At 48.1% G+C, this 144,179-nt stretch overlaps 1 long non-coding RNA gene across 1 annotated transcript; it reads left to right on the forward strand.

Annotated features, from left to right (window-relative positions):
* Positions 1–1,841: 1,841 nt before the first annotated feature.
* On the forward strand, positions 1,842–65,890 carry LOC138265714 (uncharacterized). Its single transcript, XR_011199409.1, has 2 exons — positions 1,842–1,966; positions 65,675–65,890. It is a non-coding gene; the product is annotated as an uncharacterized lncRNA (long non-coding RNA).
* The last annotated feature ends 78,289 nt before the right edge of the window (positions 65,891–144,179 follow it).

Below are 144,179 nucleotides of genomic sequence, written 5' to 3' on the forward strand. Positions count from 1 at the left end.
ATCATTGTAAAGATAGGAGTCATGCCCCCTTGCCCAATGGCCATGCCCAGGGGACTTCTGTCCCCTGGGCATGGTCATTGGGCATAGTGGCATGTAGGGGGGCACAAATCAGGCCCCCCTATGCCACAAAAAATTATTAAAATAAAAAAAAAAAATACTTACCTGAACTTACCTGGGGTGGGTCCCTCCAGCCTTGGGTGTCCTCCTGGGGTGGGCAAGGGTGGCAGGGGGGGTCCCTGGGGGCAGGGGAGGGCACTCTGGGCTCATTTTGAGCCCACTTGTCCCTTAACGCCATGCCTGACCCAGGCGTTAAAAAGCGGCGCAAATGCGCCGTTTTTAGCAACGCCCACTCCCGGGCGTCTCTTTTGCCCGGGAGTATAAATACCACGTAAAGGCCTGGGAGTCATTTTTTAGACGGGAACGCCTCCCTTGCATATCATTAACGCAAGGAAGGGGTTCACGCTAAAAAATGACGCACATTCCGGGAACTTTGGCGCTATTCGCCTCTAACGCCATAGTATAAATATGGCGTTAGTTTGCGTTAGTTTTGCGTCGAAATTGCGTCAAAAAAAACGACGCAATTTCGGCGCAAACGGAGTATAAATATGCCCCACAAAACTTAAAACAAGACACTCATAAATGTATATACAATGGTCCCTAATGAAAATACACTTAGGACACAACCAAAGACAAGCAAAAAAAAGGAGGAAGAAAAAAGGAAAAACGAAAAAGATAGAGGGCAAAAGCAGAAACCAACAGCTCAAGTGTAGCTATATATGAAAACACTATGTGCAAAACCAATCTTCAATTTAAACACAAAGAAGAGATACAAGAACAGAACATTATTTAAAAAGTCTTTCCAATCATCAACACCCAATGGTGCAAGACTATAAACATAATAGATTACTCAAAATTGTGCACACCCAGATACTCCAACCATAAATACAAGAGAAGGATAAAACATACCAATAAATTCAATGTATATTAAGCATTCATATTCCTATTCGTATTGCGAACAGAACATCCAGTGCATTGTGTATCACAACCTAATTAGGAATAAATAATTACATCAGATCTTAAAAAACAACCTGTATAATCCAAAATAGCAGTATTATATAAAAGATGAATGCACCAATTAACAGCACATAGTAGATTTTGGAATGAGGTATTTTATATTTACCTCAACCCATTGGTATAAACAGAACCAGTCAAACGCTAACAAAAAAGTTGACATCCCTAAACTCCTAAAATAGCCAACCTAAAAACAAATCCTACAAATACCCCAAAAAACGCACCCCACACGCAAGAGTGGCAGAAACTCATTATACCTATAATCACAACTTATTTGGCATATCATAATACTTATTAAGACTTAAACACCCCAATTTCCCACATTTCGCGGGACTGTACAAATTGCAGACTTTGCGCTTTGTGAACAATTATTAGTTCATACCATACATCCGGAAATGAGTAGCAGTATGGCCCAACCATTTCTTCATACTACGGGAATGTAAATAAAACCCCGACTACGCAAGTTCAATTAAACTTCAGGATCCCGCCCCCAATTGTCCGACTGTTAGCAACCGATCAAAAATAGTACGATCAGGTAAATATTTCAAAGCACGAGTTGGGCTGAATTTAAAACTCCAAACTATTTCAAAGCATAAAGACGGTGTTCTGCATTTAGCCGCACCCCGTCCGAATCGGGTCGGCTGTGTTATGTGCGCATGTGCACAACTGTGCGCATGCGCACCGGCGATTTTGACAATTTCGCCGTCTGGAACTGCTCCCCTCAACGGGCAGTTCTGTAGCACATGCGCGCTTTAAATTTTTAACGAGGATGACGCGCATGCGCATGCGCGTTTTGCATTTTAACGCTCGGCATTGAAAGGGGCACAACGGATTGCGGTCGGAGCAGCAGTACCGCGTTACAGACTCGTCGGAGCGGCGCTACCCCTTCTTTAAGGTCAGTACTCGTGCCGATTATATATTCTATATATATAATCTCGGCTTTCCTCTTTCAGTGTCTTTCTTTTGTGTCACTGACCTTCTCCTAGTTACCTGTTCCCGAGCTGCGTCACGGCACCTCATTGGGCCGTTAGAAGCAGCTCGGGACGCCGCACGCATTTTGTGAGCACTAAATAAATGTCAGTTACCGCGATTAGCATTATGAAATGCGAGCCTCTGTTTAGGTGGGGCCAGGCGCGGAGGCATGAATGTTACTGTGAGTAGGGTGACCACCTGTTGGTTATTTCCACGGACTGCCTGTAATTTGGCCTTGCCGCCCGTTGTCCGCAATGAAAGGGTTAAGGGGCGGTATTTGTCCATAATTTTAGCCTTTCACCAAAAGGACAACGGAGGCAGGGCCAAATTACAGGCAGATTAGTTTCCCCAACTGGACTGAAAGGCAGGGGGTCTCTTGTGCTCCGAGGCAGGGAGGGGCAGATAGATAAGACACTGCCTTCTTGCCAGGGGGTCTCCTTCCCTGAAAAAATGCAAACGTGGGCAACTGGTAAATCTGCAAACATAAAGGGGCTTGAAAACCTGCATTGACTTTAACCAAAGGAGTCACTTGAAGTTTTCTAATAGCAAAGATATTTTCTTTCAGAGAGATACTGTAATGGTGTTCCAAGGTGAGCTGTGGAGTGGGTGGTTTTATTAGACTGTTATAAATAATGTTAGTATTAGGTATAAACTATATATTAATCAAATCTGTATTTGAAAAACACTTTTTTTTAAATTTAACTGGAATGTATTTGCACATTTTGTAGCAGCCTATATTATGATGTAATTGTATTTATATAACGTTTACTACCCCCAAGGAGGCATCAGTTGCATGTTTAAAACAAGGACTTACACATTCACAGTTCTTTCAGGGACATCCGACCTCATAGTACTAACAGGCATTGGCAAAGCCAATAGGTCTTGTCTACGCAAGAGTTATTGGCTTTGCCAATGTGTTTTGACCAGAGTGGCTGCTGTTTAGCATGGCTATAAGTTAGTGGCGTGAAGTTCATTTAGAGTACAGTGCAGTGGGGTACTGTGCAGTTGTTTATAGTGCATTTGCGTAGAGTGCAGTGGCATGGGACAAAGTAGAGTGGAGTAGAGTGGTATACAATAGAGTGGCAGAGTGCAGTAGTGTAGAGTGGTGCAGTGGCATAGAGTGCAGAGTAGACTTGTGTGGCAGAGAGTGCAGTGGCGTAGTGTTGAGTGGTGCAGTGCAGAGTTGATTATAGTGCTATAGAGTGCAGTTGCGTAGAGTGGAGTGATGTAGAGTGGCATAGAGTGCAGTAGCGTAGAATGCAGTAGTACAGAGTAAATTGCTGTACAGTGGCGGAGAGTGCAATGTTGCTGAGTAGAAGGTAGTGGTGTACAGTGTAGTTTAGAGTGCAGTGGCATGTGGTAGAGTGGCATACAATAGAGTGGCAGAGAGTGCAGTAATGCAGAGTGGTGCAGTGTCATAGAGTGCAGAGTGGACTCGTTGCAGAGTGCAGTGGCGTAGAGTGGTGCAGAGTATAGTGCCTAGAGTGCAGTGGCATAGGGTGCAGTGATGCAGTGTAGTGGCATAGAGTGCAGTAGTAAAGAATAGTGTGGTGTAGACCTCCGACCTGCTTTAGGTCTAGAGCTCACCCCCCACGTCCGCAGCACCACCCTGCTGTCTCGTGCCCCTGACCCCCGCCCACGCTGCTGCTAGCGTGTTCGAGGCCCTCCTCCACCCGCAGGCATCCTCCTGCGCCCCATCCCTGGTGTCTAGTGGGCTCTGTTTAAGCTTCACTGGACCCGTGTGCCGCTTTTCGACGTCCTGTAAGTGTTTTTTCCTTTTGTTTCAGCGCCTTGCCTCCTTGCGCTTCTGCCCCCGATGTGCCCCTTCTGATTGCTGTACCCTGATTGTAATTTGTGCCAGAATTGTATTTTGTGACTGTTTTTGAACTTTTCCTTACTGTTTGTGCCTTGCTTTTTTCCTGTTTTTTTTGCCCCTTGGGCGCTCCCCCTTGCCGATCCACCCTTGCCGCTGCCTCCCTGCGGCCCGCCCCCCTCGCGCCCCCATTCGCCGCTCCCTCCCGCCCCCCAGCTGCTCCTCCCTCCCGCCTCCCTTCTTAATGGCTGGCGCAGCACGTCGCGAGTGAGCGACCTCTGACCTGCTTTAGGTCTAGAGCTCGCCCCCCACGTCCGCAGCACCACCCTGCTGTCTCGTGCCCCTGACCCTCGCCCACGCTGCTGCTAGCGTGTTCGAGGCCCTCCTCCACCCGCAGGCATCCTCCTGCGCCTCATCCCTGGTGTCTAGTGGGCTCTGTTTAAGCTTCACTTGACCCGTGTGCCGCTTTTCGCCGTCCTGTAAGTGTTTTTTCCTTTTTTTCAGCGCCTTGCCTCCTTGTGCTTCTGCCCCCGTTGTGCCCCTTCTGATTGCTGTACCCCGATTGTAATTTGTGCCAGAATTGTATTTTGTGACTGTTTGAACTTTTCCTTACTGTTTGTGCCTTGCTTTTTTCCCTGGTTTTTTCGCCCCTTGGGCGCTCCCCCTTGCCGATCTACCCTTGCCGCTGCCTCCCTGCGGCCCCGCCCCCATTCGCCGCTCCCTCCTGCCTCCCAGCTGCTCCTCCCTCCCCCCTCCCTTCTTAATGGCTGCGCGTCGCGAGTGAGCGACCTCTGACCTGCTTTAGGTCTAGAGCTCGCCCCCCACGTCCGCAGCACCACCCTGCTGTCTCGTGCCCCTGACCCCCGCCCACGCTGCTACTAGCGTGTTCGAGGCCCTCCTCCACCCGCAGGCATCCTCCTGCGTCTCATCCCTGGTGTCTAGTGGGCTCTGTTTAAGCTTCACTTGACCCGTGTGCCGCTTTTCGCCGTCCTGTAAGTGTTTTTTTCTTTTTTCAGCGCCTTGCCTCCTTGCGCTTCTGCCCCCGTTGTGCCCCTTCTGATTGCTGTACCCCGATTGTAATTTGTGCCAGAATTGTATTTTGTGACTGTTTTTGAACTTATCCTTACTGTTTGTGCCTTGCTTTTTTCCCTGTTTTTTTCGCCCCTTGGGCGCTCCCCCTTGCCGATCTACCCTTGCCGCTGCCTCCCGCCCCCCAGCTGCTCCTCCCTCCCTCCCCCCTCCCTTCCTAATGGCTGGCGCTGCGCGTCCGCGCCTGGATTGCGCCCAGCGCCACCCCCCCCCTGGTCCTCACGCCCCCGCATCCCCAGCCTTCGCTACTCGGCCAGCGAACTCCTCGCCCTCAACCCTGGCCCATCCACAGCCTGCTTCCAGGCCACCCCGAAGCACACCAAAAGACCCTTCTCTTGCCGCACCGGGAAGTTCACCTGCAACAGAACAACGAAGCCTACAACAACCAACACCAACCACCTGAACTGCATCCTCCTCAACACACGCTCCGCACGAAAGCACGCCATCCAGCTCTGGGACCTGCTCGACACCACCGCCCCAGACGTAGCCTTCCTAACCGAAACCTGGTGGAACGACTCCTCGGCCCCAGACATCGCCATCGCCATCCCTGACGGTTACAAGAGCACCAGAAGAGACCGCACCAACGGAATCGGTAGAGGGATAGCCATCGCCCACAAATCTACCCTCAAGATCCACACCCACATGGGAGACACCCTCAAGACAGCCAAACACCTTCATTTCCAGATCCACACGGACCCCAACACTACCCTCAGAGGAACCCTCATATACCGTCCTCCAGGACCAAGAGCCCCCTTCAGCGACACCATCTCCGACCTCGCAAGCACCCACGCCCTCGCCTCAACAGACTACATCCTCCTGGGAGACCTCAATTTACACCTGGAGAACAACAATGACGCCAACACCGCATCTCTGACCACCAACCTCTCCAACCTCGGACTCCGACAACTGGTCAGCACACCCACCCACATCGCCCATCACACCCTTGACCCACTCTTCTCTTCAAGCAACCACATCTCTTTCAGCCACACCTCCGAACTCCACTGGACCGACCACCACTGCGTCCATTTCACCTTCAAGAAAAACACCGAACACCACCGCACCCCACTACCGCCTCACCGCCGCTGGGGAAAAGTCACCATAGAAGAACAACTAACCAGCACCCTCGCCAAAAACCCACCACCCGACCCCACAGACCCGGACTCCGCCGCCATCAACCTCCAACAATGGATCCTCAACTGCGCCAACATCCTAGCACCACTCAAGAGACCCACCGTCAACCAAGAAAAGAAAAAACCAGCCTGATTCACAGACGAACTGATCACCTCCAAACGCAACTGCCAGAAACTCAAGAAAAAATTGATCCTCGAGCGCACACCCGACAGCCTTGCAACCCTCAAGGAAGCCAACCGCGAACACCACCAACTGATCCGACTCGCCAAACGCTCCCACTTCACAGAACGCCTTAACAACCACGCACACGACTGCAAGGAACTTTTCTGCATCGTGAAGGAGCTCTCCAACCCCAACGTCAACGACGTCCCACCATCCCAGAAACTCTGCGACGATCTCTCCACCTTCTTCTATCAGAAAATCGCAGCCATCCACAACAGCTTCAACACCTCGCCTCCCCTGACCCCCACCCCCAACAACTCCTCCCACGCCGACCGCCTCACCACCTGGACCCACGTAGACGTCGCCAAAACCCTAAAGACTATGAAGTCCATCCACTCAGGATCTCCCTCTGACCCCTGCCCACATCACATCTTCAACAAAGCCGACGTCACCATCGCCCCCCAACTCCGCAAGATCATCAACCTTTCCTTCAACACCGCTACCTTCCCGGACAGCTGGAAGCACGCAGAAATCCAACCCCTCCTCAAGAAACCTAAGGCTGACCTCAACGATCTCAAAAACTTCCGCCCGATCTCCCTCCTCCCCTTCCCAGCGAAGGTCATCGAGAAGATCGTCAACGCCCAGCTCACCCACTACCTCGAAGACAACTCCATCCTAGACCCCTCCCAATCCGGCTTCAGACGCAACCACAGCACAGAGACTGCACTCCTCGCCGCCACAGATGACATCAGACAACAAATGGACAATGGCGAACTTCAGCCCTCATCCTCCTAGACCTCTCCGCTGCCTTCGACACGGTATGCCACCGCACCCTACTAAATCGTCTCCACGAAGCCGGTATCCAAGACAAAGCCCTCAACTGGATCTCCTCGTTTCTCTCCGGCAGAACACAGAGAGTCCGACTCTCACCCTTCCGCTCCGAAGCCACCAACCTCATCTGCGGCGTCCCCCAAGGCTCCTCGCTAAGCCCAACGCTGTTCAATGTCTACATGTCCCCCCTCGCACAACTGGCCTGTCAGCACAACCTCAGCATCCTCTCCTACGCCGACGACACCTAGCTCGTCCTCTCCCTGACCAAAGATCCTCACATCGCCAAAGCCAACCTCCACGAGGGACTGAAATCCATCGCCGAGTGGATGAGCAACAGCCGCCTGAAACTAAACTCCGACAAGACGGAAGTCCTCATCCTCGGTCGCTCTCCCTCGGCCTGGAACGACTCTTGGTGGCCCACCGCCCTGGGCCCCCCACCCAGCCACGCACGAAACCTCGGCTTCATCCTCGACTCCGCTCTCACCATGTCCAAACAGGTCAACGCAGTCTCCTCCTCCTGTTTCAACACCCTCCGCATGCTCCGCAGAATCTTCAAGTGTATTCCAACAGAAACAAGAAAGACGGTGACCCAAGCCCTCGTCAGTAGCAGACTCTACTACGGCAACGCACTCTACACAGGCATCCCAACTAAAGACATCCAACGACTCAAACGCATCCAGAACGCATTTGCCCGCCTGATCCTCGACATACCCCGCCGATGTCACATCTCCCACCACCTGAAGGACCTCCACTGGCTCCCCGTGGACAAGAGGATCACCTTTAAACTCCTCACCCACGCACACAAGGCACTACACAACACTGGACCCACCTACCTGAACACCAGACTCAACTTCTACGTTCCCTCACGCCAACTCCGCTGTGTCAACCTTGCCCTCGCCATCGTCCCCCGAATCCAGCGCAAGACCTCTGGTGGCAGATCCTTCTCCTACCTCGCCGCCAAGACCTGGAACTCACTCCCGACCTCACTACGCCAGACCCAGGACCTCCTCACCTTCAAGAGACTCCTCAAGACATGGCTCTTCGAACGATAGCAGTCTCCCCCCCGACCCCTCCAGCACCTTGAAACCCTAACGGGTACATAGCGCACTTTATAAATCGAATGATTGATTGATTGATAGAGTGCAGTTTTGTAGTGTCAGTGGAGTGGCACAGAGAACAGTGGCATAGAGTACAGTGGTGCAGAGTAAAGGGCAGCGGCATACAGTGCAGTTGTTTAGAGTGCACTGGCGTAGAGTACAGTGGCATGGGACAGAGCAGTGTCATAGAATACAGTGGAATAGAGTGTATTGGTGCAGAATGTATTAGTACAGAGTAGAGTGGTGTAGAGTATGGTGGCGACCAGTGCAGTGTTTCTCAAAGATTCCAAAATTAAATGGCCATTTTTCAGAGGATCTATACAATCTTGTATTGTCTGACATCTGCCCCATTACTGTTTCTTTCATGGCAAGAAGAGTGACCTTCATTTGTATTACAGACATTTGAGATAAGTAGGTGAGGTACTGGTTAGTTGAGGTACATCATCATACTTAGTATAACTCACATATAGTATAGCTTCCCTGTTAATATAGTTGATGTACAGTTAGCAGCTGAACTTAATTGTGTATGGGCAGTCAATTTCTTCTTTCAGTTAATTGGTTAGTCCAGTCTACTGGTATTTTGTACAAGCATCTATCCTATCTGCTCAGTTTATATTTTTTTCTGCAGGACATATTGTTACAGTGGCTCAAAAATGAGAATCAAATACAATATCTGTATGTATTTTGCGTTTTGCTTATTGTCAAATGTCCTTCTCTTAAGGTTCACCCCCAAATGTTGGCCTTCCTACTCTTTCTCAGACTTTTTCTTGTTGTCGGGCCTCTGAGCACTTTACCACTACTAACCAGTGCTGAAGTGCATGCGCTCTTGCCTTAAAATATGGTGATGTATGCTTAACACAGTTGGCATATTTCATTTACTTATGAGTCCCTAATAAATTGTACTTACCTATGCCCTTAATTTGTAAATTAAAGGCTACTAGTGCGCCCACAGTAATGATTGCGCATCCCAAGTAGTAGGTCAACATAACTTGCTTGTCATTCCAGAGTCTGTGTGTGCAGTTCTAAACTTCCATTTTGATCTGTCAAGTTAAATCTTTCCAGGTTCAAACCTTTATTTTTAAAACATATGTAACCCCTTTAGTGGGCCTGGGACAGATCAAATGGCAGGGGCAAGTTGGACGTGTATTTTTAATTTTAACCTGTTGTGGTAATACAAAAACTATTACACTTGTCTTTCACCACCGCAAGGCCTAACTTTCACTTAAGCTAACATCAGGGTTACCTTGAAGCAGCCTGTCTAATTTCGAATTGAAAAAAACAAAATTTGGACTTTGGTGTCTATGGACTCGCAATTCAAAATCACAACTTATGGTCAAGTCTAACATTAATTTGTGTGGCTGAAAATGTCACATTAATAAATTTGCCGTTTCATTTTCTTAAATATTTACTGCCTACTGGCATGTCTACCTGTTTGGGTGGGTGACGCATCATCTCTTGTGCATTCCCTCCAGACAGGCACACGCCAAGGGAGCTCAGGTGTGACTGGATCATAAATATCCTGATGGCCCACCCTGGGCAGGATGAAATGGTGCAGCTGGCACATCTAAATGGGCTGGCTATTCTTTCCACACATGGATGCATAATCCCCCTTAGCGAGTCTGCAACTAGTCACTGCACTTCCTGTCCTATTTGCACTTTCTTCAAAGGCCTCTTTTTTAAGTCTCCCCCATTTCAGAGGCACCACTGGGCATAATAATTGGACCTTTTTTTTCCCTTTCACTTGCTGCTTTTCTGTCCTTTTTTCGTTTTTTCCCTCTTGTGTTTACCCCGCAATGCTGTTGTCCCAGCATCCCCACCCGCCCCATGCAAAGCACTTCTCCCACCTCCTTATCGCTGGACCACCGCCTCCATACCTCTCTTCCTTAACGACGGCCGCCACGCTAGTGCGCCACAGGGAAGCATGTTTGTGCATGGACGCCACCCAGCACCAGGGACCCTGGTTCTCACCCCTTCTGCTGGTTTAACGCAAGCACTCTACGTGCCCTCAACCCCATAAGATCATCAGCATGCCACCAAGCTGACCACATGTACAAACATGGATCATTTTCTTGCTGCGCCTGCTCCAGCATACTCCCAAGTACCACCTCATGATTCCTCACTGCTTCTTAACACATGCTCCCTCGTCAAGCATGCACTACAAGTCTGAGACCTCGACTCAACAGCTCTGGACGTCACCATCTCGCTATGAGTTGGATCACCCCTGCAGCTACCACGGACATTGCCACGGCCATTACGCACAACTACAAAATCATACACAAGGACAGAGCCAACCTTCCTGGAGGTGTCATTGCCATAATCTTCTAAAACAACCTCCGCCTTTCATCATCTAGTCACATTCTGTCAACGCATGAGCATCTACATTTCCACATCCTGACCAACCGAAACACCTTCCTACGTGGCACCCTCATCTACAGGCCACCTGCACCTCAACCCCAGTCTTTACAGGACATTGTCAACCTCATTGCCTCTCCAAGCACTCACTTCCTCCTATTACATCCCACTCTGTGATCTCGATTTACAGCTTGATACCCTCAATGACCCCCAATACATCAAACATCCTGTACGACCCCACAATTCTCGGCGTCAAACAACTAGTCATCGTCCCTACCCAGAAACCCCTTCACATCCTCTACGCCATTCTCTCAGCAGGGGACAACCTCACCTTCATCCATACCTCCAAACACTGTTGGCTTGACCAAGTGCATCTACTTAACCTACTCAAACACTGCATGCCACCACATTCCCTAACCCCCTGGCAAACATTGGGGTATAGTCACGGAAGCACAGATCACCAAACGCTGTCAACCACTCCAATGAATCCGCAGACAAACTAAAGCACTGACTCTGAATGTGCAGCCAATGTAGCCCCCCTAAGGAAATTGGCATGGAATCTACATAGCAAAACTCCCAAGTGGTTTACGCAAGACCTACATCAATCCAAGCGCGCTTGCAGACGATTGTAATGCAAATGGAGCCTCCGCAAATCCACCAAACCGCACCGCCTGCAAAAATACTGACACAACGTACCACCAGAACATACGAGCCACCCAAAAAGCTGCATTTCAAGCATGCCTCAACACCAGCACTCGCAATATCAAAGAGCTCTTCATCCTTGTCAAAGAGTTCACGAACCGCAGGGCAGAAACCTCATCCATCCCTCCCTCCCAAGACCTCCGCAACGATCTTCCCCACCTTCTTTCACTGTAAGAACTGGGACATCTACAAATGCTTCAGCATACAGAGCCCGCCTTCACCGCTTAGCACCATGGACCTTGCTCCTCCACCAGATACGAACTGCTGAACCACAATTACTGTAGAGGACTCCCAAAGAATAATGAACTCCATCCACTTGGGAGCACCCTCAGATCCATGCCCTCATCACATCCTCAAGCTTGTCATTCCCATCATTTCACCAGAGCTTTGCTGAACCATCAACCTATCGTTTAAGACTGCCACATTCCCCTCAGACTGTAAACACGCAGAAATCCGCCCGCTACTCAAGAAACCCAAAGCCGACCCTAGGTAGCTGAAGAATTACTGACCCATGTCTCTGCTCACTTTCCCAGCCAAGGTAACGGAAAAAGCCATCAACTAGGAACTCGTAGAGTTCCTCGAGAGACACTGTATCCTAGAACTTTCCCATTTCTGATCTGGAAGCAATCACAGCACCGAAACTGTACTTTTGGCCACCACCAACAACATACGCATCATACTGCACAGCGTAGGCACTGCCGCACTCAACCTTCTAGACCTCTCTACTGCATTCTAGACAGTCTCCCACTTCAGCCTCTGTGACAGGCTGCTCGACGCTGGCATCTGAGACAAAGCCCTGAGCTGGATCTGGTCCTTCCTCACCAGAGGGTCAGACTACCACCATTCACATCAGAACTTATATACTTGCTGCAGAGTAGCCCAAGGATCCACACACTGCCTGAAGCTTTTTAACCTCTACATGGCTCGCTCGCTAAGATCATCAAACACGAGGTAAAGATAGTCTCCTACGACAATGACACCCAACTGATCCTCTCCATGTCGGACGACTCTGCTCAAGCCAAGATGCATTTTCCCAATGGGAGGAGAGCAGTCTGCCCTTGGATGGACGTCAGCTGCCTCAAGCTCAACTCAGACAAGAAATGCTTGTGATTGCCTACACCCCATTCTGCCTGGAACGACTCCTGGTGGCCCCCCCACTCATGTTAATACCCCGCCCACATTAACCAATTGCGTAACCTGGCCTTTACCCTTGGCTTCTCTATCAATAACACAACAAATTAACGCTGTCTCCTCAACAAGCTTACACACCCTCTGTAGGAAAATGCCTCCTTTTTGCAGTCCACAACCCCCACCTACCCCAAACACTTTTATCCTGCTATTGATGCTGACTCTACTGAGTACTAAAGTGTGTTGAGATCCTGCTAACCATGCCCCACCACCAGTGTTCTTTCAGTTAAAATGTACCATTATTTCCCCAAATTGGGACACCCCTCGCACACAGATAAGTCCCTGGTACTGACCTCCAGGACCAAGAGCCCCCTTCAGTGACACCATTTCCGACCTCGCAAGCACCCACGCCCTCGCCTCAACGGACTACATCCTCCTGGGAGATCTCAGCTTCCACCTGGAGAACAACGATGACGCCAACACCGCATCACTGACCACCAACCTCAGACTCAGACAACTGGTCAACACACCCACCCACATCGCCGGTCACACCCTAGACCCACTCTTCACTGCAAGCAACCACATCTCATTCAGCCACACCTCCGAACTCCACTGGACTGACCACCACTGCGTCCACTTCACATTCAAGAAAAACACCGAACACCACCGCACCCCACTACCGGCACACCGCCGCTGGTGAAAAGTCACCGAAGACCAACTAACCAGCACCCTCGCCAAGAACCCACCGTCCGACCCTACCGACCCGGACTCCGCCGCCATCAACCTCCAACAGTGGATCCTCAACTGCGCCAACACCCTCGCACCACTCAAGAGGCCCACCGTCAACCAAGAAAAGAAAAAAGCAGCCTGGTTCACAGACTAACTGATCATCTCCAAACGCACCTGCCAGAAACTCAAGAAAAAATGGCTTCTCGGGCGCACACCCGACAGCCTCGCAACCCACAAGGAAGCCACCCGCAAGCACCACCAACTTATCCGACTCGCCAAACGCTCCCACTTCACAGAACGCCGAAACAACAACGCACACGACAGCAAGGAACTCTTCTGCATCGTGAAGGAGCTCTCCAAACCCAACGCCAACGACGTCCCACCATCCCAGAAACTCTGCGACGCACTCTCCACCTTTTTCTACCAGAAAATCGCCGCCATCCACGACAGCCTCAACACCACACCTCTGCCAGACCCCACCCCCAACAACTCCTCCCACGCCGACCGCCTCACCACCTGGACCCACGTAGATGACGCCGAAACCCGAAAGACCATGAACTCCATCCACTCAGGATCCCCCTCAGACCCCTGCCCACACCACGTCTACAACAAAGCCGACTCCACCATCTCCCCCCAACTTCGTAAGATCATCAACCTATCCTTCAACACCGCAACCTTTCCGGACAGCTGGAAGCACGCCGATATCCAAGCCTTCCTCAAGAAACCCAAGGCCGACCTCAAAAACTTCCGCCCGATCTCCCTTCTTCCCTTCCCAGCGAAGGTCATCGAGAAGATCGTCAACGCACAGCTCACCCACTACCTCGAAGGCAACTCCACCCTAGACCCCTCTAAATCCGGATTCAGACGCAATCACAGCATCGAGACTGCACTCCTTGCCGCCACAGACGACGTCAGACAGCAAATGAACAACGGCGAAACTTCAGCCCTCATCCTCCTAGACCTATCCGCCGCCTTCGATACGGTCTGCCACCGCACCCTACTAACTTGTCTCCACAAAGCCGGAATTCAAGACAAAGCCCTCAACTGGATCTCCTCTTTTCTCTCCGGCAGAACCCAGAGAGTCCGACTCTCACCCTTCCGCTCCGAAGCCACCAACCTCATCTGCGGCGTCCCCCAAGGCTCCTCGCTAAGCCCAACGCTGTTCAACGTATACATGGCACCCCTCGCACAGCTGGCCCGTCAGCATAACCTCACCATCCTCTCCTACGCCGACGACACCCAGCTCATCCTTTCCCTTACTAAAGATCCACACACCGCCAAAGCCAACCTCCACGAGGGACTGAAATCCATTGCCGAATGGATGAGAAACAGCCGCCTGAAATTAAACTCCGATAAGACGGAAGTCCTCATCCTCGGACGCTCACCCTTGGCCTGGGACGACTCCTGGTGGCCCACCGTACTGGGTCCCCCACCTACTCCTGCCAACCACGCACGCAACCTCGGCTTCATCCTCTACTCCGCTCTCACCATGTCCAAACAGGTCAACGCAGTCTCCTCCTCCTGCTTCAACACCCTCCGCATGCTCTGCAGAATCTACAAGTGGATCCCGACGGAAACCAGAAAAACTGTGACTCAGGCCCTTGTCAGTAGCAGACTTGACTACGGCAACACACTCTACACAGGCATCCCAGCAAAAGACATCAAACGACTCCAACGCATCCAGAACGCATCCGCCCGCTTGATCCTCGACATACCCCGCCGATGCCACATCTCCCACCACCTGAAGGACCTCCACTGGCTCCCCGTGGACAAGAGGATCACCTTTAGACTCCTCACCCACGCGCACAAAGCACTACACGACGCCGGACCCGCCTACCTGAACAACAGACTCAACTTCTACGTCCCCCTCCTGCCAACTCCGCTCTGCCAACCTCTCCCTCGCTCCCCGAATTCAACGCAAGACCTCCGGCGGCAGATCCTTCTCCTACCTCGCCGCCAAGACCTGGAACTCACTGCCGACCTCCCTGCGCCAGACCCAGGACCTCCTCACCTTCATGAAACTCCTCAAGACATGGCTCTTCGACCGATAGCACTCAGGGCATCTTAGAAATGCCCCCTGTATTTTACCCAATCCTTCAATGCAAGACTGACTGGTCTGTGCCAGCCTGCCACAGAGGGACTAGTTTCTGACCTCCTGGCGTGAGAGCCTTTGTGCTCTCTGAGGCCAGAAACCAAGCCTGCACTGGGTGGAGGTGCTTCACACCTCCCCCTGCAGGAACAGTAACACCTAGCAGTGAGCCACAAAGGCTCAGGCTTCATGTTACACTGCCACAGGGCACTCTGGCTAGTGGAGATGCCCGCCCCCTGGACACAGCCCCAACTTTGGGCGGAAAGTCCGGCGGAGATAATGAGAAAAACAAGGATGTGTCACCCCCTCAGCCAGTTCCACCCCTAAGTTGACCAGAGCTGTAGTGACCCCCTCCCCCTCCTTGGAAAATCCTCCATCTTGTTTTGGAGGATTTACCCAATAAGGATAGGGATGTGCCCCCCTCCCCAAAGAGAGGCACAAGGAGGGTGTAGCCATCCTCAAGGTCAGTAGCCATTGGCTACTGCCCTCCAGCCCTAACACCCTCCTACACTCAGTATTTATGGGCGACCTTGAACCCAGGATTTCAGATTTCCTGAAAACCTAAAGGACTGCTGACCTCAAAACACCAGTGGAGAAGATGGAGACAACAACTGACTTGGCCCCAGCCCTACCTGCCTGTCTCCAGACTCAAAGAACCTGCAACAGCGACTCATCCTGCGGGACCAGCGACCTCTGCCAACTCGGGGTACTGCCCTTCAACCCAAAGGACCAAAAAACTCTAGTGGATATGGGCTCTGTCAAACAACAAGGAAGAAACCATCTTTAAAGTGACACCCACCTCACTCCTGAAGCGTGAGTCCCCACCACTCTGCACCAACGCCCCCAGCTTGTGTCCAGAGAAACCAACATTGCAGCGTGGACCCCCAGGTGACTCCAACGACGTGGCCACCCTGAGACAATCTCCCTGCATCCCCACGTGAAGCCTGCAGAGAGAATCCAGAGGCTCCCCCTCACCGCAACTTCCTGGTAACAGAGATCCCAACGCCTGCAAGAAGCACTGCCCCTGCAGCCCCCAGGCCCAAGAGGAACCAACTACCGCTCCAGAAGTGACCAGCAGGCGTCCCTCATCCTGGCCCAGTCGGTGGCTGGCCCAAGAAGAACCCCATGCCCTGCCTGCATCACCAGAGTGGCCCCTGGGCCCCTCCATTGATTTCTATTCAAAACCTGACACCTACTTTGCACACTGCACCTGGCTGGCCCTGTGCGCCTGTTTGGGACACCGCCCAACCCAGTGCTATACAAAACTCCCCTGGTCTGCTCCCAGAGGACGCAGGTAGTTACCTGCTAGCAGAGTGGAACCGGAGCACCCCTTTTCTCCATAAGCGCCTATGCTACTTTGACCTCTGCACTTGACCACCCCTGTGTTGCTGGTACTGGGTGTTTGTGGTTGACTTGAACCCCCAACAGTCGGCTGTCTATGCCCTGGAGACTGAACTTGTAAGTGCTTTACTTACCTGCTAAATTAACTTCTACTTACCTCCTACAGGAACTGTTGAATTTTGCAGTGTCCTCTTTTAAAATAGGTTATTTGCATATTTGCCAGAACTGTGTACCTTACTGTTTTCATTCCAAGTTCTATATTTGCTTATGCCAAGTACCTTACAATTTATGTACTTACTTGAATTCAGAATCTTGTGGTTCTAAAGTAAATTAAGAGAAGAATATTTTTCTATATAAAAAACCTATTGGTCTGGGGTTAAGTCATTGAGTGTGTGTTCATATTTACTGCCCGTGTGTGTACAACAAATGTTCCATTTAATACTTGTCTTTTAATTAAACATCACACGCAAGATAGAACAACTGTTTGTGTGGGCTCTTTGTCTCTTACCCACTATTATTCCTCAGTCTAGTGTGGTGACATACAGCCTGCTAGTCAATATGAGTCTTTAAAGTCACAACATAATCTGGCTGAGGTCTATGCGTTTTTGTGCCCTCTGTTATAAAGTTTCAGTTTTAGACACCCACAGGCTCTGCACCAGAAAGTTCAAGCTTGTACACACCATGGAAGATCCACAGGCAGCTATCAAAATGTTCTGCGCTTGTGTGACTAACGCCTCAACATTTGGTGCTGGCAAGGAAGATCAGGCTATGTGGGATCGGCTCTGGATGTGGATCTTCGCAGACTTGGCGGTAAAGTGCCTTTGGCTTGGTATTTTTTATTTTTTCAGTGCCAAGGTTTGTGCTGACTAACAGAAATGGGAGGGAGTCATTGGGAGGAATGGAGATGGCAAAAGCAACAGCAGTGGTCATCTATGTTAAGAAACCTGCGAAGCTCATGACCTGTTGCTATGTTCATTCAGTGTCTAATGGAGAGCTAATCTTCCTTGCTCCAGCGGGTGTTTCCATCTCTCTTCTGCAGAAGCGCAGAGTAGGTTGTCCTACCTCCAGAGATAGGTTGTGGTTCTTTTTCTTTTTCATTTCTTTGTGCACAAAAAAAACTAAAAGGTCCTTTTGGGTGGTCAGTCAACAGCTACCTCCACAAAGTCAATTTCTAAATGCACACCCTGGCTGAGGTGTTGTCAGTGCTCAAACAGATACTTTATAGTAGTGCTGGACCTTCACAATGCTTATTCACACACCCGCATCCTGAATTTTTCACACATGTTAACCGTGTTTCAAAGTGAGCAAGTAGCTTTTTAAGTTTACTGTGATCCTCTTTCATGTCTTCACACAACTGATGATGGTGGTGTCAGCTCATTGGCGTGGGACTATCGTCATCTTTGAGCACAAACAAAGGTTATCTTTCAGTGTTTCCAGCCTGTTTGCGGGTGCCTGACCGATCTTCCATGTTAGTCACCAGCTGTCGATAGTATTTCAAGCAGCTTGTTTCACTAGCAGCCTAAAAATGTTTTTTTAGAGCACACTGAAATCTTACATTTTTTTTTTTATATTTTCTCGTGAACGCCATTTGAGCATAATCACTATGGCCCTCATTCCAACATTGGCGGTAACACCAAAGGTCAGTGATAAACTTGCGATAACACACCGCCACGCTCAAAATACTCTCTTACAAAACACAACCACATTGGACAATTCCAAATACACGCACCTTATACACATACACACACCACTCCCACGTCACCCGCAAACCCTTACTACCTGATATATTGACGGAGGCCAGAGAGACAGCACAGCAAAGATGACACCATACAGAGGCACAAAACACCATCAAACACACACATCCACGCACAAAACACCACACACCCCTAAACATCACCTCAGACATCACCCACACCACCCCATGTTCACCGCAAAGACGCCCCAGGTTTTCTGAGGAGGAGCTCAGGCTCATGGTGGATGAAATCATCCGGGTAGAGCCACAGCTATTCGGATCACAAGTGCAGCACACCACCATAGCTAGGAAGATGGAGCTATGGCGCAGAATCATGGACAGGGTCAGCGCAGTGGGACAGCACCCAAGAACACGGGATAACATCAGTAAGAGGTGGAACGGCCCATGGGGGAAGATGTGTTCCGTGGTCTCAAGACACCACATCGCGGTTCAGAGGACTGGCGGCGGACCCCCACCTCCTCCCCCACAACTAACATGGGAGGAGCAGGTCTTGGCTATACTGCATCCTGAGGGCCTCACAGGAGTAGCTGGAGGAATTGGTAAGTCAAAGCTTTCACTACTTCATCCCCCACCCTACTTGCATGCAATCACATACCCTCACCCTCACCCCCCCATCACTCCAACTCCTCACAGATGTCCCACCATCTCAAACCACACATCCCAACACCAGGCCCTTCATGCAACAACAAAGCATGGATACACATCATAAATGCATGTCCACTGCACATACCCACACAGACCCCTAAACATCAAGCGCACAAGCTCCTACACAGGAATGCAACCACTGGGGTACAGGGTCACCCACCCATTGCACACCATGGAACACACAGATAAACTATGCCTTTTAACCCCCTGCAGGACCCCTAACCAATGTCACCGGACAGGATGTTCCAGACATGTCCACTCCACCCACAGAAGAAGCCCACATTGATGATAGCAGCTCTGTCCAACTGGATCTAGATGACCAGCCCGGCCCATCTGGGACCTCAGGACAGTCGGTTCCCCTCACACTGGCAGAAGCCACAACAGAGCCTCCCCCCTCTGGAAACACCAGCACCCACCGGGCCCATACCTCTGTCCCCATGACACGTCAAGCAGCAGTGTGTCCACCACTTCAGGGAACTCAGGCTAACCCACCACCCCAAGAACAGCAGGGACTTGGGGGCATTGGCAGTGGGCACACAGTTCATGGGACAGAGGCCCAGGAACACAGGGGAACTGGGAGGGCTGCTGGGCAACAGGGGAGGACAGGCCTAGGGAACCCACTCTCCATGAGGCCCTCCAACGTCATGGGAACCTACCACTATTCCCAGGAGACGATGGCAACAGTACTGTCCAAGTTTCAGGAGATCCAGCGGCTGCAGGAGGAACAGTATTTGGGGTTCAGGGAGAAACTCGGATCCATCAATACCACCCTGGGCACCATTGTAGGGGGTGCTGAAGGAACTCGTGAACACCAGGAGGGACACTGTGGCACAACAAGGGGCCCCTGACACTAGCCTGGACGATGAACTGCCCACCGCCGGCGCTAGTAGACAGGAGGCACCGCCACAGGACCTCGACACCAGCACCCCACCCCCTGCAGATGGAGAACCACCCCGCAAGCGGTCCCTGAGATCTAGGACAAAGACAGAGCATGATGCCAAGACCCCCGTCAAGAAATAAGACCACCCTGATTGTCATCCTTCTATCCCACTTTGTCACCCTGTTCAACCACCAACTGCCCCAGCTCCACTTCCTGTGTCCCTTTGGACAATGCACCTGTGAAACAAATAGACTGGACTCTGCCATGGACATTCCTCCATCATCACCCCTGACCATTTTACAACCCCCTCCACTATTTAGCACTTAAATAAACACACTTAAATCACAAAACAATCTGGAGTCAGTCTGTGCTTTCACAAATGTGTATTTGCAATAACTGAGGAAAATAGCAATATCCATTGTATTGTCAGCATACCTATGTCACACCGCTCTAGTCCATGAGGAAACATAGCAGAGGTCACACAGTGGGACCCACATCTGTGAAATCGAAAGGGAAAGTGACAAATCAGGGTCCATACACTGGGTGAAAGTGACAGACAGATGAGAGGTAGAACAAGTGTATCAGATGTAGCAGGCAGTGATGTCGTCTTACCTGTGTCTCACTGGAAGTATTGATGAATCACCTTGTTTCTGTTGTCGATTTCCTGTTCTGCTTCCTCGTCTTCACTATCCACAGGCTCCGCAGCTGCCACAAGACCTCCTTCAGGACCATCCTGCAGAAAAGGCAGCTGTCGTCGCAAAGCCAAGTTGTGCAGCATACAGCAGGCCACGATGATCTGGCACACCTTCTTTGGTGCGTAGAATAGGGAAACACCCGTCATGTAGGCACCTAAACCTGGCCTTCAGGAGGCCGAAGGTCTTTCTCTATAACCCTCCTAGTTCGCCCATGTGCCTCATTGTAGCGTTCCTCTGCCCTTGTCCTAGGATTCCTCACTGGGGTCAGTAGCCATGACAGGTTGGGGTAGCCAGAGTCATCTGCAAATGTTGTTACAACTGTTAGACACACACTTACCCTTAGGGGCAACCCCATTCCCAGACACCTAGTCACACTATATAGGGTCCATGTCCTCACCTAATAGCCACACACAGTGCCTCTGGAGTTGCCCCATCACATAAGGGATGCTGCTATTCCTCAGAATGTAAGCGTCATGCACTGATCCAGGAAACTTGGCATTCACATGGGAGATGTACTGGTCGGCCAAACACACCATCTGCACATTCATTGAATGGTAGCTCTTCCGGTTTCCGTACACCTGTTCACTCCTGCGGGGGGGGGGCCAAGGCCACATGTGTCCCATCAATGGCACTTATGATGTTGGGGATATGTCCCAGGGCATAGAAGTCACCTTTTAACTGTAGGCAAATCCTCCATCTGAGGGAGCACGATGTAGCTGTGCATGTGTTTCAGCAGGGCAGACAACACTCTGGACAACACGTTGGAGAACATAGGCTGGGACATCCCAGAGGCTATGGCCACTGTCGTCTGAAAAGACCCACTTGCCAGGAAATGGAGTACTAACAGCACCTGCACTATAGGGGGGGATTCCTGTGGGATGGCGGATAGCTGACATCAGGTCTGGCTCCAACTGGGCACACAGTTCATGGATTGTGGCACGGTCCAGTCTGTAGGTGACAATTACATGTCGCTCTTCCATTGTCAACAGGTCCACCAGCGGTCTGTACACTGGAGGATGCCGCCATCTCCTCACCTGCCCCAGCGGACGTACTCTGTGGAGGAGAACAGCGAGCAGAGGGTCAGCCAACACTGATGTACGAAAACACAACTTTATTGCACACATTTTTCAGTCCGATATGTGCCTGTCTTAGTGTGTATGCAAGGCCTAGGTATGTGTGACGCATTTAAACATAATGCCATGTGGCCCCCTGAAATGGCGGCTGCCTGTCCTGTAAGGTGGGACAATGGGATATGAGGTAACTGCGCTGGCGTTGTACACCGTCGCAGTAGGCGGTCGAAGACCGCGGCGCAATCCTGCATTGGTTAACATTGGGCCCTATGGGTCCCAGGAGCCAATGACGATGTACGCTGGCGGTGACGGTACGCACCGCAGCGGACATGACCGCCATTTTCTATCTGTTCACTCACTTGATACCTGATGTTCAACAGGAGATGACCTACACTGCAAGTGCTGCTGTGACCTCAGTCTGGAAGAGACAATAGCTCATGTGTTTGGGGAAAGGGCCCCTGCCTTCACCACGGAGGAGTTTGAGAAACTAGTGGACGGGGTCCCCCCCCCCGTACACGCTGCTCTACGTTCCTCCAGACAAACAGGTAAGTACACTGTGAGCATGCTGTATGGGCAATGCCTGTGTGGATGGAAGATGGAAGGGGAGAATTAGGTGTGAATGAAACGACGGTGAGTGTATGTGTGTCATGGCAAGGGTAGGAATGCGGGCCAATGCGGACGGTTATATCTTCTCCTTTTCCCCTGTCCTATTCCTGTAGGTCAGCGCCCACCAGAAGAAGGATATTTGGCGTGTCATCGCCAAGGAAGTCCGGACCCTGGGTGTCCACCACAGACGTAGCACCCACTGCCGGAAAAGATGGGAGGACATTCGCCGCTTGAGCAAGAAGACAGCGGAGGCCCAGCTGGGGATGGCCTCCCAACGGGGGGAGGGGGGGGGTTGCTTGGGGGGTGGGGTGCCCGTCGCACCATGACACCCCTGATGTTCCAGATCCTGGTGGTGGCTTCCCCGGAGTTGGATGGGCGCTTGAGAGCATCACATCAGCCACAAGGGTGTGAGTACGCTCTCATTCAGCTGATTCAGCGCACATTGGAGGTGTCTGGTTGGGGGAGGTGGGCTGTGGGTACCCCTTGGCCAGGACGAGTTTTGTAGGCATGTTCCCTCCGTAAGGCAGGCTATGTGGCACCCCACCAGTGTTAAGAGCCATCTACACCTAGTCAGGCTCCTGTGACTCATGTGTGCAGCAGTCGGGCATAGGCCTTGTACCCCATGTCCCTGTGATTAATTAGGGAACTCTAAGTGCATGGCATAGTGCAGAGGGCTGCTGTGTCTGTAGTGTCCGCCAACTGTAGCGGTATTGCATGCACTGAACATGTCTTTCTTCTGTCTTCCCCACCTTTTTGTGGTCTACCTGTTCTTGTGTGCATTAGCATCATCAGGCAGAGGAGCAGTGGCACCGGAGCAGGAGGGAGCTGCATCCCACATGGCCCTGGAGGGCGAAACAGCGGACGGCGGGCGAGGGGAGTTCCACAGTGGGGACAGGAGCTGAGACCAGCGACACGGACTCCTCAGCACTGATGGCAGCCATTGTCCCGGTGTCCAGCCTCCCCCCTCCAACTTCTACCACCCAGACCTAATTCCCTGTACCTCAGCCTATCCCAAGCACACCATCAGACCAGCATGCACACACCTCAACACACAAGGGTAGCTCTGGCAAACATAAGCACCACACATCCCACAGGCACTCACACAAGCATCATACCCATGCAGACATACCAACATCCACTGTGTCCCCCTCCTCCTCGTCTCCCTCATTCCTCCCTGTCACGTCTCCACTCACACCTGCATGCACTACATCTTCAGCCACTACGTCCATCACCACACACCGCTCATGTGCACACACCACTACCAGTCACACATCCCCAGTTTCCTCTCCCAGTGTGTCTGTGATCCCTCCTCCCAAAGTACACAAACGCAGGCACCCACCCACCCAACACCCATCCACCTCAACAGCCTCCAGCCCATGCACCTTCACCCAAATTCAGCAGATGTACACCTCCTACAACCACTACCTCTTCCTCCACTCCCAAACCCCCTCCATCTACCCTTCCCAGTGTGTCTAAAACTTTTCCTGTCAAACCTTGACCTCTTCCCCCTCACCTCCCCCACCCCTTCCGTCCCCTATGGCACGGCTTTCCAGGTCACAACCCAGCACCTCAGCCACCACATCAACGGGAAAAGTGGTGCCAGCAGTAACCGGCTTCTGGAGTGCACCAAGCAGCAGGGCAGCCAGTGTGCCAAGGAGCCAGACCACAGACAGTCCCCCACCTCAGAAACATAAGAAGTTGGCCACAGCCCGGAGGGAGAAGGGCAAAACACCTGCCACCAAGGGCTCTCCCAGGACTACAGTTGGGAGTGTGAAGACAGCTGCGCCACCATCCAAGGTGGGGAAGGGGCACAGAAAGAAAGGGAAGTCGCCGCCAACCTGCACGGCGGACAAGACCGCTTCCCAGGACACTGCCACCACCAGCACTGCTTCCCAGGACACCGCCAGCACCGCTTCCCAGAACACCGGCGCTACCATCACCGCGTCCCAGGACACCGCCGCCCCCAGCACGCTCACTGAGCCACCCACCAGCACTGCAGGCCAATGAGCGCCGCAAGCACCGCCGCTACTGAGGCTGCCACAATCACTGGCAGTGGACACGCCACATATGCCAGTGGCACCACCGCAGATATGGTTGCCATCCTCCGTGGTCAATCGTACGGAGCTGGTGGTCATTTTCAGGGGCCTGGACAGCTTCCATGGCCCACCGTGAGTGGAGATTCACATCCACTACCTCTGTCCTTCACAGGATGAAGCACTCTGGGCACCAAGCCCCCTCCAGAACCAGTGGAGATTCACATCCACTACCTCAGTCCTTGGCAGGATGAAGCACGCTGGGCACAAAGCACCCTCCAGAACCAGTGGAGAAAAGCATCCACTACCTCAGTCCTTGGCAGGATGAAGCACGCTGGGCACAAAGCACCCTCCAGAACCAGTGGAGAAAAGCATCCACTACCTCAGTCCTTGGCAGGATGAAGCACTCTGGGCACAAACCCCCCTCCAGAACCAGTGGAGACTGTTATTCACTTGTGAGACTGTGGCTTTGCACTCCCCAGGATGCAGCAGTGGTCATGGAGCCCCCTCATAGATCTGGCGTTGTGCACTCATCCGGCTGAGGTGCCCCCCCTTCCCTTCCCCCTGAGGTGCCTGTTGTATTTCGATCTGATGACCCTGCAGTGTTCGCTCCGTTTTGATTGGATATCTTGTGTGGGCCTCGCCCATGCATTTTGGGCCCAGTGGTCCACGGACTATCTATGTGCAGCACATGGACTTTAATTCGTGGTGTATATATTTGTTAATGGTGTGTATATATATTTATGAGTACTGGATTTTTATTGATCAGAATCGTTACAATCATTTCCATTGTCCTTGCATTCTTCCGGGGGCCTTGGGGGGTGTAACTGTAATGTATCAACATGTATTTGTGTGTGTGTGTATGTGTGCTGTAGTGGGTGGGGGTGTTGCGTGTGTGTGTCACTCTTTTCCCTCCCCCCTCCCCTGTGTCGTAGGTGCAATACTCACTGTGGTCTTCGCTGCTGGCGTTCGTGCTCCTGGTAGAGGAGCAGGAAGACAATGGCTGGTAGAATATGGAGTTCCGGCTCCATGGCATCCTGGTTCCTCGTATGGTGTGTAGAGGTGAGCATTTTTCCTTCCAAGTTCTTTTTCCGCTGTGTTTTTGTTCGCATTGAATCCGCCCCTGAAAAAGTGGCGGATTGGCCTCTCATGATTCTGTGGGCGATACATTGTCTTCCGCCTGTCTGTTGGTGGTGACCACCATGCTGTTTGTTTGTACCACTGTGGCAGTCAGAGTGTTAAAGTGGCTGTCTATGTTGGCGGTTTCCGCCACGGTTGTGATTACATTTTTTTTACCGCCGGCCTGTTGGCTGTTTTACCGCCGCTTTAACACCGACCGCCAGGGTTGTAATGAGGACCTATAGGTTTGTTGACGATACAATATTCTTTTTTTCCCGTAATTACTTCTTACATAAGGGTTAACGAGCATCTAACCCTCTCTGTAGCCACACATTTAACTACCATCTATTGAGGCAAGCTGGTTCTCTTTTTCCAAAAGTGTTCACTCTTTCACGTTGGTCTAAATATTGTCCTGACGACTTTTTCTCTACCTCCTCATTCTTACATATATTTGACCCACAGGAGTCATTCATTGTACTAAACAATGCTAAATGGATGATCAGCTTTTTATTTGCTTAATTGCTGTGAAAATTAGGCAAGCTGATGAGAGAAGAGGACCATCTCCAACTATCTTTTTCTTCCTATTAAAAGGTGCAATGCCTTGGCGAAGAAGCAGACTTCTGATGGCTTATGTGCTCCTCCCACCAGAGCGGAGGCAGCTACTGTGGAGAGATATTCTTATGGTATCCATTTTCAAAAAACGAATGTGTGGGTGCAAATTGTCAATCAGAGGAACACATTATTTACCTTTAACGTATATTCATCCATGTGATTTTATTTTTTTACTATTACGATGTTTAGATTTTCTTCAGTTTATATTTATTTTGTTATTGTAAAGAACAATGGATGCTACAAAGTACAACCAGATTCTGAATTTTATATACGCAGTAATGTGTACCCTGATGATTTCAGTAAAATAATGAAGCATGGATTACGGAGACTTTCCAAAAAAATCACCATTGATGGTAAGTTATTTTTCAAATTACTTTGGAATTAGAAAATTGTTATACATTCATACAATTTACTGTACTTGTTTGAATGAAGCTTCATGAATTGGTGATCCTTTCAATTATATTTATCTACCTACTTATGTGTTAACAAATATTGTTTAGTCTGATTCATTTCATTATATTTTATTTTTTTAAATGATTGTTAGCGTGTGTGTGTGTGTGTGTGTGTGTATGTATGTGTATATATATATATATATATATATATATATATATATTACGTGCTTTTAATGTATCTCTCGTGCAACATCTGCAGTAAATAGAAATCGCCCTTTAAACGTTCTCATGTTTTTTTGGCTAATTAGGTGAAAAGGTGTTCTTTGTAGGAAAGGGGAAGAAGGCACAAGTTATCGTTGGTGAAGAATTGGCAAAACACATTTTTAATAAGTTACATTCTTCACTAATTGGAGGTCACTCTGGAACTAACAAAACTAAAAAGAGTATTGGCAGCCATTTCTAGTAGCCAAACATGACTGATTGAACAGTGGGTGAGTTATGTGTTGCTAATCTTTCAAAATAAATTCTAGGTAAAACATTTCTTTTCTTTTATGTTTTTATTGAGACATACTTGTAAAGCTATTGTTAGGCAAGTTTTTCATTCCTAATAAAGGTATTTTTGCACACATCAGTCATTTGAGCAATCAGACGCTTTTAAAGGGCGGCTTATCACCCATGGAGGCTCAAATAGCTGTTGCGGACGTGCTACACACTCTGCGATCCATGTCTTTAGATCCTTTGTGAACTGGTTCAGTGAGTCTGCATGTCTGAGTTTGAGTGGAAGCGTGTTTGACTCGGCTACAAGGTAAGAAAAGCATCTGCCTTCTGATGTGCTCTTCCTGATTCTGTGGCTGGCAGCAAGGGTGGGTTTGGAGGAGAAGATCTGCCTGGTGTTCTTTCCCTAACCGGTACCCACAATTGGCACGGCCCTGGCACACAGTTATGTCCATTGTAAATGGTACACCTGGTACCAAGGGCCTGTTGCCAAGGAAGGTCTCTAAGGGCTGCAGCATGCCGTATGACACCCTGGATACCCCTCACTCAGCACAGACACACTGCTTGCCAGCTTGTGTGTGCTGGTTGGGAGAAAATGACTAAGTCGACATGGCACTCCCCTCAGGGTGCCATGCCAACCTCACACTGCCTATGGCATAGATAAGTCACCCCTCTAGCAGGCCTTACAGCCCTAAGGCAGTGTGTACTATGCCACAGGTGAGGGAATAGCTGCATGAGCACTATGCCCCTACGGTGTCTTAGCAAAACCTTGGACATTGTAATTGCAGGTTAGCCATAAGAGTATAAGGTCTGGGGGTTTAACAAGCACGAACTCCACAGTTCCATAATGGCTAAACTGAAATATGAGAAGTTTGGTATCCAACTTCTCAGCACAATAAATGCACACTGATGCCAGTGTGGTATTTGTTTTAAAATACACCCAGAGGGCATCTTAGAGAGGGACCCGGAATACCAGTCCGACTACTAGTGCTAGGCTGACCAGTTTCTGCCAGTCTGACACAACCAGATGAGTTTCTGGCAACATGGGGAGAGTACCTTTGTCAATCTGTGGCCAGGAACAAAGACTGTACTGGTGGATATGCTTCTCACCTCCCCCTGCAGGAACTGTAACACCTGGCGGGGAGCCTCAAAGGCTCATGCCTTTTGTTACAACACCCCAGGGCATCCCAGCTAGTGGAGATGGATTTCCCCCCCCCCCCCCCCCCCCCCCCCCACCACACTTTAGGCAGCAAGGCTGGAGGAGATGATGAGGGAAACAAGGAGGAGCCACCCACCAGTCAGGACAGCCCCTAAGGTGCCCTGAGGTGACTCTTAACTTTTATAATTCCTCCATATTGAGATTGGAAGATGCCCCCATCACCTCAGGGTGGAGGCACCAAGAGGGTGTAGCCACCCGCAAGGGCAGTAGCCATTTGCTACTGCCCCAAGACCTAAACACACCCCTAAATTGAGTATTTAGGGGCGACCCTGAACCCAGGAAATCAGATTCCTGCAACCTGCACAAATAAGTTCTGCTGACCTAAAAGCCCCGCAGAGATGACGGAAACACCAACTGACTTGGCTCCAGCCCTACCGGCCTGTCCCCAGACTCAAACTGCACAGCGACGCATCTGTCGGGGAACAGCGACCTCTGAGGACACTGCAACATTTTTGCAAGTTTTGAAAGAACTCTCCCTTCCCGCCGGAAGCGTGAGACTTCTCACTCTGCATCCAATGCCCCCACCTCGAGCTCCAGAAAACAAATACCGCAGAGGGGACTCCCAGGCGACTGCGATAACGTGAGTAACCTGAGTTGAATCTTGTGGTTCTAAAATAAATTTAAATATATTTCTGATGGATACAACTACCTGTGGATTCCTCACCTTGTAAAGCCTGCTTGAGTGTTGACTTACGTATACCATCGGCAGTGGTTTGTGGTGTGGCACACTGAGCGGTGCAATGTCAAATTTGCCTTTTTCTCAGCACCAGCGCACACAATCTGCAATGGCAATGTGCATGTGCTAGGTGAGTGGTCCCCAGGGTGGCATAAGTCATGCTGCAGCACTTGGGGACTTTCCAGTTAACAGGGCCCTTGGTACCGTGGGTACTTTTTACAAGGGACTTAACTGTGTACCAAGGGTGTGCTGTTGTGTGGACACAATGCTACAGTTTTGGGAAAGCACACTAGTGCTGGGGCCTGGTTAGCAGGATCCCATCACGCTCTATCAAGTTATCACCAATATCAGACAAAAAGTGGGGGGCAACCATGCCAACAAGGGCACTTTCCTACACAGATTCTCTGACTTTCTTCCATGACACAAAAGGAGTGTGCAACAAGACTGCAAAACCATAGACCTAAGAAGCACGACTGACGTGGTGCCAAGCCTGCTGCGCCTGGCCCTTGAGGAGCATCTGACCTGTCCTTCCACTGCAGGTTCCAAAAATCAGGGAGCGCTGTCCGTGCTTCACAAATCACCAAGAAGAACTCTTTTGGATTACATGAGCTGCTGCCCTGCATCTGCAGGCACCCAAGGAAGAACCATGAGGACCTTGACTGCCAAAAACCCAACACTGGGCAACATCACTGCAGCTGAGCTGCCTAGCCCGAGTTGAAGTGGGCCAGTGGTGTCACCATGGTCCCCAGGCGTTTCAGACACAGCCTACCCAGGGCTTGCCCTATGTGGACTTCCTGACAGCGTTTGCAGCCTGATTCTGCAGACCCCTAGCAACAGTGAGTGACAAAGACCCCATGTCTCAGGACACCTCTGCACCCGTCTGCCCTGGGCCTAGGAGAAGAGGACCAAGGCTGTCCCCACATCTCTCTGACTCGTGAGACCTGAGGCCACTTGTTGGCTTGTTCGGACTAAACCCCAAGTCGATGCCTATAGACTGTTTCTACGTGGCTCCTTACAACCACAAGGAACTCCAGCACCAGACCTGATGCGATAAAACACCACTGCACCTGCACCCCACAGCCTGAGGTGAAGTGGATCGGTGGTGTCCCTACGTGCCTAAGGGTCTCAAGGTTCGAAACCCACGTGGGTTCCTCTGATGTGGACTCCCAATCCATCCCTCAAGCAACTTTGTGACCAAACCGGTCCCCATAGACTAACATGGGGCACTTGACGCTGAGCTGTACCCATGCACCCTGCTGCCTGAGGTGAATGGTCCGTGTGGCCGAAGTCCAGGAGATTGATCACGTAAGTCGCTTTACTATACCTGTATGCAGTGCTAGTTCTTCCTTCATAGGATAACTTTACCACATCTGAAAAATGCACTGTATCAAGTTTTGCAAGCTGTAAAAATTAATAAATCAAAATATCAGACTTTATATAAAAGTACATGTTATTACTATAAATTGGTGTGATTTCTTTCAGTGTGTGTCTCACTTACCGTAGGAGTCGCTTGACCACACTACCGAAAAAAGGAGCATTTTGGATGTAATTTGTTCCTCTGATTGCTTTGACTTTTTGCGCAGTGTACCTCGTTTTGGTTCACTATATATGCTGCTTCCTACAATACTCACATACTCATGCACCCAGTAATACACCCACAGAGGCACTTGTGAACTCACACAGACCTGCTCAGAGAATCCCCAAGCACTCACACTCACTGAGGTACTCATGCGCACACTCACAGAGCCACTCAGACTCAGCGACTCGTGCACCAACTGAGTCTCTCAGACCCAAACAGAGACCGGTAACTCCGCTCTGCACAAGTTGCCCTTGCTGCCACCCCTAGAATTGGTAACAATGCAGCCAGAGGGAGATCCTTTTCCTACATCGCAGCACAGACCTGGAACATGCTACCTCGCCAACTCAGTCAGTCCCCCTCACTCTTTATATACTATATCAAAATGACATGCACAGACTCCAGGTGTTCCACAGAGGCTAAAGTAGATACTACAAATGCATTTGTTCTACACACAGACACAATAGAAGAAGCACACACTTAATGACTAAACTACAGACCAGTAGGTTTTTATATAGAAAAATAAATTGTTTATTTCTAGAATCACAAGATTCTCTTTGCATGTAATTACATCAATAGATATTATTTCACATATATATCAATAATATTACTTTGAATGGAATTCATATAGCATACAGTTTTTGAATAAATGCCAATAAAGCTATTTTAAATGTTGACACTGCAATTTTCAGGACACATCCTTGGGGAAGAAACTAAAGCACAGTTTTAGAGGTAAGTACTTGACTTAACAGTTTCAGTCTCTGGGGCTTAGGAAGTCCACAGCTGGGGGTTCAAGTGAACCCCAAGCTCCCAGCAACACTGGGCCATTCGGGTGCAGAGGTCAAATTTGAGCCATTTTAAAGTGGGCTCCTACGGAGACAGGGTGCACTCTGAATCAGATCTCCCAGCAGAAAAGTACCTGTTCTTTGGTGGGCAGACCTGGGGGTAGGAGGGGGAGGGTTAGAGGGGCACTGTTGGGGCCACAAGGAGGCATCAAACGCACACCCTCAGTGGCACTATGGCAGCTGGGTGCAGGATGCAAACAAGGCATTGGTTTTCCAATAGATCTCTGTGAGGAGACCCCGGGGTCACTCAGATGCTGCATGTGAGGACCCGGGGGTCCCCTGGAGCAAACCCTAAGCTAGACAGGGAGGAATGTACCTGTGCTGGAGGTCGGGTTCTCTGGGGGCTGCGGGTGCAGTGGTCTTTTAGGCATCTGTAGGAGGCTGGCCTTCTATGCAGTGTGCAAAACTAGGCACACTATGCAGTGGGTCCAGGCGACCACACTTTGGTTTCCATGAGCAAAAATTAGACCACTTAATGCTACAATTTTTAAGGTAGCTGGTCGAGCAGTTAGGCTAATCCAGGAGATGTACTGATCATTTGTTGTGCTCACAAAACCAATCATGCAGCACATGCACTCAATAAATAACTCGAGACCAGAGTTTATAAAAATACTTCAGTTTTATTTAATTTTTAAGACTAAGATCTTTCAAATACTTTTTTATATATTAGTTTTAAAAGTTGTAATAAAGTTAGTTTTTCTGCCCATAATTACGCATCATTGGAATCAATGTACAGTTACCATTCAAAATCGTACAATTGAGTTACCAGTCTCTTTTGTGTGTTGTTTTTTTTTTTTTTTGCAGGGTGGTCGCAGCAGTCAGTAGGCACCTTGCACCAGCCGGAGAGCGTCTTGCGGCTCCCGTTTCCGGCGGGAGCAGTGTAGGAAACGCTTTTGGCACAGGGCCACCTGTAGGGGCCACTTGGAAAAGATGGTTTCTGGGGGTCCCCTTGGGCTGTCGAGGTCGCAAGGGTTTGGGGATCAGTGGAGCACAGCTGGTTCCTTGTTGCGGGCGCAGAGCGGCCGGATGCGGGGTGAGATCCAGAGCTGTGCGCAACTGAGTCCTTTTGGAGGTGAGTCTCTCTGGCTGCTTACAGGACACTGTGAGCATTCTGTTGGTAGGTCCCAGGGTGTTATTAAAGTTCCTCTACAGGAGCTTCCTCCTGATCCTTTCAGCTCCTGGGGAGCTGGTTTAAGGTTGTCCCAGGGAATTGGCGTAACTCGGCCACTGGAGGGCACAGTGCCACCAATCTTGGCACACTTGTAGGTCACATCCGGGACGGTAGTTAGTGTGTCGTGGGGTCTGGCTGCAAATTCCGGTTGTGGACATATCGGCCAGCCAGTGAAGCGACCTTCACTGGCTTATTGGATCTTGCTTGGTTTTTGAGTGGTGCCTCCACTCAAAAGGGATATCTGGGGTGATTCTTTAAGCCTGGATATTACCTGGGTTTCTTGGGCTCGGTCCAGTGTCCAGCTCCTCCACAGCAGCAATTTGCAGGTCCTAGGTGCAGCAGGCAGGGTTTGGCGCCTTTTCTTGTGCAACAGGTCTGTAGTTCTTTTGCTTTGGATCTTCTTTGGTGCAGGCCTTCTTTGTATTTTGAAATCTGATTTTTTGTTCTAGGGATGTCCAATAAATACAGAATTTAGTGGGCGTTCTAGGGGAAACCTGGTAATATCCAATGGGACACTTACCTATGGGTGGCTCCACCCACTTTAGTGTCCACTTCCTTTGGGAAGGGTGACTTCCCTAAACTTGATTGGCTAGTTTCCTTCATTTCAAGATGGAGGAAACTGAATTTGAGGGTCCACTTCGCAGACAACACCTTAGAGGTGGTGCATGCTAGGCCGCCACTCCTAATCTTTGTCTGGTTTCCCACCTTTGCTCACTCAAAAAGTGGGTGTTTTGCAAAGTGGCAACCCCTCAGATGCTAGCAGCAGGCCTGGAGGCTCGAGTTTCAGGGGCTGTAGCCCTTTGAAGCTCACTACCGGGGTTTTGCACGTTCCTGGGGGAGTGGGTGGTTTGCTCCTCCACCAAGGGAGGGCATTGATTTACGAACCAGGGAGACTGGGCTCTCCACCAAGGTTTGAATATAGACTGTGTGGGTGTGGCAGGCTGGATGAAACCAGTCAGAAAATATGCCAGGATAGTTGGCTTTTGCAGGGGACACCTCGAAGGTGATCCCTGGGTACATTTTATTATAAATCCAGTACTGGTACCAGTTTGAATTTATCATTCGGAGTGGTTTGATACCAAACAACCCAGGGTTCAGAGTAGCCATTATTTTGCTGGGAATCTTGTTTTGGCCAGTGTCCAGCACATACATTAAAATGGCAGCTCTATTCACTCACTATATCCCAGGTTTGCCAGGGACACGGTGGGAACATACTGCTCATTCAGCTGTGCCCTCACATATAGTATGGAGTATCCTGCCTTAGGTCTGTAAGGCCTGCTATAGGGGTGTCTTACCCATAGTTAATGCAGTGTACGGTGGACCGGGCACACAGGTAGTGTGCCAAGTAGAGTTTGTATTTTAGGTTTGCAGCAGGAGACTGTCTGCTATGGCAGTGCTGTGCACATCTTGATGCATGTCCCTTGAGGTTGTCACAATCAGTGCCACTGCCACCAGGGGCTTATCCAAAGTACTGCATGCCCTGGGTACCTAAGTACCTTTTTACTAGGGACTTGTAGTGATAGCTAAACATGTATCCAATCACTTTTAAAATGTTTTATGTAAAGAACACTGGTACCGGGAACCTAGTTAGCAGGATCCCAGTGCACTCCAGTCCAAGTTGCATTCGGAAACCAGGCAAAAATGTGGAGGTGTACTGCAATAAGGTGCCAGTCTCTCACAGTGCGGGTATATTCATCCAGTGCTTTCGCGTTCAGGGGTTGGGGTCCTCTGTCTTCCCTCTGCAGGCATCTTTGTGGGGGGGTCGAAAGGTCAACCCAGGGTGGGCACTTGATCACAATCGCCTGATGATTCTTTAGCTGGTTGGGCCACGTGGTCACCGGCCGTAGGGTGTCTGGTGCAGGGTGGTCAGGACTCGCGTGTCTGGAGGTGTGCCAGAGTCCCTGGATGTTTCGTTCCTGGACAGGGCCACTGTCCACTGCAGTTCTTGGTCCTTTTGGGTGCAGGACAGACTTCTATAACTTGGTCGAGGTGGCTGGCCCCGCTGGATGCCTCACTGTTTTTGTGCAGGTTTTTTGAGGCAGTCAGTTGTCGTTGTCTTCTCTGCTGGGGGTTCAGCTCAGCAGTCCTTCTTCTTTCTTGTCAGGTCAGCCTGAATCTCATGAGCTAGGTTCAGGTAAGCCCTTAAATCCTGGATTTAGGGGGGTTACAGGGGTCAGAGGGCAGTAGCCAATGGCTACTGTCCCAGAGGGTGGCTACACCCCGTTCTTGTGTCCACTCCCTTTGGGGAGGGGGACGCAAACCTAACCCTATTGGTTTCTGTTCTCCAAACTAAGATGGATGATTCTGCAGGAGGGGGGGGGGGCAACCTCCGCTCTGGACACCCTAGGGATGGCCATAGCTTTAGATGGCAGGGGGAGGGGTGAGTTTTGGGGGGGTCACTCCTCCCTGCTTTCCATAATTTTCCTGATCACCTTGCTGCCAAAAGTTGGGCTTTGTCCGTGTGCGGACAACTACACTAGCTGGAGTGCCCCATGGCACTGTAACAAGAGGCTTCAGCCTTTGAGGATCACCATCAGCTCCTGCAGGTGTGATATTGGAAATGGCCCTTTTTGCAGGGTTATCCCCAAACGTTTGGCTGCCTTCCTACAATATTTTTCTGGTCCGTTTTTGATGGTTTATTGTCTGTGCACTTCACCACTTCTAATCAGTGCGCAAGTGCTCCCTATAGAGCTTGTACCGTTTGGTTTATCCATGAGTGTCATATTAGATTTACTGGTAAGTCCCTAGTAAAGTGCACTAGAGTTGCCCAGGGACTGTAAATCAAATGATACTAGTGGGCCTGCAGCACATTAGTAGCCCTGTAACCATGGCTCGGACCTGCCACTACAGTGTTAGTGTGTGCAGTTTTAAACTGCCAATTCGACTTGGCAAGCTTACCCACTTGCCAGGCCTAAACCTTCCCTTTTTACTACTTGTCAGGCACCCCGAAGGTAGGCCCTTGGTAGCCTCATGGGCAGGTTGCAGTGTATGTTTAAGGGAGTACATATATGTAGGACCTTGACTCTGTATATACTATTTCAAATTGAGAAGTAGTTTGCACAGAGTGCAAGGGTTCCCCTTAGAGGTAAGATAGTGGCAAAAAGAGATAATTCTAATGCTCTATTTTGTAGTAGTGTGGTTGAGCAGTCGGCTTATCAGAGGGTAGTGTTAAGCATTTGTTGTACACACACAGGCAATAAATGAGGAACACACACTCAGACTTACTCCAGTACAATAGGTTTTTATATTGAAAAATAGCTTTTCTTAGTTTATTTTAAGAACCACAGGTTCAAGATTTACATCAAACACTTTAAATGCAAGGTACTTCACATAGATACTTTAGGAACTTTGAATAAACACAATATCATGTACAGTCTTTGTAGAAATGGCAATAAGCTATTTTAAGTGGACACAGTGCAAAAATCAACAGTTCCTGGGGGAGGTAAGTAAAGGTTAGTTTTGGAGATAAGACAGACACTTACAAGTCTCAAGTTTGGGGCATAGGCAGCCCACCATTGGGGTTTCAAGGCAACCCCAAAGTTACCACACCAGCAGCTCAGGGCTGGTCACATGCCCAGGAAATAGGTATCCAAAACACATAGGCGTCTATGGGGAACAGGGGTGCTCCGGTTCCAGTCTGCCAGCAGGTAAGTACCTGCGTCCTCTGGGGGGGCAGACCACGGGGGTTTTGTAGAGCACCGGGGGGGGGGGGGGGGGGGGGGGACACGAGAAGGCACACAAGGTACACCCTCAGCGGCACAGGGGCAGCCGGGTGCAGTGAGTAAAGCAGGCATCGGGTTTTAGGTTGAAAACAATGGAGGAACTGGGGGGTGGGGTGGGGTCACTCTAGCGTTGCAGGCAGGCACAGCGGGGGCTTCTCGGGACAGCCACCACCTGGGTGGGCTCGTCAGAGGGTCACCTGGGAGGCGCTCCTGCATTGAGGTTCGATTCCTTCAGGTCCTGGGGGCTGCGCGTGCAGTGTTGGTTCCAGGCGTCTGGTCCCTTGTTACATGCAGTCGCGGTCAGAGGGAGCCTCTGTATTCTCTCTGCAGGGGTCACTGTGGGGGACCAGGGGGGTCATCTCTGGCTACTCACAGGCTTGCAGTCGCCGGGGAGTCCTCTCTGTGGTGTTGGTTCTCTGCATCTCGAGCAGGGGACGTCTGGTGCAGAGTGTAGTGTCTCACGCTTCCGGCAGGAAATGTGCAATCTTTGGAAGTTGTTTCTTTGTTGCAAATAAGTAGCTGGTTTTGAACAGGGCTCCTGTTCACAGGAGATTCTTGGTCCTTAGGTTCAGGGCAGTCCTCTGAGGCTTCAGAGGTCGCTGGTCCCTGTCGGATGCGTCGCTGTTGCAGTTTTCTTTGAGTCAGGCGACAGGCCGGTAGGGCTGGGTCGAACGCATTTGTCGTCTCCATCTTGTCTGCAGGGCTTCAGGTCAGCAGTCCTTCTTGGTTTAGGTTGCCGGATTCTAGTTTCCTAGGTTCTGGGGAGCCCCTAAATACTGAATTTAGGGGTGTGTTTAGGTCTGGGAGGGCAGTAGCCAATGGCTACTGTCCTGGAGGGTGGCTACACCCTCTTTGTGCCTCCTCGCAGTGGGGAGGAGGGCACATCCCTAATCCTATTGGGGAATCCTCCAAACTCAAGATGGAGGATTTCTAAAGGCAGGGATCACCTCAGCTCAGGACACCTTAGGGGCTGTCCTGACTGGTGGGTGGCTCCTCCTTGTTTTCCTCATTATCTCCTCCAGCCTTGCCGCCAAAAGTAGGGGCAGTGGCCGGAGGGGCGGGCATCTCCACTAGTTGGGATGCCCTGTGGTGCTGTAACAAAAGGGGTGAGCCTTTGAGGCTCACCTCCAGGTGTTAACAGTTCCTGCAGGGGGAGGTGAGAAGCACTTCCACCCAGTACAGGCTTTGTTCCTGGCCAGCAACATGTCTGGTCTGTGGCAGGCTGGCAAAAACTAGTCCACCTACACTAGAATTCTGGTTGGCATTCAGGGGGCATCTCTAAGATGCCCTCTGGGTGTATGTTAAAATAAATTGCACACTGGTATCAGTGTGCATTTATTGTGCTGATAAGTTTGATACCAAACTTCCCAGATTTCAGTGTAACCATTATGGAACTGTGGAGTTCATGTTTGACCAACTCCCAGACCATATACTCTTATGGCTACCCTGCACTTACAATGTCTAAGGTTTTGCTTGGCCACTGTATGGGCATAGTACTTATGCCCTCACCTGTGGTAGAGTGCACCCTGCCTTAGGGCTGTAAGGCCTGCTAGAGGGGTGACTTACCTATGCCACAGGCAGTGGGAGGTAGGCATGGCACTCTGAGGGGAGTGCCATGTCGACTTAGTCATTTTCTCCCCACCAGCACACAAGCTGTGAAGCAATGGGCATTAGGGGCAATAGGATTAGGGATGTGCCCTCCTCCCCACAGGGAGGAGGCACAAAGAGGGTGTAGCCACCCTCCAGGACAGTAGCCATCGGCTACTGCCCTCCCAGACCTAAACACACCCCTAAATTCAGTATTTAGGGGCACTCCAGATCCCAGGAATCAGATTCCTGCAACCTGAAGAAACGTGGAGGACTGCTGACCTACAGGCCTGCAGAGAAGACTGGCGACCACAACTGCTTTATCCCCAGCCCTACCAGCCTGTCTCCAACTTCGAAAACCTACAACCAGCGGCGCATCCATCAGGGACCAGCGACCTCTGAAGCCTCAAAGGACTGCCCTGGACTAAAGGACCAAGAAACTCCCTTGAACAACGGCCCTGTTCAAAACCAGCAACTTCTTTGCAACAAAGAAGCAACTTTCAAAGACTTCACGTTTCCCGCCGGAAGTGTGAGACTTCACACTCTGCACCCGACACCCCCGGCTCAAGATCCAGAGAACAAACACTACAGGGAGGACTACCCGGTGTCTGAGAGCCAGTGAGTGACAAGAGACGACCCCTCCCTGAGCCCCCACAGCGATGCCTGCAGAGAATCCAGAAGGGCCCCCTGACCGCAACCTCCAACAAGGGTCCGGCGCCTGGAACCAACACTGCACCCTCAGCCCCCAGGACCTGAAGGAACCAAACTTCAGCGCTGGAGTGACCCCCAGGTGACCCGGTGCCTTGTCCAGGTGGTGGCTGTCCCAAGAACCACCCCCTGTGCCTGCCTGCACCACTAGAGTGACCCCCAGGTCCCTCCCTTGAAACAAGACGCCTGCTTTGCACACTGCACCCGGCGGGCCCTGTGCTGCAGAGGATGTATTTTGTATGCCTACTTTTGCGCCCAATCCTCCCTCCGTGCCCCCCCTCCATTCCCCCCCCCCCCCCCCCCCCCCCCCCCCAGTCTGCCCCTAAGGACGCAGGTACTAAATTGCTGGCAGACTGGAACCGGAGCACCCCTGTTCTCCATAGGCACCTATGTGTTTTGGGCACCACTTTGACCTCTGCACCTGACTGGCCCTGAGCTGCTGGTGTGGTAACTTTGGGATTGCCTTGAACCCCCAACGGTGGGCTGCCTATGCCCCAGAACTGAGACTTGAAAGTGTTTTACTTACCTCCTAATCTAACCTTTACTTACCTCCCCCAGTAACTGTTGATTTTTGCACTGTCCATTTTGAAAATAGCTTATTGCCATTTTTACAAACACTGTATATGATAGTGCTTTTATTCAAAGTTCCTAAAGTATCTAAGTGAAGTACCTTACATTTAAAGTGTTAACTGTAAATCTTGAACCTGTGGTTCTTAAAATAAAATAAGAAAATATTTTTCAATATAAAAACCTATTGTACTGGAGTAAGTCTTTGTTCCTCATTTATTGCCTGTGTGTGTACAACAAATGCTTAACACTACTCTCTGATAAGCCTACTGCTCCACCACACTACCACAAATAGTGCATTAGTATTATCAGATTTTGCCACCATCTTACCTGTAAGGGGAAACCTTGGAATTTGTGCAGACTATTTCATACTTTGAAATAGTATACACAGAGCCAACTTCCTACACATGGCCCCAGAGGTTCACACTCCTACTAAAGTTTTCTGCCCACCTCAAGGACCAATAGGTTTTGTGAATCCTAAGGACTTGCGGTTCTTACTCCCTATCAGTTGGTGGATACTGCTCAGAACTCCGAGGCTACAGCTCACTGTTAGGTGCCTTTGGATTCCAGCTCATCTTCTGATCACCTGATTTCATTGGGCTGACTGGATAAGAACCAGTTTTTTCATCCATACAATGTGAGTCATAAAACTTATTGGTACTAGAAATTGTTTATCCTCCAAATCCAGAGGGTAAAGTACATTGCGTATTTTGTTCCTCATCAGACAACCACATGAAGTCTTGTGTTTTTCCTTCACTTTCTTCTGCCTGTCATTGAAAGTCTTACTGTTACAGAAGCGGCAGCCTCCACTTCATATGTTCTGGAGAACGTAGCAAGGGTGAAAAGGACACTGTGATTTCATACCTGAAATGCCCAAAAAAGGCTCAACCATGTTGGCATTCTAAAGTCTGACCTAAGCAGGGGAAAAGGCTGTAGAGTGTTGTTTGCTGCCCCCAGTTCCCATCTCAACCAGACCTGTATTTTCCTACTTGTATCTTGTTGTATCATACAAAAGTTAAGTACTTCGAAATTGACTGAGGTTCACCTTGCATTAGAGAAACCTTTCAAAAGTCTGTGTATGGATACCTACCTTCCATAAGCCACTACTTTGCCATGCAATCATCCACAACATTTTAGTTCCACTACTTGAGGAAATCGGCGTAGTGACGTCCGTTCTTTTCTGTGCCACACGCTGATGTGGAGAAGAGATACCCTGTTAATTTTTTAAGTGTATTGGACCCTTTTGTCTGTTTTTTGTGTTGACCCTTGGCGCATCATGATGTCCCCGAAGAACGGGTTCAAGCCTTGCGAGGCCTGTCACCATATGATGTTGGGGACAGATCGGCATCCGGTCCGTTTGTGTTTGTAGTGCAACCCGAAGTTGTGCTTTGAGTGCCAGGCCATGCACCCGAAGGCTTTGAGGGAGCGGTCCCTAAAGCTCATGAAGGCCCGACGCTCGACTCTGCATCGTTCATGGTGTCACTCATGAGTGTCTTGAGACTGTTCGAAGTCACCACCACTCATCATAAAATTTGTGTCATTCAGGTCAGAGAAAGAAGTCGTCAAAGAAGGCCAGGCGTTTTCCAACTTCACCGCATCGCTCAGCCGATGCGACGTGGGAGGAGTGTCCTTGCTGTGCTCCGCACCTCCCCAATTTTCCGTGAGCCAGGGCGACCCTTGCCAAACTCAAGGAGTTTTGAGGCCATGCGCCTCATATTTGGTCATTCTGACCCTTCTGTGGCACCTTCGAGGCCTAGGGGTTCATATGAGGGCCCTTTTGGTTCCACGCCAGCGTCTTTGGCCTCTGCCCCCAGTGGTCCCTCCGGATCCTTGCTGACCCTGGTTGTGCCATCGCGACCTTCCCCGACACCAGCTAGGTCATCAGTGCTTCTGACATTGGTGGTGCACACGATCGACGTTGACCCAATTCTTACCCACGATGACCTGGAGAAAGAACGGTGCCTGCCGACGCTGCTTCTGACTTCGATGTGGTTCTCACCCCAGATTGGGTTTGGACCCTTATTACTATGGGTACAAATACAAGGAAGGATAGGAGGGGACACTGGACCCTTTAGAATACCAGCTAGATAACCCTGATTTGGACTGGGCACAGGAATAGGGTGAAGCTAATGGTCTAGATACTTCTCCAGATGCTGGCATGCATTCTCCTCCTACCGTGGCTACGGCGGAGGGAACCTCTTATTCTGTTGTGGTCAGTAGGGTGGCTGAGGTCATTGACATGGAGCTGTCCACTGTAGCGGTCAGGACGAATCTCCTGACGGAGGTGCTTCAAGCTGGGGCTTCTACCGCCGAGCCTCCCCTTCAATGAAGCCCTCATTGATGTCCTTCCGGGTACTTGAGGTTCACTATAAACATGCCAAAGTCTCACCTGACTTCCTATCAGATGCTCCGTTTAATCGGGGCTGTTCTGGACACAGTGCAGTTTCGGACCTATCCTCCCAAAAAGCGAATCAAGAATATTCATGCTATGATTCTGATGTTTCAGCCTCTATGCTGGCTTTCGGTGAAAACAACTCAGAGGGTGCAGGGCCTCATGGCGTCCTGTATCCTGCTAGTGACACATGCCAGATGGCATATGCGGGCTCTTCAATGGGACTTAAGTTCCAGTGGGCACAGCATCAGTGTAATCTCTCCGACATGGTCTAGATCTCGGAGGGGACTGTGAAAGATCTGCTGTGGTGGCTTTGGAATCTGGATCTCTTGCTTCCCCAACCAGATATCTCAGTAGTGACAGATGCCTCACTACTGGGATTGGGCGGCCACATAGGAGAGGCGTAGATCATAGGCCTCTGGTCTCATGCGGATTCTGGGCCCAACATCAACCTTCTGGAGCTCCAGGGAATCACGCTTGCATTGAAATCCTTCCCTCTCTCAAAGGGTAAGTAGTGCAAGTGTTCACAGACAGCACTACTGGCATGTGGTACTGCACCAAACAGGGTGGAGTAGGGTCCTGGACCCTTTATAAAGAGACTCTGTGATTCTGGACCTGGCTGGCACATCAGGGCATATCACTGATGGTTCAACATCTGGTGTGATCCCCAAGCGTCAGAGCAGACAAATGCAGTCATTGAGTCAGTCGATCTAGAATGGCGTCTACATCTAGAAAAGGTGCAAGGTCTCTTTCACAAATGGGGAGAGCCTTGGTTATCTGTTCGGCTCTGTAGAGAGCACTCAATGTCAGCTGTTTTGCATGTTGAAGTTTTCATGACTGCACTCGCTCTGCAACGCTTTTAGTCTTGAGTGGATCTCTGGCTTCCTTTACGCCTTCCTGCCAATACCACTTCTGGCCCAAGTAATCTTTGTGGCTCCAGACTGGGCACGGAGAGTACGGTATCCAGAGCTATTGAGCATGGCCACCGATCTTCCAGTCAGACTGCAAATTAGGGAGGCACTTCTGGTGCAGCAGCAGGGGATGGTTCTCCATCTGAAGCTGTCCAATCTTCGCCTTCCATGTGGCGATAGAGCGGCGGCAGTTGACGCCTTTTGACCTTCCACACGAAGTCTGTGAGTTTATCTTGTCAACCAGGAGTCCCTCCACCAAAATGGTATACGCTTGTCGGCATCAATTTGTGTCATGGTGTAGAAACAAGTCTCTTGATTTCCTCCACCGACCCCCTCCCCCCACCACCGCTTCTTTCTCTGCAGTTCTTTGGTTCATCATATCTTTCACCCAGTAGGGCTCTGCATTGGCACTGTTTAAAGGTTACTTGGCGGCTCTCAGCCTCCCTAATGTTGGCGGACAAACATTCTCTTTAAGTCTCCTCTTGTGGGTAGATTACTTAATGGTCTTACCCATTTGTAAACCCCCCCCCCACTTTAGCACGCCTCAGTAAGACCTTAATGTTGTTCTTACTTGGCTGATATGTGCTTCCTTTGAGCCATTACACAGCTGTTCTGTGCGGCTCCTTTTTCTTAAAACTGCATTTCTGATGGATATAACTACCTGTGGATTCCTCACCTAATGAATTCTCCCCATGCGCAGCATTCAACGGAAACTTCTCTCTAGCTCTGCACGTCGGCGAGGACATCACAATTGCCCGGCTCCGCGTGATGTCATTGTGGAAATAAGAGGTCCTCGCCGCCGTGCTGACGTCAGTTCACTTTTTTCTGTGCCTCCGATAACGGTTACTTTTCTGTTACCTGTATCATTAGCTCTTCGGAAGGTATACTTTGTGTATTTCCAGGATGTCGGCTCCGAAAAAGTCGGGGTTCAAGCCTTGCAGGTTGCATGTCTGTGACTGATCCGCACAACGATTGTCTTTGGTGCCTCAGTTCCGATCACGACTTCCAAGAATGCGGATCCTGCCAAAAGATGAATACGAAGGCATTGAAGGAACGCGAGGCAGCTTTTCTTGGCAAGGTCCAAGAAGGAGAGTAAGCGGCACCATCGGTCCTCTTCTGTAAAGTCATCCCATAAGAAGTGACGTCATCGTGACTCCCGACGTCAGTCCAGAAGTCGGTCGAGGTCTCCATCGTCCTGGCACCAAAGGTCTTGGGAAGTGAGTCCGACTGTGTCCCCCCTCAACCTGTGATGCCGCAAACGTCCCCGGCCCCGTCAGTCTTTGAAGTTGTGGATCCTCAGTCATCTGGCTTCGCCGGTGCATCCTGAACCTGAAGAGTCCAGCCCGGCACCGGGTACACAGGCTTATCCTTCGTTCCCGGCTCCGGGTACGGATCTTGAGGCATTCCTTAATGCCATGTCCAGATTTTTCAAAATATGGCTCCGGGAGGTGGTGCGCCGGCTGGCCCCACTGGTCCCCTGGCTTTCAATCTCGTTCCAGCTCCATATAAACAGACGCCGTTTATACCATTTTGTTTGGCTGGAGATTCAAGTCAGGCCCCTCTGCCGACAGTGTAGCCCTCGACGTCGAGGGAGAGACCTTTGATGCTGGTGTTGGAAGTGATGGGGTCGGATGTCGGCATCGGATGCGGGTGCCTTCTCCATGGCGCTGATGGATCCATCTGCGGCGTCGGTGGATCCGGAGAACCTGTCATGACGCCTTCCCGGCGCCATTCACCGACGTTGCTCTGCTCCATGACTTAGACTTTTAGAGGAGAGGGAATATCAGCAGCAATTCCTCGAAGAAGGGGAGATCACTGACCCCCAGGGTGATTTCCCTGGGTTGGACACAGCAAGTGGTCTTGATACCTCTCAAATATGATCTGGCCTCCCCTGATGAATATACAGAGGAGGCAGCCTCTTACCAATCTTATTAGGAAGGCCGCAGCATTTCTGGATCTTCCTTTACCGACGGCGCAGGTGAAGACCAACCTTTCGACTGAGGATTTGCATTCTGCTACAGCCGTGGTGGATCCTCTTTTACCATTTAATGAAGCCCTGATGGATCCGATCGAAGAGGTTTCGAAGAAGCCTGTTTTTTTCTTTGGCTGATAGGTCGGTGGCCAGGCATTATAGATCTGCACCTGGGGAACCGGAGTTTTTATCCAAACACCCTTCACCAGAGAGCTTGGTGGTGCAAGCATCCTGCTCTTCGAGTGCGGCCCCTGGTTCGTTTCCGGGAGTACCCTCGGACCGGGAATCCAAATGGATGGACCAATCGGCCAGGAAGGTGTTTTCTTTTTGCAGCAGGGCTCTAAAATTGCCAATGCAACATGTATTCTGGGCAGGTATATCCATGCCATAATGGATGCGACGAAGACTGTACTTCCGGACATGTGCCAGGACTTGTGTAGTCTTCTTTCGGACGCTCGGGTGGCGGCTACACAGGTTATTCAGACAGGGCTGGATACCACAGACTCTATTGCAAGAGCCATGGGGACTTCCGTTGCCTCCAGACGGCATGTGTGGTTACGCACTTCAGGATTTTCCACAGACGTCCAGTCTATGTTGCTGGATCTGCCCTTTGATGGGGCAAAACTGTTTGGTTCAAAAGCGGACTCTTCGCTAGAGCGCTTTAAAGAATGTAGGGCCACAGCTAGATCTTTGGGTCTGCAGGCTGCTGCTACCCCATTTCGATTTCTTAGACGGCTGCATGTTTTTGGAAGAGGTTCTTCCTTTCGTGGGAGATCGCAGCAGTCCTCCAGCCTCCCTTATCGCTCATACAGGGGGCGGGGTAGAGTCGGCACAAGAGGGGCGACCCAGCAGCAGCACCCTTCCTCTTCCACTGGAGGGTTACCTCAAGGAAAGAAGCCCTAGTCCTCTCACCATTGTTTCTTATACCTCTCCGGTAGAGGGGAGGCTTTCACTCTTTCTTCCCATATGGGAGTCCATAACAACAGACTTCATCAGTTTGGTGAGAAGAGGTTACGCCCTTCCCTTTCGGGAGATTCCGCCTCACTTCCCTCCCCGTCTTTCCTTTTTGTTCTGAAGATCATCTCTTGCTGTTACAACAGGAGGTTCTCTCCCTATTATTGAAAGGTGCAGTGGAGTTGGTTCCAGAGTAAGAAAGGGGTCAGGGGTGTTATTCCAGGTACTTCCTGATCCCCAAGAAGGATGGTCATCTGAGGCCTATTTTGGACCTGAGGATTTCGAATTGGTTCCTCAAACAGGAGAAATTTAAAATGCTGACTCTATCACAGGTGCTTTTGGTGTTGGACAAGGAGGATTGGATGGTGTTGGTCGGCTTGCAGGATGCTTATTTTCACATTCTCAAGTCGCACAGGAAGTATCTCCGGTTTGTGGTAGGATCGCAGCACTACCAGTTTGCGGTCCTTCCTTTTGGTCTTACTTCCGCACCACGGGTCTTCACGAAGGTGATTGCAGTTGTTGCAGCACACCTCAGGAGAAAGGGAGTAGCAGTATTCCCTTACCTGGACGATTGGTTGATCAAAGCTGAGTCTCCGGGGCTTGTGCTGCGTCATCTGCAGCTGACAACCCAGTTGTTGTTCAGTCTGGGTTTTTCAATAAATGCGCCCAAGTCTCACCTAGAGCCCTCTCAACGTCTCCTGTTCATAGGGGCAGTACTGGACACAACATTGAATCAAGCCTTTCCTCCGCCACAGCGGATACGGGACATTCAGGCGCTGGTTCCAATGTTTCAAGAAGGAGCAGTAGTTCCGGTCCTCAAGGTCCTTTGTTTGCTCGGTCTGTTCGCTTCTTGCATTCTGTTGGTCACGCATGCACACTGGCATATGAGGGCTCTTCAGTGGTGCCTCCGCAAGCAGTGTCTTCAGCACAGAGGAGATCTCGGGGAATCGATAAGGGTCTCCAGAGACACTGCAGCGGATCTCCGATGGTGGGCTGTGGAAGGCAACCTTTCTCAAGAGAAGCCGTTTTCGCAGCCAACTCTGGTGGCCACGGTGATAACGGATGCCTCCACCGTAGGGTGGGGAGCTCATCTGGAGGATCTGGAGATCAAGGGTCGTTGGTCTCCAGTAGAGCCGAGGTTTCATATTAATCTGCTGGAACTGCGGGCGATTTGTTTGGCCCTCAAGGCCTTCCTCCCTTCCCTTTGCGGTCAGTCAGTTCAGATTCTGATGGACAACACAACTGCGATTTGGTATATCAACAAAAGGGGGTGTAGGGTCGTACCTTCTTTGCAGAGAGGCTCTGCGACTCTGGTCCCGGGTGCGGGACCATCAGCTTTGTGTAGTGGCAAACCATTTGGCCGGGGTCTAAAACGTACATGCGGACAAGCTCAGTCGCTTCTTCTCGGACAACCACGAGTGGTGTCTGCATCCGGATCTAGTTCTTTACATCTTTCGGATGGGTTTTTTTCCCTGAATAGACCTCTTTGCCACTCGAGAATGCGCACTGTCGGTCGTTATGCAGCCTCCAGTATCCGACGCAAGGAGCGTTGGGGGGGGCGCGTTTCAGATGTCCTGGTGCGACCAGTTGCTTTACGCGTTTCCTCCCATACCCTTGATTCCTCGGGTTTTGAGGAAGATTCGGCAAGACCGGGCCCAAGTCATTCTGAAAGCTCTGGATTGGCCATGAAGGGTGTGGTATGCAGACCTTCTCCGACTCACTGTACCCGCCGCTCCGTCTCCCTCTCAGGGGCAGGTTCGACACACCACCTCCAAAGCCTGCAGCTTCATGCCTGGTGCTCGAACGGGGCAACCGGAGTTCCTTTTCTCTCCCACCGAAGGTGGTGGACGTTCTTTTATCAGCCAGACGACACTCCACCAAGTTGGTCTATGCAAGTAGGTGGGCTAATTTTGTTCGTTGGTGTGGGGAGAAGAAAATGTATCCCTTAAGTGCCCATCTTTCTGATGTTTTGTTGTTCGCGTTGTCATTGGCTCAGCATGGTTGTGCTTTTCCCACGGTTAAGGGCTATCTTTCGGCCCTTTCGACTTTTTTTTATATCTTCCAGATCAGCCCTCCCTATTCAGATCTCCTTTGGTTGTTCGATTTTTGAGGGGGCTTACTAATAAATTTCCTCCCAGGCCTTTTATTATGCCGCAGTGGGACTTGAATTTGGTGTTGACTTACTTGCTGCCCATTAGGATATTTGTTTTTCAAAACGGTGGCCATCACTTCGGCTAGACGTGTTAGCAAACTGCAGGCTCTTTCTGCTCACCCGCCTTTCACCACTTTTTATAAGGATTAGGTGGTTTTGAGGACCAGGGTGGCTTTCCTCCCCAAGGTGGTGTCTCCATTTCACTTGGGACAATCAATAACTCTCTTGACGTTCTACCCTCCTCCGCATCCATCTAAGGAGGAGGAAAGACTCCGTCGTCTGGACCCTAAGAAGGCTCTCAGTTTTTATGTCGACAGGACACGAGAGTTCCGGTTGGATGAACAACTCTTTATTGGATACGTGAGGAAGGGGAAGGCCGTCCACAAGAGAGCGATTTCCAGGTGGGCCGTTCTTTGTATTAAAATATGTTACTCATTGGCAAAGGACGATCCTCCTGAGGGGATCAGGGCTCATTCCACCAGGGCCAAGTCAACCTCATCGGCTTTGGCCAGAGGTGTTCCGATGGTGGACATCTGCAAGACTGTGACTTGGTCTTCCCTCTACACCTTTGTGAAGCATTATTGTTTGGATGCAGAGGTGCAAATGGATGGCAATTTTGTGCAGTCGGTGCTGCAGGATTTCCTAGTTTGACCAGACGGACACCCTCCGAGGTGGTACTGCTTTGGGACTCTATTCATTAGGTGAGGAATCCAAAGGTAGTTGTATCCATCAGAAGAGCAAGTTACTTACCTTCGGTAACGCTTTTTCTGGTGGATATATTAGCTACCTGTGGATTCCTCACGGTCCCTCCCGCCTCCCCGTTGTCGGTCTGGTCATACCAGGATCGGCTTGGGTGTGCACTTCAGTTTCAATGTTTCTACATATGTATATATGTTTATAGTTCACATTCAAGTTATTTTCAAGTTTGCAAACCATTCATGTTGGTATGTGCCCTTATTTAAAGAACTGTGCAAAAGTTTTTAGATGAATATTCTCTATAAAGTTTATTCTTGTTAATCTTAAAGGGTGTAGATTGTCGATGTTCTTTATGTGTTTCAAAGGCACCTAAAACATTGCATGAATTGACGTCAGCACGACGGCGAGGACCTCTTATTGCCACGATAACGTCAAGCGGAGCCGCGTGGAGTCGGGCAATTGTGATGTCCTCGTCTGACGTGCAGAGCTAGAGAGAGAAGTTTCCGTCTAATGCTGCGCATGGGGAGAATTCATTAGGTGGGGAATCCACAGGCAGCTAATGTATCCACCAGAAAAAGCATTACCAAAGGTAAGTAACTTGCTCTTCTGGTTGCCGTGATCTGTGCTCGCTGGGTGAGTGAGCTTCAGGCTCTTTCTTCTAAACCCCGTTGTTGTCTGTTTTCCCTGACAAGGTGGGGCTCCATACGAGGGCCTCATTCCTTCACAAAGTGGTCACACCCACTCATGAAGCCCAATCCATCACTTTCCCTTTTTATTCACTCCCACATTCTTCTCACGAAGAGGAGAGACTCCACCGTCTGGATGCAAAAAGAGCCTAGGCATACTACCTCAATCTTACCAAAGATTTCGGGTTGGATGATGAACTCTTTTTTTGGGGGGGGGTACGAAGAAAGGGAAGGCGGTGCAGAAGTGTAACATCTCACGATGGGTGCTTCTTTGCATCAAAAAGTGCTACGCTTTGGCTAAGAAGTTTTAAAAAAAAAAAAATACGTATTTATTTTTATTTATATTTTTGCCAACTTTATAGGGATTCGAGAGGTACCCATACTTTGTGGGTTCCCCTGGAGGAGAACAAGAATTTATCCCAGACGACTCGGAGAGGCATCGGTCGACTGCACCATCGGCTTCAGTGGGGCCTATTCACCCAAGGTCTGATTCGGAACCTTTTTCCTATGGGGAGGAATTGGATGGATCCCTGGACCATTATGAATACCAGGATGACCATGCTGTGGACTGGGAACAGGATTTGGGCGAAGCCAGTGGTCTGGATACTTCTCCTGACGCTGGCATGCTGTCTCCTCCTACTGTGGCTACGGCGGAGGAAGCAACTTACAGTATGGTGGTCAGTGGGGCAGCTGAGGTCCTCAGCCTTGAGCTACCTACTGTGGAAGTCAGGTCTAATCTCCTGACTGAGGTGCTTCAGCCTGGGGCTTCTACTTCAGAACTCCTTCTCTCATTCAATGAGGCCCTCACAGATGTCCTTTTGGGTACATGGTCCAAACCCAACACAGGGGCTCCTGTGAACAGGACTATTGCTAGCCGCCATTGGCCTGCACCGACCGACCCAAAATTCCTGTCCCAACACCCCACTCCAGAGAGTCGTGTTATCCAGGCGCATTCCCTTCCGTACCCCAGGATAGTGAATCCAAAAAGCTAGAACAATTTGCCAAGAAGTTGTTTTCTTCCTGCAGCCTCGCACTGCGGTCTGTGAACACTGCATGTTTTTTGTGACGTTATACCCACTCCCTGTGGGTTACAGTTGCGCAAGTCCTGCCGCAGATACCGGAAGAGGCCCGTGCTATCATCTCCCAAGCAGTGAAAGATGGGAGAGATGCAGAAAAGTTCACTATCCGTTGTGGGCGGGATACGAGAGACTTTCTGGGCAGATCGGTTGCAACAACAGTGGTCTTACTGTGCCATGCCTGGTTACGCACTTGTGGCTTCTTGGGGGATGTCAAACAGTCACTCATGGACATGCCCTTTGATGGCACCCGTCTCTTTGGAGACAAAGCGGACTCTGCCTTGGAGAGATTCAATGATTCCCAGTCTACGGCTCGGACCCTTGGTCTTTCCTCCGCCACTCGTCCACCGCATTCAGCTTTTCATCCATTTCGTGGAACACGGAAGGGGCACCCTGTCATGTCCTCAACCCAGCCATCGTGCCACGCACGCTGGGCAGCCTATGCATGGCCGAGGTCGCGGAATTCCACGTGGATGTGAGACAGGGAACCATAGGTCTGTCCATTCCACCTCTGCCGCCCCCCCCCCCCCTGCAGTCTCCAAACCCTCCTAGTCCGTCCCGTCACTCCTACCCAGTTAGGGGCAGGATCCGCCATCACCTGCCCCACTGGGAACTTATCACCACTGATGGGTGGGTTTTGCAGATCATTCGGAAGGGCTACTCCTCCCCACCCTCCTTTGGAATCTGCAGCACCACACATGCCACCATCCTTCCATCATCTTCCGGAGGATCATTTTGTGCTTCTCCACCAGGAAGTCATGGCTCTCTTGGCCAAGGGAGCTATAGAAAGAGTCCCTGTGCCAGAAGTGGGTTGTGGTTGTTATTCCTGCTACTTTCTTATACCAACGAAGGACAAGGGCTTACATCCAATCCTAGACTTTCGGGTCCTGAACTACTTTCTCAAGAAGGAGAAATTAAAAATGGTCACCCTGGCTCATGTTCTTTCTGCCTTAGACCCATGAGACTGGATGGTAGCGTTGGACTTGCAGGACGCTTATTTTCACATCCCCATCCTGCCTGCCCACAGACGTTACCTACGATTCATGGTAGGTCACGAGCACTTTCAGTTTACCATGCTCCTTTTCGGCCTTACCAGCGCCCCTCTGGTGTTCACAAAAATGATGGAGGTGGTTGCAGCTCATCTGTGCAGGTTAGGGGTCTCAGTTTTCCCCTACCTCAATGACTGGCTGTTGAAGGCGCCTTCTCACCAGACAGTCGTCTCTCACCTTCAGACTATGGCGAACCTCCTGCACAAGCTGGGGTTCACTATAAACGTGCCGAAGTCACACCTGACTTCCTCTCAGACGCTCACTTTCATTGGAGCTGTTCTGGATACAGTGCAATTTCTCGCTTATTCTCCAGACAAGCGAGTCCAAGACCTTCAGGCTATGATTCAGATCTTTCTTTCAGCCTCGGTCTTGGGTTTCGGTGAGTGTGAGCCTGCTGGGCCTCATGGCCTCCTGTCTCCTGCTAGTACACATGCCAGATGGCATATGCGCACTCTGCAGTGGGACCTAAAGTTCCAGTGGGCGCAGCATCAGGGAAATCGCTCAGACATGGTCCAGATCTCGGAGGGGACTGCGAATAACCTGCAGTGGTGGCTTTAGAATCCAAATTGTGTCAACAGCAGATCCCTCTCCATTCCCCAACCAGATCTCTCTATAGTGACAGATGTGTCACTTGTGGGTTGGTGTGGACACATGGGAGAAGCAGAGATCAGAGGCCTCCGGTTTCCGGCGGAGTCGGGCTCCACATAAAAATGCTGGAGCTCCGGGCTCCGGGCAATCAGGCTTAGGTCAAAAACATTCCTTCCCTCTCTCAAAGGGAAAGTGGTGCAGGTGTTCACAGACAACACTACCGCCATGTGGTACTCCAACAGACAACGCGGGGTAGGGTCCTGGACCCTTTGTCAGGAAGCACTACGCCTCTGGACATGGCTGGAATATCAGGGCATTACGCTGATGGTTGAACATCTGGCAGGCTCTCAACGCCAGAGCAGACAAACTCAGCCGCTGACGCACAGTCGATCACGAATGGCGTCTCTATCTGGAGGTGACGCAAGGTCTCAAGTGGGGAGAGCCTTGGTTAGATCTGTTTGCCTCCGCAGAGAACACGCAATGTCAGCTGTTTTGCACGTTGGAATTTTCGAAGACGGCACTCGCTCGGAGACGCTTTTCATCTCGAGTGGAGCTCCAGCCTCCTGTACGCCTTCCCGTCTAGCCCTCTTCTACCCAGAGTTCGCAAGAAAATCAAGTACGACCGGGCCCAAGTTATCTTGGTGGCTCCGGACTGGGCTTGAAGAGTGTGGTATCCAGAGCTATTGAGCATGTCCATCCATCCTCCACTCAGACTGCCTCTTTGGGCGAATCTTCTGTCACAGCAGCAGGGGACGGTTCTCCATCAGCACCTGTCCAACCTCCACCTTCATGCGTGGAGATTGAGCTGCAACAGTTGAATGCATTTGCCCTTCCACCCAAAGTCTGCAATGTTTCTTGGCATCCATCGACTAAAACTGTATATGCCTGTCGTTGGAATAAATCTTGTGGCATGGTGTACCAACAAATCTGTTGATCACATTTGTGTCCCTCTGTCAGAGGTTCTTCTGTTCATTATTTAGCCCAGCAGGGCTCTGCTTTGGGCACCCTTAAAGGTTACCTGATCAGCCCTCACTCTTTAAATCTCCTATTGTCAGTAGGTTCTTAAAAGGGCTCACCCACTTATTATCTCCCACTCCATTTATTATGCCTCAGTGGGATCTTAATCTTGTACTTACTTATTTAATGTGTACCCTGTAGGAAGTTGGCTCTGTATATGCTATTTCAAAGTAAGGAATAGCATGCACAGAGTCCAAGGGTTCCCCTTAGAGGTAAGATAGTGGCAAAAAGAGATAATACTAATGCTCTATTTTGTGGTAGTGTGGTCGAGCAGTAGGCTTATCAAAGGAGTAGTGTTAAGCATTTGTTGTACACACACACAGGCAATAAATGAGGAACACACAATCAGAGACAAATCCAGCCAATAGGTTTTGTTATAGAAAAATATCTTTTCTTAGTTTATTTTAAGAACCACAGGTTCAAATTCTACATGTAATATCTCATTTGAAAGGTATTGCAGGTAAGTACTTTAGGAACTTTGAATCATTACATTAGCATGTATACTTTTTACATAAAACACAATAAGCTGTTTTAAAAGTGGACACAGTGCAATTTTCACAGTTCCTGGGGGAGGTAAAGTAATGTTAGTTTTAACAGGTAAGTAAGTCACTTACAGGTTTCAGTTTTGGGTCCAAGGTAGCCCACCGTTGGGGGTTCAGAGCAACCCCAAAGTTACCACACCAGCAGCTCAGGGACGGTCAGGTGCAGAGGTCAAAGAGGTGCCCAAAACACATAGGCTTCAATGGAGAGAAGGGGGTGCCCTGGTTCCAGTCTGCCAGCAGGTAAGTACCCGCGTCTTCGGAGGGCAGACCAGGGGGGTTTTGTAGGGCACCGGGGGGGACACAAGTCAGCACAAAAAGTACACCCTCAGCAGCGCGGGGGCGGCCGGGTGCAGTGTGCAAACACGCGTCGGGTTTACAATGGTTTGCAATGAGAGATCAAGGGATCTCTTCAGCGTTGCAGGCAGGCAAGGGGGGGGCTCCTCGGGGTAGCCACCACCTGGGCAAGGGGGAGGGCCTCCTGGGGGTCACGCCTGCACAGGAGTTCCGTTCCTTTAGGTGCTGGGGGCTGCGGGTGCAGGGTCTTTTCCAGCCGTCGGGAAATGGAGTTCAGGCAGTCGCGGTCAGGGGGAGCCTCGGGATTCCCTCTGCAGGCGTCGCTGTGGGGGCTCAGGGTGGACAACTTTGGTTACTCACGGACTCGGAGTCGCCGGAGGGTCCTCCCTGAGGTGTTGGTTCTCCACCATTCGAGTCGGGGTCGCCGGGTGCAGTGTTGCAAGTCTCACGCTTCTTGCAGGGAGTTGCAGGGGTCTTTAAATCTGCTCCTTGAAACAAAGTTGCAGTTCTTTTGGAGCAGTGCCGCTGTCCTCAGGAGTTTCTTGTCTTTCTTGAAGCAGGGCAGTCCTCAGAGGATTCAGAGGTCGCTGGTCCCTTGGAAAGCGTCGCTGGAGCAGGTTTCTTTGGAAGGCAGGAGACAGGCCGGTAAGTCTGGGGCCAAAGCAGTTGGTGTCTTCTGTTCTTCCTCTGCAGGGGTTTTTCAGCTCAGCAGTCCTCTTCTTCTGGTAGTTTCAGGAATCTAAAATCTTAGGTTCAGGGGAGCCCTTAAATACTAAATTTAAGGGCGTGTTTAGGTCTGGGGGGTTAGTAGCCAATGGCTACTAGCCCTGAGGGTGGGTACACCCTCTTTGTGCCTCCTCCCAAGGGGAGGGGGTCACATTCCTATCCCTATTGGGGGAATCCTCCTTCTACAAGATGGAGGATTTCTAAAAGTCAGAGTCACCTCAGCTCAGGACACCTTAGGGGCTGTCCTGACTGGCCAGTGACTCCTCCTTGTTTTTCTCATTATCTCTCCTGGACTTGCCGCCAAAAGTGGGGGCTGGGTCCAGGGGGCGGGCATCTCCACTAGCTGGAGTGCCCTGGGGCATTGTAACACGAAGCTTGAGCCTTTGAAGCTCACTGCTAGGTGTTACAGTTCCTGCAGGGGGGAGGTGTGAAGCACCTCCACCCAGAGCAGGCTTTGTTTCTGTCCTCAGAGAGCACAAAGGCTCTCGCCGCATGAGGTCAGACACTCCCTCAGCAGCAGGCTGGCACAGACCAGTCAGTCCTGCACTGAACAATTGGGTAAAATACAGGGGGTATCCCTCTGTGTGCATTTTTTAATAAATCCAACACTGGCATCAGTGTGGGTTTATTATTCTGAGAAGTTTGATACCAAACTTCCCAGTATTCAGTGTAGCCATTATGGAGCTGTGGAGTTAGTTTTTGACAGACTCCCAGACCATATACTCTTATGGCTACCCTGCACTTACAATGTCTAAGGTTTTGCTTAGACACTGTAGGGGCATAGTGCTCATGCACATATGCCCTCACCTATGGTATAGTGCACCCTGCCTTAGGGCTGTAAGGCCTACTAGAGGGGTGACTTATCTATACTGCATAGGCAGTGTGAGGTTGGCATGGCACCCTGAGGGGAGTGCCATGTCGACTTACTCGTTTTGTTCTCATCAGCACACACAAGCTGGCAAGCAGTGTGTCTGTGCTGAGTGAGGGGTCCCCAGGGTGGCATAAGATATGCTGCAGCCCTTAGAGACCTTCCCTGGCATCAGGGCCCTTGGTACCAGGGGTACCAGTTACAAGGGACTTACCTGGATGCCAGGGTGTGCCAATTGTGGAATCAAAAGCACATTTTAGGTGAAAGAACACTGGTGCTGGGGCCTGGTTAGCAGGGTCCCAGCACACTTCTCAGTCAAGTCAGCATCAGTACCAGGCAAAAAGTGGGGGGTAACTGCAACAGGGAGCCATTTCTTTACATACCCCCTTTGAGCCAATGCATAATTGTCCCTTGCGGATCCTCGCATTCAAACTGTCTTTCTTTGTCGCTATCACCTCTGCTTGCAGGGTGAGTGAGCTCCAGGTGCTTTCTTCAATGCCTCCAAACTTGTCTGTACACTCTGACAAAGTGGTGTTATGCATTAGAGCTTCATTCCTTCCTAAGGTATTTACACCATTTTATGTAGGCCAGTCCATCACTTTGCCTACCTTCTACACACTCCACACCCTTCCCATGAGAAGGGGAGAGACTCCACTGTCTGGACCCAAAAAGAGTTTTGGTGTTCTACCTCCATTGTACTAAAGATTTCCAGGTGGACAATCAACTCTTTGGCTATGTGGGTGCTAAGAAAGGGAAGGCAGTGCAAAAGAATATCATCTCTCAATGGGTGCTTCTTTGCATCAAAATGTGCTACACTTTGGCTAAAAAGCAACCTCCTGAAGGCTTGCGTGCTCATTCCACCAGAGAAATTACGGCTTCCACTGCGTTAGCACGCGGAGTTCCTGTCCTGGATATCTGTCGGGCAGCTACATGGGCATCCCTGCACACGTTTGATAAGCATTACTGCCTGGATAGTCAGGTCCGTCGAGGCGGCTACTTTTGTCGTTCAGTCCTGCAAGACTTTCTAGTATGATCTTTGTTCGCAGCCCACCACATAGGATGGCATTGCTTGGGTATCAATTCTAAGGTAAGGAATCTGCAACTAGAAGTCTCTATCAGATGTACAGGTTAGTTACCTTCGGTATTTGAAATATCTGGTGGGAGACACATTCTAGTTGCAGCTTCCTTACCGTCCACCCATCCTCCCCGCTTTGCGAAATTATTTCTGGGGACAGGTGTTCCACCCTTTCAGGTCCTTAGCTCTGTCGCACCAATCTCAGTGTTCTTAGCGGCTCTGCGCTCTGGCGTGGAAAGTCGTTAAAAGAAACTGACATCACTGCGCGAGGGTGTAGTGCTTTCCTCTTATTTAGTTTCTAAGCACTAACATAACACAACAGAAATGCACTTCTGAGGTCAAAGAAGACTTTTATTGTTGTTAATTCTTCCCCAACCCCAATTTTTATGTATGACGAATTAGTGGCTTTCAAGTCCGCGTTAATCAAACAAAATATATCAGTTTGCAATATACACAGCAGGTTATATTTATAAGATATTGAATGCAAAGCAAAACAAATACTTCACCGTGTGGGAACTATCTACAGCTTCATCTTTCTAAGGTCTGCAAGCTGATGACCCCTGTCAGCCGCGAGAAAGAGATTCATCTACCCACACGGGATTGCTGGCAGCTGGCGCCAAGCTCCAGCACGAGGTCCGGCAGATTCGAATCTGACTCTCTGCAGCCTGTTACATTCGTTACAAAGGTGTGCCCCCTCCTCTCAGACCTGGGAAACTGAGCAAGCCTTTTGGAGACTGGCCAGGTCTCCAAGACTACTCCTGTTCCCAAGCTCAAGCAGAGAGAACAACACCCATGTACTCTCTTATCATGTCTAGTCTACTGTGAGAAAAACATCTTGGTTCTCTTGTGCAAAAACACAGCTTGGAAAAATACAGCTTGGATTCTCAACTGCAATGTCTAACTCCACGTTAAAGGCAATAGGCAGCTAACCTAAATATCAAATGCAATGTCTAGTGTCATATCAAAGCCAATAGGCAGCTGAGCTGAATACAAAATGCAATGTCTTATATCATGTCAAAGCCAATAGGCAACTGAGCTGAATACAAAATGCAATGTCTAATATCATGTCAAAGCCAATAGGCAGCTGAGCTGAATATAAAATGCAATGTATAATATCATGTCAAAGCCAATAGGCAGCGGAGCTGAATGCAAAATGTCAAAGCCAATAGGCAGTTAAGCTGAATACAAAATGTAATGTACAGGGAGTGCAGAATTATTAGGCAAGTTGTATTTTTGAGGATTAATTTTATTATTGAACAACAACCATGTTCTCAATGAACCCAAAAAACTCATTAATATCAAAGCTGAATATTTTTGGAAGTAGTTTTTAGTTTGTTTTTAGTTTTAGCTATGTTAGGGGGATATCTGTGTGTGCAGGTGACTATTACTGTGCATAATTATTAGGCAACTTAACAAAAAAAATATATATACCCATTTCAATTATTTATTATTACCAGTGAAACCAATATAACATCTCAACATTCACAAATATACATTTCTGACATTCAAAAACAAATCAAAAACAAATCAGTGACCAATATAGCCACCTTTCTTTGCAAGGACACTCAAAAGCCTGCCATCCATGGATTCTGTCAGTGTTTTGATCTGTTCACCATCAACATTGCGTGCAGCAGCAACCACAGCCTCCCAGACACTGTTCAGAGAGGTGTACTGTTTTCCCTCCTTGTAAATCTCACATTTGGTGATGGACCACAGGTTCTCAATGGGGTTCAGATCAGGTGAACAAGGAGGCCATGTCATTAGATTTCCTTCTTTTATACCCTTTCTTGCCAGCCAAGCTGTGGAGTACTTGGACGCGTGTGATGGAGCATTGTCCTGCATGAAAATCATGTTTTTCTTGAAGGATGCAGACTTCTTCCTGTACCACTGCTTGAAGAAGGTGTCTTCCAGGAACTGGCAGTAGGACTGGGAGTTGAGCTTGACTCCATCCTCAACCCGAAAAGGCCCCACAAGCTCATATTTGATGATACCAGCCCAAACCAGTACTCCACCTCCACCTTGCTGGCGTCTGAGTCGGACTGGAGCTCTCTGCCCTTTACCAATCCAGCCACGGGCCCATCCATCTGGCCCATCAAGACTCACTCTCATTTCATCAGTCCATAAAACCTTAGAAAAATCAGTCTTGAGATATTTATTGGCCCAGTCTTGACGTTTCAGCTTGTGTGTCTTGTTCAGTGGTGGTCGTCTTTCAGCCTTTCTTACCTTGGCCATGTCTCTGAGTATTGCACACCTTGTGCTTTTGGGCACTCCAGTGATGTTGCAGCTCTGAAATATGGCCAAACTGGTGGCAAGTGGCATCGTGGCAGCTGCACGCTTGACTTTACTCAGTTCATGGGCAGTTATTTTGCGCCTTGGTTTTTCCACACGCTTCTTGCGACCCTGTTGACTATTTTGAATGAAACGCTTGATTGTTCGATGATCACGCTTCAGAAGCTTTGCAATTTTAAGAGTGCTGCATCCCTCTGCAAGATATCTCACTATTTTTGACTTTTCTGAGCCTGTCAAGTCCTTCTTTTGACCCATTTTGCCAAAGGAAAGGAAGTTGCCTAATAATTATGCACACCTGATATAGGGTGTTGATGTCATTAGACCACACCCCTTCTCATTACAGAGATGCACATCACCTAATATGCTTAATTGGTAGTAGGCTTTCGAGCCTATACAGCTTGGAGTAAGACAACATGCATAAAGAGGATGATGTGGTCAAAATACTCATTTGCCTAATAATTCTGCACTCCCTGTATAATATCATGTCAAAGCCCATAGGCAGCTGAGCTGAATATAAAATGCAATATATAATATCATGTCAAAGCCCATAGGCAGAATATCTAATAGCATGTCAAAGTCAATAGGCAGCTAAACTGAATACATCATGTCAAAGCCAATAGGAATGCAATGTCAAAGCCAATAGGCGGCTAGACTGGATACAGCATGTCAAAGCCAATAGGCAGAATACAGAAGGTAATGACTAATGCAATGTCAAAGCCCATAGGCGGCTCAACTGAATACAGAAAGTAATGGCTAATGCCATGTCAAAGCCCATAGGCGGCTAAACTGAACAAAACATATCATGTGCTACTGGTGAACATTGAGCAACTAATATGCGCAGTGGTGAAACACAAAGTCATTGGTCAAAACAAACTCCATCAAATGGCAGTACAGAGGGCGGCGTCAATGTACTACTCCAGACGTCACCAAGGCATCAGTCGATGCCTGCGGAGTCGAACGCCACCTACAGATGCCCAAGGGTATTGCTCGAAGAAAAATCTCCAGATACAGTCTAACGCCTGGGGGGAAATTCTAAGGTAAGGAATCTGCAACTAGAATATGTCTCTACCAGATATTTCATTACCGAAGGTAAGTAATTTGTACTTTAGGCCTTTTGGGAGCTTGCATAAGGGGTCGCACCCCTTATCAGTATAAAGGTTTAAAAAAAAAAAAAAACATGGTTTCTAGTGGCTTCTGCACCCCACCCCCTGCCAAAAGGGGCAGATCGGCCTAATTAATAAAGGCTAATCTGCCCCCTGGGGGGGCAGAAATGATCTTTTAAAAAAAATGCTTGAGGGGGGGAACAACCCTTGCCTAAGGGGTCACTCCTGTTCTCAATATAAATAAAAGCATCCCTGGTGCCTAATGGCTTCTGCCCTCCCTGGGGGGCAGATCAGCCTATTTCTGATGGATACAACTACCTGTGGATTCCTCACCTAATTAATACTCCCATTGCGCCACCGTTCGACGGAAATCTTCTTCCTAGCTTCTGCACGTCGACGAGGACGTCGCAGTTGCCCATGCGACGCCGTCTGACGTCATACAGGCAATAAGAGGTCCTCGCCGACGTCAGTTCACTTTTTTCCGTGACATTCGAAACGGTTATCTTCGAGGGAGCTACTGTTGCTGTTCAACAGTTACAGTGTGTTTTTTGGATCTATAGTTTTCTTTGAGATTACAATGTCGCAAAGAAAGTCAGGATTCAAGCCCTGCCATGAGTGTGGGGGCAAAATGTCGGTAACTAACTAAGACTGTTTGTGGTGTCTTAGTTCCGATCATGATGTTGACAAGTGCGATTCTTGTCAACATATGAATCCTAAGGCCCTGAAAGAGCGCGAGGCTAAGCTTTTTCTGGCGAAGTCGAAAAGGAAGGAAAAGAGACCTCATCGAAAATCACGGCGCTGGTCGAGTAAAGAGAGGTCGAGGTCACTATCAACTCGACGTCGGAAGACTTGGGAGGTCAGTCCCACGATCACTCCCCATCCATCTACGCCGTTGCCTTCTCCAGCCTCACCGACTTCGCCCGGGTCATCGGGCCAACCACTTTCAGTGTTTGAGGTTCCGCAGCCTCAAATATTTTCTCCGTCGTTGCAGACGTCGACGTCGAGGTCGGTGTCGCCTTCGAACCAGGCACCCCAGTACCCGGCTTTCCCGGCCCCTGGAGCTGATAGTACCGCATTTTTAAATGCGATGTTTTCCATCTTCCAGCAGATGGCTCCAGGTGGTGGACCGGCTGGTCCTCCGGGCCCTTTGGCCTTCAACATGGGTGCTCCGGCTCCGCTTCGACCGGCACCCTTTATGCCCTTTCTCCCCCTGGGGAACGTGGGCTCGGCGCTGGTATCGGCTCCGGTGGCTCCTGAGACTTCGGCTCCGGCAGCTTCGATGTTTCAACCAGTGGCGCCGTCTAGACCTCCTGCAACTCCGAAGCAGTCTTCTCTCCATGCGACTCCTCGATCGGCGTCGTTCTTCATCATCCGCTGACGCCATGTTGACGCCGAGGATAGAAGAGAGGCTGCACTCGAGGAGGCTTGCTCTCCGCCTCCTTGAAGAGCAGGAGTACCAGAGACAAAACATGGAGGAAGGAGAGATTGAGGACTCTCGTGAGGGTCTCCATGGGCTGGACACTGCTAGTGGCCTAGATACTTCCCCCGAGTGGGACTTGTCATCTCCTGGGGAGTATACAGAAGAGGCGGCCACTTTCCATTCTGTTATCAGGAAGGCAGCTAGCTTCTTGGATCTTCCTTTGCCGGTAACTGAAGCCAAGCAGAATTTGTTGACAGAGGTGTTGCACCCGGCCTCTACATCGGCAGATCTACTTTTGCCGTTCAATGAGGCTTTGCTGGACCCTGTTTTGGAAGTCTGGAAGAAGCCGGGGTCTTTTTCAGCTGTCAATAGATCTGTGGCTAGGAGGTATCGGGCTGCACCGGCTGACCCTGGTTTTCTTACCAGACATCCAACACCTGAAAGCTTGGTGGTCCAGGCTTCCTGCTCGGCAGGGTCTGCTCCTGGCTCTTTTCCATCTGTGCCCTCAGATAGAGACTCCAAGAAGATGGACATGGCATCCAAAAAGGTGTTCTCTTCGTGTAGCATGGCATTGAAGTCCACCAATGCAACATGTATTTTAGGAAGGTACATTTATGCCCTGATGGACGAGATTGCATCAACGCATACTTAGGTCCCTCAGGGGCTGTTAAATCTAGTATTGGACGCTCAGGCAGCTGCAACTCTGGTTATCCAATCTGGGTTGGATACAACTGACTCCATTGCTAGGGCAATGGGCACTGCTGTAGTTACGAGGAGGCAGGCTTGGCTTCGTAACTCATGATTTTCCTCTGATGTGCAGTCGACCCTACTGGACCTTCCTTTTGATGGGGACAAGCTCTTTGGTGCCAAGACGGATTCGGCCTTAGAGAGGTTCAAGGAGAGCAAGGCCACGGCCAAGTCGCTGGGCTTGCAAGCCACTTCTTCTGCCTCCTCCAGATTTTTTAGGAGGTTTCGAGGATTTGGTTGTGGCTCCTCCTTTCGAGGGAAATTCCAGCAGCCTACCTCTGCTCTCTCCTATAGATCTTTTAGAGGGAGGGGTAGGGTCCGTACCAGGGGAGCCTCTCAGCAGCACTCTGCCTTTTCCTCTTCCTCTGGAGGGGTGCAGCAGGTGAAGCAGCCTTAGGCTTTCACCAATTCCCACTCACTCCACTCTTGTAGGGGGGAGGTTACTGAATTTTCTCCACAAGTGGGAGGTCATAACTTCAGACTCCTGGGTTACCAGCATTGTGAGAAAAGGCTACACCCTTCCCTTTTGGGAGTTTCCGCCCCCCATCCCGCCCACCCATCTTATTGTTCAGAAGAACACCTCCTGTTGTTGGAACAGGAGGTTCAAGTCCTCCTTTCAAAGGGCTCGGTGGAGTTGGTCCCAGAGCAGGAAAGGGGTCAAGGTTGTTATTCAAGGTACTTCCTGATTCCCAAGGAGGATGGTCGGTTGAGACCAATCCTGGACCTAAGGATCTTGAATTGGTTCCTCAAACAGGAAAAGTTCAAGATGCTGACCCTAGCTCAGGTGCTTTTGGCGTTGAACAATGGAGATTGGATGGTGTCTGTCGACTTGCAGGATGCTTACTTTCATATCCCGATACTCAGGTTGCACAGGAAGTATCTCCGTTTTGTGGTGGGGTCGCAGCACTATCAGTTTGCGGTCCTCCCGTTTGGTCTTACTTCAGCACCTCGAGTCTTCACGAAGGTGATGTCGGTGGTTGCGGCAGAGCTCAGAAGGAATGGGATAGCAGTATTTCCTTATCTAGACGACTGGTTGATCAAAGCCAGGTCTCCGGAGCTCGTGTTGCATCACCTGCAGTCGACAACCCAGTTGTTGTTCGACCTGGGCTTTTGGGTGAACATGCCCAAATCTCACCTAGAGCCCTCTCAGCGCCTCCTGTTCATAGGGGCAGTACTGGATACAACATTGAACCGAGCCTTTCCTCCGCCTCAGTCGATTCAGGACATTCAGGCGTTGATTCCAATGTTTAAAAGTGGAGCAGTCATTCCAGTCCTCAAGGTCCTACGTCTGCTCGGTCTGTTTGCTTCTTGCATACTGTTGGTCATGCATGCTCGCTGGCACATGAGGGCTCTTCAGTGGTGCCTCCGAAGGCAGTGGTCTCAACACAAAGGGGATCTCGAAGGCTCGGTGAGAATCTCCTGAGATGCTGCCATGGATTTGAAATGGTGGATTGCGGACGGCAATCTTTCCAGAGGAAGGCCGTTGTCGCAAGCTACGCCTGTGGCCACAGTAATAACGGATGCTTCCACTCTAGGGTGGGGAGCTCATCTGTGGGACGTGGAGATCAAGGGACTTTGGTCTCCAGTAGAACAGGTGTTTCATATAAATCTGTTGGAGTTACGGGCTGTACGTCTGGCTCTCAAGGCCTTCCTCCCATCCCTTCGTGGTCAGTCGGTTCAGGTCCTGACGGACCACACTACTGCGATGTGGTATATAAACAAACAGGGAGGGGTAGGGTCGTACCTTCTCTGCAGAGAAGCTCTACGGCTATGGTCCTGGGCAAAGGACCATCAGATTTGCTTGGTAGCAAATCATCTGGCCGGAGTCTTGAACGTACGTGCGGACAATCTCAGTCGCCATTTCTCGGCCGATCACGAGTGGCGTCTCCATCCAGATCAAGTCCGGTTAATCTTCCAGATGTGGGGGTTTCCTCGGATAGATCTGTTTGCCACCCGGGAGAACTCACACTGCCCGTTATTCTGCAGCCTCCAGTATCCGGTACAAGGAGCTTTGGGGGATGCGTTTCAGATGACCTGGTGCGACCAGTTGCTTTACACGTTCCCCCCCCCCCCCCCCCCCCCCCCCCATACCCTTGATTCCTTGTGTGTTGAGTAAAATTCGCCAAGACCGGGCTCAAGTCATCTTAATTGCTCCGGATTGGCCAAGGAGGGTGTGGTACTCGGACCTTCTCTAACTCTCACTGTGCCCTCCGCTCCGTCTCCCTCTCAGGGCAGACCTCCTCTCGCAGTCGCAGGGGCAGGTTTTACACCCCCACGTCCAGAACCTGCACCTTCATGCCTGGAGATTGAACGGGGCAACCTGAGTTCTTTCTCTCTCCTGCCTGATGTAGTGGATGTTATCTCATCGGCCAGGCGACACTCCACTAAATCTATCTACGCTAATAGGTGGTCTGAATTTGTGGTTTGGTGTGGAGAGAGGCAGATTGATCCCTTACGTGCTCATTTGTCAGATGTTTTATCTTTTGCTTTGTCTTTAGCACAGAGGGGTTGTGCAAGGGTTACTTGTCTGCCTTGTCAGCCTTTCTTTGTCTTCCAGACCAGCCTTCTTTATTTAAATCCCCAATAGTACTTAGATTCTTGAAGGGCCTTATGAATAAAATCCCTCCAACTCCTTTCGTTATGCCTCAATGGGATTTGACCTTGGTTCTAACTTTCCTTATGGGGGTCCCCTTTTGAGCCTATGCATTCTTGCCCCATAAGATTATTGGTTCTTAAAACGGTTTTCCTGGTTGCAATTACCTCTGCAAGGAAAGTGAGTGTGTTGCAGGCTCTATCGGTAAAACCCCCTTATACATCTTTTTATGGGGATAAGGTGGTGTTGAGGACGAAGGCTGCTTTCCTTCCGAAGGTTGTTTCACCCTTTCATTTGGCCCAGACAATTACTCTATCCACGTTTTATCCTCCGCCTCATCCGTCAAAGGAAGAAGAGAGACTACACCGCTTGGACCCAAAGAGGGCGCTAAGCTTTTATATAGACAGGACAAAGATTTCAGGCTGGAGGATCAGCTTTTCATCGGATACATGGGAAAGAGGAGAGGAAAGGCAGTCCACAAGAGAACACTCTCCAGGTGGGTTGCTCTTAGCATTAAAATGTGTTGCTCTTTAGCAAGGAAGGATCCTCCTGATGGTATAAGAGCTCATTCCACCAGAGCTAATTCGGCCTCTTCGGCCTTGGCTAGGGGTGTTCCTGTGGTCGACATCTGCAAGGCCGCAACTTGGTCATCCCTTCATACTTTTGCGAAGCATTACTGCTTGGACTCTGAGGTCAGAAGGGATGGCCATTTTGCACGGTCAGTGCTGCAGGATTTCTTGGTTTGACCATTCAGGCACCCACCACAGAGTGCGGTACTGCTTTGGGACTCTATTCATTAGGTGAGGAATCCACAGGTAGTTGTATCCATCAGAAGAACGAGTTACTTACCTTTGGTAGCGACTTTTCTGGTGGATACATTAGCTACCTGTGGATTCCTCACGGTCCCACCCGCCTCCCCGTTGCCTGTTTGGTCTAAACAAGTAATTCTTGAGTGTGCTCCTCTTGGTTTTGAGGATTTGTATATATTATGTATATATGTTTATATCTATCTATCTATATATATATATATATATAGTTAATTTATTTACTTGTTTAAAAAAAACAAATGGTAGGTTGAATTCTCAGAATGATGTGTTTGGAATATCATTAAATATTACTATTGTTCTTTCATCTCAATGGCCTAATATTCTCAGGCACGTAAAAAATGTTGGTACTGATGTCGGCGAGGACCTCTTATTGCCTGTATGACGTCAGACGGCATCGCATGGGCAACTGTGACGTCCTCGTCGACGTGCAGAACCTAGGAAGAAGATTTCCGTCGAATCCTGGCGCAATGGGAGTATTCATTAGGTGAGGAATACACAGGAAGCTAATGTATCCACCAGAAAAGTCTCTACCGAAGGTAAGTAACTTGTTCTTTAATAGCATTATATCCATGGCAGTGAAGGGGTTAAGGACATGAAGACAACACCCGCTTTAGCAAGAGGTTTCTGTTGACCCAGTGACAAAGTTGATGCATGATACATTTGGGACTTTCCTATGGTAGTAGTATGACTATTTTGCCATTATCATGCTTTTGAATACTGTATTTGAGATTTAAGGTGACATTGCTATTTGCGTGCCCTCCACTTGAACATCATATTGGTTCTGCATGGAATAGTTACAAGGTGTATTTTCTCTTCTAGGGAATGACGGCTCCAAACGGGAATGAACAAGAAGGAACTGACCATTTTTATCTCACGAAGAGAGAGGGGACATAAACATGGACTATGTTATGAATTTAGAGTTTGATAGGTTATGTGGAATACCCCTTCCCTAAGATTTCTGTGAAATAAAGGTTTTTTTTCTAATTGTAAAGGCTGCTGATTAATAAAATGGACAAAGGAAATGCATAATCCATGGCTCCGGTCTTGAGATTGAATCATAGTTCATAATTTCAATAATTATCAAAAGTAAATGTGCTTTGCTAATGTGTCCCTCATTAGTGCTGACCTACCATTAGTATTTTTTAGTGAAAGCTAACTACCCAACTGCATCTCCAATAACTTTTTTTTAACCAGTTTTAAATTGTATTTTCAATATCACAATCTTGAATAAATTACATCTATGAAAGTTACATTATCATTAGTAAAATCCGCAATCCAGCTACATCGTCATTAATAAAATAGTTTCACATCAGTATCAGCAGGAGCCCTTGGTTCAGTCCTTAAACAGCAACATTGGTAAAAACAAGTCATGTGTCGATGTTAACTCACATTCTGCCATTACCATAAGTGCTATTCAATCTTGCTATCTCAAGCAGGTACTGCAAACATTGAAAATCAACAGTGAATTCCATGAAGCTATAATGGCCACTAGGAAGCTATTCGGGGACATCAAAGGGTGTAACAGAAGGGTGTTGTCACTCACCCATGGATAGGCTGGAAGGGGTTATGATGGAGGTGTGGGAATGTGGATAAAAGGGGATGGGGGGGGGGGGTTATGTCCCCGCCAGGGTAGGTTTAAGTACGGGCCACCAACTCTTGAATGTGTGCAAGTCAAGTAATAGTGCTTCCCATTCCACATTTCTGGGGTATTTGTGTAGTCCTCATATTTCTTGCCTCCTGAGCTCCTCTCCCTGTCCCCACTTCAGTATTGCCGCACACCAGTGGGCTATATCTAACAATACCTGGGCTTTCCAGTGCATGGCAATTAGTCTGCATGCTATCCGCAATGTTTGGTTTATAAACCGGTTCGCAGCTTTATCTGTTTTTGAGCACCTGAACAATCCCCACAGTGCAACTTCCATTGTGAACACATCCAGTCACCTCTCAGCAAGTTGGACACTGACACCCATAAGGTTAGACTGAGCAACTCCAGAATACGTGCATCGTGTCAGCACCTGCATGTTGGCATCTCGGGCAAACAGAGGAGGACCCAAACATTTAGGACAGAGTTGCAGGAGTGAGGTAAGCTATATGAAATATATTATGCAGGATCTACTGAACTTGGTATTCTGCATCATCCTGGGGTATGTAAGTACTGTTTCCAGTATTTCCTTGTCGACTCGCCACCTAAGCCCCACTCCCTAAGGACTACATTTAACAGGTTGTGTGCGGTGTATGCTAGTGCACAAACAAACCAGGTGACAAGTCTACAGCCTCAACCCATTATATACAGTGTGTGTATGAGAGGGTGCTTATGGGGTTGCCATGGAGCCAAAGATGGCAGCCGTGGAGTAACTTTGCTCCAGGACCTGAATGCCGCAATCAACATTAATCCTGCCATTACACACACACACACACACACACGACATAGACACAGTGCTGCATCAGACTGTCGACTGGCCAGAACCAACCTTGCATACCATACCGGGGCATGCCCGGGGGAGGGGGAGGGTGTAGGGAGCTGGCTACTACAAAGACCACAGCTGACACTAGCAGACTTTTACCCCACGGAACATGATTTTAGTCATCCTGCATACAGTGATCCAGCAACGTATTGGTGCGGTAGACTTGGAACACGCCATGGGTAAACCGAAATCACCAAAACCTCACCCCCGTCCACCCTAGCCCACACTCCATCATGGGGAGGAGCCTTGACACAGGGCAAAGACCTCCAGCTCTCCACAGGACTTGGGTGAAAAACAGGCCACCATCCTACTTACCAATAAATCCTCTTGCTCATCAGTAGAAGCGCACATAAAGGAGATGTGTGGAATTTGGTCTCCTTCAGAAGGACCTGCGAAAACTGGCTTCCCGGTTCACCAACACAGAAAGTAATATCACAGAGATGGTACCACAGCTGAAGACCCAAAAACAGACCACCCAAGACCTTATGGACAAAGTGCACTTGTTAGGTACATGCTGAGTCATGCCAGGCTAACGCCAAGTGAAGCATGCCAATGAAACTCATGACCAGGTTGTGACCCTGCCATTAGCAGACTACCTGTAAAAACTAAAAACCACGGGCCAGCCCATCTACTTCTTTCTTCAACACTGTAGGCGGCTTTTTAATCAGTCTGCTCCCCACTATTAACGAGGGCTTCCTGAGGCACCATACTGCAGTATCTCTCAGATTGCCAGCCTTACTCTAGCAAATACACAGCTCGAATCCACTCATAAGTGGACAAACCTTGATAACTTCTGGTGTGGTGGTCCCCTACAAGAACAGAAATCACCCTGCCTACAGGCTGGATATTACAATTGCAATCTGCCATTCTTCAGTATGTATCACTCTGACCTACACAGCTAACTGGCCACCCCTATATCATCTGTCGCCTATTCAGTGTAATAGACCAGGCATCCTCACTATATACTAGATCAGCCTAATAGTCTGTATTGATTGAGTCTTATGGAGCACCTGTTTGCGACCCTATCATCCTTCGTTCTAGGTCCATGCCTCCTAGCTTACAACAAACTACTAAACATAAACCTCCCTTCAAGGGTCCAAGTGGGCTGCCTAATATTGCCCCGCTTTCCTGTTGGTTGTGGTTAAACAGGGTTGTCCCATCTCCCCAATCCTGTTCTCCAAATCCATGTAGCCAATGGCGCACTGCCTCAGTTGGAAGAGCCCTGTTTGTGTGTGGGGGGGGGGAGGAGGATACAGCTGCACGGAGGAACTTAGTGTTCCTTTATGCAAATTATGTTCTACTTTACATCTGAGACATGAAAATCGACACCTCCTGTTTGACATCTGCCTTTCAGGACTTCGAAGCGGTGACTGGGCTCCAAGTTAACTAGGGAAAATTCTATACTTTCTTGTTCCGAGGTGAAACCCCACACCGCCAGCATTGCCCCTACACCCTTAGCTTGGAAGTCCACAGCCTTCCGTTACCTGGGGTTCCACTTCACCACTTGCAGGAAGACAAATTTGAGGGCAACTCTGTCAGCAGCTCCCCAGAGCCCTCACCGGCAAGATTGCATTCTCAAAGATGATAATCCTTCCCCAATTGCAGTATTTTGTCAACGTACCAGCCTTTCCACCATACCACTTCTGTGATCTAGATCATTTGATGGGGGATACAATCTGGAATGTTGGGTTGACAGTGGTTCAGGGAGGTTTGAGGGGACCCATGTTTTGAGTCTTACTACCTGGTGGCACAGCTTGATTGGGTGGCTCGATGGCTGGTGGGCAAAAACACATTCAAGATCACCACTGATGATGCCCTGCTCCTTTCCTGGATGGTTGCTGTGGAAATGTCTAACCAGAAACTTTCGCCTAACAAACAAACCAGATTGCTCCATATGCCCCTAACATTGCAATACAGGGCCTCACCAGCGTGTAGGGCTCATTGACAAGAGAGCAGCTACCAGACTGGCAGGCACACTCATTTGACACAGTGGAAGACCTCTTCCAGGACGGCCAGCTTTTGACCAGGACTATGCCATCTCCCAGGACAATTCACATACTGATGCCTGCTGCCTCAATGGACTCCCTATGGTAAATCCTTACAGAAAAAAACTAGACACAAAGTTGTTTGTACAATATATCAAATGGTACACGGGTGACATCTTATCATTTGGCTTTGTAAAGCCATTGGAACACTTGGACATACCCCTGATGCAACTTAGGCAGTTCTGTACGGAGAACCACAGGAGGCATTTTCATGATCATCAATGTGCCAGGGCCCTGGAATCACATAAGATGGTAAGACATAAAGCATGCTACAAGAATAACCAATAAGTGCTTCTACATAAGGGCTACCTCAACCCCTCCCCCCCCTTAACAGAATATTCCTAGTGGCACACCTCACCTGCCTGAGATGCTCTTTCCCAGTGGTGCACCTTCAACACATGCTCTAGTCCTGCTCCACATTGGCACACTTTTGGGACAAGCTGCATAGCACTTTGGCCACAGTCCCATAACTTAATGCACTGAAAAAATGGGACGCCACTGCACTAGGATTATTCCCATTGATGGAACCAACACAAAGTACAAGCCAAATTTGCTAAGCTGGCCCTCTTATTGGCCAACTGCCTCCTCTCTTTGTATTGAAAGGCCCCGCAACCGCGTCGCAGGCCCATGGCAATTGGCAGTATCCTGCTAGGATGAGGCAGATAGGCTTGCACTACACTGTTTGTAGGCCGGCTGTATCAGACAGTGCCCCATCGCAGCAGCATGGGATGTGATGTTGCTACAATATAAGGCCCTTACAGCAGGTGCTTCCCCTTGTAAAACCCATAACTCACTAAACTACAGCCTTACCCAATGACAAAGTGGAACCTTACCCATGCCAACGGGAGGCCCCATATTGATGAAGGCATCACGATTTCATCAGTTTACCCACACAACACCTCTCAATTCCCCAGTCAGATGAGAACTTCTCTTGCAATCCCCCTATGCAGGTGTACACATCACAAAGGAGAACCGCCACCGTTCTCCTCAATCCACCCATCCCCTCCTGTTAAAGCAACCTCTCATGTAACTACCCTTTATGTGCTCACTGTCACCAGGAACTTCATACAATTAAGAAGCAACCGACACATGGCCAAAGTTTGCCTTTCTGCTCCCAATTAGAGAGTTCATCTCTTTTTCCAAATAATTATTTCTGTTTTATTTCCCAACACAGCACTTATTACATACAGCGTAACTCTGAGTGCTCCTGAATTCCTTGACCAGCAGCCTTCCACCATAGTTAGCCGCCCTCAAATTGCAAATCGTACCAGGCAATTTCCACTGCCCCAACCAGACAGCCCTCACAATGCAGTGCACATGATACCCCAAGCTGGAGTACGGCCACCCTCGAGTGACGTTCCCATGCACACGAGATTGCAAGGTACCTACATAGCTGATAGCTATGTATTGCATGATGTAATTCACTGCCAAATTTCCTTTTCCACTGTATAAACTATGTGTAATGTGTTGTTTGTCGCTGTACTGGCATATTGTCTGTGATGGCCCAGAGTATTTCCACGGTGGCCCAGCAAGCGCCCGTATGCCAAGAAATGACCTGCTGGAAGGGCATGTTCCTCCTGTAAGCATTTATAAGAAAATAATGTACCCCCCTGATACAAAGCAACTAGTGTACTTATGCCTGCCTCTACCCAGGCCCTCGTGCCCACGCTACCAAACATTTTGCTGAATGAGGTTATGTAGCTCAGTGGTATCTCAAGCAAAGAATCTGCGTGATGTATCGCAAGCTCTGATTAAAACTCTCATGGGATCAGCAATAATCCATTAGCATCATGTGAAAGCCTGTCCTGGGGGAGGAAGATCCGCTAGACCACAAAGTGTGCTCGGGCTGCTGTGGGAGATTCAAGTTCTTCTGTGTGATGGCCTGACAAACAACTTGCCGACCAATGCACCTGGGCCGCCAACTAGTAATGTTCAAAATCTGGAGCACCAAATACCCCTTAGTCTAGGGACAACTGTAGTTTACGGAGTGCAATGTGGCAACTCCCCTTGTTTTGAATGAAACTCCTTATGGCCAAGTGTAATGGATGGGATGTGCCTCTGGGTGACACAGACCAGGAGGTTATAGGAAAAGTAAAGTAGCAGAGGGAGCATTACCATCTTAGATAGGGACACTCTACCTTGCAAAGTGCTCCAAAAAGCCATGTGGGGATGCGGGTTGCTATGCTTCTTATAAGGTTGTCATCTATTAGATACTTTGTCTCATGATAGATGTTTATGCCAAGGTATCAAAACGTGCGGGGCTCCTAACACAAAGGATTGGAATCCACAATGAAATGCTGCTGGGGACAGTTCGGGTGCAGCATAAACAGGCATGATTTGGCACAGGTCACCCCCAGGCCAGAAGCAACATGAAACTCCAGGGGTATGTCTTGGATATCAGCTATGCCCTACTGTATGTTTCAGATGTAGAATAATGCATCATCTGCATATAACAAGACTACATGAATCTCCCCAGACAATGGGATACTCCAGGAACGCCCCTGCTGTTGGAGCCTCAGGGATAAGGGCTCCCTTGCGAGGCCAAAGAGCAGAGGGGACAGCGGACAGACTTGCCACATTCCTCTGCTCACTCATAAACAGGGGAAGATACACTGGCCAATATTCACCCGCACTGTGCGTTCAATGTATATGAGTAAAATTAACGCATCTAGTCATCCCTTGATGCCAAAAGTAGTCACGGTCAAAAACGGGCAATTTCAATCCACTATATCAAATGCTTCATGCAAGTCCAGCACCAAGCATGCAGCAAATGGCCACTGGACCAGAGGAAGCTTCATTACCCTGTGCAGAAGGTGTATATTTAAAGTGGTGGTGGACCTACCTGTGTGCACCAGACGTGGCATGTGTTCACACAGCCTGCCCGCTATAACCTTGTTCAGGATTTTATAATCAGACCTCAACATAGAATGCGGGTATTAAGAGGCAAGCTCCATGGGGTCTTTCACAGGCTTGGAAAAGGATACTAAGATTTGCGGAGGGTGGGCAGAAGTCAACCGTCTGTTTGGAACTCTTGTTAAGGTTTGAGGAGTTTCAGGGCTAAAAGGTGCTTGTAGGCTTTGTAGAATTAGATTTGGAATCCATACCCAGTGTTTTATGAGTTGCTGTGCCCCGCCTGACACCGTCTCTTTCTCTCATGAAAGGGGTGCGTTAAGATCTTCCCTAGCTAGTGGACGACGGACTACTAAGTTGACAGACGCAAGAAAGTGACATATTGCAACCTGACTGTCCATAATAGAGGGTCATATGCGGTCTGATAATGCATAGTAAATGCCTTGTGAATCTGACTGATTTGTGACAATTGCTGGTGAATCCCTGATTATCGTGATCTGTGTGGGCAGGTTCATGCTGCGCAGGAGGCAGGACAATAAACATCTGCATACTGCTTCGCTTGGTACGCACGGATGTCGAGGTGTTGTAGTTGCTCACTCATTTGAGCATGTCTATGCAGTGCCTTAATCATTGCACCCAGCATTGTACAGTCTGCTTGGGCCGTAGTTTGCAGTGCACCCAGGGATGTCTAAATACAGGACATGTCACTGTGTGGGCCTGCCTTCACCCCTACAACCGCATGGATGCAGTGACCTCTGAGGATAACTTTCATCGCTTCCCAGTCAATTACCTTGGACACAGATGTTCCCCAGTTGTCGAGTAGGCTATGGGAGAGTGTCTCTGCTGTTGTGTCGCAGAATACCTTATCTCCAAGCATGGTGGGCTGTAAATGCCTAGTGGGAACCTGTGACTATGACACACCCCACTAAAACTGTACCTGGAGGGGATTAAGGTTGGAATAGGTCTTCCCCCAGATATTCTGCCCTTGATGCCAATAGCCTAGTAGCTGTGACACAGAGTATCCAATCGAATCGGATACGCAAAACATGTGGGGGGGGAGCGGGAGAATTAAAGGAACATTCCCTAGAGTCTGAGTTCAGCAATCTCCTTCAGTCCAACAAAGTCCAGTGTTGAAGCCTACACCGGGGAGTATGGGAGTTGTAGGTGGGATCAATCACGCTGTGGGTCAACTACACACCTAAAGTCAATGATACAGGGGATGTGGGCCCATTTAGTGAATATGGAGAACAAACGTGAGAAGTAGGCCTGCTATGTTGAATGGAGGGCCCTAAATGCTTCCTAACAAGACCGTCCTCCCATCTAGTTGCCCCTCGACCAGCATGGGACCGCCCTTCAGGTCAATTTTGATTACTGTGAGCCTGAAGAGAACACCTGGTCTAAGCAAGATTATGGCTCTGCAAGCAAAGCCAGACTATGTGGTATAAAACATTTCCTTCTACAGCATTTTTTAAAACGGGAACCCTCCTCTCCCATGATATGAGTCTCTTATAGCAGTGCAATTTGAACACCCCATCACCTAAGATACTGCTGAACCGCATGTCTGTTACGTGTGGAGCCCATACCATGGACATTCTACCTGATTATGCTAAGTTTAGACATGTCAGTATCCTAAGTGGGGAGAGTGTGGGCTCTGTAGCGGATCATGAGCCACATCATCACAGTTATGCAAAACTGTAAAAAAAAAAACAATCCCTACCGTGGACAGCCCTCAAACATTCTGATCACCTAAACAGTAAAAAAAAAAAAAAAAAAGGCCCATGGATGAAAAGGTCCTGCATGGTACCAGCATGCATCATGTTTGCTAGGCAAGGGGCGTAGCCAGGCTGTCTTCAGTTTCCACAGTGTGTAAGCAGTCTGCAGTTCTACTCTCTCTGGGTCAGTTGGGACGACCTGTTACTACAATCTGATGAATACAGATTACTTCACCTGAGGTTCTTGTTGTGATATAAGCTCCTCTGCTGTTTCCCTTGTCAGCTCCTGCAGGGTTGCTGAGACCATGCTTTGACATCGGCTATGCCATCGTCTGAACAGTAAACAAGGGGTGAATGCAGTCTGCCCACAATGTAACCTCCTACCTAAAGTCTGGGTTTGTCCCTCCTTTGCCTGTTCTGGGGTAGATGCCCCTTTGAATCCAGCACCACCATGTTTGCGTGCCCAGTGCTTCTGGCGATGCGATGTTTGTGCCTCATGTTGTCGGCATGGCAGTGAAGGGAAAGCGGATGTCTCAACCCAGTCCCAGGCATCCATGGGCTTGGTAAAGCAGTAACTTTTAATTCAAACCATGGCCTTCAGTTTAACTTGAAAAAGGAGGGAATAGTGGAGGTCAGCCTGCCTCAATCTGCACGTCACCCCCAAAAAGGGAGCCCTGCGGCACTGCACTGATATAATCCGGGAAGAGGAATACTGGCATTTTTGTAACGGAATGGCTTTGCTGTTCTAGCTGAGAGCCTGTGCACACCACTTGACCAGCAGCAATGTCAGCCCCTGCTGCACTCTACACCCAGTAATATATGTTGTAAGACCCGAATTAACCCACGTAGCAGAGGGGGACAGGCAGTCCCAGTGCTGCACTGGCAAATACTCAAGTGTGGTCACTATAGGCCCTGGGGAAAAAATGGGTGGTAGCCCACACCCACTTTCAGTCTGCACTCCTTCGTGAAGCCCGCAGTGGGGTTGTTGGTCGAAGTTCAGGCCCACTGGGTCGCCGGGATTCTCAGTAACTGGTATCAACCAAAGTCTGTTCACTGATGTGTGGTGCAAGCTCCTATGCTACGGCAGTTCTATGTAAGATGCTATCTAAGGTCGCCTAAGCCCTGAACTCCCCCGGTATCAGGCCTTGCTGTGGCCAAGAGTTTTGTGGTGGCGGGTGGGTCGCAAAAGGGAAGCGGCCTGCTTGGTCAGTTAGCATGACACCAGCACACTCTGATCCCCAAACATTCCATTTCCTGCTTGGGGGTCAACAGCGGATTTGTCAATAATCTCCCACAACTAGTCTGCTTTACCAGCAGAAAAAAAGATGTGGAGGGGTATATGGTGGAGAGGTAAGCCAGTGTATAATACCATTGACAAATTATCATATAAGCTATTTTACAGTGGGATAAGCTTTCTTAAGTTTTAGGTATGTCTCGCCAAAGGGGTTCCAATTGCTTAGACAAAATGCCATCTGCAGTGGTAGTCTGCCTGAAAGTTTGAAATATGTGGGTTTGAAGAGGTGTAGAGTGTTGAATGGTCCGGTATGTATTGGAGATTAGTCCTTTAGACCCGTCATATGCGCTCACTAATTTTTCAAGTCAGTATAGGATATGGTAGCCCCAGAATAATTGGAGGGGTGCAATGCCCAATGATGCATCTGGCAGTACTGTAGCCTTGTTGTTTCAGGGAGAGAGTAATAAGCCTTACACTGTTCAAATGACTTAATGGAGGCTCCCGCAAAGAGGTCTGTTAATTTCCTACACTCCTCTGCCTCCAAGCTAGTAAATAATGGAGGCAGTAGCACAAGAGTGAAATCCGGGTTGCGTGCAATTGGAGTGTTGGAGGAGGGGAAGGTAGTAAGCCCTCACCTGATTCCCAACCTGTCTCATATGTCAAGTACCGTCCTAATGGGGGGTAGCTATGTAGGTGCTGAACAATGAAACATGCTTGGGTAGCCAGGCTAGAACCCAGAGGGGCTAGCAGTCCACTGACAGATCCATGTGAAACCAGTGTTGCGGCCAATTGGCCTGCGTCCAAGGTGGCAGTGTGGGAGTTAGGTTAATACCCCAATATCTTATTGTGTTAAGAGCCCATTGGATCTACTAGGGCTTGCATATCAGGAAGGTCCTTCTTGGGTATAGTTAATTTGAGCAGTATTCCATGTAGGGGCGTGTGCATGGATCCAGCCCCCCTCCATATACGCAAGACTCCATGTTCTCATAATTTACTCAATGATGGGTTGGCCACTAATTAAACCGGGCCCTGAGTTGAGTGAAACAAGTCCAGTGCAGAGCTTCTTAGCAACATAAAAAACTCCAGTTGTCTGCACATAGGATTCATTCTGCAATCTCATTTTGCACTTATCAGATACAATCTGTGACAGATGATTAGCCCTATAATAAAAACACATTTTAGGAGACGCAGGCCTTCAGCCTCTGTGTGAGCCTACAGTTTAGTCCTCCGGGTCCTAGGTTTAGTTGACCCCCAATACAAATTGTTTTATCATTCTTTCAACACTCGGCAATAAAGATTTAGCAATTGTAAGCCACAGCATACCATGGACATAACTAAACCTTGATGAAAAGGTAATTTTTATAATCCTTCCATGAGTTATTCTTTCCGGGTGAGGGGGGCGGTCTTGATTTCTCTTTGCCATGTTCTAGCAACAGGGCATCAAAAACTCTACCTAGACCTTTTCTGCCAGAGCATCCATGTAATGTTAGGTAATAGGACGTTTGAGTATTGCAGATTTAGAATTTCAGAGGGCTCACACAATAAGGCTCTGTAATGTACCCTGGCAGTCAGACTCACCGAAGAACAAAATAGCCATCTGACATGACATCATCATGTCGGAAATATTTTACAGATTGCCCAAAAAAGTGAGGCCTATTAATATAGGATGGACATAATATGTATATCTCCACGGACTTTCAAATTGGTTAGCTTCTACTGTAATCTGGAAATATCTGTACCCCAATCAGGCGGTTGACCATAGACATGATATATTTCATCTTTACTTTTATTAGTGTTATCTACATGTTGATGAATAAAAATCAGTTCTAATATGAAATATTTTACATTGGGTGCCATGTCTAGTAGAGTAGTGTTAAAGGTTGAGATCTTCATATATAATTAACTTCCTAAAGAATCGTGGCAAGTGTGTCTGTTTCTGCCCTTGAAAACACTAGACCACCTTCAGCCATATTTCGAACACCTGTATTGACGTATGAAAGTTTACGGTTAGCCTCTAATCTGACATGTATATTTTGCTCCACAACAAGTTAAACTCTGATTTAACTTAAAAAGAGAACAAATAAAAACATTTAAAATGATATGACGCAAACACATGTTCACCAATAAATGAAAATTAACACACAGTCTCAGCATCAGTTGCTGCGAATACAGTTATCAATGATATTGGAGGATTACCCACAGTCCAACCGTCATGATCTCTGGAGGTGGGGGCGTGAGGGGTGGTTAAAAACCCATTGCACTCAAAGATGTATCTAAAAATATGAAAGTAAAATATGTTTGGATACCGCCCCCCTCAGACCAGAATTCCAGCCCCTTGGACTCTAATGGTCCTTCTCACTCACCCGTGGGAAAGACTGGAAGATCTGCCCTCATTATACCTCCAGAGAACACAAAGATTATGGGACGCCAAAGGTGTTGCAAAACAAGCATTGGCAAAATCAATAGATCTCACATATGCAGGGGTGGAACCTCCGTTAGGTCGGAGGAGCATCGCCCCCGCCAGCAGCAGCAGCTGCCAAACCTCTACAATACAGCAATAATGAACTATGTTTATTATTGTTGTATTGTAGAAGGGGTGGGGCCACGGACCCTGACGAGCACAGAGGGGGAATACTCAGTACTCCCCCTCAGTACGCATGTATGTTTAGCCGCCCGTCTCAGGCTGGGCAAACATACATGCGCACTAAGCTCTGTCCAATCCAGCAATGCAGTGCTGGGTTGGAGAGAACAGGCAGACTCTCGCAGTCTGCCTAGGAGCACCCTGGCTTGGCACTCCCCCAAATCTGAACACTTGTGTCATGATGGTAACATTTAGATTGGCCGCAGGGCAGGCTGGGAGCCTGTGCCTGTTGCCAAGGAAAGAGGTGATGCTTGGTGGTGGTGATGGCGGCAGCGCATTCAGGTAAGTTTTTTTTCTTCAATTATTAATTTTTCTTCACCCCCGCACCAGCCGCCCCCACCACGCACTGCTCCTGCACATATGTAAACTATATTGATTTAGAAGGAGTGGAGTGGCATTGCGTTGCATGGCACTGTGTGGAGTGGAGTGTAGAGGAGTGAAATTTTATTAAGTGGACTTATGTTATGTTGCAAGAAGTATAGTGCACTGACTGAAGTGGAGTGCCTTGGCTTGGGGGAAGTGTCATTTTGTGGCCTGGAGTGTAGTGTATTGTCATTTAGTGGACTGGCATGGTTTGAAGTAGCATTGTGCAACATGTAAAAGAGTAGCATTGTGTGGATTAGAGTAGTGTGGTACATTGTGGGATGGAGTGGCACTGTGTGGCTTGGAGTGTACTGGAGTGGCATTAAGTGGTGTGGAGTTGCACTTAGAGGAGTGGAGTACGGTGCCATTGTGTAGAACAGGGGGCCATTAAACTGGGAGGTGGGTTCCCCTGGGGGGGCCTCAAATGATCCCAGGGAGGTGAGGCACCAGGCTATGGCCAAGAGAAGCATTATGCTGAGAACCGTGCTGTGTCTTAAGCTGAAGAAAATGAGCAGTACATGCCTGACCAGAATAGTATGGTTGGCATCATGTATTTGATTGCATTTTTTATAACAGTAACACAAGTTATCTGCAATATTTAAAAAAGTTTAAACATTGCACATTTAATATAATAATTGTGAAAGATTTGGTGTGGGTGTGTGTGTCTGTGTGGGTGTATGTGTCTGTGTGAGCCTGGGGTTAAAAAGTTTGAAGCTCAGTGGTGTAGGGTGGAGTGGCTTAGTGCTGGTGGAGTGGAGTTGGTATTGTGTGGTGTGGTATTAAGAGTGGTGTAATTGTGTGGTGTAGGGTGGCATTGTGTGGCTTGGAGTATAGTGGCATGGAGTGTAGTCATTATGTGGTGTGAGGTGTGAAGTGGTGAGGCACTGAGTATAGTGAAGTGGCACTGTGTGGCTTGCAGTTGCATTGAGTGGAGTGGAGCCATACTGGAAGCCACAGATATACATGGACTTATGAGAAAAAGAGGAATAGCAATATTCCGGCCATAGACACAGAGGAGTACACCAAGTACAAAAGAGGACTACATGTTGGAATTTGAATAAGACACTATTAAGTCAATGCAGTAGTAGTAGGACAACAATAAAAGGGCAAAATAAAATGCAAAGAGTGCAAAAGAAACACACAGACCCACCAGCCAAGACATAACCGACAACAAGCATCGAGTGACAGTGCCTAGGGGCCGAGCTGAGCAATGAAAAGGGCAACTGCAGACCAAAAACGGTGCTAGGAGATGGTGGGGCAGAGAAGGAGCCCTGCTAAACAACAAATAACAAGGCATCCACTGGACTAGCAAGAACAGCTAAGGTCACACAACCAAGGGCAAAAAGAGGCCTACCGCTCTATGTGAAGAAAGTTACATAAACACAAACCAGGCTTGGCTACTATTGAGTCTCCAACAAGGTAAGAGTGAGCTACACACTAATGAAATATACTATCATGAGGTGTGAATAAACTGTCATACAGCATGAGCATTGATACATTAAGACAACAGCTCAGCTATATAAGTAAAGATAGATGCAAATGAAGCACCTTGCAGCTGATGCACGTCTCAAAGGAGTAAGTCTGTGTTGATTGCGGTAGATAGGATTGAGGTATATCCGGGTAGGCTGCAGTAGAGTGGACTGATATACACTGGAATGGGGTAAATTGGGGAATAGTGGATTGGGGTATACTGGAGTAGATTGGAGTGGAGTAGTTTGAAGTGGGTTAGATTATAGTGGAATAGTGTAGGTTGGAGTGGAGAAGAATGGGGTATAGTGGAGTAGATTGAGGTGAAGTAGATTGTAGTGGAGTATACTGCACTAGACTGTAATGCCGTAGATTGGGGTGGAGTGGGTTAGATTGCAGTGGTGTGTGGTACATTTTTAGTGGGATTGATTGGAGTGAAGTGGGGTAGATTGGGGTTAAATACAGAGTGGTAAAGGGGATTAGAGTGGAGTGGGCTAAACTGTAGTGGAGTACAGTGGGGTGGATTGGACTAAAGTAGAGTGGGGGTAGGTGAACATGGAGTGTGATACACTGGAGCAGAGTAGATTGGGTAATTTAGAGTATGGTAGATTGAAATGGAAGGTTTGAGTGGAGTGGCATAGATTGTAGTGCAGTGGAGTGGGGTAGATTGGGTTGTATTGAATTGGAGTGGAGTGGGGTAGAATGGAGTGTAGCGGTATGGAGTGGAGTGGCGAGCCGTGTCATAGAAAGTCTTACAGTGGAGTGTCTTGGAGTGGAGTAGCACGGTATGAAGTGAGGCTTGCATGGAGTAGAAGGGCATAGAGTGGAGCAGAGTGTTGCAGAGTGAAGTGATGTAGAGTGTTTTAGGGAGGAGTAGTGTAAAGTGGAGTGGTGTGGTGTTGCCCTACGTAGGAAGCTTATGCCCAGATGTTTATCCTGTGGTCACTGTGCCACTGAATTCAAGCTAGCCTGGCCCATAGGTGGTGATACCCTAAAAACAGTCCCAGAATGCTTGTTTATGGTCCAGGGAGGATCTGGCCTGGCATTTCAGGCTGGACTGTTCCTTGAGCAGTAGGGTAAAAACTGCTTTGCATATGGCAGGTTCCAAACTGGGGTGATATGGTGGCATGGTGGGCAAAAGAAAAGTTGTAATGGGATGCTGCCCGAGCAATTTCCATGGGCCGGGATTAATTCAAGCATTCCATCCATCACCTTGTCGTTTTTGCGTCCGGTTCAACAGCAAGCAATGAATAGGCTACAAACCCCAAAAGGTAAGCTGTATATATTGCAGAGGCAGTAAATGCACTGTGGGTAGTGCAGACCTAAGAATGGAGAGTAGGTGACCCCTAAGACATCAGACGTACGTACACTCCTAAATCCCATACATTCTTCCAGGCACCTGTGGAATTCAGCTTCCCAGAGGCCCAATAAAAACATAAAAAGAAAATGTAACGGGATATTTATAGTCTAACACATTAGCTTTGGTCCAGGGGTCCCCCTGGGAGCCCACCAGGGCTTAAAGGTATTTTGTTTTTAAATATCTGCAAAATCTGCGGCTGGATCTGTAGATTTTGCAGAAGTTTAAAAAACTGGTCTCCCAAGTTTCACAGTTATTTTGCCCCAGGGTTAGCCAGGTCCTCAGGGCATTATGGCTTAAAAATAGGATGGGGGCACACAGGATCCCCCCTACTAGTGCTTTTAGAAGCCCCGGAGACCACCACCTCCCCAGGGCTAAGCTTAGTAACTATGCAAGGGCTGCGCCTAGCCCCCACACCCTGGAGACCACCACTTCCGCAGGGCTAAAAGTAAAATAATATGATAGAGGTTAAATATAACTTGTGCACTCGCCGTGCGCTGATAATTAACCCATATATTACAGCACTCATTACATCTGTTATAACAAAATTGATGTGTGGTCATAACATTTGTAGGAAAATGTTCGATGACATAACTGCATGGCGGGGCGGAGGTTCTAGTTACTGTAGCACGGCTGGGTGCGTTGCGCTGACTGTGGACTGTACGGCCTAATGGGGGAACAAAACCTTGTTGCAGCAAGCTGTACAGTTAACTAGTGCGCCAATACCGCGCAGGCCGGGCACCTCTTTATTTTATAACCTCCGCCCCGGACAACGTATGGTGTCACAGAGCAGGCAACAATGTAGGGGAGAGCCCGGGTGATTGTCTACTTCCCCCACATGTTTTAGTGAACTACTACAAAAACATTCACCCTCGAACAAGGCATATGAATAACAATAACAACCAGAGATACAAAAGAAAAGAGAGAGAAAGGAAAAGAAGATAACAGCAGGAGTTATTGGCTGTACATGCACACCAGTCACTTTTCTTTTAAACAGATGAAGTCTCTTAAGACTTTGGCTGGGTTCAGGGTTGGGCAGCAGGTCGTACCTTTCACTTCTCCCCCTCTGCTTCAACCCTCGTGCGGGTCCCCGATATGGGGAACAGGACCCTTCGAGATCTTTGCTGGGACCTCCGTCACTTCCTGGTCAGCATTCATCTGGAGAACTTGGCTGTGAAACGTAGCCTCCTTCAAGCTCTTCACCACTCTCCTCCAGCGGGTCAGCTCCTGAATCGCCATCCCGAGGCTCCACCCTCAAGAACCAAGACACATTCCGGGTCACCTGGCGCCCCACTTTTGTGGCAGCCGCGATGGTCCCAGCGCTCTTCTCGACTATCTAGATGTCAGGTTCAAAAGGGGTACGGAACTTCCAACCTGGGTGGCGATCCTTCAGAATGACGGATTCCCCCACTTTTAGATCAGAATGTTTCGCCCTTCTCCTCTTGCTGGCCTAGACATTGGTCTGTTTTTGCTTCTCCTGCGTCTTGAGTATATCCAATTCAGTAGGTTGCCACTGCTCATCAGCGTATCTGCAGTCCTGTGGTGGCGAACGAAACATTAACGCTGCTGGGGCACACCCCGTCGTGCTATGGGGTGTCTGCCGGTATGCCCTCAGGAACGCATGCAGGCATATCTTGGCGTTCTCTTGTTGACTTACTCCAGTTCGTAAAGCGGGGTTCAAGGTCCACATGAAGTGCTCAACATCCCCGTTTGCCTGGGGATATTGAGGGGTAATTCACCAGTGTGATATGGCAAACAAAACCTGAAACTCCTGGCCGTGAAATGGAGGACCATTGTCCATTGTTATGTCCTCCAGCAGACCCAGGAGAGCGAAAACCTTCTCCAAGACAGGATGAACATGCTCAAATGCCGTGGACGTCACCAGTTCCACCATCGGGAACCGGGCGCACAAGTCAGTCATGACAGCCGTCAGCCATCCATCAGGAAAACTACCAAAATCCAGGCTTACCCGGGGCCATGGTCGAGTGCTGGGAGGTTTGGTCATCACTGGAGCAAGGACGGGATCTCGAGCGGTGACCGCACAGGGATCACCTGTTGGTATCAGGTCATCTACCATGGCGTTCATCCTGGGGAACCACACCTTCTCACGCAAAAAGTCTTCGCTGTCCCCAGATGACCCTGGTAAGCTAATTCTACAACTCTAAGGTGTAGGCTGCGGGGTATTACTAAGCGCTGGCCCTGGAGAGGAAGACCTTCTGGACTCACAGAGAGCTCCAGCCCTCACATTCCAAATCCACTGCATCGTCTTGCGCTCCTCAGAGTCAAAATCGTACTTCTTGTCAAAGAAACATTTCAATGACCGATTGGCTCAGCCGATGACTGCATCTCGGATTGAGGCATCAGTGATCTCCGTCACCATCAGCGCTGTGGGACATGCTAGGTTCACAATCATGTTTACGAAACTCTCTGTCCGTCCATCCTCCTCCTCTTCTTCTACCTGCGAGCGTGGCCGCAACGGATGGCGTGATAAGTAATCTGCAGGATTGTTGACTACAGGCCAGTAGACAATGTAAAACCGGTAGGGCTGGAGGAGCACCGCCCACCTTTCAATTCTTGGCGGGGCAATTCGGGCTGTGCCCGCAAAGAGGGATACCAGTGGTTTGTGGTTGGTAACCATCATAAATTTGTGCCCTCAAAAATACAAGTTGAAATGCTGACAGGCCCGTCGTATGGCCAGCGCTTCCAGCTCAATTTGTGCATACCGGGCATCCGTTGCCGAGAGGGCCATGTTGGCATAGGCCACTGGCGTCCACTGCTGGTGGCTCTGTCCTGCAGCAATACGGCTCCGAGCCCAATGGGGCTGTAGTCCACCATGACTTCCGTTTTCTTGTGCGGGTGGAAGTATGCAATGACCACAGAGTCCAACAGTGAACTTTTGACTGCTAGGAACGCCTTGTCCACTTCTATGCCCCACTCCCACGGGGTGTTGGCCTTCGTGAGCTGTTGAAGAGGTTCGGAAAGTGTGGCCAGATTGGGGATGAACCTCCCACAATACGTTGCCATACCGAGGAAGCTCCTGACTTCAGTGGCGTTGCGAGGTAAGGCTGCTCCTTGGATGGCCTCTACTTTCTTGGGGTCAACCTTCAGAAGTTCCCTTGAAAAGATGTAACCAAAAAAAGTCAATGGAGTTGTGGTACAAGGCGCATTTCTTCCGGTGCAACGTTAGTCCTGCTTCTGCTAACCTCTGGAGAGTGGCTCTCAGCTGTTTTTGATGTTCCTCTAACGTGTTGGAGAAAATTAAGATGTCGATTAATGACGCCGGTCAAACCGGACAGTGTCTCCCGTATGGCATTGTGGAAGATATGCACAGCCGAAGAGCCCCCAAAACTAAGGCACTTGTAACGTCGCAGCACCACTTGGTTTGAGAATGTGGTGACGTTACGGCTTTCTGGGGTTAGCTCCCGCTGATGGTATCCCGAGTATAGGTCCAACTTAGAGAACCACTGGGCCCTGTTAAGATCCACAACAATATCATCCATGGTGGGTGTGATGTGGCGTTCTCAATTTATGGCAATGTTGAGAAGGTGCATGTCCACACACAGGCGAATGGTGTCAGGCTGCTTAGGCTTTGGGGCGATGACGAGTGGCGACACCCAGGGCGTCGGGCCGGTCACCTTCTCTATGACCCCCACTGCTCAATTGTCTGTAGTTCACTCTCCACCTGGGGTCGTAAGTGGAAAGTCACCCGCCGGTGCCTTAGGGCAATGGGTCGTACTGCAGGATCAACATGTAACTGGAACTACTTTCCTTTCAGTTTTCCTAGCCCCTGAAACAACTCCGGGAAATGGGCCAGCACCGCCTCAGCCAGGGAGTCGTGGACTTGCCGGGCGAAAAACACTAGCTCCAGGTCTTCCACTGTGTGGCATCGGAGAAGGGTTCCTTTCTTGCCTTCCAACACATGGCATTTGGCATGTGTCGAACGGCGCTCACTACCAACAGTAACCTCTATCGCCCCTCGCCGGAGTAACGGGTCCACGCCCCTATGGGCATATATCTTGGTCCAGCATGGTGTGAGCTCTGGTGGGGGAGATATCTTGCTGTATTGTTCCACATCCATAACGTTTACTGACGCCCCAGTGTCTATGAGCACTGTCGGGCCATTTAACGTTATGGTACACATGGGTGGTGGTCTCCACCTCTGGTCCAACCTGTCAGCAAACGAAACAACAAATATCTCCTTATCTTCATCATCCTCTTAGGGTTTGTTGCCTGGGTATGCGTCAACCGCCACCATCCCAGTGCCATCGTCTGGCGTAACTTGCTTTATTGCCGCTTTCCGGGCCAACATGGTCACGGATCTGGGCCACCTCCCTCGGAAAACGTTGGCAAAATCGTTGGGCTTATCACATTTGGAGAAGTTCTTTCCCTTGGCAGGGCATATTCCTGGTATCCTGTGCTCTAGACCACAGCTACCGTACCTCTTTTCTTCCACTCTCGGTGGTTGAGCCACATGCGGCTGATTGTAGCATCCTTGGACGGCATCAACCCGTTCTTCCTTTACTGTGCCCAATTTGGCCTGGCCTGGTGCCGGAGAAGATCGCGCTAGGGCAGCATCCATGTCCTCTGCGACTATTGGACAGATTGTGTGACCTTGCAAGGATAAGTATTTCATCCAGCGATATGCCTGTATAACATCACGTTTGGGGAGGCACCGACAGACGTACAAGCTCAAACATACAGGCAGCAGCGGTATTCCTGAGCACCCTCTGACATCAGGGGGAGCGAAGACAGACGGGGATGCGCAGACAGACGGGGATGCGCAGACAGACGGGAATGCGCAGACAGCTAGAACACCGGAAGAGAAATAGCATTTCTGCTGTTCGATCGCAATGCGATTGGGCAGCCGAAATGACCACTAGACACCAGGGAATTTTGTTTTAGGTACTGTCAATAAGGGGAGCAGCCCCTTGGGCAAGGATCGCTCCCTAGGGGTCCATATTATTTTTAGGCCATTTCTGCCGCCCCTGGTGGCAGACAGATCTAATATAATTAGGCCGATCTGCCCCGGGGGCAGAAAGCCCCTAGACACCAGGGATACATTTTTTTTTTTTTTTTTTTTTTTTATGTGTGGGGAGCAACCCTTTAGGCAAGGGTCACTCCCCGGGAGCCAAATTATTTTTAGGCCAATTCTGCCCCACCTGGGGGCAGAAACCACTAGACACCAGGGAATTTTATTTTTTTAGCATGCTGACACATAAGGGGAGCGGCCCCTTGGGCAAGGGTCGCTCCCTAGGGGCCCATAATATTTTTAGGCCATTTCTGCCCAGTCCCACCAACCCCATGGGGGCAGATCGGCCTAATATAAGCCCCAAGACACCAGGGATATATATATATATATTTTTTTTCTTTATTTTTGATATGTGGGGAGTGACTCCTTAGGCAAGGGTCACCCCCTGGGGGGGGGGGAATTATTTTTAGGCCATTACTGCCCACAGGGAGGCAGAAACCACTAGACACCAGGGAATTTTTATTGTTTTTATAGTTACTCAGAAGGGGAGTGGCCCCTTGGGCAAGAGCCGCTCCCAAGGAGGGGCAAAACATTTGTAGGCCATTTCTGCCCCCACGGTAGCAGATCAGCCTAATATAATTAGGACGATCTGCCCCCAGGGTGGGCAGAAAATCCCTAGAGACCAGGGATAACTTATTGTTTTGTTTATTTTTTATTTTTTATATGTGGGGAGCCACCCCTTAGTCAAGGGTCACTCCTGGTGGGGCCTAAATACTTTTAGGCCATTCCTGCCTCCCCCCCTCCCCCCCAATTATTTTGGGTCTTGGTTTTACGTTTGGGCCATGAGAGCTTGGTAACTCTCAAAAGTGTGCCACTTAGAATGTTGAGGGCTGCGCTTTTTGGACTTTGGGACGCTGCCATTTAGAAACATCCACAACACCTAGACACATCTGAAAACTAAACATCTAGTTGATTCCAGGATAGTGTGCTTCACATACACCCCACACCATTTTCTTTCCCACAATGCCTTGCAAACCTCCAACTTTGCTGGGAATCACACATTTCTACTACATTTTTGTGATGGAACCTTCCGGAATCTGCAGGAATACACAAACCTCCTACCTCTCAACATTGTCTCATCTATACCGATAAAAATTATGCTGCATTTGTCAGACAACATTTTTTTTATATGAAAATGCCTTTTTGGACCCGCTTTGGTTCCCCCTCGATTTCCACATGTTTTTGGCTCTTCCCTATCACAGGCACTTGGCCCACCTACACAAGTGAGGTATCATTTTTAATGAGAGACTGAGGGGAACATTGGGTGGTAGGAAATTTGTCCCGGTGGGGTGATCCCAAACAGAAATGTTGGAAAATGTAGATTTTTTAGCTAAATGTGAGGTTTTCTGAGGATTCTGGATAAGAAAACATTGGAGGATCCACGCAAGTCAAACCTCCCTGCACTCCCTCTAGTGTCTATTTTTCAGAAATGTCTGGGTTTCTGGGTTTGGTAGGTTTTCCTAGATGGCTGCTGAATCCAGGAACAAAAACGCAGATGCCCCCCTCCCCAACAAAACATGTAGTTTCGTATTTAATAATTTTGATGTGTCCAGATAGTGTTTTGGGGCATTTTCTGTCGCAAGACCTAGGAGTACCCACACAAGTGAGGTACCATTTTTATCGGGAGACTTGGGGGAAATGCACAGGTTTGGTAGGTTTCCCTAGGTGCCGGCTGAGCTTGAAGACAAAATCCACAGCTTGGCACTTTGCTAAAAACAGCTCTGTTTGCTTTAGGAAAATGTGAAGTGTCCACGTTGTGTTTTGGGGCATTTCCTGTTGCAGGTGCTAGGCCTACTCACACAAGTGAAGTACCATTTTTATCAGGACACTTGGGGGAACGCTGGGTGGAAGGAAATTTGTGTCTCCTCTCAGATTACAGAACTTTCTGTCACTGAAATGAGAGGAACATTTTTTTTTTTGGACAAATTGTGAGTTTTGCAAAGGATTCTGGGTAAAGGAACTTGGTGAGTGCCCCACAAGCCAACCCATTCTGTAATCCCATAGGTGTCTAGTTTTCAGAAATGTCCTGGTTTGCTAGGTTTTCTTAGGTGCTGAATGAGCTAGGGGCCCAAATCCACAAGTAGGCACTTTGCAAAAAACACGTCAAATTTCAATGTAAAAATGTGATGTGTCCATGTTACGTTTCCTGTCGCAGGCACTTGGCCTACCCACGCAAGTGAGGTACCATTTTTATCAGGAGACTTGTGGGAAAACAGAATAGAAGAACAAGTGTTATTGGCCTTTGTCTTATTCAACATTTTTTCTTTCCAAATGTAAGACAGTGTGTAAAAAAGACATCTATTTGAGAAATGACCTGTAATTCACATGCTAGTATGGGACCCCGGAATTCAGAGATGTGCAAATAACCACTGCTTCTCAACACCTTATCTTGTGGCCATTTTGGAAATACAAAGGTTTTCTTGAATCCTATCTTTCAATCTTTATATTTCAGCAAATTAATTGATGTACGCCAGGAATAGAATGAAACCCCATTGCAAGGTGCAGCTCATTTATTGGCTCGGTGTACCTAGGGTTATTGATGAACCGACAAGCCCAATATATCCCCGCAACCAGAAGAGTCCAGCAGACGTAACAGTATATTGCTTTCAAAAATATAACTTCGCAGAAAAAAGCTACAGAGTAAAACGTGGAGAAAAACAGTTGGTTTTTTTTTACGTCAATTTTATTATTTTTTATTTATGTTGTTATTTCAGTAGGACAACACTGTAGGATCTACAGAAATGACCCCTTGGTGAATAATACATTTTGTCTACATTAAAATGGGGTATGTCCCAGTAAAATGCCAAAATTAGGTTGAAAAACTGCGTTTTCTGATTCAAGTCTGCCCATTCCTGAAAGCTGGGAAGATGGTTATTTTAGCACCGCGAACCCTTTGTTGATGCCATTTCCAAGGAAAAAACACGAGCCCTCTTCTGCAGCCCTTTTTTCCCTTGTTTGAAAAAACGAAATTTTTGCTGCATTTTGGCAAATTTCTTTGTCTCCTTCAGGGGAACCCAAAAAGTCTGGGTACCTGTCGATTCCCTGGGATGTGGGGAAAAAAGGACTAAAGTTTGGCTTGCGTAGCTTATGTAGACAAAAAGTTATGAGGGCCTAAAAGCGAATATCCCCAAATAGACCAAAAAATCCCTGGCACCTGAGAAGGAAAAGGCCTGGCAGCGAAGGGGTTAAACATTGGCAGCGACGGGGTTAAACATTGGCAGCGAAGGGGTTAAACATTGGCAGCGACGGGGTTAAACATTGGCAGCGACGGGGTTAAACACCTTATTTGAATCTGTGTTGCTGTGAGCGCTCGCGCATGCGCAACATCGCGCTGGGGGAGCGGAGACGGTCACCAGAGCTGAAACATTCAGGAAGGAGCTGACTGAAAAAGCACCCTCTGACGTAGGAGGTGCAGATTCGGACGGGGGAGCGTCAAGCGGAGGCTTCTATCCACGACCAACAATATACCGTGCCACCCGTAATATTTTCGTGCTGCATTAGGCTGTAATTAGATTGTATTGCAGTTTGGGGATAAGTGGTGTTCAGTATTTTGAATTTGTGACTATGTCCTTGACATTTACAACATATGAGCATGGTTTAGATCCCTTTCAAGAACTACGATATATATTCTGGGTTGTGGATAGAAGTCTTTTTGTACCAGTACCGATTGTCGCATTTAAGTTTGTCTGATTGAGTTATGTGTGATTGGTTCTTAATGGACGCAATGGTCCGTCCGAAGATGATTGGTTTATTGAGGATTAATGTTTTTAATAAACCTAACAGCCTATTTTAAGATGGCTGCCACATTTTTAATGTTACGGTGTGGACGACGGATGTTCCTTGCCCGCCCAGCGAATTGTGGGTAATTGGGGGTGGGAGTTTTAAATTCAGCCCAACTCGTGCTTTGAAATATTTCCCTGATCGTACTATTTTCAATCGGTTGCTAACAGTCGGACAACTGGGGACGGGATCCTGAAATTTAATTGAACTTGCGTAGTCAGGGTTTTATTTACATTCCCGAAGCAGTATGAAGAAATGATTGGGCCATACTGCTACTCATGTCAGGATGTATGGTATGAACTAATAATTGTTCACAAAGCGCAAAGTCTGCAATTTGTACAGTCCCGCGAAATGTGGGAAATTGGGGTGTTTGAGTCCTAATAAGTATTATGATATGCCAAATAAGTTGTGATTATAAGTATAATAAGTTTCTGACATTCTTGCCTGTGGGGTGCGTTTTTTTGGGTATTTGTTGGATTTGTTTTTCGGTTGGCTATTTTAGGAGTTTAGGGATGTCTATGCAATGCACTGGTTGTTCTGTTCGCAATACGAATAGGAATATTAATGTTTAATATACATTGAATTTATGGGTATGTTTTATCCTTCTCTTGTATTTATGGTTGGACTATTTGGGTGTGCACAATTATGAGTAATCTGTTATGTTTATAGTCTTGCACCATTGGGTGTTGATGATTGGAAAGACTTTTTAAATAATGTTCTGTTCTTGTATCTCTTCCTTGGGTTTAAATTGAAGATTGGTTTTGCACATAGTGTTTTCATATATAGCTACACTTGGGCTATTGGTTTCTGTGAATTTTCATTAGGGACCATTGTATATACATTTATGTGTGTCTTGTTTTTAGTGTTTTATATAAATATGTTTATGGTATATATATATATATACAAATATGTATGTTTGTAGTCATTTATATGTATTGTATTACAGCGCTGAAGAAGTCCTTTTATGAACGAAACACGTTGGCTGTGGCTGTTTTTTACTGTGATGTCTGAGTTATTGTAAAGAAAGATAAGAAGAATAAAGAGAAGACATAAAATGGACTTATATTGGACTTTTTGAATTTTGCTGAGGGTGATGCACTGTCAACAATTTGTTAATTTGTTATTTATATATATATATATATATATGTGTGTGTGTGTGTACACACAAAATCATAAATACATTTAAGCCCATATGTGCGGGCGTCGGCCACTGGCCGACGCCCGCACTACCTCCCTGGTGCGGCGCGGAACAACGTCCGTGTCTCCCCCCGCACCCCTCCCGCCCCTTTGTGACATCAGCGTGCCGCAAGGCGCCCTGATGTCACATTTTTCCCCACCGGAGCAGAAGCAGAGCAGGTAAGCGTCCTCTTCTACTATTTTATAGAAATAACTGTTTTGGGGGGAGATCGCGCCCTCCAGATGAAAAAAAAATTAACAAAAATGAAAAGAATACTTATATTGGACTCTTTGAATTTTGCTAAGGGTGGTGCACTGTCAACAATTGATTTGTACATTTCCTCTTTCAGTATTGCACCTAGGCAGCAGGTGTTTGAATGTGTGCACACAATTGTCCTACTTCGAGTGTTTTAATACTAAATAGGGGATAGTGGTTAGGTGCATGGAGCTATTGCCCGCTGCCACCTGTCAGATAATTTTTATATATCAAATTAACCTTGATTATGTATGTTATTCTATATGATTACACATGTCACATATAGGGCTAAACCACCTTAGGGTGCTTTTTTGAATTTGCACCTGGTTACCACCGACTTCAAGTCAGTGGTAATTATTGCATCTCCTAAATGCCCAAGTCGCATTTAGGAAATGCATGGTACATCAGGATAGGAATCGCAAATAGGAAATCCCTATTTGCGAATTCCTATTGTGGAAATTGCAAATTACAATTTCTACAGGTTAGAAATCGCAATTTGCAATTCCTTAAAGGGCTTTGTACATTAGAAAAGCCTAGTTTGCATTTCTTAATGGCCTGAAATAGTAAATCAAACCATTATGAACTGCAAAACGGCTTTACACATCAGGCCCATAATTACATACATAATATATACACACACACACACACACACACACACACACACTCAATCAATGGGTTCTTCTAGAGTGCGGCCAATCACCCGTTCGGGTCTCAAGGTACTAGGAGGGTGGGGGAGGTGTTCTGTGGCTCAGTTGAATTGCTGGATGGCCAGTCAGTTGAAGAGCCAGGTCTTGAGGTCCTTCCTGAATTGAGGCAGAGAGGGAGATTGCCTGAGATGAAGAGGAAGAAAGTTACAGGTCTTAGTGGTGAGGAAGGAGAATACTCTACCTCCAGCTGTGGTCTTGTGGATCCGTGGGATAGTGGCGAGGACCAGGTGAGCGGACCGGAGTGCCTTGTCGGCGTGTGAAAGGTGAGGCGCTGGTTGAGGCATGCAGGTCCAATGTTGTGGAGTGTCTTGTAGCTGTACATGAGAAGCTTGAAGGTGATTCTCTTGTTGATTGGGAGCCAGTGGAGGTCTCTTGGGTGTTCGGAGACCTGGCTGCGGCAAAGGATGTCCAGGATGAGACTGGTGGGGTGTTCTGGAGTCTTTGGAGCTTCTGGTTGGTGTCTAATAGAGTGCGTTGCTGTAGTCAAACTTACTGCTGATTAGCCCCTGGGTGACTGTTCTTCTGGATTCAACGGTGATCTACTTGAAGATCTTTCAGAGAAGGGAGAGCATGTGGAAGCAGGAGGACGAGACAGCGTTGACTTGGTGGTTCGTAGAGAGCGTGGGTACGAGGATGATGCTGAGGTTGCGTGCATGGTCAGTCGGTGTGGAGGGGGCCCCGAGCTCTATTGGCCACCAGGAGTCACCCCAGGTGGAGGGGGTGGTACCTAGGATTAGGACTTCTGTCTTGTCACAGCTGAGCTTGAGGCAGCTGATCTTCTTCCAGGTCGCAGCTGCCTTCATCCCATTGTGGAAGTTGGTTGTCGCAACAGTAGGTTCATTGGAGGGGAGAGGAATAGCTGAGTGTCATCCGTGTAGGAGACAATTTTGAGTCTGTGGTTGCTGATGATGCTTGCTAGCTAGGCCATGTAGATGATGAAGGGGGTGGGATCAAGGAGGAGCCTTGGGAGAGGCTGATACTTGTAGGTTTGAATATGAATAGTGGGAGCCTGACTGTCTGGGTTCAGTCATTTAGGAAGGAGGATGGATCTATTCTAGGGCTTTGTCACAGATGTTGGCACTGTGGAGTTTTGTGTGGAGGATGTTGTGGGAGATGGTGTTAAAGGTAGCTGTGAGGTCCAGGAGGATGAGGTCTGTGATTTCACCTCAGTCCAGGAGAATTGCGGATGTCATCTGTTGCAGCGACGAGAGCAGTCTCAATGCTGTGGTTGTTTCTGAAGCTGGACCGGGAGGGGTCCAAGATGTGGTTGGTACCAATGAATTTGGTGAGTTTGGCGATGATGGCTTTTTTGATTTTTTATTATTTTGTCCAGGAAGGGGAGCGGAGAGATGGGTCTGATGGGTCTGCAGAGGGTTTGCTCAGCAGGGTGTTGATCTCTGTGTTTTTCCAGTCTTCTGGGAAGGTGGTGGTCTCAATGGAACAGGTGATGGTGTGGCAGAGCTCCGGGGCAATGGTGTTGCTTGCGCAGTTGAAGATGTGGCAGGGACAGGGGCCCGAGGAGGCTCCGGAGTGGACGATCTTCATGATCGGGTGTCTTTGGATTTGAGGGTGGACCAGTTGGTCAGGGGCAGCTGTGATCCAGAATCTTTGTGCGCAGTGGTTGTGGGTGGGGCTGGTGGGTCCTGTGTTGTGAAGCTGTCATAGATGTCAGAGATCTTGTGGTGGAAGAAGGTGATGAGTTTGTCGAGAGGGCTTGTGATGGGGGGATGTCCCCAGTGTCAGTACTGGGTTTGGTGAATTCTTTGCTCATATTGAAAAGTACTTTGCTGTTGTGTGCATTGGTATTGATTCTTTCTTGTATGGGGTTTTTCTTCAAGGCGCTGATAAGGTGATGGTGTGATGTGACTGCAGTTTTGAGATTTGCATGGTCTCCTGGGGTACTGCTGCAGCTCAGTCATCTGTTTTGAGTTGTCTGCAGATGTGTCTGGACTCATGGAGGGTGGGGAAGAACCAGCTGGCTTTCTCAGTGGTCTGTTTGGTGGAGTGTTTCCTGAGGGGAGTCAGGGTATCTGTGCAGTTGGAGATCCATCAGTGGAGGAGGCGTGCAGATGTGGTGACATCCATGGAGGTCGGTGGTGGAGTGTTGTGGAGGGTGGTGGGAGCTTTTCATCGATTACCTTGTTTCAGATTCTGTGCGGGTGGTGTAGGGCGTGGTGGTGGTAAGTGGGTTTGGTGAAGGAGAAGTGGACGCAGTGGTGGTCGGCCAAAAGAAGTTCAGAAGTGTGGCTGACGGGGATGTTGTTGCTGGTGGAGAAGATGGGGTCAAGCGAGTGTCCTCCTGAGTGCGTTGGGGCAGTGACCAGTTGTTTAAGTCTGATGCTGGTGAGATTCTCCAGTAGGGATGAGGTGTTGGGGTCTCTGAGGTTGTCCAGGTGAAAATTTAGGTTGCCGAGAAGGATGTATTCTGTGGATGCAAGGGCGTGATGTGCGATGAAGTCAGCTATTGATTCGCTGAAGAGTGGTGGGGTCCAGGAAGTCATTAGACGAGGGTGCTGTGTAGGGTGCTAGTCGGGTTGGTCTGGATCAGGAAGTAGAGGTGCTCCATGTCAGGTACATGGTTGTCAGTTCTGGTTGTGAGGCAGAGGGTATTCTTGTGTACAATGGCAAAGCCTCCTGGTCAGTTGGTGCAGTCCTTGTGGAAGATCTTGTAGCCATCGGGTATGGCAGTGGTGAGGTCCAGTGCAGATGTGGGGTTTAACCATGTCTCTGTGAGGATTGCAGTGTGGGCGGTGGAGGAGTCGAGCAGGCCCCTGATCTCCATGGTGTGTTTCTTGACACTCTGATACACACTAATATATAAATAAAGAAAATACATTTTTAATGTAGATCTATATAGTTAAAAAAATCAATCTATATGTTTAAAAAATCCATTTTATTTATTAATATATTAATGTGCAAATATGCAGGTATTTAGATGTTACTGGAAGACAAGTTGTTTCTAGGTCTATTTACCATAATTCAAAGCCAGGGTTTATTGCACATCTACTCAGAATACTGATAACTGTTTAAGTAATTTTATTAATTCACTTAGGGCCTGATTACGAGTTTGGCGGTTCCGGGACCACCATGGTGGCGGCTCAACCGTCTCTGGCCTGGCAGTCAGACCGCTGTATTACGAGTTTGCTGATCGGACCTCCAACAGACTTCCAGCGGTCCGCTAGTCCCACTATAGTTCAGTATAGTTGGAACTGTTGCGGTCCATGTTAGAGATCCAGGGATTGGAGCCGCCATGGGTATTATGACCTGCTCGACCGTCAGGTTTTCAGTGACATCTCCACCGCCAGGGAAAGCCTGGTGGTCCAGAAGGTAAGGGGCCTAAAATAGGCCCCCTCCCCAGGGGCTTTGGTGGCATGTAGGAGGAGGTGGGAGCACATGTGGGCCCCCCCAAAATTTGGGGTTTGTGGCGTCCTGTGCATGGCATAGTGCATGGGACCAGGCTGCCAATTAGGCTGACAGGCAGGAGTGCATGGCCGGCAATGGCTCCATGGCACAGCCATCTGCCTCCGCCTGCCCACCACTCCAGCCCTATGGGGAACTCATAATATGCAGGGCCAAGGACCCTCAGGCTGCTGAAATTCAAAGGACCTCCACTGTGGCGGTCTGGCGCCAAACTCTCAATGAGCCCCTTAGTCTTCCTCTGCCATACAAAAATGGCCTTTAGTATTTCTTTAGTCTTCTTCTTCCATTAACAAATGGCCGGCACAAGTTTTGCGACCTATACACCCATGTAAATCTCTTCGTCTGGGCCAGAATGTATTATAATAATAGTAAAGCCAAAAGTCACAACGGAAACAAATCAAAATTTGAGAAATAGAAGCACACAGAATGACAAAAGTAGGAAACAATAACATAAATGCAATGAATAACATTGCTTAAAAATACAAATCAGAACAAGTTTATTGAGACAAAATTACCAATAAGTGAGTGACTTAACATACAAATAGTCATGAAATAAGAAGGGAAAATAATACTTAGAGAAACTCATAGGGAAAAGTATCCATTAAAGAGAGAAAAGAAGAAAAACTCAAGCAAGAAAGATGAAGCGTCTTATTTTAACCTAAGAAATTAAACAAAGGCAAAGCTCAAACCTCATTTCCATGTGGCAAACTGAAAAATAGTTTCCTCTATTACTACATTTTAAGGGGTAAATGCAATGTCCTGGATCAGCATGACTAATAATTTAATCTCTTCATAAAGAACCTGAATTTCTAATAGGTTCTTAAAATATTTTTATTTCATGTACCTTATTACTCATAAAAAATTGCTGGTCTGCAAATAAATCCACCTAAACATCAAACTTAGTGCCTCCTCCTGATTTTGTCACAATATTCTAAAACATGCAAAAAAACAAAAGATTGTTTTTTATTTCCCTGTCATCTATTCCCTTTGAACATTGCTTGACAAATAACCAAATACGGATCAGTTCTTCATGGTGAATGATAGATGAAATGATCTCCCATCTTTACGCCCTATAAGTTTTCCCAGTCCTGATAGTTTATTCCAGTTTCAACTTCATTTGTTCATGATAAATACCCTTCCCCAAGCTTGTAATGAGGCCCTAAGGGTCTTTTTGTTCCTTCATGTTGTTGATGAAACATGGTAATTCATTTTTTGTCTTTTTGATCCATTATTGCATCGGGCCAACAGGTAGACACTTAGGCCTTATGTATAAAACAATTTCGCATTTCTTAACGGACTGATTCACTATTATAGGCTGTTAGGAAATACGAAACAACCTCTGTGTGTGTATGAAAGGAATATGCAGCATCGCAAGATGTGATTTCCACCCTTTAGATATTACATTTTAGGAATCGCACAACAGGAAATCACTAATAGGGATTTCTTTTTTGTGATTCAGTAGTTGCAGGTACAAAGGATTTCCTAATTGTGACTAGTCACCAAATGACCATTTAGGAAATGCAATTACCACTGATCCTGACCAGGTGGTAACCAGGTGGAAACTATGGTTCCCAAATGCACCCAAAATGCATCAGACTCTTTCACAATGGCAGCGTTGTACATTCTGGCAAGGGGGAATCAGGATTTTGACAGACAGAGAACGAGGAGGAGACAGGAGAGGATATTTAGGGTGAGGATCACCCTGTTTGAACTTACTGAGGAAGAGATTATAGATAGGTATAGACTCAGCAGTCAGGTAATATTTGATTTAATAGCTGAGTTACAACCTCAGCTGCAGGCCTCAACACTCAGAAGCAACACAATACCACCACATGTGCAGGTAGTGTCTTGCCTAAACTTCTTATCTTCTGGGAGTTATCAGGGGCTCATAGCAGTGGCAGGGGATGCCCTGGCGCGGTTCTTTCACAGGTTCCTGGCCATCCTTGTGAGCAAAATCAGCCATTACATATGATTTCCAAATACCCCTCAATCGTTGCAACAAACAAACTTATGTTCTACAAGGTAGCTCAGTTCCCCAGTGTAATAGGTTGTGTTGATGGCACACTTATTGCCACATGCCCCCCCTCAAATAATGAATTCATTTACAGTAAAATGAAAGGCACACACCCCCTCAATGTGCAGGTAGTGTGTAATGCTTCCCGTGTCATAACAGACCTTGTGGCCAGATTCCCAGGCAGCACTCACTCACTTGCATGGGTACGAGTTATAGTTTCTTGAGCTAAGTAGAACTTTAATTGCTGAATATCCATGGTTTTGTGTGTGTAAAATCTGAAACCAACTATAACGACCCTGTATCTTTAGTTTTTTTGATGAAAAAATAAAAAACATACATATACATATATATATATATATAGGCAGTTATAGTTAGGACCATGTTTCCATAGAAAAGGCATTTTTTGACTTGCCTGTATCTTTGTTGCTGTTTGACGGATCTTCACAAAAGTTTCCAAAAAAGGTGTGCTGGTGATCCTTGTTGTGCATGACACGTTTCGGGTGATCCATCACGCAGAGCCTGAGAAAAAGGGAGGTTCCGAAAATGTGCGCATACAATGTTAATTCCCATGGGAATTTTGAACAGGACTACAGCCCGAACTGCTGAACAGAAGCACACAAAATTAGGCAGAAAGGTAGGTTGCGATATGAAGATTACGCTTTTTGGTATTTTGTGTAAATCCATTCAGTAGTTTTTGAGATATTAAAGGGGAAATAAATTTGTACATAGGTCCATCATGTCATTTTTGTGGGGCTTGTGGCGTATTTACGAATCCTCATGCCAACAGGAATGCTGTGATTGACTGGCTGCAACCTGACCAGAAAGTTGTGGCTGCCATTTTAGGTAATGGGACACAGTCCCTGGGGCTGCAAAATGGATAGAAAAGTGGTATAGGGGGTCAGGATGGACCTCCCCTGAACCCAGGGCTGTGATATAAGATTATTTGAGGGTGAAATTGTGATCTTATAATGATTTATTTTCATGACGCATGATATTCGCAAATACGCTGTGGCCCCCCATTGTAACATCTCAATGAATTTGCAAATAATACAGAAATAAAAAAAAATATTCACAGACTCATTTATATACTAATTTATTCACTGATAAATGCACTCAGAGTCTCATGTGCTGACTAACACACCCACTCAGACATTCATGCACCCACACACAGACCCACTCAGTCAATGACACACCCACTCACAGACCCACTCAGACATTGGTACACCCACTCACAGATCCACTCAGACCCTCACACACCTACTCACAGACCCACTCAAACTGTCATGCATCCACTCACAGACCCACTCAGACCCTCATGCACCCACTCACAGAGCCACTTAGACACTGATGCACTCACTCGCAGATCTACTCAGACCCTCATGCACCCACTCACAGACCCACTCAGACCCTCATGCACCGACTCACAGACCCACTAAGACCCTCATGCACCCACTCACAGAGCCACTTAGACACTGATACACCCACTCACAGCACCACTCAGACCCTCACACACCTACTCACAGCCCCACACAAACCCTCATGCACTCGCTCTCTGACGCAAACATACCCTCAGGTACCCACTCACAGACTCACTCAGACCCTCATGCACCCACACACAGACCCACTCAGATGCTCATGCACCCACTCACAAACCCTCTCAGACCCTTACACAACTACTCAAAGACCCATTCAGACACTGATACCTATTCATAGACCTACTCAGACACTGACGCATCCACTCACAGACCCACTCATAAACTCATGCACCCACTTACAGACCCACTCAGACACAGATGTACCCACTCACAGACCCATTCAGGCACTGATGCACCCATTCACAGACCCACTCAGACACACACGGTGTTGTGTAGTCATGTTAGTTATAGCTTCATGCATGTTATTTTAGCACACTAGGCCTGCTGCTGTGCACTTTAACATAGATATATTTTATTCAGCTTTGTTTATTATTTTAACAATAGCCACTTTTGTGGTCTTGTTTTATTTCTCTCTATCTAGCTGTTCTTGCTTAGGCCAGCACTACGTTCTCAAACAAGACATTCTTGTTCACTCTGTGCTTCTTTCAAGGCTGCAGTAAGATACGTTGCCGGTGAATGTGGTGAAAGTTTTATCTTTGGTATTCATTGAAAAACACATCCTTACGTAGGGACATTTTCTCAGAACATCAGCTGTTTTATTTTAAAAACTCTTTCCTGTCCCTGACACGTTAGAGAGATGTTCCAGCCAGATGACCATGATTACTGAGCGCTTTGCTACAGCTGCTTATGCAGACTTCAGGCCTTTGCTCAGGTATGGCGGATGATGTCTTCCCAGGGGAACCTGAAGGGCAGAACTAGAGTTCAACATGCTGTGCTCTATTATAGCCTAGGTAGGAGTTAGTCCATTGACTTTAGTGACAATATGGCAGCGTTATTTCTTTGCTTTACTCTTGTTACAATTCTAATTCTGCCTTACTGTATTGTCCTGGTTATTGCAATTCATGCTTTGTTATCTAAGATGCAGTTGCTTCATTAAAACCTTTTTGAAACATATACTGCCTCTGTTTCTCATTGTATATGTTAGACTAATGTGACTGAGAGAAACAGATGAAACCTGAGTAACCACAATTTCCCTGAGGAATTAATTGTGTCATGTGCTTGGCTGCCCAAACATCACTGCTCTTGGGAAGAGATGAGGCACTGCTAGTTAGCCGGAGCAAAACCCGGATTGGGGCGATAGGTGTCACCTGTAGTGGGTTAGACTCAGTCCCCCACACCACAGGCGATTCTGCCGCTCAAATCCAGAAATCTTATTAGAATAATGAGAGCCTACACGACATGGTGCTGCCAACGTTTGGTCAGGCTCTAATTTTTGGGTCCTCCTGAGTATCTCTGTCTCACTATTTAGAAAGTCACTCCTCTACTATATACGGAGACGTCTGTGGCATTGAGGATTCCCTCCTCAGTTAAATAGGGAACACCTATCTGAAGCTGTAGGTTGTTCAAGCTTGAATTATTAAAATGATAATCCTGTAGGAGGCTGGCCTGGTTTATAGTGGGTACCTTGGGTACTTACACCTTAAAGCAGGTCCAGTTATCCCTTATCAGTGAAGTGTAGTAGTGTTCTAGCAGCTTAGGATGATAGAGGTAGCTATAGCAGAGCAGCTTAGGCTGAACTAGGAGACATGCAAAGCTCCTGCGATACCACTTATAGTTACACAGTACTTATACACAAGTAAAGAGAATACTCAGTGTTACCAAAAATAAAGGTATTTATTTGGGTAACACAGTACCAAAAATATTTTAGAGACAATACTCCTTCTGGAGGTAAGTATTATAAATAATATATACACTAGACATAAATAGTCATAGAGCAAAGCAAACAATAGGAAATGCTATAGAATGCAATGGGAGAAAATAGGTCTAGGGGCAACACAAACCATATACTCAGAAAGTGGAATGCGAATCACAAATTCTCCCCTAGACAAGTGTAGTGTGTGCAGAATCGCTGGGAGAGTAAGCATACAGTAAAGGTAAGTAAATTACCCCAGAGCCCAGAAAAGCAGGAGTGAAATGCTGCAAGTTTTCCTTAGGACACACTACACCTTGTGATTGGGATTTTGCAGCAGCCAACCAAGTCTGCAAAGAACAAATGCTGGATTCCTGGACCTGAAGACCTGCAAACGAAGGGGACCAAGTCCAGAAGTCAAAAGAAGTTCCAGGAAGGACAGGAGCCTCTGCCAACCAAGAAGATGGTGCAAAAGAAGAGTCCCTGGTTAGTTGAAGACTGCAGAAATGCACCCTAGGAAGATGCCAGCGGGTCCCTGCATGATGCAAAAGATGTCCATGGTGGGAAGATCGCTGCAGATGTGATTTTGTGTTGGAACTCACCAACAAATCTTGGCTACGACAAAAGTGTGTTTTGCATCAAAATGGCACTGGATGGACCCAGGAGGGACCTGGGGGCCTCAACTCTATGTGAAGAGGAAAAGGGGGCTCTCAGCACTTTAGAGAGCTCTCAGGATGCCAGCCAGCACCCCCAGAGGTCACTCGACATGGGAACAAAGGAGGTGTAAAGCAAGGTTGATGCAGCACAACAAAGGAAGGTCCCACGCCACCGGAGAACAACTCAGCGAGTTGAGCATTACAGGATGAAGGGCTGGGGATGTGGGCCAGACTGTGAATGAAGGAATTTTGCAAAGAGTGCCCAGAGGCCTCAGGAGGTGAAGAAGACACAGTACACAGGGGTGCCTTCGCTCTCAGGGAAGGCAAACTCTTATCTCCTCCAAATTGCATCAGCAGGGCCTCAGGACAGTCTATGTCAATGATGGCCACCCTCTGTGTCGTTAGGAGCAAGCTTTTTGCTGTGAGAGGGGTCCCAGGGTACTGGTTGTCATCTTGGAAGGTGCCTGCTTGGAGCAGGGGAGTGACTCTGTCACTCCACAGGAGATTTCTTCGGTCCTTCTGGTGCAGGATGAAGACAGGTAGTCCCCAGAGCATGCACCCCATGGAAACTGTTGCCGTTGCTGACTTGGAGCTGAGGTTGCTGAAGATAAGTGTCTTTTGTAGACACTTTGTTGCAGTTACAGTGTTTCTTGGAGCAGGCTGTGGTTGACCCGAGATCAGAAGAGTCTGAAGTTGTTTCAGAGGATTCGTGAAGGAAACTTGCAAGCACAATCTGAAGAGAACCCACAGTATATACCCTAAATAGCCCTGACAGGGGGATTGGCTACCTTAAAAGGTATGGACCTATCAGGAGGGGTCTCTGACGTCACCTGCTGGCACTGGCCACTCAGAGGCCTCCAGAGTGCCCCCATACCTTGAAAGGCAAGATGGCTGAAGTCTGGGACACACTGGAGGAGCTCTGGGCACCACCCCTGGGGTGGTGATGGACACAGGAGTAGTCAATCCCCTTTCCTTTGTCCAGTTTTGCACCAGAGCAGGGGAAAAGGGGTCCCTGAATCGGTGTAGACTGGTTTATGCAAGGAGGGCACATCTGTGCCCTTCAAAGCATTTCCAGAGGCTGGAGGAGGCTACCCCTCCCCAGCCTGTAACACCTATTTCCAAAGTAAGAGGGTGTAACACCCTACTTTCAGAGGAAATGCTTTGTTCTGCCTTCCTGGGACTGGGCTGCCCAGACCCCAGGAGGGCAGAACCTTGTCCGTGAGGTGGCAGCAGATGTAGCTGCAGTGCAAGCCTCAGAGAGCTGGTTTGGCAGTACTGGGGGTCTCTGGTGGAGCCCCCAGGATGCATGGAATTGGCTCCCCAATACCAGATTTGGAATGGGGGGGATAATTCCATGATCTTTGACATGTTACATGGCCACATTCGGAGTTACCATTGTGGAGCTACACATATGTATTAACCTATGTAGTGCACGCATGCAATGGTGTCCCCGCACTCACAAAGTCTGGGGAAATGTCCCTGAACTATGTGGGGGCACCTTTGCTAGTGCAAGGGTGCCCTCACACTTAGTAACTTTGCACCTAACCTTCAACACATGAAGGTTAGACATATAGGTGACTTACAAGTTACTTAAGTGCAGTGAAAATGGCTGTGAAATAACGTGTCCATTATTTCATGCAGGCTGCAATGGCAGGCCTGTGCAAGGGTTTGTATGAGCTCCCTATGGGTGGCAAAAAAATGCTGCAGCCCATATGGATATCCTGGAATCCCAATGTCCTGGATACCTAGTTCCAATATACCAGGGACTTATAAGGGGGGTCCAGTATACCAATTGAAATTGGTAAATGAAGTCACTGGCCTACAGTGACAAATTTAAAAGCAGAGAGAGCATAAGCACTGAGGTTCTGGTTAGCAGAGGCTCAGTGACACCGTTAGGCACTACACAGGCATACACATTAGGCCATCAATTATGAGCACTTGGGTCCTGACCAGGAGGATCCCAGTGAGACAGGCAAAAACATACTGACATACAGGTAAAGATGGGGGTAACATGTCAAGGAAGATGGTACTTTCCTACAAATCCCCATTTGTTGTGCTTATCGCTGACCAAAGTTACCTTTCATTATGGCGAATCCACAACAGGTAGCAATTGCAGTCAATGTGAGACCACCCCTTACCGCAAATTTACTGGCACATGGCCTAATGGCCCAGAGGAGTCCAGTCACATTTGTTGTTGACGCACACGCAGCTTATAGAACATAACTTTTTTATTTTTGGGTCACATTTCCAGCGGTTGATTTCATCACTATACACCTGCAAACGTACCTGCACAATACAGAGCATATGCGTATTTAGAAATACCTCTATCTTATCAAGAAGATAATAATTGGCTTGATGGTGCCCTTCACCACACAATTTTACATGTTGGGATAGGCCCTCTAAGTAATGATGGTCCTACCTTCCCGTTACTGGCCACTTGTACACCTCACCCGGCTGCCGCGAATCTAACAGCAGCTGAAGTATGTTGCTTATATGCTGAGCTGACAGCAATATACAGACGGTTAGTACAATATGTAATGCAAACATTAAACACAAACCCAGCACATGCTGCACCAGCGCAACACCAGGCATTAACTCTGCAACTGTACCTTCGATCATGGGTAAGGTACCCACCAAACGAGAAGAAATTCCATTTTGATTAGCTCAAAAAATAAATGCGCTGGAAGCAATATTCCCCCATACGGGACCTCAGGAGAAACACAGAATACTAACTATGTGCTTGCCATTTGGTATGGTTCCCACAGTATCAACAAAAAAAGGGGGGATGGGGAGGATTAAAGGTCCAGTGTACGTTCTCCCAATCAGATATAGTCAACAAAAAGGTACACTGTTCCTGGAACTAGGGGGACAGTTTTAGTTTCAGGAGCAAGAGCCCTCACACACCCAGATGGGTGTCATGCTTCATCATCGGGAAGCTCCTCGTCAGACCGGCGGTGCAATATCTGACGGGCTCCCCTTTCGGGGGCTCTTTACCGGAGATCTTTTGATATGTCAGGGGTGGCTGCCGTAAAGTTCATAAAGGTCAGACACTCCTTATGGCAGGAGAGTGGATATTAAAATTGATTAGGAACTCCTACGTAATCTATTTTTACTGGTTTATCTCAAGGAGTTGCGATCAAGATTAAAAACAAACAAAAAGTGGAAAATGAGGATAATGATCAACCACTTTTAAAAAAAGTATATATGCCTGGAGATCTGGGAAATTGTCACCTGACCCCTAGGGTCTGGTCAACATGTTTCGCGTAGTGTGGTCATGAAAGATCCTTTAACGCTTCATCACGACCTACAATCAACTAAGCTTCTCCTGGCTGTATCGAAAACAAAAAGGACACTATCTATTATATATGTGAAAAGAAATAGCAGTCACTTACATTTGTGTGTACTGTCTCGTCAAAAATCTGAATAAAAAAAAGTCGCCCAGCCCTTATCATGAGGGGGGCCCCCTGGGGAATAGCACGGCCCCGCCAGTCGCTTTTGCGCATCGGAGTTGGTTGTCGCGGTAACCTACCCGCGGCGTGTGACCCCGAAATGTTTTCGATACAGCCAGGAGAAGCTTAGTTGATTGTAGGTCCTGATGAAGCGTTAAAGGATCTTTCATGACCACACTACGCGAAACATGTTGACCAGACCCTAGGGGTAGTACGTAGGAGTTCCTAATCAATTTTAATATCCACTCTCCTGCAATAAGGAGTGTCTGACCTTTATGAACTTTACGGCAGCCACCCCTGACATATCAAAAGATCTCCGGTAAAGAGCCCCCGAAAGGGGAGCCCGTCAGATATTGCACCGCCGGTCTGACGAGGAGCTTCCCGATGATGAAGCATGACACCCATCTGGGTGTGTGGGGGCTCTTGCTCCTGAAACTAAAACTGTCCCCCTAGTTCCAGGAACAGTGTACCTTTTTTGTTGACTGGTTCCCACAGTAGACAATTGTAATACATGGGGCACAGTATTTACCACACACTATTCTTCCGCACACGCTATTCCCACACTTGCCAATGTATAGGAAGTGTTAAAACAAATTCAAGATGAATATGGGGCTGCCCGGGCCTTGGACTTGGGGATGCAATTAATGGGCAACTTTGCCAAGGTATTCTCAATTATATTAAGTAACCTTAAAGGGGAAGCGGTCGCACTAGCAGTGCGCATGCGGCTCTGGGATGTTCCTCTGCAGGATCAAGAACGTGAGCTGCCAAAGATTATCGCAGAGACCTACTCTAGTATTGGTCGAGATAGCCTGGGGGCCAGACCAACAAAACCACAATTTCAAGGTAAATCTAATAAAGATTTTACCAAGCAAGCTCCTGAGGGCAATAAGAAATGCTGTAATAAAAAAAACTACAAACTCCTAAAAAAGAAAGGGGAGAATCTCCGCGCACAGAGACCCCACAGAATAGATATAATCTCAGAAATAGAGATAATATAAAGACGCCTGACAGATATCAATATGCTGATACACGCCAATCTCGTTCCTTTCAGGACTCATCGGAAAAACGCAGTGAGAGAGGTGGGCGGTCAGAGCGAAGAACTGAGTACGTGAAACCGAGACAGGAATCACAACACTGAACAGTGGTTTCAGTTAAAAAGGAAGAGAAACCTCCCCAACAAAAACCCCAATTTAAAAAGAAAAAAGTGGCAGCAGTTCGACATGCTACTCAAGAAGAGGGATCTCTTGAAGAACAAGAAGTGGGCACTAGTGCTACTAGACAGTGTGGAAGAGTTCACAATAGTTCGCTGGAATCTTTTAGAGCATCTGGAGGTGAAAGCAACTGATATCTTTATACAAGTAGAAACTGCGGACATGCGTGTCTCCATGCCTGATAGGGTGTACAAAGTAACGCTACAGTTAGAAGGGAACATAGAGCGCACAATAGATGCAATCTTTTGGGACCGCATCATGAGTAGGATTGACCACCTGAATTTGTCCATACACGCCCATATGGGGAAGATGTTATTAAACCATCTTTCTCACCCCATGTTCCAGAGGAGCTCGCAGAATCCTATGCCATCGATTGGGCATTGGTGCAGGCACCTGCGTTATATCCTAACCACGCAGGATGGGATAAAGATTCCCCCTACCATGTAATCCCTATTAAAATCAACCTCAACCCTAATATTCAATAAAACATGATGCTAAAGCACCCGTGAGGGAAATCCTCACACAACTGGAGTACCAGGGCATAATCAAACCCTGTGTCTCACCTATGAATAATCCCTTATTCCCATTTGCTAAACCGGACCATTTATACAGAATAGTCTTAGACTAGAGACACTTAAACAGTCATACACACACATATGCTATACAAAACTCACTGCTGGTTAGCCAGAGCAAAAACCCGGATTGGGGCGACAGGTGTCACCTGTAGTGGGTTAGACTCAGTCTCCCACAGCGCAGGTGATTCTGCCGCTCAAATCCAGTAGTCTCATTAGAATAATGAGAGCCTACGCGACAACGGAACCATTCACAGACCAACTCACACCCTCATAGACACACTCACAGACCCAGTCAGACACTGACACACCCACTCACAGACCCACTTAGACCCTCATGCACCCACTCACAGACCCATTCAGACAGTGATGCACCCACTCACAGACCTAGTCCGACACTGATGCACCAACTCACAGACATACTTAAACACTGGCACACCCATTCACAGAGTCACTCAGACACTGCCGCACCAACTGACAAGCCTACTCAGATATTGATGCACCCACTTACAGACCCACTCAAACACTCATGTACTCACTCAGAGACCTATTCAGACCCTCATGCATTGATTCACAGACCCACTCAGAGACAGACACACCCACTCACAGACCTACTCAGACACTGATGCACCCTCTCACAGACCCACTCAAACACTGATGCACCCACTCATAGACCTACTCAGACACTGACACACCCACTCACAGGCCTACTCAGACCCTTAGGCACCCAGTAACAGACCCACTCAAATTATAGACCCACTCACAGACCCAGTCAGACACTGGCACACCCACTCACAAACCCACTCAGACCCTCATGCACCCACTCACAGACCCATTCAGACACTGATGCACCCACTCACAGACCTACTCAGACACTGAGACACCCAGTCACAGACCTAATTAGACATTGATGCACCCATTCACAGACTCACTCAGACACTGTTGCACCAACTCACAGGCCTACTTAAATACTGACACACCCACTCAAATACCCATTTGGACACTCATGCACTCACTTAGAGACCTATTCAGACTCATGCATCTACTCACATATCTACTCAGATACTGACACACCCACTCACAGACACTCTCAGACACTGATGCACCCACTCACAGACCCACTCAAACACTCATGCACCCACTCACATACACACTCAGACACTCATGCAACCATTTACATACTCAATCAAACCCTCATGCACCCACTCACAGACCCAGTCAGACATTGACACACCCATTCACAGACCCACTCCGACCCTCTTGCACCCACTCACAGACTCACTCATACACTGATGCACCCACTCTCCCACTCTCAGACCTACTCAGACACTGATGCACCCACTCATAGACCTACTCAGACCCTCATGCACCCAGTCACAGACCCACTCAAACCCTCATAGACCCACTCACAGACCTAGTCAGACACTGCCACACCCACTCACAGACCTACTCAGACCCTCATGCACCCACTCACAGATCCATTCAGACAATCGTGCACCTACTCACCGACCTACTCAGACACTGATGCACCCATTCACAGACTCACTCAGACACTGTTGCACCAACTCACAGGCTTACTCACATACTGACTCACCCACTCAAATACCCATTTGGACTTTCACAGTCCCACTCAGAGACTGACACACCCACTCACATATCTACTCAGACTCTGATGCACCCACTCGCAGACCCACTCAGACACTCATGCAGCAACTCACAGACCCACTCAGACACTGGCACACCCACTCACAGACCCACTCAGACATGTATGCAGCCATTGACAGACCCACTCAAACCCTCATGTACCCACTCACAGACCTACTCAGACCCTCATGCACCTAGTCACAGACCCACTCAAACCCTCATGTACCCACTCACAGACCTACTCAGACCCTCATGCACCTAGTCACAGACCCACTCAGACACGACACACCCAGTCACAGACCTACTCAGACACTAATACACCCATTCACAGACCCACTTAGATAGTGATGCACCAACTCACAGGCCTACTCAGATACTGATGCACCCACTCACAGACCCACTCAGACACTCATGCACTCACTCAAGAGACCTATTCAGACCCTCACCCACCCATTCACAGACCCACACACCTACTCACAGACCCAGGCAAACACTCACTCACAGACCCACTCAGACTCTCATGCACCCACTAACACCCTCACAGGCCCACTCAAGACCCACTCAGACCTCATGCACCCACTAACAGTCCCACTCAGAGCCTCACACACCCACTCACACCCTCATGCACACACTCATTGACCCACTCAGGCCCACACTCACAGACCCACTCGGATCTTCATGCAGCCACTCACAGACCCACTCAGAGACTAATGCATCCACTCAGAGACACTCAAACACTGATGCAACCACTCAGAGACCAACTCAGACATGCATGCACTCATTTACAGTCTCAGTCATATAGTGACGTGTCCACTCACAGACACACTCTAACTCCTATATACACAGTTGTAGTGAATCCTAGTTTGTTTTACTGGGATAACAGGAGTTAGCTTAGCCTTCGGCTTGCAGACGCGTGCCCCCGTCACCTAGTGACTTTTAACCAACTTAGCTTGCTCTGTCTTAGCCCATTTAATTATTTAATTCTTCTAAGATGGCTGCCTTGTTTATAGTTAAGCCACTTGTTATGCTTTGCATTATCAGTGCCACCGCATTAAGGCATCACGATCAAGTGACAAAGACAAACAGTAGGTGTTCACACTTAGGGACTTTCCCTCTCTATACTTTCGAGGGAATTGTTTATATTAATTGCCGCCCCAAGCATGCCTGTTATCTATTGTTTGGGAACACACCTACATCAAGGGTCCAAGTAGATCTGTATAAATACATCACACTTTAGAAAGATAATCAGAGCGATTCCGACCAGAGGGCATCGCCACCATGCATCCCATGCAACTTATCGCAGATTGCAGTTGTATTAAATAAAAACTATTAAAACTTTACGGCATCTTCGTTATTGCCTGTGTTTGGATGAGACATGATGTATCTGTGAGAAAGGGGTAATCTCCGTTTAACCACAACACTCCCTGAGATTTCATACTCTCAAGTCCATGCGTAAAGGCTGCCACAAATCACCTTTTACTATTTGGGTTTTTGGTGATGTGCTGCTAGTGAGCCGGAAGGGTTGGGACGACAGCTGCGACTTGTTGTAGGCTAGGCATAGTCGCCTACAAACATAAGTACTGTCATCCTTAAACCAGCAGTCTTGCCTAGAGCAAGAGTCCAAACTACGACACAGGCACACTCAGAAAGTCATGGATGTGTGTATAGAGTTATTTAGAAAGTGATGTCCATATTGAGATGTAAAATTTCTTTTTATATATATATATATATTTTGTTATGAACTGGTGTCTCTTAAATGCCTGCTTTTGGTTTGTGTAGTTGTGATTACGTCATGAAGATTGCGAGGCTATTGCAAGTATTTAAAAAAAATTACAAAAAGTTTGGACTATGGGGTGGCCCTGAGAAGAGCCTTTGTGTTCATTGTGAGTATGTGACACCTGCATCTAAGTCCGGATACATAGTTTCCGGTTGGAAAGGAACACTCTTTGCCTTCATCTGTGAAGTGCACACTCTCACTTCTATAGATACCATCCAAGTCAAAGCACAGGTTGTTGTTTTAAATATAGACCATGTTATGGTCTCAGTGGAATGCAGGAACAGTTTTATTAACATGTTTCCTGGCTTTGTCAATCTGTGGTGTAGGAAAGTACCATCTTTCTTGGCATGTTACCCCCAATTTCTGCCTGCTTGTCAGTGTGTTTTTACTCTCTCACTGGGGTCCTGCTAGTCAGGACCCCAGTGCTCCTAGTTTGTGGTCTATACGTGTTGTCAGTATGCTTGACTGTGTCACTGGAGTTCTGCTAACCATAACTCCAGTGCTTATGCTCTCTCTCTGTACCTAATTTGTCACTATAGTTTAGTGACTCAATTTTCCAATTCTGATTGGCACACTGGACCCCCCTTATAAGTCCCTAGTATATGGTACCTAGGTACTCAGGGCATTGGGGTTCCAGGAGATCCTTTTGGGCTGCAGCATTTCTTTTGCCATCCATAAGGAGCTCAGACAAACCTGTCTTCAGGACTGCCACTACAGCCTGAGTGAAATAGTGCACACACTATTTCCCATCCATTTTCACTGCACTAAAGTAACTTATAAGTCACCTATATGTCTAACCTTCATTTGCTGAAGAGTAGGTGCAAAGTTACTGTGTGTGAGGACACCCTTGCACTAGCAAAGGTGCCCCCACATTGTCCAGGGCCAATTCCCCAGGCTCCGTGAGTACGGGGACACCATTATAAGCTTGCACTACATATATGTCAATACATATATGTAGCTTCACAATGGTAACTCCAAACATGGCCATGCAAGGTGTCTAAGATTGTGAAATTGAACCCCAAATCTGGTATTTGGGGGCCAATTCCATGCACACTGGGCCCTCCACCATGGACCCCCAGTACTGCCAATCCAGCTCTCTGAGGTTTCCACTGCAGCCCCAGATGCTGCCTCCTCACGGACAGGTTTCTGCCTTCCTAGGGATTGAACAATGCATTTCCTTTAGGAGAGGGGTGTTACACCCTCTCCCATTGGAATGAGGTGTTACAGGCATGGGAGGGGTAGCCTCCCAGAGCCTCTGGAAATGCTGTGAAGGGCACAAACTGTGCCCTCCTTGCATAATCCAGTCCACACCAGTTCAGGGATCCCCAGTCCCTGCTATGGCACGAAACTGGACAAAAGAAAGGGAACTGACCACTCCCCTGTCCATCACCACCCCAGGGGTGGTGCCCTCTGCTTCAGCTTCTGACCGGCGGCTCAACCGCAGACTGCTTCAGGAATAGCTGTAACTGCAAGAAAGTATCCAGGAGGGCTACTGTGACCTAAAACTTCAAATCCAGCCAGCAATTGCAACAGTTTCCAAGGTGTCCACACTCTGAAGACTCCTTGTCTTCACCCTGCACCAGAAGAACCAAAGGAATCTCCCATGGAGTGATGGAGTCACTTTCCTGCTTCTGGAGGCACCTATCTGCAACGACGACCAGTACTCTGGGACTCCTCTCCAGTCGACGATTGTGTTCCCTGGAACCCAGGTGATGGACCAAAGTTATCCTGACTGTCCAAAGGTCTAGCTGTCCAATTTTGGTGGAGGTAAGGACTTGCCTTCCTGTGCCAGACAGTACCCCTGTGCATTGCATCCTCTGCAGCTCCTTGGGCTTCTGTGCACTTCTTCCAAAAGTCCCTTGTGCACAGTGTAGCCCAGGGTCCCAGCACTCTGTCCTGCGATGCTTCGCTCCCTGAGTTGTTCTTCGTCGATGTGGCATTCTTTTGCATAGTCCTGCAATGACTGCACTTTGCAACTCCTTTGTCCCCATGTCCTGGGACTCCCGTAGGTGCTGCCTGGTCTTCTGAGGGCACTCTGAAGTGCTGAGAGCCCCCTCTGTCTCCTCAGTCTGAGTTGAGGCCCCCAGGTCCCTCCTGGGTCCGGACAGCTCCTCTTTGATGCAAAACGCGTTCTTGCGTGAACTAAGGCTTTTTAGCAGAATCCAGGGATGCAAACAGCCTGCTTCTAACTACTGAATGTGAGACATCTCCTACACCAAGCAGGAACCCGCAGCTATCTTCTTTGGTGCATTTCTGTACTTTTCTTCTAACCAGAGATTCAACTTTTGCACCTTCTACCAGGTTGGCAGGGGCTCCTGTTCTTACTGGTCTCTTCATCGACTTCTGGACTTGGTCTCCTCTCTCCCTAGGTCTTCAGGTCCAGGAATCCATCACTGGTTGCTTGCAGTCTTGCTTGGTTCTTACATAATTCTTCATCACGACTTGTAGTGTGTCCTGAGGAAATTTGCTGTACTTTACTCCTGTTTTCCTTGGCTCTGGGTTGGGGTATTTTACTTACCTTTGGTGTTTTCTTACACTTCCAGTGCCCCTCTACACACTATACTTGCCTAGGGGGGAATTTCTCATTCCACTATTTTAGTATATGGTTTGTGTTGCCCTTAGGCCTATTGCAACTTATTGTGTTTTTCACTGTTTGTACTATTTTCTTAATGTGTACTTACCTGAGTTTGGTTACTTGTGTATATATTGTGTATAATACTTACCTCCAGAAGGACTATTGCCTCTAAGATATTTTTGGCCTTGTGTCACTAAACTAAGGTACCTTTATTTTTGGTAACACTGAGTATTGTCTTCTATTGTGTATAAGTACTGTGTGACGATAGTGGTATTGCAAGAGCTTTGCATGTCTCCTAGTTCAGCCTTGGCTGCTCTGCTACATCTACCTCTAGACAGCCTAAGCTGCTAGAAACTGCCTACATTTCACTAATAAGGGATAACTGGACCTGGTATAAGGTGTAAGTACCTTAGGTACCCACTACAAACCAGGCCAGCTTCCTACATCTGGACAGAAGTGATTTTTCCACTTCTGTCTTTGGCATATGTTTGAGGACACCAAAACAGTGTGAAGGAAATGTGAAATCAGTTGTGCAAAGGTATCCTTCATTAGGATTTCCAGTCCTAACCTAGTCAGTGTGCTTAGGTCATTTCCACCACAATGCACAATCGTGAGGTCAGGGGTTTGGCAATCCCTAATGTTTTGAAACGAAGGTAGCAATTGAAGTCACTTTAACCCTCTCTGGCTACTCTAACTACTGTCAACATTAGCCAAACCCAAGTCTCAGTCAATACCACTCTTTCTAGCAGCCGCCCTTGCCCAAAAAACACAGTTGTGGCCTACAATTCACACACTAACCATTTTGAAGTGAAGCAGGAGTAGCAGACATGATATGGCTGGGGTGAATGAGGTAGTTTTGAAAATGGAAAGCGGTTAAAATGGAGGTGTGCTTCAGGTTTATAAAACATATTTGATTGGGTGCTGTGAATATGCTAGTGATTGAAATGAGTAAGTTGATCTATGATTGGGTCTGGTAAAAATACACAAAAATTGTAATATAGACTTGGATATTCTTTTCACCTGTTCAGTAAACCACACCTGCTGCAGCTCATTTTGTAACTAGTATGCCCCTTCTAGATTGTGCTGCGAACCTGTTACCTACAGGTTGTAGTGAGTTCTTATGGAGACTGTGCTAAGAGTGTGTTAGTGGAAGGGTGTTAAAGAGAGAGGACTGTATTTTTTTAAAATTAAAGGTGTTTGTAGAAATTATTGATTGATAAGGTCTAATTTCGGAAGGGGAGGAGGGCAGGAGTCACGGGGTTAGGCACAAGAGATGTTTTAGGTACAGTGGTCGTGTAATGCTGGCTAGTGGCCAGATAATATTGTGTACCTTGTTTGAGTTGCTATTAATATGTAACTGATACAGGTTCCAATTGTATGCTGAGCTTTATTTGCAATAAAAAGACTTTAAAAAATAAATAAAAGCCACATATGTTTTTGGACACCTGTTTTTTTTGCAAAGTCTTTGCAACCATATCAATTAAGAAGCGAATATGGACATAAAGTCTACCATGCTGGACTTCTTTAGAAAAGTTCATGAAAGAGTTAAGACATACTAACTACTTAGAACTGGACTTACAAAGGTAAAATATGAGTTCCACAGTTTCAGACAGTGCAAAGTAGAAAAGGTTGCCATTCAAGGTTGCTTTGCATGAGAGAGTAATGTCATTCTTATGCTTAGTTTTCACAATTACTAAGACTATTGCACCTATCTTATAAGAGCTAGAAAAACGTATTTCACCAAAGAACTCAATCTTCAGGTATGTAAATTACATTTTATTCCAAGAAAACAAAAGCTTAAAAATGCATATATCTATTTGAGATAGTTAAACAACAGTATAAAATATATAGAAAATGATTGAAAGTAGCTGAGATGATCTGTGAGTGGTAGTGCGAGTGCTTTTATATAGGTATTTAATAGGTGACTAAAATGCAATTTTTTTCTGAGGAGCAGACTAGGGCCCATATTTATGGTCTGTTTGCGCCGTTGTAGCGTCATTTTTTTACGCTAAAACGTCACAAACTTAACTCCATAATTATATTTTGACGCTTGATCCGTCTAGCATCAACATATTGGAGTTACCAAAATTTTTGGGATGCGTGAACCCACCTTGAGTCAATGAGATGCAAGGTAGACCTTCCCATCCAAAAAATTACGCTGAGGCCTCAGCAGTGGTAGGCGTACCCAAATAATGATGCTAAGCTTGCTGAACGTCATTATTTAACGCCTGGGTCAGACAATGGAATGTGCCCACAGATCCCCATCCCAAGCCCCAGCAACACCCCCACCCACATCAGAGGAACACCAAAAGATGGGGGACCCCAACCTGGGTAAGTATAGATATAGGTGGGTATAGGTAAGTATTAAGGCCCATGTTTATACTTTTTGACGCAAACTGCAAATATCAGAGTCTTTCAGCAAAATAACAACAATCATCAGCACTTGAATGCTCAACTATTAAACACACTTTTGTAACTCACACCAAAATCGTTATAAAATCTTATACTTATGAATTTGTCTTGTATTCGTTTTCACACAATAGACTCGCTCCAAAAAGTATCAGAATAAATGTTTAATTTTGCATATATCGAGCAATACTTATAGAAGTTCACAACACTTAACTTCAGTGCTGCCTTTAAAAATACTTCTCAAGCTGTCTTTGGAAAATAGTCTTGAATCACGGGTTTCTCAGCATCGACAAATGTTTTTCATGATGCACCAAAAGATCACTAACCTCGAGAAGGTTGAAAGCAGGGGAATGAGAGGGGGATTACTCATGAACCGACTTCTCCTGGAATGTTTTTGATTATTTGAGGGAGATGGAATACTGTTCTTAAATTCTCCAGCCGCTGTGAAAGTAATCCACTCCAGAGAGGGAAGCTCCCATGAAGCCTCGCACTGAAATCACGACTCCAGAAAGTAATCACAGAAACTCCATCTGAACCGGGAACACCTGCGAACGAAGGAAGACTCAAAGCCAAACACAGGAAGCACCGTGGCAGTTCTATTTATAGACTCGAAATGAGTCATCAGACACATGCTGGTGATGAGTCATCAATCACTTCTGATGATTCATATGAAGGAATTTTGGTGAAGAGTGGTGAAGAGTCATCAGACACATGCTGGTGATGAGTCATCAAACACTTCTGATGATTCATATGAAGGAATTTGATGCCTCCATACACCACTTGGCACACAGTTCACAAATGAAACAACGCTTGCTTTTATCAATATAAACAAACATGCAATGTTGTTTTCCTCACATGTTACAGGGAAGTGTTGTGCTGTAAACACATTCATGACATGTTTCATCATTCTTCATACTTGCTGATTCATTTTGTGAGGGTGCAGGAAGAAGCGTGCGTGTGTGAGTCCTAACCTGAGTGGACTGTCCCTGCCCTCACACAGTGCAGTCTCCAACCCCCTGGTGTGAGTCTGGAGCAATGTCTGGGCAAGACAGGGTCTTGTGAACAACATAGGCTTTCCTTTGAAGTTTGCCTACTTGAAAAGCAGAAAGGGTGGTCCCAAAACCCCAGATTTTTAGATCACTTCTGGATTCAAGAGGAGTCTCTGTCAAGGAGAAGATCTGGAGGAGGAGTACTGCCCCTTTGTACAAAGACTGAACTTTGTGGTATATTTCTGCTTGTGAAGAATCTCCAAGATCTTGAACTGAGATTTGCCTCCTGTTTTGATGTCTCAGGGCCATCAAAGACCTCCTCTGCCAGCACCAGGATTCTCTGCTGACACTCCGGCCCTGACAAGTGGTTCCCTATCCAGTCCCTGGGCCCTTGAAAGGTGAAGCTGGTAGAACCAAGGGAGAAATGTATGCACAGGAGGCATGTGGGTAAAAGTTTGATACACCACCTGCAACGTGGCTGTGAAAATGACGCACCACCGGCATCACAGCTGAGAAATCGACTCACCAGCTCATCCTATCCCTCACCAAAGACCCACACACTGCCAAAGCCAACCTCCACGAGGGAATGAAGTTTATCGCCGAGTGGATTAGATACAGCCACCTGAAGTTGAATTCCGACAAGACGGAGGTCCTCATCCTCGGACACACCCCCTCCGCCTGGGGCGACTCCTGGTGGCCCACCGCGCTGGGAGCCCCGCCAACGCCAGCCAACCACACACGCAACCTGGGCTTCGTCCTCGACTCCGCCCTCACCATGTCCAAACAGGTCAACGCAGTCTCCTCCTCCTGCTACAACACCCTCCGCATGCGCCGTAGAATCTACAAATGGAGCCCATCGCAAACCAGAAGAACGGTGACCCAGGCCCTCGTCAGCAGCAGACTAGACTACGGCAACGCACTCTACACAGGCATCCCAGCAAAAGACATCCGACGCCTCCAACGCATCCAAAACGCCTCCGCCCAACTGGTCTTCAACGTACCCCACCGCTGCCACATCTCCCACCACCTGAGAGACCTCCACTGGCTCCCCGTGGACAAGAGGATCACCTTCAAATTCCTCACCCACGCTCACAAGGCAATGACGCACCACCTGCATCACAGCTGAGAAATCGACTCACCAGCTCATCCTATCCCTCACCAAAGACCCACACACTGCCAAAGCCAACCTCCACGAGGGAATGAAGTCCATCGCCGAGTGGATTAGATACAGCCACCTGAAGTTGAATTCCGACAAGACGGAGGTCCTCATCCTCGGACACATCCCCTCCGCTTGGGGCGACTCCTGGTGGCCCACCGCGCTGGGAGCCCCGCCAACGCCAGCCAACCACACACGCAACCTGGGCTTCGTCCTCGACTCCGCCCTCACCATGTCCAAACAGGTCAACGCAGTCTCCTCCTGCTACAACACCCTCCGCATGCGCCGTAGAATCTACAAATGGATCCCATCGCAAACCAGAAGAACGGTGACCCAGGCCCTCGTCAGCAGCAGACTAGACTACGGCAACGCACTCTACACAGGCATCCCAGCAAAAGACATCCGACGCCTCCAACGCATCCAAAACGCCTCCGCCCAACTGGTCTTCAACGTACCCCACCGCTGCCACATCTCCCACCACCTGAGAGACCTCCACTGGCTCCCCGTGGACAAGAGGATCACCTTCAAATTCCTCACCCACGCTCACAAGGCAATGACGCACCACCTGCATCACAGCTGAGAAATCGACTCACCAGCTCATCCTATCCCTCACCAAAGACCCACACACTGCCAAAGCCAACCTCCACGAGGGAATGAAGTCCATCGCCGAGTGGATTAGATACAGCCACCTGAAGTTGAATTCCGACAAGACGGAGGTCCTCATCCTCGGACACACCCCCTCCGCCTGGGGCGACTCCTGGTGGCCCACCGCGCTGGGAGCCCCGCCAACGCCAGCCAACCACACACGCAACCTGGGCTTCGTCCTCGACTCCGCCCTCACCATGTCCAAACAGGTCAACGCAGTCTCCTCCTCCTGCTACAACACCCTCCGCATGTGCCGTAGAATCTACAAATGGATCCCATCGCAAACCAGAAGAACGGTGACCCAGGCCCTCGTCAGCAGCAGACTAGACTACGGCAACGCACTCTACACAGGTATCCCAGCAAAAGACATCCGACACCTCCAACGCATCCAAAACGCCTCCACCCAACTGGTCTTCAACGTACCCCACCGCTGCCACATCTCCCACCACCTGAGAGACCTCCACTGGCTCCCCGTGGACAAGAGGATCACCTTCAAATTCCTCACCCACGCTCACAAGGCACTCCACAACACCGGACCAGCCTACCTGAACAACAGACTCAACTTCTACGCCCCCATCCGCCAACTCCGCTCCGCCAACCTCGCCCTCGCCCCCGGCATCCAGCGCAAGACCTCCTACCTCACCGCCAAGACCTGGAACACCCTCCCGACCTCCCTGCGACAGACCCAGGACCTTCTCACCTTCAGGAGACTTCTCAAGACCTGGCTCTTCGACCAGTAGCAGCACCCCCCCCCCTTTTTTTCCAGCGCCTTGAAACCCTAACGGGTACGTAGTGTGCTTTACAAATGTTGTGATTGATTGACTGATTGACCACTTGCAGTGTGGCTGGGAAATCAATGCATCACCTGCATTACGGCTGGAGAAATGACGCAACACCTGCTTGCGGCTGCTGAAAATGATGCAAACCCCATGCAGCATGGTTTTCCAACACTGTGCGGCCGGGTTTCGCACGCATCATCTCCTGGTGTCAAAATCAATGTGAACCTACAGAGATCTGAGGTGACCCATCCATAAAATCAATGCATCGCTCTCTTGTGGGAGAGAAAAACGACACGTTGCATACCCGACTGGAAAAGAAATAATGCACGGCCTCACTTGCGAGTAAGGATTAGATGTATTGTTGACTTTTTTGAAGCACACTTGCCTGTGCGGCTTTATTTTTGACGCAAACCAAGTATTTTGTTAACAACAACGTTTCCTTTGTTTTTTATGGAGTAAGATTATTTTATTTTTTAAATTCATAACTTTATGTGTATGTTGGATGTTTGTCATTTTGGTCTTGTTTTATTTAGATAAATATTGGTTATTTTTCTAAACTGATGTAGTGTCCATTTTGTAGTATTTTCACTGTATTACTATGTGTGTTGGTACAAATACTTTACACATTGCATTTGAGATAAGCCTGACTGCTTGTGCCAAGCTACCAAGGGGGAGATCAGGGGTTATATTAAGTGAGTATCTCCCTTGCTTGGACAGAGTAAAAATTGACTGCCAACCAGAGACCCCATTTCTAACACTATTGGTATGTCATAAACTATGGTGCTTTGTGTTTAAAACAAGAGAGATTTGTTTTTGTTCAGAGAAAATGTCCCTACTTAAGGATGTGTGTATTTCTATGAATACCAGAGACAAAATGTTACCACATTTACCGGCAACCTATCTTACTGCAGTCTTGAGAGAAGCACAGAGTGAAAGAAATGTCTGTTTAAGAACACAGTGCAAAGTACAGCTAGATAGAGAAATATAAAACAAGATCGCAAATGTGGCTATTGTTAAAATAATAAACAAAGCTGAATAAAATATATCTAGGTTAAAGTGCACAGCGGCAGGCCTAGTGTGCTAAAAAAACGTACATGGAGCTATAACTAAAATGACTACACAACACAACACCCTCCGCTTGTCGGTTTAAAGGTGGTTTAAAAGCCTAATTATGTATACAAGCTACTAAAATTCAACCTAAGATATATATTAAAAAATGTCAATAATGACAAGTTAAAAGACACTTGAGCATATATAAAAGGACAATTTAAACTTGTGGAGTAAAAAATACAGAATTTCCAAAGTGTCTCAGAAAGTTGGTACTTAAAAGGGACTGTATCTATGCTGATGACCTTGCCACCTGAAGCACGTAGGTCTTGCGTGCAGATGTGAGCGCCACATGTTCTTGAACCAATAAAGCCTTGAGTCTGCTCAACTTGTCAAAATTCACATTAGAAGTAGCAATATGGGGCCAAATCTCAGTTACTTCCCTCTCTCTTGTGGGAGGAAAAAGTACGTTCCCGCAGCATGTAACAATCATAGAGACCAAAACAACATAAACTATTCCGGCTCGCTTCCCACAACAGTTTTCACTATTGAGGGGAACATAGCTGCCATTTGTAAGCACCTGGAACACAGGTCTAATCAAGGGGACTGGAACTCCCTTCAGATAACAAGCCAGGTTCACTGCTGAAGCGTTACACACCTGTGCAAGGACAACTGTTTACAAACCATTGAATGGCTGACAGAAGTATCGCATTCACTACTGCTAAGAAAGACCTCTTTCATGCCACTGAGACATTTGTATGAGAAGGGCAGCTCCCACACCTCATGGATGTAACTATCTCTCAGCCTTTCATATCTGCTACTGGAATGTGTTTTAAACAGGACATGAACTGGAGTGTTGAAATAGGCAGATTAATGACCTCGTGTATTACTCATTCAGCAGATGGTATTTCAGCCACAGTAAAAGGCAGCTTCTCTAACTTTTTGATGTGAAACATGACATAAGTCGCTTCTTTCTTAGCCATTAGTTGTTGTTGCTGCATAAAATTAAATGTAGAAAATATGTCACTTGCGCTAACCTGTTGCCAGGGAACGCATGCTATCTTCAATGTTTGAAGTGTCCAAACCAACTGCATAATGGACCTTAGTTGACTCTGGCCATGGTGTCTTTGTATTAGGTCTATTGTAGAAGAGACAATGTTGTTTAAGAAGTATATCTGGTCAGACAAGGTATTAACCCCATTATTTACAACAACTAATGCCATCTGTAAGTTTTCCTGGCCTATTTGCCTTAACCAGGCAGCAGCTTCTTGTCGGGAAAGCTTCCAAATTTCATTATATACTGCATTTAAGAAGCGCTTTCTGCGTTGTTTTCTGTTGCCTAACTGGAAGACCCATGAGTCACTGTTATTAGACAGGATGCTGAGGTTTTCTCTAACAGCATCTAGTGAGGAACTCTTCAACCATTCCTAGCATAGTTTCCCTACACTGTATGTTGTTACTATACCCGCATGTTCAGATGACACATAGCAGGGGTCCGGCCTATTAGTTCTAAAACCCAGTGGAGTTTATAAAACGTTTATGACACCCATTGGTATCTATTGGCCACAATAACCACACTCAAGGATGTGACAATGAAGCATTAACCATGCCATTCTGGACCCATTCATCAAGCTGATCTTCTGTTACATTTACATAGTTTTGCCATTTGTGAAATTTTGCAGGGGCAGGGATACTGGCCGCATTCAATTCCTTAATCTTTGCTAAGCCTGAACAACTTGTTTGTTGTAGAGTTTCAATTAAAAATATGATTAGAACAGGCATGAGGCATGCTCTAAACAAAGCTTCCTTCCCCCTTATTTGCCAATTTCTAGTTATCGACGCACTTTTTAAGTCAATCGACTTCAGCCAATATTCATAGCCTTTTATAGCCAACCGGGAAACAAAGGAATCTGAATAAATGAATTTCTTAAATAATATATGTACATTTCCATTGATGATAATTTAAAATATTATGAGTCAGTATTTTTAACATTGTGCCCAGAAAAATATGCAAACTTTTCAGAATATGTTTTAGAACTCCCTTGTGGTGGAGTTGGACAATGTTCCCATTGTGTGTAATTAAAAATAGCCTTTGGGGTACTTACTGTATGAACGAAATGGCGTCCATAATAATTATAGCAAACCATATCACCATAATTCTCTTTAGATTGATAAACATCTTCACTTTCAAATCCAGTATAATACTGCAATTAAGTCATCATGGAATCAACTGTTTTTACATTCCAGTCATCAGAAACAACTCTGGGTATTATTACATCGTTCATTGAAAGTTTAAACACATATGGTATTTGAATGACCTCTGTCGGGCTGTATATATCAAATGTTACTTCATCCCAAACAATCCCATCAGGAATTGGTATAGCAGAAATGTTCACAAAGGACAAGTCTCTGCGGACCTTGTGAGAAGAGAAGTGGGTTTTTTAGGAACTCATCCACCAGTTCTACTGTTGATCTTGCAGGAAGAAAATTACCATGTATTAATAGAAAGAATGTAATTACAAAACCAATCTAAAGGAGGAAAGCTAATATAGTCAAGGAAAGCCACAGATAGTTCCATGGGAAAATAAAGTAATTTGTTTTAAGCCAGTTTATCAGCTTACGTATTCTTGGCAGTACGGATGTAGAAGAGGCAAATGAGCCCGAAAAGGTGTTGTTGATGTTGGCAAAGTATCCAGAAGCAGTTTGTGCAAAAGCTGGAGCTGTATTTGTAGATGGAGAACCACTGGGGGTCTTCTGCGTTGGTTCCGAATAAATGACGGCATCCGTCTATGTTGAAGTTGTGTCAAATCGATCAGTACTTTCAGTATTATTTGTGGAAACAGATGTTAGTTGAACTAATGCAAGATAATTTTCCACCCTCCTCAAGCTCGGAGAGGTGTCAGTGTTGCTGCTCACAACTTGTAGAGAGACTTCTTGACCAGTAGTGAGAGGGATTCGGGAACTACTGGCTGTTCCTCTTGGTCTGCTATGCAGGATCGGCCACATGGTGTAACTTGACATTGTCGATAGATACAAAGCGGTTCTCTTTAGCACCAGCCAACGGTGGTAGAATGACAGCTCTGGTACCGTGTATTCCCTAGACCGGGACCAGTGCACAATAAGATAACCGAACTCCTTTTTCACAGCAACCTTTTCATGTACTAGATCGCCAAATTTAGGAATCCAGCCGGTGGGTGTGTTATTGGTACATCCTTAATTCCTGTGGAGGCAGCACTGGCAGAAGCGTTGTCGTCACAGCACTGTTGTAATTTCTGCAATACAGTGACACATTCATTTATGTCAAAGGGTGTTTCTGCTGCCTCCATGCCAGGGCCATCAAGATCTGCAACATATAATAGAGTTCCAAACAGGCACTCGTATGAAGTACGACCCCCCCAGGGACCTTCTAGGCAGATTGTTCAGTGCTCTTTGGACTCCATTCAGGTGATTAAGCCAACTACGACCCGTACCTAAGACTCTGGCTGTTAAGGACTGCTTTAAATCACAGTTTTGTCACTCCACAAATCGATCAGTACTTTCAATATTATTTGTGGAAACAGATGTTAGTTGAACTAATGCAAGATCATTTTCCACCCTCCTCAAGCTGGGAGAGGTGTCAGTGTTGCTGCTCACAACTTGTAGAGACTTCTTGACCAGTAGTGAGAGGGATTCGGGAACTACTGGCTGTTCCTCTTGGTCTGCTATGCAGGATCGGCCACATGGTGTAACTTGACATTGTCGATAGATACAAAGCGGTTCTCTTTAGCACCAGCCAACGGTGGTAGAATGACAGTTCTGGTACCGTGTATTCCCTAGACCGGGACTGGTGCACAATAAGATGACCGAACTCCTTTTTCACAGCAACCTTTTCATGTACTAGATCCCCAACTTTAGGAATCCAGCCGGTTGGTGTTCTTGGTACATCCTTAATTCCTGTGGAGGCAGCACTGGCAGAAGCGTTGTCGTCACAGCACTGTTGTAATTCCTGCAATACAGTGACACATTCATTTATGTCAAAGGGTGTTTCTGCTGCCTCCATGCCAGGGCCATCAAGATCTGCAACATATAATAGAGTTCCAAACAGGCACTCGTATGAAGTACGACCCCCCCCAGGGACCTTCTAGGCAGATTGTTCAGTGCTCTTTGGACTCCATTCAGGTGATTAAGCCAACTACGACCCGTACCTAAGACTCTGGCTGTTAAGGACTGCTTTAAATCACAGTTTTGTCACTCCACAACACAATTTCCTTCTGGATGAAATGGAGACGAATAATGGAGTTGGACCCCTAACGAAGCCATGGCATCCCTTAATGCCCTTGAGGCGAAAGCAGGGCCCTGGTCCGAGTGGAAACTGCAACTGCATATGTACCGATAAAGACTCGCAAGTCTTTCATAACAGTCCGAGCATCAGCCGAGCGTTGTGGGCACACCCATAGAAATCTGGAGCAGGAGTCAACAGCGACTAAAATATATTTGTATGCACTATCTTGTGTTAGGGGACCACAATGGTCCAAGTACACAAATTGCAATGGTTTGTTGGAAATTAGGAGGGATGTCTGCGGTGGACGTTTGGCAGTGGAACACTCAATCTGTTGGCAGATGTCACAACAAAGGACATACTGCTTGGCCTGTTTGTATAGACCTGGCCACCAATAACGTGCTTGCAATAATGATATTGTAGCCGCCACACCAGCATGAGCAGATGCTACCCCTCCATGTGCTGATTTAATCAACTCTAATCTTATGTCTTTGTTGGGAATTACTCGAAACCCCACGCCTGGTATTTCTACTTCGGTGTCTAGGAAGCCTCCCATTTGGTAGGAATATTTTGCAGGAAATGCTTTTGGAAAAGGCATGCCTTTAGCCGTAGCTTTCACGGTAGCCCATATGTTACCGGCCGGTTTTGCTCCCGAGTGGGTTACTGCAGCAACAGTAGCCATAGCTACAGCTGATTTCGCAGCTTCATCAGCCAGTGTATTTCCAGCATTGTGTATTTCAACGCGCTGGTGTCCAAGTGTATGTACAACATGGACATTTGGTAGCGTTTCATTCAGATCCGCTATTTTTCCCCACAGAAGTCTGTCTTTGATGGTGTTGCCTTTAGAATCTGTGAACCCATTTTGGCGCCAGTAATGCAGGTATTTATTGAAGGACTGGACACAGTAGTATGAATCATAAACAATCAGTGTTAACTGTTCAAAATCCATATGTTCCAGTGCCATCACCAGAGCCTTTAGCTCTGCTAATTGTGCTGTGCAATCCCTTACTGTTTGCGTGAATGTGATTTGGGGACAAAATGTATTATCCTCCATATAGCCACTTACCACTGTGCAAGCAGCGGAGTATTGATGTTTTGTGCCAATTGCAGGTTGTGCTGAGCCATCGGTGTACATGACTATTTGATATTGATCAATAGGTAGTGTATTTGCAGGAACTGGGTATTCTAGTTCATATTGCAAAATTTCTTGAGTTTGTCATTTTGGGTAAAAAATGTAGTCTACATCAGTGGCTGTCAAAAACGTTGCCCATTGATTCCAACGTGGATGTAATGCTTTAGAGTTTGGAACGCTGGCTTTAGTAACAGCATCAAGGGCTGGAAGTGGAGAGGCGACAATAATGCGTTTGCCTTGGGCTAGTGGTCTTTCTTTAATGATGGCCATCTGAACAGCAGTGAGAATTTTCTCAGTGGGAGCAAAGCGTTGTTCTGCTGCTGAATACAAATGTGATTTGTATGCAATTGGGACTGTCTCACCTTCATTGAAAGTCACATAGGTGAAGCCAATGGCGCCAGCAATTACTCTGATGACCAAATCTGTTTTGTTGTCCCTATTGTGTAGGTGTTGTGCTGCAAGCATGTCTGTTTGCAAAGCTCTGAGAATGCGTGTATGTTCGACTGTCCAAACTTTACTTGAAAAATCAGGACGTATTAGGCCATATAAAGGTTTTATGTGTGATGCATAATCAGGAATGTTAGTTCTGCCAAACTTTAGAAAACCCAATAGGGATTGGAGTTTTTTAATTGTATTTGGAGGTTGTAACTGCGCACATTTTTCAAAGAATTGTGGCGCTAGGATCTTTCCTTCACTTGATAGCTCATATCCCAGAAACAGGACACTAAGGAAGTCTATTTTTGTGTTTTCTTAAATTGAATATATAGCCAAACTCGGTAAATCCCACAACAATGCGGACTACCCGTCTCAAATGTTGCAGCAATTCATCATCCGTGAGATAGATATCATCTACATAGGACAATGCTTCAGGGTCAATGTCGTGCAATATTGATGTCACACGAGCTGCGAACAGTCCTGGACTGCTCTTGTACCCCTGGGGTAAACAACAGATTTTTTTCTGGGAGCCTAGTGCACTGAAACTGGTTAAGTCTCTACTCTCATGCGCTATATTTTGGCAGAAGAAACCATTGGAAATGTCCAGTGTTGTTTTGTATTTTTTGCACACTATGTTGTTCATGAATGCAGTCCTATGTCAGTTTTGTATAGCATATGTGGGTGTATGACTGTTTAAATGTCTGTAGTCTGAGACTATTCTGTACGAATGGTCCGGTTTAGCTACTGGTAATAATGGATTATTCATTGGTGATATGCAGAGTTCGATTATGCCCTGGTACTCTAGTTGTGTGAGTATTTCCCTCACAGGTGCCTTAGCATCATGCTTTATTGGATATTGGGGTTTAGGTTGGGGTTGATTTTTAATAGGGATTACATGATAGCGGGAGTCTTTATCCCATCCTACGTGGTGGCGGGTACCTACGCCAATGCCCAATCAATGGCATAGGATTCTTCAAGCTCCTCGGGATAAGGGGCGAGGAAGAAGGTTTGATAACATCTTCCTCATATGGGCAAGTACGGACAAATTCAGGTGGCCAATCATTTTTGGCCAGCAGAATATCATATATGTTTACGGCTCAGTCCCAAAAGATTGCATCGATTGTGAGCCCAATGTCTCCTAACTGTTGCATTACTTTGTACACCCTATCAGGCGTGGAGACACACATGTCTGCAGTTTCTACTTGTAGGAAGTCATCAGTTGCTTTCACCTCCAGATGCTCTAGAAGATTCCGGCAAACTATTGTGACCTCTGCAGCGCCGTCTAATAGCACTAGTGCCCACTTCTTGTTCTACAAGAGAGCCCTCTTCTTGAGTGGCATGTCAAACTGCAACTGCTGCCACCTTTTTTTTTTTTAATTGGGGTTTTTGTTGGGGAAATGTCTTACTCAGTTCTTTGCTCTGACCGCCCACCTCTCTCACTGCGTTTTTCCGATGAGTCCTGAAAGGAACGAGATTGGCGTGTCTCAGTATATTGTTATCTGTCAGGCATTTTTATATTATCTCTATTTCTCAGATTATATCTATTCTGTGGGGTCTCCGGATGCGTAGACTCTCCTCTTTCTTTGTTGGGTGTTTGTTGCTTTTTATCCCAGTATTTCTTAGTATCCTCAGGAGCTTGCTTGGTAGAATCTTTATTAGATTTATCTTGAAATTGTGGTTTTGTTGGTCTGGCCCCTATACTATCTCAACCAATACTAGAATAGGTCTCTGCGATAATATTTGGCAGCTCGCGTTCTTGAACCTGCGGAGGAACATCCCAGAGCCGCACATGCACTGCTAGTGCGACCGCTTCCCATTTAAGGTTACTTAATATAATTGAGGATAACTTGGCAAAGTTGCCCATTAATGGCAACCCCAAGTCCAGGGCCGGGGCAGCCCCGTATTCATCTTGAATTTGTTTCAACACTTCTGGTAATTTGGCAAATGTCGGCATACCATGTGCAGTAGTATAGAGAGTGGCAAATACCTTGCCCCATGTATTGCAATTATCTACAGTGGGAACCATCCCAGATGGCAAGAACATGGTTAATATTCTATGTTTAACCTGAGGTCCCATATGGGAAAATACTGCTTCCAGTGCATTTATTTTTTGAGCTACCCAAAACGGAATTTCTTCTTGTTTGGCTGGTACTTTACCCATGAACGAATGTACAGTCGCAGGGTTAACGGCTGGCGTTACTGCATGTGGTTGTCCCGGAGCAGCACGTGCTGGGTTTGTGTTTAATGTTTGCATTACAAACTGTACTAATCATCTGTATATTGCCGTCAGATCAGCGTAGAAGCAACGGACTTCAGCTACCGTTAGGTTCGCTGCAGCAGGGTGAGGTGTATAAGTGGCCAATAAAGGCCAGGTAGGACTATCATTACTTAGAGGACCTAACCTAATGTGTAAAATTGTGTGGGGTAGAGTGCTATCAAGCCAATTATTATATACTTGACAAGATAGAGGTATCTCTAAATATACATATGCTCTGTATTGTGCAGGTACGTTTGCAGGGGTACAATGATGAAATGTATTGGTGTTCCCATCAACTGCTGGAAATGTGACCCAAGAATAAAAAAGTTATGTTCTATAGGCTCAGTGTGCGTCAATAACAAATGTGACTGGACCCTCCTCAGCCGCTAGGCCTTGTGCCAGTAAATGTGCAGTAAGGGGTGGTCGCATTTTGACTGCAATTGCTACCTGTTGTGGATTTGCCATAATGAATGGTAAATTTTGTTCAGAGAAAGGCACACCAAATGGGGATTATCCTTTTTATTAGTTCAAGCTTGAACAACCCACAGCGTAATTAGGTACTCGTTACTTAGCTGAGGGGGAAATCCTCAATACCACGGACATCTCTGCATATATAGTACTGAGGTGTCTTTGTAGGTAGTGAGACAGAGATACTCAGAAGGATCCAAAAATTAGAGCCTGACTAAACATGGTGTTGGTGGCACCATGTCCTGTAGGCTCTCATTATTCTAATGAGACTACTGGATTTGAGCGGCAGGATTGCCTGCGGTGTGGGAGACTGAGTCTAACCCACTACAGGTGATACCAGTTGGCCTAATCTGGGTTTTGCTCCGGCTAACTAGCAGTGCCTCATCTCCACCCAAGAGCAGGGATGATTGGGCAGCCGAGCGCATGACACAATTGACCGCTCAGGGAAATCGTGGTCACTCAGATCGCATCCGTTTCTCTCAGTTACATTAGTCTCCCATATACAAGGACAGGCAGAGGCAGTATAGGTTTCAATAAGGTTTTAATGAAGCAACTGCATCTTAGATAATAAAGCATGTACTGCAATAACCGGGATGATAAAGCTAGACAGGATTAAACTTGTGACAAGGAGAGTAAAGCACAGAAATAACACTACCATATTGTCACTAGAGTCTATAGACTAATTCCCACCTAGGCTATATTAGAGCACAGCATGTTAAGCTCTAGTTCTGCCTTTCAGGTTTCCCTGGGAAGACATCATCCCCCATACCCCCATACCTGCATAAGCAGGTGTAGCGAAGCGTTCAGCAATCAGCATACAGTCGTGGTCATCTGGCTGGAATCTACCGCTAACGTGCATCGGACAGGGAAGTGTTTTTATAATAAAACAGCTGATGTTCTGAGAAAATGTCCCTACGTAAGGATGTGTATATTTCTATGAATACCGGAGACAAAATGTTACCACGTTTACCGGCAACCTATCTTACTGCAGCCTTGAGAGAAGCACAGAGTGAAAAAAATGTCTGTTTAAGAACACAGTGCTGGCCTAGGTAAAGAACAGCTAGATAGAGAGAAATAAAACAAGACCGCAAATGTGGCTATTGTTAAAATAATAAATGAAGCTGAATAAAATATATCTCGGTTAAAGTGCACAGCAGCAGGCCTAGTGTGCTAAAATAACTTGAATGGAGCTATAACTAAAATGGCTACACAACAGCAGTACTCCACTCCCCAATGAATAGTGCTCTTTTGCCTGGTACAGTGGAAGAAAATAATTGTGATGATGTTTAATTGTGTTCTTTGGTCCTGAAGAGGGACCATATAGGGAAAATGAAAGCTTGATATCTGCAGGCGTAGCAGAACAAGAGACAGAGATTACTATTGATAACTTTCATGAAGAGATCGGAAAGTTTAAAACAGTCTGTTCAGAGAAACTGGACTGTGTTTGTATATGTTGTTGACGCAATTACTACAAAAGTCACATTTGTTATGTTATTGTGTCTTCAAAAACTGAACAAGAGAATAGAGATAAGTGGCAAGAATTTTCAGCTTATTTATTTGTAGAAGAACACTTTAATTGTTTCACACTGTAGGAGGCTGACCCACTATGTAGTGTGCAAAACCAGGGACTCTGGGCAGAGGGTCCAGTCAACCACATGTTGGTTTACAGAGGTAAAACCTATGCCACCTAATGCTCTAATTTTTATTGTAGCTTGGTCCAGTAATTAGGCTAATCTTGGAGAAGTGCAAAGCATTTGTTGTATTCACAGTATCAATAAAGCAAGAAACACACTCAAAAGAATAACTCAAGACCAATTTACAAAAATACTTAAACATTTTTAGAACATATTTAAGACCATCAAAATCGGGTAAGTCCTTTTCAAGTTATGAATTTTTAAAGTTTGAAAAATGTCTCAGTTTTGTGCGTATTGACGCACCACAGGAATCAATGGAGAAAATAATTTTAAAATGCATATAAAATCAGGCAGTGTATTTACCAATGTCTCCTCTTGGTTGTAGGTCGAGGTCATTGGTGGACCCTATGGACCAGCTGGAGAAGTTCGAGCGACTCCCAGTTTTGGCAGGAGCAGCTGCTGAAAAGTCTTTGGAGCTGGTGTCAGGCCACTGCGAGGGGCCACTTGGAAAAACACTGCACAGGTGGACTTCAAGGTGAGTCTGCTGGGTCCCTTTGGATTGTTAAGGTCAAAAGGGGTGGGAGACCCTTAGAACACAGCTAGATCTTCGGTGCAGAGCAAATCGGTGAGCCAGGAGCTGTGTCTATAGGTGCCCTTGGATGCAGGAGGTAGGATGCATTGAGAGTCACTTGCAGATCAGCAGGGTCACTCTGGTGGGAGGTCCTGCTGGTTTCTGCAGTCTCTCAATTGGGCTTCTTCCTGGTCCTTTTTCAGTCCAGAGTGGACTGTCCTTCTGGGTGTCCGACGTTAGGTGGCCAGCACTTAGTGCTATTGCACGGTTCAGCCACTGGAGGTAGCAGTGCCACCAAACTTGGCACACTTATAGGTTTTGTCCTCTCGGTCTATCAGATAAAATGTGGTCCACCTGCGGTGTCCGGTTCCTTGGTCAGCAGCCAGTCAGTGAACTGGACTTCACTGGCTTGTTGGTCTTTGTTGCAGGAGAGTGAATACCTTCACTCTGAAGGGAGATCGTCGGACAATTTTGCAAGTGTGGAGGTCCTCTGGGGGTTTGTAGAGTGCATCCAATGCCTGAGCAACCCCTCAGTCGCAATTGTCAAGTCCTGGGATCAGCAGTCAGAATTTGACACTTTTTTCTTGGTACAGCAGGACTTCAGTTCTCGAGCCTTGGGTTTTCTTTACTGCTGGTCTTCTTGTGTCCTTGGAATCCGAGCCTCTGGTGTAGGGCTACTGTATTTAGTGGGTGTTTTATGGGAGTACCTATTAGGGTCATCCACCTTAGGGTGGCTACGGCCACTTAGTGACAACTTCCTTTGGGTAGAGGGCACTTCCCTACACCTGATTGGCTATTTTCCTTTCATGCAAGATGGAGGAAAATGAAAAGGAGGGGTCATCTCATAATCAACACATTAGGGGTGGTGCAAGCTGGGTCTGACCACTCCTCCTGTCCTTTGTGTCTTTTCCCACAGTTGCTCTCGCCAAAAGTGGGGGTTTGCAGTTGGGGTGGGCATCTGCTGATAGCAGCAGTCTTGGGTATGAATTTCAAGGGTGGTAAGCCCTTTGAAGCTTGCTAGCAGGGCAGTGCACATTCCTGAGGACGGAGGTGGTATAAATCTACCCAGGGAAGGCTTTGTTCTGGGACCCAGAGAGCAGGATCTCTCACCCCAGGGTTCCAGAAACTTGTCTGGTGGTGGCAGGCAGGTTGTGACCGGCCAGCAACCATGCCAGGGTAGTTAGCATTTACAGGGAGCACTTGTAGGTGACCCCTAGGTACATTTTACAATAAACCCAATACTGGTACCAGTTTGGATTTATCATTCTGAGTTGTTTGATACCAAACATCCCAGGGTTCAGAGTGGCCATCATGTAGCTGTGAAACTCGTATTGACCAGTAACCAGCACATGCATTTAAAATTACTACTCTGTTCACTTACCATGTTCCAGGTGTGACAAGGACACAATAGGGGCATATTGCTCATGCAGCTGTGCCCTCACATACAGTATAGTGCACCCTGCCTTAGGGATAGAAGGCCTGCCAGAGGGCGTCTTACCTATATTGCACGCAGTGCATAGTGGACAGGGCACACAGGCTGTGAGGCATGTCGAGTTTGCATATTATGATTGCACCAGGGCACTCAGCCTGCAATGGCAGTGCTGGGTGCATCTGGAGGCATGACCCTTGGGGTGTTATAATCTGTGCTGCTGCCGTCAGGGGTCTACCCATAGTACCCCATGCCCTGGGTACCTAAGTACCATTTACTAGGGACTTGTAGTGGCAGCTAAAGGTGTTGCTAGTTGTGCCAATGCATCACAACAGTTTTGGGAAAGAGATCTGGCCAGGAAATCTGGTTAGCAGGAGCCCTGGTCACTAAGAGCTTTGAGACCACATCAAATACCATGCAAAAAGTGGGGGCGGACCATGACAAAAGAGGCCTTCTCTCACACACACACGTCAATCTATATGTAAATATTGTTATAATAAGTTCTAGGAGAATAATGTGCCAGCTAGAGCAGTGCATAACAAAATAGAACTGGTTTCAGTTCCACAGGAGCTTCAAGATTTGAATGTCTATGAATCTATACGTATACAGTGTGTACATCCATTTCAAGCTGTAGTCTGTATAGAGGCAAAGAGTGGGAAATTACCTTCAACTGACCTCCGGAAAGGTCATAAAGGTAGAGTTGTGTACTTGCCATGAACTTTCAAGCAGAAAATTGAAAATGTAGGGGTGCCAAGAGATTTGGAAGAAAAACTTTTAATTCTAGTCAATGGGGTCTCGACCAAGAGCAGCTAGATAGGGCAAGAGTTAGTAGATGTTAGTACAGTAACAAAACGTCATATCTTTTACAAATTAATATTTACTATAGAAATATAGATGATCTACAAGATATTACACATATGAAGGATGTCTCACTTCCATCAAGAGGTCAAATTGAAAAGATAGATCTATCCAGATCAGAAGAAATTTATGAACATTACAATATTCCAAAGCAATTATTGGAGATGCTATTGATCCCTTTCAGATGAAAGAAGCAAAAGGTGCTTCCTTAAGTGTGTGGTAGAAAAGTTTAGAAGCTCAATTTTTTCTACAACTCTTTCCTACTAGAGCAGGTGGAAGATATGATGACTGGCCTATACAAATACCAGCAGCAGAGTACAGATAAACTAGACTTTACTCAGAGGACCACAGATTTCTCCAGTGTATTCCCTTTATATTTCATCTGCCTTTTGAGAGTGATTTGTCTGGATTATCTTATGCAGTTAATCATATTCTGAAAACAAGGGTCAATATTCAGAATGCCCTCCTTGATTTGTTATGAGAAGCAATTTAAAATATAAAAGACATCAATTTGAAGACACCAGGAGAACTCTGCTCATTTGACCCAGCAAACGTTTGCAGATATTTTAACCACAGATTTCAAGCAATGATGGGTTTAATCTGCAACAAAAATAATCCTCCACTTGGCAAAGTGACTGATTTATTTTGCCACAAAGGGTACCAAGCTTTAGGTGCTCCACATATTTACATAATGTTATGGGTAAAAGATTCCCCAAACTTTAGAACAGACACTGATGAGTCTGTCTTGTCTTTCATAGAACAGTATGTAACATGCACCATTCCAAAAGAAACTGCTGACAAGGGATTGAGACAAGTTATATGATTTCAAAATCATAGGTGTGGTAAATACTGTCATTGAAAATATAGATCAAAAGCAACATTTTATACAAGGTGTCATTTTGGATTCCTACAATCTGTCATCTCAGAAGGAAGAGTGAACAGCATTTTGTCAGCCGTGAGACACGCCCTTACACAGAATTCACCCAAAAAATACTTACAACCTCTAAAGAACAGAAGCATCCAAATATATAAATGACTACAACCCTGTTATTCTGAACATGTGGGATACAAATATTGATGTACAGTTTGTTGCAGATAACTCCATTGCAGTTGCTCGCTATGTGACTTCCTATATAACAAAGTAAAAAAAGACAGAAATGTAAGAGGTGTGGGAGGAGATTTCTGCAGAAAAGACTCTTTTGAATGAATTTTACTGTTTCAGTTTGAAAATGCTTTCCCACAGAAAAATTGGATCTTATGAATGTACAGATAGGTTGAGCTCAGTAATTTTGTTCTCCAAGTATAGAGGAATCGTGTGGGTAAGCCAAGGCCTTGCAAGCAGTCATAATAGAATATTGAAGTCATTCCCAGAAATACAACACATTGCAGAATTTGACCCCAATAGTATAGACATTCAAAAGACTAAAATGGATACATGATGCCCAAGAAGGAGTCCCCATCTTGAAAACATGAGTCTCTACGAGGTATGTAAGGATTATACATATAGAACTAAGGTAACTAAAAACATAGAAGGAAGGCTTATAGTCATTGGATGTGGTGGGTGTTTGGTGAGACACGACAAAGGAAATCCAATTAACCATAGAAAGCTTACTTGCCAAACCACAGAGAGAAGAGAATTATTCTACTAGGCACTTTTGCAACTGTTCAAACCATGGCATAATGAATCAGACTTACTTGGACACTATGGTGGTCATTACAACCCTGGCGGTCGGTGTTAAAGCGGCGGTAAGACCGCCAACAGGCCAGCGCTAAAAAAATTGGAATCACGACCATGGCGGAAACCGCCAGCAAAGACAGCCCCTTTAACACTCCGACCGCCACGGCGGTACAGACAAACAGCTTGCCGGTCACCGCCAACAGACAGGCGGAAGACAAAGTACCGCCCAAAGTATCACAACCTACCAATCCGCCACCTTTTCCGGGGCGGATTCACAGCGGATGAAAACACGGCGGAAATAGGACTTCGAAGGGAAAACGCTCACCTCTACACACCCCACAGGGAATCCGGACGCCATGGAACCAGAGCTGCACATCCTGCCAGCACTCATCTTCTTGCTCCTCTTCCAAGAGCACGAACGCCGGCGGCGAAGACCACAGTGAGTACTGCACCTATGACACAGTGGAGGGGGAAGGGAAAAAACAGGGACACACACATGCAACATCCCCACCCTCACCCACTACAACACACACACCAATACATATTTATACATTATAGTTACACCCCCCAACTCCCCCCCCCCCCGGAAGAATGCAAAGACAAAAGGAAAGGAGTGTAACCATTGTAATATATTAAAATCAAGTATGCAATAATATATATATACACCATAAACAAAATATACACCAAGCTTAGTAGTCCAGGTAGTGCTCCAATAAAGTCCGTGGAACACTGGGCTCACACGGTATGGGCGAGGCCCACACAAGATCCCCGACCATGACGGAGGGAACACTTCGGGGGCATCAGAGAGCAAGAAAACAGGCACCTCAGGGGGAGGGCACCTCAGCCGGTTGAGTGCCCACTGTTCCATCCTGGGGAGTGCAAAGCCACAGTCTCTCAAGTCTCTACAGTGGGTGGGTTGCCCACTGTTCCATCCTAGCGAGTGCAAAGCCACAGTCTCTCAAGTCTCTACAGTGGGTGGTTTGCCCACTGTCCAATCCTGGGGAGTGCAAAGCCACAGTCTCTCAAGTCTCTACAGTGGGTGGGTTGCCCACTGTTCCATCCTAGGGAGTGCAAAGCCACAGTCTCACAAGTCTCTACAGTGGGTGGATTGCCCACTGTTCAATCCTGGGGAGTGCAAAGCCACAGTCTCTCAAGTCTATACAGTGGGTGGGTTGCCCACTGTTCCATCCTGGGGAGTGCAAAGCCACAGTCTCTCAAGTCTCTACAGTGGGTGGATTGCCCACTGTTCAATCCTGGGGAGTGCAAAGCCACAGTCTCTCAAGTGGATGTATCTTTCCACTGGTTCTGGAGGGGGCATGGTGCCCAGAGTGCTTCATCCTGCTAAGGACAGAGGTAGTGGATGTATCTCTCCACTGGTTATCTCTCCACTGGTTCTGGAGGGGGCATGGTGTCCAGAGTGCTTCATCCTGCTCATGACGGACTCAGTAGCGTCAGTGCCCTTGGCTCTCATGGTCCAGCGATGCTTGGAGCGGCGGTGCCCTGTTCAGCGGTGCTTGGAGCGGCAGTGCCCTGTTCAGCGGTGCTTGGAGCGGCTGTGCCCTGTTCAGAGGTGCTTGGAGCGGCGGGGCCCTGTTCAGCAGTGCTTGACTACAGGCACCACTGGTCCTGGAGATGTTGTGGCTGAGGTGCTAGTTCGGGACCTAGGAGACGGACCGGGTGGGGGAGGTGTGGGAAAGAGGTCAAGATTGGACAGGAAAAGTTTTTTGGAGACACTGGGACGGGTAGCTGGGGGGGTTTGGGAGTGGAGGAAGAGGTTGTGGGTGTAGGAGGTGTTCGTTTGCTGACTTTGGGTGAAGGTGCATGGGCTGGAGGCTGTCGTGAGGTGGATGGCTGTTGGGTGGGTGTGTGCCTGCGTTTGTGTATCTTGGGAGGTGGCATCACAGACACACTGGGAGAGGACACAGGGGACGTGTGAATGGTAGGGGGGGGTGGTGACTGCACGTGAGCGGGGTGTGGTGGTGGGTGTGCTGGTGATGGTAGTAGTGGCTGCAGATGTAATGCATGCAGGTGTGAGTGGAGACGAGACTGGGAGGGAGGAGAGAGACGAGGAGGAGGGGAACACAGTGGAGGCAGTGGATGTTGGTCTGTGGCTGCATTTGTGTGATGCTTGCGTGAGTGCCTGTGGGATGTGCGGTGCTTATGTTTGCCAGAGCTTCCCTGTGTGTTGACGTGTGTGCATGCTGGTCTGAAGGTGTGCTTGGGATAGGCTGAGGTAGAAGGGATTGGGTCTGGGTGGAGGAAGTTGGAGTGGGGAGGCTAGAGACAGGGACAATGGCTGCCATCAGTGCTGAGGCCAGAGTCTGAAAAGCTCGCTGAAGGGTCACCTGACCAGAATGAATGCTCTCCAAGAATGCATTTGTTTGTTGCAACTTCCTTTCTACACCCTGGATGGCATTCAAAATGGTAGACTTCCCAACAGTGAGGGACCTGAGGAGGTCAATGGCCTCCTCACTGAGGGCAGCAGGGGTGACTGGGGCAGGGCCTGAGGTGCCTGGGGCGAAGGTGATGCCCACCCTCCCGGGTGAGCGGGCACGGGGCAAAGGCTGAGGGGCTGCTGGGAGGACGGTGCGGGTATGGGGGGTGGTGGCTGTACCTGTAGATGGGGGGGGCACAGATGTTGCTGCCACCACAAGGGAGCTCCCATCAGTGGATGAGTCTGTGTCGCTGGTGTCAGCTCCTGTCCCCGCTGTGGAGCTCCCCTCACCCTCCTTCCCGCTGGTGAAGTCCAAGTCCATAGTGTGGCCCTCCATGGCCATGTGGGATGCAGCCCCCTCGTGCTCCGGTGCCACTGCTCCTCCGCCTGATGATGCTAATGCACACAAGAAGAGGGAGACCACAAAAAGGGGGGGGACGACAGAAGAAAGACATGTTGAGTGCATGCATTACCGCTACCGTTGGCGGACACGACAGACACAGAAGCCCCCTGCACTACGCTGTGCTCTTGGGCTCTACTGTTCAATCCCTGGGAAATGGCCTACTAGGCTATGCATGACATCTACACACATGGATGACACAGGGGCATGACTAGGTGTACTTGGCACTCTACAGTGGTGGGGTGGGGTGCCACATGGCCTGCCTTACGGAGGGACCTTGCCTACTAAACTCGCTCTGGCCTAGGGAAACCCACAGCCCACCTCCCCCTCCCAGACCCCTCCACTGCCCGCAAAATCAGCAGGATGAGAGTGTACTCACCCCCTTGTGGCTTCTGTGATGCCCTCAAGCGCCCATCCAACTCCAGGTACGCCACTGCCAGGATCCTGAACATCAGGGGGGTCATGGTGCGACGGGCACCCCTCCCACGTTGGGAGGCCATCCCCAGCTGAGCCTCCGTCGTCTTCTTGCTCCAGCGGCGAATGTCCTCCCATCTTTTCTGGCAGTGGGTGCTCCGTTTGTGGTAGACCCCCAGGGTCCGGACGTCCTTGGTGATGGCACGCCAAATATCTTTTTCTGGTGGGCGCTGAGCTACATGAATTGTACAGGGGGAAGAGAAACTAATTACCAGTCATTGGCCTCCATCCCTACCCTTGCCATGTGGCACATGCACTCACCGTCGTTTCATGCACGCCTCAATTCCCCCCCCTTCTTACATCCACCCCACTCCACACAGGCATAGCCCATACAGCATGCTCCCAGTGTACTTACCTGTTTGTCTGGAGGACCGTAGAGTAGCGTGTACTGGGGGAGGACCCCGTCCACGAGTTTCTCCAACTCCTCCGATGTGAAGGCAGGGGCCCTTTCCCCAGACACTCGAGCCATTGTCTCTTCCAGACCGAGGTCACAGCAGCACTTGCAGTGTAGGTCCTCTCCTGTCGAAGATCAGGTATCGAGTGATTGAAGTGATAGAAAATGGCGGTCACTTCTGCGGCGGTGCGTACCGTCACCGCTGGCATACATCATCATTGGCTTCTGGGACCCATAGGGTCCAATGTTAACCAATGCAGTATTGCGCCGCTGTCTTCGACTGCCTACCGCAACAGTGTACAACGCCAGCGCAGTTACCTCACATCCCATTGTCCCACTTTAGAGGTCAGGCAGCCCCAATTTCAGGCGCCCACAGGGCTTCATTTTTTACTGCGTCACACATACCTAGGCCTAGGTTCAACGCACATACAGGCCACTTTTTGGATTATGATTCGTGTTCTGTGTAAGCTGTGGGTACGTACCTCTGAGTTGGTTGACTCTGTGCTCGCTGTTGTCCTTCATAGGCACCGTCCGCTGGGACATGTGAGGACATGGCGGCATCCTCCGGTGTACCGACCGCTGGTGGACCTGTCGACAATGGAGGAAAGACATGTGATCATCACATACAGGCTTGACCGTGCCACAATCCAGGAACTGTGTACCCAGCTGGAGCCAGACCTGATGTCAGCTATCCGCCATCCCACAGGAATCCCCCCTCAAGTGCAGGTGCTGTCAGTGCTCCATTTCCTTGCATGTGGGTCTTTTCAAACAACTATGGCCATTGCATCAGGGATGTCCCAGCCTATGTTTTCCAACGTGTTGTCCAGAGTGTTGTCTGCCCTGCTGAAACACATGCAGAGCTACATCGTTTTCCCTCAGGTTGAGGATTTGCCTACAGTGAAAGGTGATTTCTATGCCCTGGGACATATCCCCAACATCATAGGTGTCATTGATGGGACCCATGTGGCTTTGGTCCCCCCCGCAGGAGTGAACAGGTGTACAGAAACCGGAAGAGTTATCATTCAATGAATATACAGATGGTATTTTTGGCAGACCATTACATCTACCATGTTAATGCCAAGTTCCCTGGCTCAGTGCTTGACGCCTACATCCTGCGGAATAGCAGCATCCCTTACGTGATGGATCAACTCCAGAGGCACCGTGTGTGGCTATTAGGTGAGCACCTGGAAGCAAGACAGTGGGAATGGTTGTCTGGGTCTGGGGTTATCCATACAGGTTAGTGTGTGTCTAACTGTTGTCCCTCGCCATTTGCAGGTGACTCTGGTTACCCCAACCTGTCATGGCTACTGACCCCAGTGAGGAATCCCAGGACAAGGGCAGAGGAATGCTACAATGAGGCCCTTGGGCGAACACGGCGGATAATCGAGCGGACCTTCGGCCTCCTGAAGGCCAGGTTCAGGTGCCTCATATGACAGGTGGATCCCTATTCTACTCACCAAAGAAGGTGTGCCAGATCATTGTGGCCTGCTGTATGCTTCACAACTTAGCTTTGCGACGACAGGTGCCTTTTCTGCAGGAGGATGGTCCAGATGGCGGTGTTGTTGCAGCTGTGGAGCCTGTGGACAGTGAAGACGAGGAAGCAGAAGAAGAATACATGGACAACAGGGACCCAGTGATCCTGCAATATTTCCAGTGAGACACAGGTAAGAATACAAAACCTGCCTACTACATGTACTTTAACACTACTACCTCTACTGTCTGACGTTTTCACCCAGTGTATGGTCACTGAGTTGTCACTTTCCCTTACGATTTCACAGATGTGGGTCCCACTGTGTGACATCTGCTTTGATTCCTCATGGATTAGAGCTGTGTGACATAGGTATGTTGCCATTACAATTGAAAGAGCTTTTTGCCACAGTACTTGATAATACACTATTCCGAAATCACAGACTGACTCCAGATTGTTTTGTGCTTCAAGGGTGTTTATTTTAGTGCTCAATATTGGAGGGGGTTGCAAAATAGTGAGGGGTGATGGTGGAAGAATGTCCATGGCAGAGTCCAGTCTATTAGTCTCACAGGTGCATTGCTCAAAGGGGCATAGGAAGTGGAGCTGGGGCAGTTTAAGGATGGACAGGGTGACAAAGTGGGACAGAAAGATGACATTCAGAGTGGTCTCATTTCTTGGTGGGGTTCTTGGCATTGTTCTCTGTCTTTGTCCTGGATCTCAGGGACCGTTTGCGGGGTGCTTCTCCCTCTGCAAGGGGTGGGGTGCTGGTGTGGTGGTCCTGTGGCGGTGCCTCCTGTCCACTAGCGCCGGCGGAGGTGGTGGGCAGTTCATCGTCCAGGCTAGTGTCAGGGGCCCCTTGGTGTGCCACAGTGTCCTTCCTGGTGTTGAGTACTTCCTTCAGCACCCCTACGATGGTGCCTAGGGTGGAATTGATGGCTCTGAGTTCCTCCCTGAATCCCAAATACTGTTCCTCCTGCAGGCGCTGGGTCTCCTGAAACTTGGCCAGTACCGTTGCCATTGTCTCCTGGGAGTGGTGGTAGGCTCCCATGATGTTGGAGAGGGCCTCGTGGAGAGTGGCTTCCCCTGGACCGTGTGCCCACTGCCACTGCCCCCAGGTCACTGTTGTTGTTGGGGTGGTGGGTTAGCCTGGGTTCCCTGTAGTGGTGGACACACTGCTGATTGACGTGTCCTGGGGACAGAGGTATGGGCCCGCTTGGTGGATGCTGTGCTGGTGTTTCCAGAGAGCGGAAGCTCTGTAGTGGCCTGTGACTGTGTGATGGGAACCGACTGTCCCGAGGTCCCCGATGGGCTGAGCTGGTGTAGGAGGCTGGACTGGCTTGTAGTGAGTACCAAGGGGTACTTGCACCTTGCACCAGGCCCAGTTATCCCTTATTAGTGTATAGGGTGTCTAGCAGCTTAGGCTGATAGATAATGGTAGCTTAGCAGAGCAGCTTAGGCTGAACTAGGAGACGTGTGAAGCTACTACAGTACCACTTAGTGTCATATGCACAATATCATAAGAAAACACAATACACAGTTATACTAAAAATAAAGGTACTTTATTTTTATGACAATATGCCAAAGTATCTCAGAGTGTACCCTCAGTGAGAGGATAGGAAATATACACAAGATATATATACACAATAGCAAAAATATGCAGTATAGTCTTAGAAAACAGTGCAAACAATGTAGAGTTACAATAGGATGCAATGGGGAAACATAGGGATAGGGGCAACACAAACCATATACTCCAAAAGTGGAATGCGAACCACGAATGGACCCCAAACCTATGTGACCTTGTAGAGGGTCGCTGGGACTATTAGAAAATAGTGAGAGTTAGAAAAATAACCCTCCCCAAGACCCTGAAAAGTGAGTGCAAAGTGCACTAAAGTTCCCCTAAGGACAAAATAGTCGTGTTAGAGGGAAAATGCAAGGAAAACACAAATCAGCAATGCAACAACGATGGATTCCTGACTGAGGGTACCTGTGGAACAAGGGGACCAAGTCCAAAAGTCACAAGCAACTCGGAGATGGGCAGATGCCCAAGAAATGCCAGCGGTTGGTGCAAAGAAGCTCTTACTAGGCTGAAGAACTGTGAATACTGCAGGAACGACAAGGGCTAGAGACTTCCCCTTTGGAGGATGGATCCCCCACGCCTTGGAGAGTCGTGCAGAAGTGTTTTCCCGCCGGATGGACGCCAACAAGCCTTGCTACACGCAAATCGTGCGTTTGGCGTTTTTGGACGCTGCTGGGGCCCAGGAGGGACCAGGAGGTCGCAAATTGGACCTGCAGAGAGAGGGGACGTCGAGCAAGACAGAGCCCTCACTGAAGCAGGTAGCACCCGGAGAAGTGCCAGAAACAGGCACTACGAGGATGCGTGAAACGGTGCTCGCCGAAGTTGCACAAAGGAGTCCCACGTCGCCGGAGACCAACTTAGAAAGTCGTGCAATGCAGGTTAGAGTGCCGTGGACCCAGGCTTGGCTGTGCACGAAGGATTTCCGCCGGAAGTGCACAGGGGCCGGAGTAGCTTGCAAAGTCGCGGTTCTCAGCAATGCAGCCCAGCGAGGTGAGGCAAGGACTTACCTCCACCAAACTTGGGCTGAAGAGTCACTGGACTGTGGGGGTCACTTGGACAGCGTCGCTGGATTCGAGGGACCTCGCTCGTCGTGCTGAGAGGAGACCCAAGGGACCGGAAATGCAGCTTTTTGGTGCCTGCGGTTGCAGGGGGAAGATTCCGTCGACCCACGGGAGATTTCTTCGGAGCTTCTGGTGCAGAGAGGAGGCAGGCTACCCCCACAGCATGCACAAGCAGGAAAACAGTCGAGAAGGCGGCAGGATCAGCGTTACAGAGTTGCAGTAGTCGTCTTTGCTACTATGTTGCAGGTTTGCAGGCTTCCAGCGCGGTCAGCGGTCAGCGGTCGATTCCTTATCAGAAGGTGAAGAGAGAGATGCAGAGGAACTCGGCTGAGCTCATGCATTCGTTATCTAAAGTTTCCCCAGAGACAGAGACCCTAAATAGCCAGAAAAGAGGGTTTGGCTACCTAGGAGAGAGGAAAGGCTACTAACACCTGAAGGAGCCTATCAGCAGGAGTCTCTGACGTCACCTGGTGGCACTGGCCACTCAGAGCAGTCCAGTGTGCCAGCAGCACCTCTGTTTCCAAGATGGCAGAGGTCTGGAGCACACTGGAGGAGCTCTGGACACCTCCCAGGGGAGGTGCAGGTCAGGGGAGTGGTCACTCCCCTTTCCTTTGTCCAGTTTTGCGCCAGAGCAGGGGCTAAGGGGTCCCTGAACCGGTGTAGACTGGCTTATGCAGAATTGGGCACATCTGTGCCCAACAAAGCATTTCCAGAGGCTGGGGGAGGCTACTCCTCCCCTGCCTTCACACCATTTTCCAAAGGGAGAGGGTGTCACACCCTCTCTCAGAGGAAGTTCTTTGTTCTGCCATCCTGGGCCAGGCCTGGCTGGACCCCAGGAGGGCAGCTGCCTGTCTGAGGGGTTGGCAGCAGCAGCAGCTGCAGTGAAACCCCAGGAAGGGCAGTTTGGCAGTACCAGGGTCTGTGCTACAGACCATTGGGATCATGGGATTGTGCCAACTATGCCAGGATGGTATAGAGGGGGCAATTCCATGATCATAGACATGTTACATGGCCATATTCGGAGTTACCATGGTGAAGCTACATATAGGTAGTGACCTATATGTAGTGCACGCGTGTAATGGTGTCCCCGCACTCACAAAGTTCAGGGAATTGGCTCTGAACAATGTGGGGGCACCTTGGCTAGTGCCAGGGTGCCCTCACACTAAGTAACTTTGCACCTAACCTTTACCAGGTAAAGGTTAGACATATAGGTGACTTATAAGTTACTTAAGTGTAGTGTAAAATGGCTGTGAAATAACGTGGACGTTATTTCACTCAGGCTGCAGTGGCAGGCCTGTGTAAGAATTGTCAGAGCTCCCTATGGGTGGCAAAAGAAATGCTGCAGCCCATAGGGATCTCCTGGAACCCCAATACCCTGGGTACCTCAGTACCATATACTAGGGAATTATAAGGGTGTTCCAGTAAGCCAATGTAAATTGGTAAAAATGGTCACTAGCCTGTCAGTGACAATTTGGAAGTAATGAGTGAGCATAACCACTGAGGTTCTGGTTAGCAGAGCCTCAGTGAGACAGTTAGGCACCACACAGGGAACATATACATGCACACCTATGAGCACTGGGGCCCTGTGTGACAGGGTCCCAGTGACACATACATATAGGCCACAAACTTATGAGCACTGGGGTCCTGACCAGCAGGATCCCAGTGACACATAACAAACATACTGAAAACATAGTGTTTTCACTATGAGCACTGAGGCCTGGCTATCAGGATCCCAGTGAGACAGTGAAAACAGTGACAAACACCCTGACATACACTCACAAACAGGCCAAAAGTGGAGGTAACAAGGCTAGAAAGAGGCTACCTTCTCACAGCTGGTCATCTAGATCCAGTTGGACAGAGCTGCTGTCATCACTGTGGGCCTCTTCTGTTGGTGGTGTGGACATGTGTGGACCCTCCTATCCGGTGACGTTGGGTAGGGGTCCTGCAGGGGTATAAAAGGATGTTTATTACATCTGTGTGTGCCATGGTGTGCAATGAGTGGGTGACCGTGTACCCCAGTGCTTGCATTCCTGTGTGGGACCTTGTGTGATGATGGTTTAGTGGGGTGTATGGGTTTGTGCACTGGG

Source organism: Pleurodeles waltl, chromosome 11 (assembly GCF_031143425.1).
Source record: "Pleurodeles waltl isolate 20211129_DDA chromosome 11, aPleWal1.hap1.20221129, whole genome shotgun sequence".
Classification (NCBI taxonomy): Eukaryota; Metazoa; Chordata; class Amphibia; order Caudata; family Salamandridae; genus Pleurodeles; species Pleurodeles waltl.